The following is a 107,720-nucleotide window of genomic DNA, read 5'->3' as shown; positions in this document are numbered from 1 at the left end:
AATGCCATTTGAAGCCAAGATGTAGCTTTTGTACATGTAGCACAATACACAGCATTTCACACCATAGTGGTCAAAGCTAAACTAATCACGTTGCGCAGAAACCATTAAACGGTCACCTTGAACGCACGCCGTCTGTTTTACGTATTAACCCTTGTACTGTCTAAAGGGTCAAAAATGACCTGCCACTATGATTAACAGCGGAGAAAACCCCCTAAATGATCTTTTCAACTAGAAATTTAAAATGTGATGATGTGATGAGAGACAGGTTGTTTCTTCATGCAAAATAGATTTAGGGTTTAAAATTCAATTAAACCGCTTTATTTTAGGGGTTTAGTGAAGGCGAGTAATTGTTTACCGTTTGAACAAGGGCAGTGTACAGAATGTTAAGACTACAAGGGTTAAAACAGTTATTCGTACTCATCAAATAGTGTTACACTGTTACAACTAATTAATACAAATAATTCGTTTTAAGTTATAGGCTTATACGTATGTTATATATTCCCATGTAGGTTATAACAGTTATTTTCGAGTCCTGAAAACAATGCCTTAAATGCACCGCGGACTTTAAATCAGGGACCCTTGTGATAGATTGCCACATGACAGCACATGACAGATCTGAAGGAAGTAACAGAATAGCAACTGTACATTTGCAAAGTCAAGTGGTCAAAAGGAAGTCTCTGAGTATGTAATGGGAAAAGAATGCGTGCTAGATGGCACTGTAAACCATATTAATAACGCGATTCGGGCATCATGTGTTCGCTTCTGGCAGCAATAAATGCGTCAAATTATCTCAGTGCCAGATTATCCATGTGACACAAGTTTTAGCGAATGAGCGAATGGTGTGCTTGCCAAACCGGTGGGTGTGGAAATTGTCTATACCTGTCGTTCCCGATACAACTCCAATAAAGTTTGGGTCGACAGGTTGCCCTTAATGAATGCACAATAGTAGGCTACATATTATATATTGTTTTGATGTAATTGTATTCAGTTAAAATAACAGGAAAGAGGCGTTTATCAAAATAGCAAGCGAGCGGGATATATATAAATTGTAAACCGAACTCGAGATATTCCGATCCAAAAATCAAAATTATGGAGCGAAATAGCACGTCTGGAAAACATGGTAAGCACAACATTTAACTTTCGTATTTACATTGTTCACTATTTATGTTGATTGTAGAGTAGGCTACATATAATTCAGTGGTTCCTTCCATGCGTACTGTAAAACCAGTTAATTGCACTTTTCGTGGCAGTCATTTATCCCAAATCATTCTCCTTTGATACAGCTCTGTTCTTTGTGCTAAGCAAAAATCTTGAATACTGCTTGTAAGGCTATTACATGCAATTATAGAGGCTGATTGTGCTGTTCGTAAAACATTTGAGCTGTTATGCTGCTCAGTGGTGAGCACTTGTCTATTACCTGTGTAGTTTAGTAAGACGACCAGATTTCTAAAACGTTACACACATATACATAAGTAAAGATATATATCCAAATGAGCTGCCATGCGGTCCATTACATTTGTCCCTTTCTTCATGAACAAAACTGAAAGTGACAGTGTGTGACTTTTAACAGTTCAGAACAAAATGATATGTACAGTATGCTGTAAGCAATACAGAAAGCAGAAAACTACAATCCACCACAGGGTAGGGCACATATTTCTTGGCAACGCCTGGATGACACAACAAACAATAGCTCCGCCCTCAATAACAGACTGTGTCAGTGACAACAGTGTCACACATGGTAACAGCAGAAACGTTTTACCATGACATTGATTTAATGTAGTAACATAGCAACATAATTGTAAATGTAACATACCTAACACATCCTTTTCGACTTTGAGTATCAATTTGGGTATGCACTTTGTTGTACGTCACTCTGGATAAGAGCGTCTGCCAAATGCCAATAATTTAATGTAATGTAATGTACAGCGACAATTTAACGTCAAGAAACCTTGGGGCTTTCCAACCGCCTTCGACTAAAACCTTCTCAAAACACCAGAGAATTCCAAAGGACAGTCACTACTGAATGCCATTTGAAGCCAAGATGTAGCTTTTGTACATGTAGCACAATACACAGCATTTCACACCATAGTGGTCAAAGGTAAATTAATCACGTTGCGCAGAAACCATTAAACAGTCACCTTGAACGCACGTCGTCTGTTTTACATATTAACCCTTGTACTGTCTAAAGGGTCAAAAATGACCTGCCACTATGATTAACAGCAGAGAAAACCCCCTAAATGATCTTTTCAACTAGAAATTTAAAATGTGATGATATGATGAGAGACAGGTTGTTCTTTGCTTGAGTTTCATTAACAGGTGTTTTTTTAGTTGCATAATGTTACTGTAATTATGTAGACTGGTGACTGCATTAGACAGAGGCCACATTATTGTACTTGCCACTTGTTACCTGGGAAACAAAACTGAATGTTGTTCACAACAGGAGCAGTTTTAGGTACAGTACACATCAGTTGAGAGATAAAAACTTATCTCTCAGATAGACAGATATAGTTTTATTTATTAGACTCAAAATAAATAATTGAGTTATGATGATACCTCAGCAAGTGACTCTGATGTGATGTAGTAATGACTTTCAGATCTACTGTTTGCTCTATAGTTGTTTTCATTTAGGTTTAGGGTTAAAGGGGGACTAAAATAAGCTGCACCCAATCTCGTTTTTGATTATTATTATTATTATCCATCCATCCATCCATCCATTATCTTAACCCGCTTATCCTGAACAGGGTCGCAGGGGGGCTGGAGCCTATCCCAGCATACTTTGGGCGAAAGGCAGGAATACACCCTGGACAGGTCGCCAGTCCATCACACACACCATTCACTCATACACTCATACCTATGGGCAATTTAGACTCTCCAATCAGCCTAATCTGCATGTCTTTGGACTGTCGGAGGAAACCGGAGTACCCGGAGGAAACCCACGCAGACACGGGGAGAACATGCAAACTCCACACAGAGAGGCCCTGGCCGATGGGGATGCTACCCACTGCACCATCCGTGCCGCCTCATTCTTCTTCTTCTTATTATTATTGTTATTATTATTATTATTATTATTATTATTATTATTATTAGCAGTAATCATAAATTCATGGCTGATCATTACTAGTTAATGGATCATTTCACTCATTGTAAGTAGTTCAAGAGAATAATTACATTTCCATCGACAATTTCCTGGGTAATTCAATCTTTACAATCACACACCTGGATATTTACTGACAGAATTCAGGTTAAGTATTGTACTCATCAATGAAACACTAAAGTAGTATTCTTAAATACAACTTTTCTGATTTTATTAAGGAATCCAGGTCATAAACCAGCTATTTCCCATATAATGAGGAGAGATCATCTTTTTCAATACTATGCTGAGTTTTGGGCGAGTGTTATTCCACGACAGATAAGATGGATTACTTAACAGTTGTCGATTACATTTTTGCGTGATGCTGCAGTTGGTCAACATATTGGGCATGGCATTTTTCAACCACTGGATGCCACTCTAGCACCAGATTTACTGGGCAGGACATTCCAAGCAATAGCATTATTGATTGGTTTACTTAATCATCAGGCAATGTATATTACTGTATCTACTGGCAGATACTAAATAAGGGATCTCTGTACAGCCTACCGACATGGCTTCCAGCATCTCAGGAGGACGAATACCCATAAACAATACAATTACTTACAAAATCAGCTGTTCATATGGCGAGACTTGACGATGTAAATATATTATTGCTATAACATGCTAAAACATGAATTCTGGGAAAAGTTAATATCTTCATTTGAACGTAAGTTCAACAACAGCAACGGGAAATATCCACAGTGGCCATACCCTCTAATATTCCATACTACGCTCAAAATAAATAATACGGCCTAATACACTGTATCTGAAATCTTTCTTGAGCAAACGGCAAAAAGCATTATACCCTATATGAGCTAACACCCGAGAAATTAAGAAGCGCAAAAATTTTTGGGTACAAGCAGTGTGACAAACCCGGAATAAGAGCGTGAGCAGTTAAGTAGCGGTGATTTGCTTTTTTTAGTGAGACTATTTACACCAGGGTAGCACACGCCCCGAGTACAGACAGGATTTGAAAACGTCATGGATTTCAGCTACCTTTGCTAAACCTACTTTTTAGTTTTGCGGTTGAAATTACTTTGCAATGCCGTGTTTAAAGAAATGTTCCAAAAGGACAGCCTCGGAGGAATCTGTTTTTCAAGCGGAGATCAAGAGAATCGCACTGGAAAACGGGAAATTGATAGGTATGCGTAAGTTTTCATTCTTGCATAGTTTTGCTTCCTAAAATTGTTTTCCGGCACTATGGTATCCCAACTTTTTGTAACGTTATCGAGGAGACTTCGCAGTTGGGCAGCCTCGAGGCTGTCTACTCACGGCAACACAGGTTTGCACGCACCACGAGTAACTGTAGTCTAATGAATGGTTCCTTTATGTAGTTCGATAAATCGCAGACACCCTGCTTACTAGAACTGTAACGGATAGCATCAGTTCTGGTAGCTACCTTCATTTTTTTTTTTACATTCTTACATAAAACATGCAGCTGATTTGTTTCCACGGAGGGATGTTACGGTAGATAAAATATAAAGTAGGAATGTGTGACCAGCAATGGTTTGGTGTTAATTTACAGCTTGACATCTTTTTTGATCTTCTAAACTTAAAAATATGAAGGTGCTTTTGCTCATTCACTCCTACCAGCCATGTTACAAGATACATGCATGTAATACGTATGTGGATGTACTGTATGTTCTTTACTTCCTACTCATGAGATTTGTTTTAGATGGCACCGTGAACATAAATAAACAAGACAAGACACGCGCACATGATGTGGCATGAAATTGTCTGCTACATGGTTTTTATCTTGGTGGCTAATTTAAGATGGCAGCAATATTTAATGGAAAATAAAGCTGCACTTAATCAGTCCGGGCTCTGGTTCACAAACACATAAATACCACCCGCCTCATTATGGGGGAAGTAAACAGGGAAAAACACAAAAGGCGGAGGCGGTTGGAGGATTGCAAAAGTTAACTTTATGCTTAACAGTTACCGAAGTTTCATGGAGGATACGCACTAGAATATCAGCAGAACTCTTGATGCTTCATTCTACCTTTGTGAATTGACAATCGAAGTAAACAAGACTATATGTAGCATCCAACCAAATTAAAATGCTTTGTTATTCGGGATTTTAGTGAGAGATATATCTGGTACTGCATCAAAGCACTCTACACAGCACATCTTTATTGGTGTTGGTGAGAGGTTTTTTGCTGGGTCAGGGCACAATTTTGTGTGTTGGGAACATGCTTATTCTTATTTCTGGGCGCAGTGCAATTTACCTGAATGTGGACACTCACATTTTCCCAGGCACAGTACAGGCAAGCCCATTTCCTTGCCTGTATGAGTGCTTTCCTGGAATAGATTTAAAGTTACAGACTTCTGTGAAGACATTGTAAACTTCTATAGAGAGCTGTAAGTACATTTCTGGCATGGCACATAGAGTTGTATGTGTTTGTACCATATTGCTTCTTGAGATGATTGGCAGTTAGGAAGAAAGTATGCCTATCTATGTATTGCTTACCCTTTTCGGGGGAATCGGACCCACTGTGAGGTCACACTGGGTGAGAGCTTTGAGAAATCTCTTATGTTTGAAAGCACACCAGTTATACGGCAAATGCGATGAAACACAGCAAAAGCTGTCAGACCAGATAGAAAAAAGGCTTGAGTTTTGAAACTCAAAATGCAATATGCTCTCAAGGTTCATGTTTGCATACAGTTACTCACAGAGTGATCATTCAGGCCTGCAGCATAATTTAAAAGGTGTACTTTACCCCTTAAAGGGATACTTTATGTTTTGGGATAGACTTCGCATTAGCTACAAGCTGCTTTGGCTTTACTCAAATTATATCTTCTTGCGTTAGACCACAAACCCCCAAATGCTCCATACATGCAATTGTAATGCTGGCAGGTCATCAGAAACCATTGCAAATGTTAAAATGATATTCATTGCATGCACAAACTGTCTGGTCCAAGTTAAAAATATTTTTAAAACTCCAGGGGCCTGTTCCACAAAGCAGAATTACTGTACTGAGTTTTCTGGATAACGGCACTGAGTAAAACCCAGAATCCTCACAAATTTGGTACATTTGGACTGAAGTAAAAAGAGCTGGGTTTTACTCAGTGCAATTATCTGGCTAAGTGTGGAACAGGCCCCAGAAGATGAACTGTCTCTTTAATGTGTGTTTATAATTGGTATCCCCCCCCCTATTGCTTGCCAAAGAAAAATACCTTTTGAGCATATATTTAACTCAGTCTCTCCCTGAAAAATCCAAATGTCTGTGGTTATTTTCCTCGTAAATAACTTGAGGACATGGATTAATTGTAAATTGATTAGAATATGCTCGTTCAGTCTTGCATTATAAGCTAATGGAATGATAATTGGCTTCACAGCTGCTGTGAAGGACTCAAAGGGCCAGTCACCCTCAAGTGTTATAGGCTATTCAGTAAGAGCAGGCACATTATCTGAGTCAGCTTTGAGACTGGTCCCAACTTGTTCATATTACCTCTGATGTTCCCCAGAATGATGTGTTCTTTAGCACACTAAATTGCTGCAGGATTATTAATCTTGGCAAATCCCTTGGAATTGAATGCAGCCACCACAGCGCCATAAAATGATGCAGTAACTGATAACTGATATTATAATTGGCGTAGACAAAGAGTGCACAACTTCGGTCCTGGAGGGCCGGTCTGAGAGTTGTTTTTTGTTCCAACCAATTACTTTAATTTATATTTCTGACAGCTCTATAAATTTTGTTTGTTCACTCCTGTACTTGAGCAGAGTACAATCTTTGGGATACACTAGCAGTCTGCAGCTGTAGCTGGTCCATATACGGATGTCTGGTCAAGACATTATTTACCCAATTAAATAATTAAAAGCAGAAGTTAATCGCAAATGTTTGACGATTAACCACCCAGTTCAGGCCAAATATGCAATAAAAGTATACAGATGAATGGCAGTATGTGTGGACCTACCCATTCCAGGAGGCAAAATAATTTACAATTACAATTAGATTAACATTGTTGTGCTGATATACATTTTAAATATTTTCTGTTGTGTATTCTCATTGATTTTTATACACAGAAATGACAACCAAATGAATTTCCTAATATGAGATAAACCATCGCTTGACTTTATTAAATGTATTATTAAAGGTATTATAAGTGAGAGGTCAAGTACGGGTTCTTGAGGTATAAGTCTTATATCCAGGTCTTAATAATAAGTCTGTGACTGTCAAACACAATAGAAGGACATCAGTCAGATCAATGATTCAGTAAAGGGACTAATGAATGGCTGACTTAAATAATCTTCAATTTCAAACTCTATATGTTTAATAACAGACCAAAGAATTGCATGTTCCCCAACCCCCTCACAAGCATTGTATGTGTACCCATGGAAGAACCGTATAAAACGCTAGTTATGTTCTTACCCACACCCCTGGGTGGAGTGCAGCTGAATGTGGATGCTGACCACCCCAAGAGCTCTAGCTAATGCGACAGCAGGGCTGCCACTCCTTATCGCACGGGTGTCTTTAATTAAAGTATTTGGGGCCTGTGTTTGTTCCTCTCTTTGTCTATCTCAACTGCCCTAGAATTATGTTTCAGCATGTATGCAAAGGCAGAAATGCTCACTGAGTGTACATGGAATCCTCTTTGAAATATGATTTGTCGTGGATTCCAGTTAGGATGTAAGCTACAGTGCTCTCACTCTGGTTTCACATCTGCCAAAGTACATTTAGGAGCATGTGAGTTTTCTGAATCCGGAGGAGTTGGAGAACTCTTGTCAGAGGTATGTCTCTCCATTGCAAAGGCCACTCCAGCTTTTCCTCCTTATGGACTGCTGGCTTCCAGGTTGGTGGATGTTTCCTTTACTGGCTAACACTTGCTGTGGTGATGTAGCATACATGGCGTTCAGAGTATTGTGAGTTGTATGTTCTGAGAATTGGAAAATGCAATAAATTTGGTCAGAAACTACAGAATATGAATCGTTTATGCAATTCCTGGCTTAAATAATATTGTCGAGGGATGTTCTCTGAACCATGATAATTTTTCTTTACACCGGCTCATTAATGAAAATACCTAATCAGCCATGTGACAGCAACTTAATCCATACAAGCATTCAGACATGGTCAAGGGGTTCAGTTGTTGTTCAAACCAAACATCAGAATAGGGGAGAAATGTGATATAGGTGACATTCACATGTAATTATTGTTGGTGTCACAGGGTGGTTTGAGTATCACCGAAACTGCTGAGATCCTGGAATTTTCACACGCACCAGTCTCCGAGAGTTTTTCACCATTTAAAAATGGTGAAAAACATCCAGTGGCAGTTAGGCATGTGTATCGTTAGGATTTTATTGATACCGATACCAATACCGATACTCCTTATCGGTGCCGGTATTTATCGATACTCTTAATGCAGGGTTAAGGGCCTTGCTCCAGAGCGCAATGGCAATGTGGATCTTATTGTGGCTACAGGGGAGATTTAACCACTGACCTTGTGGGTCCAAGTCATGTACCTTAACCACTGCCCCTGTCTAGGTCTAGGTGAGTGCTGGCTAAGCACTAGTGGTAGCAATGTGTGCCTAATGTGTATTGATGTTTTCCCAGGTTTGGAGGGGGATGCAGACCTCCAGTTCCTCCTGCAAGGGGGGCATCTCCAGAAGGTGCGCTCAGGCTCCTGGAAGAAGAATCGTTTCTTCAGGCTGGAGGAAGACTGCAAAACCATTTGGCATGAGTCACGCAAGATCCTGAGGACCAACCAGACCTGTGAGTCAACCTGCTTGTCCAAATTTGCTTAGCTATAATGGTCACCCTGCTTTAAAATCCAGCTAGGCCATCTCAACCAGCTTGAAAATTGAGCTGGTAAAGCTGGTCATTAGCTGGTCTAGCTGGGTATGAGCTGGTCAACCAGTTAGTGCTGGTAGCGTGTGTTAGCTGGTAGCTGGTCAACCAGCTATTGTACCAGCTGTTTCAAAACCATGTCAAGCTGGGGGCTGGTCTGAATTGGTCAACCAGCTAAATCTTGTTGAGCTGAGAGCAGGTCTGAACTGATCAACCAGCTACCAGTTGAAACCTAGGTTGAACTGTTTTTCTCAGCAGAGCAGCCATCAGGGCAGTTCTGTTTCTGTTGGTTTGGCCAAAATAATCAGTGACTTATGTGAAACTAGTAAATAGCCTTTGATATGTGGTGTATTCACCAAAATACGGTTACCACCAAAGGCATGAATAGGTGGTCATTCAGCAGAAACAATATCCAGCAAAGACAAAACAGCTTGTCATTTAAGACTGGTTGCAGCAGGTTAATCTTAGGCTAAAATACTGTAATTACTGTAACAGTACACCAAAATGATGCATGTGAATTCTTCATATTTAAAAGTCTGAAACTGTGTGGTTTTCAAGCTTTGTGAAATTTCAGACTGCCTGTGAGAAAATTGCTGGTAACATTCAAGCAGACTAATTAATGTAATACTACTCACCGTAATAGGCCTTTGGATGGGCAATTAATACAGTTTGTTGTTTTGCAATTAAAATGAAAGCACAGAGATATACTGACAGAGCAGTACCTAGTAAAACAAGTAATAATGCAATGGTTGTTTTCAGTGATAATCATGTTCCTGTGAAGGGAAGTATCTGTTAGATGATATAGTACATTATTGAGGCCAGAAAGAGCAACACACAAATTACATTACATTAGATTACATTATTGGCATTTGGCAGACACTCCTTTCCAGAGCGACGTACAGTTGATTAGACTAAGCAGGGGACAATCCTCCCCTGGAGCAATATAGGGTTAACGGACTTGCTCAAGGGCCCAACGGCTGTGCGGATCTTATTGTGGCTACACTGGGATTAGAACACCGGCCTTGTGTGTCCCAGTCATTTACCTTAACCACTACGCTACAGGCCGCCCCTGTAAATGAACTGCTGCCACATCATGGGTCCTCAGGATATGATCAAAATTAACATGTATTCAATGGGAATATTAGCTTTTATTGAAGACAAGCTTCAGATGATTATGAGTGTAGGCTGGTCAACATGACTTCCATATGCTGTATTATGAATATTTGGTCTCTGAACCAGATGGAGGGCGTTCCCAGAATAGGGACAGTAGGCACAAAAATAAGTAGACAGATCACCCCTACCATTTGTGACTGTTTAGTGGCAGACTCATACAGTGCAGTCTTAAAGTATTTGGACAGTGGTACAATTTCTGTTCTTTTTGGCTCTGTTCTCCAGCACATTGCATTTGAAATGAAATAATGAATAATGCAGTTAAAGTGCCGACTGTCATCTCTAATTTGAGGGTATTCAGACCCCTAAAATGGAGGAGCTGTGTATAAGAAAGGATGTAATTCCTACATGGATCACCTGATCACCTGACAAACATTGAATGCTCTGTAAGATGAATCAGACCATGGAAAGTGCCAGAAGGCCCAATAGAATAGATGTGGAGAAAATAAAAGAAGAAGAAAAATGTCAGACAGACCCCCCACCCGCTTCCTCTCCAGTCTTTTCCCGGGTCCTCCCAGAGTGACGCTCCCCCTCGTGCAATGCGGGAGTGTTTATCAGACCCCCCCGTTTGTTATCTGTGTGCCTAGTCACATCTGGCACTGCCACACTCTGCCGTCTATGGAAACAAGACAGGGGCTCTGCGATAACCCCTCTGTTCCTTCCCAAACACACAAAAGCCGTGGTCCCGAGGCACAGTCTGTGGCACTCTGGGATAAGGGCGGCAGAGAGGTGGTGGGTGGGAGGACCTTTGTGAAAGGCCAGGCTGGGAGATTTATTCTGATGATGGCTGGGATTGGACAGGGCTTCCTCCATCTTCGAGTGAAAATGAGTCTATGAGGTTTCACGGTATATCTGTGAGATTGTTATTTATGTATTTATTTATTTATTTATTCATTTATTTATCTGTCTGTCTGTAGATCTATCTTTATTTTTTGAGAGAGGCTAAGGAAATTCTTGTGAATAACACTCCACACTTAATGCGTATTCAGTGAGGCTGTGCATAAAGTATGAATTTTGAAGCCAAAATGACAATTAATGGCATTTCTTCTCATTTGAAAATTGGTCTTGGCTTTCATATCTGTCATGGTTTGACATTTTCAGCTGTCCTCTCGAATGCTAAGAATTAACAGGATGAATAATCTTCAGTTGTATGTGAGGTTTTTTTGTGGCCAGACAGCTGTCGCTGTAAGCAGTGATAACTTTCATATCTTCCACTCCCAGCCGGATGGGAACTGATTTATGTTTGCACAGTACAAATGGTGTCACCCACACCACACTTCACCAGCAACACGTAATCAGGGCAGGACAGAGTATTGTAGTCTGTGTTTACAATACCAACCTTTAATCCAAGGAGCACAGAAGTGACTGGGGCCTGACGGGCTGTCAGTCAAACTGATCATATACAGGTTGTGTCAGGATAAGCAGAGTACAGAGTAGAATTATTTTCTGCGACATTTCCAAAGCCATAAAGTTAAACTGCTCAAACATGTTTGAATGGCATTACGTACTGATTGAAAATTGAAAACAATATCTTGCAAATTCAGAGTGATGCAAGACATTAACCCCATCCTGGCTTTTTTCATTGAACCACTTGAAATCTATGAAGAGATTTTAGTAAAATCTGCCTGTGCTCAAACTGTCCTTGTGATTGCATAAACTGTGTGGTTCAGGCATGGGAAAGATGCTGTAAAGCGAAAAAGCTAGGTAGATTGTATTGACATGGCATTGTATTGAACATTCTCAGTCAGTCTCTTTGAAGTTGATGAACATGTTATTTTCATGTAAGACAGGAGTGTGATACTTCTTGCCTTAGTCAAGGTCTGATTTGACCCAGTGTTCTGTTGTCAAGTGGAGCATTACCAGTATTTTCTTCATGGACTTTGTGTTTTTGTTTGCGGTGGAAATTCATTTTAAAATTTGTTGGTAATTTTCCATCAAAATATCTCAGTCAACTCATCCCAGTGTTCTATTTTTCAGCCATTTTTTTATATAAAAAATATCTCCCCTCTTTGTAACTCCCCCTGAATGGGTAGGTGATATTCTTCAGCCTATAAGGGAGGTTCATGGAAGAGATTGGATAGGATATTCAGCTGTCATGTTTTTAAGGATGACTGTTGTTTGAAGAATTGAACAATTGAACAATACGAGTTTGTAATGATTCTTTGAAATGTCAAAAGCTTCTGTACGTTTACTGTGTTCTCTCCCAGTAGAGTAATTTTGGAAAACAGCTGCTTGTCTTTCCCTTTTATTTTCTCCACATATATTCTATTGGGCCTTCTGGAACTTGCTTTGGTCTGATTCATCTTACAGAGCATTCATTGTTTTTATGCCTGGGTCATTTCCGTGCAAATTCTATGTAATGATTAACCTTGTATCTTCACATGTTTCTTAAGAGAATGCTTGTTACTGTTTAGCTAGTTAGTGAGCACTTTATTAGGTATTTATTTTTGCATCCTGCTGTTGTAATGCGTGGTTATTTGCGTTACTGTCACAGTCCTGTTCGCTTCAGGACCTTCTCCTCTGACCACCCTGTCTGGCACCAACAATCATGGTCAAAGTCACATAGATCACATTTCTTCCCCATTTGGTCTTAAAAACAGCTGAACCTCTTGACCACGTCTGCATGCTTTTATTCATTTAGTTGCTACCATATGAATGGCTGATTAAATATTTGCATTAACAAGCTGGTGTACAAGTCTAACTAACAAAGTGGTCACTGGTGGCGATATGTGGAAAGCTACATTTTAGCATTTTTGGTTAGCATCTGTGCCATAGGTGCTTTAATGAGTGCAGTGAGTCAGGAGGTTGGTTGCATGTCTCGTCACGCCTGCAGCACACAGCCCTCAACACTGTGATGGGGCATTGGATTCCTGTTGGATCCACAGGGAAGCATGCTCCTACTGGCCCATCTTCCCGTGTCTGTGTGGGTTTCCCCCAGATGGTAAAAATAATGTGAAGTAGCTGACGGCATGAATGCTGACGCATAATTGTAATTTCTGATTTAAAGAAGTACTAACCCAAGTCATTTTTGTCAAAATTTTAGAAGCACCAAGTTCTTGAGCAGAGTATGGCCTGAATTGCATGTCGGTGTTGGTATTATTATCTGCACATAGTAAAAATATGTTTCTGACATTTTTCAGTGAACATTTTCTTAAAGGATGTGCAGTCAACATAAGGTTATTTGGATTAAGACAAAAATGTAATTTTTTGGAACATATAGCTATATATAAAGGATGCTCTTTAGCAGTTGACACCAAGTAGCAGCTAGACTGTTACTGGCAGGATCAACAGGATATGTTTGAATTCCAGTAACTATGTGGAAAAAAGAGGTTTGGCTCCAGGATTTTTTGAGTTTGCTGTTGACAGCTAACAGGCAAGGAAAGACCTTTGAACTCTGGTCACATGGTAACATCAAGGGTTACATCATTCACAGGACTGCACACATTTCCGCACATTATGGCATGAACAATAGCCCGGTCCCCAATGTGACAGGCTCCACAGGCTGCTAGCCCACTTCCCATGTATCTTTTATAATAATAATCATCATTTTATTATTTAGCTGACACTTTCATCCAAAGCATTTAGGTTCAACAGTTATATAACTGTACATTATACCTTTGGAATATACATGAGAAGAAAAGAACTGACACTAACCAATTAAAAATAAAAGTATCTCAAATATATTAAATGATTAAATAAAACAGTGCAGAAAGGTGTACAATCCACTTTTGAGAGTTAGCTTACCTTTATACATTATACAAATTATATTAAACAAGGTAGGTAATGCAAAATACTACTGATGCAGGAACACAATTTATGTATTTTTCATTGTAGTTTTGATTGATGCAGATGCACAGCTCAGGCATAAACACTATGCATCAATGGCAACTTCATTAGGAGGGGTAAGTAGTAGAGAAATTCTCAGAATTTACACTCAAATGCTTACACCTATTCAGCTATGCAATGATCTTTTCAGCATTAATAACATTGTCACTCATGCTATTACCTAGCTTTTTCAGATCTGGAAAGCTGACCTCTTTATGGGTTTTGCTTTTCATTTTACACCTGGTACAGCAGATAAAGCTATTTTATTTCCAAAAATATATTTAAATAATTATGTTTACATGTTTACATGCGCCCTGCGATGGACTGGCGACCCTGTTCAGGATAAGCGGGTTAAGATAATGGATGGATGGATGGATGGATGTTTACATGCCTGTATTCAAGAAAATTGACACTATCATTCTTCATGTATGTGTCTGTCATTAGGCTCAACCAATCCAGTTTCCATATGGAAAAATTACTCTTACAACGCAGGTCAGAAGCAGACTCACAAGCTGCTGACTGGACAGAATAACAAAAGAAAAGCAGGGCCAGTGAGCTCAGAGATTATGTCTTGTCATTACAGTGGGGTTTTAGTGCCGGGAGTAGTGGTATGCTTCAGTTTGGAGGCCTGGAATTGGGACTCCACCATGCACACTGAACTACAGTAAGAACACAACCTGGCTTCTGGTGGCAGCATCTCTGTGTCCATCCAATCTCATTTTGATTCCAATTTGTTTCGATACAAGACCCTTTCAGGCAGTTCATACCGCTGACATCTAAAGAAAAAAATTGGCTATTTGAGTCTGAACACAAGCCTGGAATTAATTAATTTCAGACTCACTTCAAGCCAAAAAAACACTTTATTGATTTGCAGCTGAAAGTGTTGTTTCTGGAATGTGGTCTTCTTTTGGATTCACTGCTGTTTTGCATCTGTAATTTGGCTCTGTGGGAAAATACAGGGCTCTGTGTTTGAGAGGTTAGCAGGCAGATAGCACCAGGCTCTTCCTGCTGATAACTGGGGTGTAGTCTCTGTCTTGCTATCTGTGCCAGTTTGAGGTGGCGTCGTTACAGCTAGGGACCGTGTCATCGAAGTGGTTGACAGAATGCATTCCTTTCCTTCTCCCAGTCTCCATTGAGGACATTGAGTCTGTGAGGCGGGGCCGGCAGTCGGAGGGCCTGCAGAAATACACGGACGACCGGGTGGAGGACAGCTGTTTCTCCATCATCTTCAAGGGCCGTCGCAAGAACCTGGACCTGATAGCCGGATCGGCCGATGTAGCGAAGCAGTGGGTCACCAGCCTGGAGAAGATCATCAACAACATGGACAACCTCCACCGCCATCAGAAGACGGAGCAGTATCCTCTCAACACTAAGTGCGACACGAGGAGCACGAAAATGGTCAAATTGTTAGCTGCAGTGATGATAAATGTTGACTGAATCACAGTCGATTTCAGAGCTAGTGAAAATGAGTGGGAACACAATGTGTCTGTCTGTGGAAACACTATAACTCTGAATTAACAGATTAATTTATTTAAAGGGTAAAAAAGAGGAATAAAGTAAAATAAGCAGAAGCAGACGTTGGCAATTCTCTTATGTAAGGGGAATTGGTAGAAAATCTGATAGCAGAGTGGTAGAGCACATCAAGATGCTCTCCAGTGCACACTTAGATGACGATGACATCACCATAAACTCGGATTGGCAGAGTGGTGAGCTGGACTAAGTAATTTCGCAGATGAAATGATGGATGATGTGGCCCTTAACTCAGTAGTTTAGCTGGATCTTCAACTGCATGCGCAAAGCTGACAAGAATGATGACAACAAAATGACCCTAAAGGAACTGAAGCACTTCCTGCGGCAGATCAACGTTGAAGTGGATGACAGCTATGCAGAAGATCTCTTTGCGGTGAGAACTTTTTCTGCATGTAAATCAGGAGGTACTCCTGAAGGACACAATATCCCAGGGTTAATATTATACCATTTACCATTTAGAAGTTCTAGGAGGATTGTGTCCCTTCAGTATAGTACCTCCTGATTTACATGCAGGAAAAGTTCTCACCGCAATGAGATTTTCTGTTTGTTATAACAGTGATTAATTACATTACATTACGTGGCATTTAGCAGACACTCTTATCCAGAGCGACGTACAACAAAGTGCAAATCAATCACAAGAACAAGTGCAAAAGTAGACCTGAGAGGACAGTACAGTTCCGAGTCCTAGTGTAAACATACAGAAATTCAGAACCCTTGAAGAGTACAATCAGCTTTCAAACTAGCATACCACTGTTGGCAGCTAGAATACAACAGCCACAATTGACTTATTAGAATGCCCTTTTAATGATATCATATATGTTGGCGAATAACAATAACAGTACATGATAGTGCCACCTATTACGAGAGTAACAATCTCTGTCTTCAGTCACTAATGAATTGTTTCCTGTAGAAATGTGACAAGTCTAAGTCAGGCACGTTGGAAGGACAGGAAATCAAGGAATTCTACAATTTGCTAACTCACCGGGAAGAGGTTGATGTTATCTACAACAAGTATGCCAGGACAGATGGCAAAATGAGCTCAGAGGACCTGTTAAACTTTATTCTCAACGAGCAGCGGGAGTACACCTCTCTGGATGACGCAGTCACATTAATCCACAAGTACGAACTTGACGACTCAGGTACAGGACCCAAAAGACCATGTCCGACATACACAATTCAATGACATGCAGGTTAGGCTACTGGGGGGAGAGGGCAGTTAACAGGGCATTGCTGTACGGTAAATGAGCGTGTGTGCTCAGTCAACCTACCCCGTATATATAGAGGTTAAAGTAAATAAAATAATTAAATACATTATGTCATGTCACACACTTATACTCAAGCACTCACTTGAGATATACAGTGTTGGTTTTTCTGGTGAGAGCACATCTTATACTCTACAGCAGGGATACTCATTCTTACCCAGAAAGGGCCTGTGTGGGTGCAGGCCTTTGTGCCAACCAAGCAGTTACACACCTGATTCTACTAATCGAGGTTCTTAGCAAAGTTTATTAGTTTAATCAGGTGTGCAACTGCTTGGTTGGAACAAAAGCCTGTACCTAACCAGGTCCTGTCTGTGAAAGGTTGGGTATTCCTGCTCTACAGTCAACTCAAATATAATTTTTGTTTGAATGGCACTTGAGCATACAAAATACTTCACTGCGACAGCATGACTAGCGTGTTTCCTCGACTTGACTTTTTCAGCCAAGCAGAAAAAGCAGATGACCAAGGATGGCTTCCTGATGTACCTGCACCAGCCTGAGGGCATGATCCTCAACCATAAACACAGGCCAGTGTATCAGGATATGAGCCAGCCCCTGAACCATTACTTCATCTCATCCTCTCACAACACCTATCTGATGGAGGATCAGCTCAAGGGGCCGAGCAGCACTGAGGCCTACATCCGGTGAGTATACTTAAATCCTCCAACCTTAGGTCAGGTTCCAGTGAGTCATTCCGTGGCCTACATCTGGTTAGTACACCTACATGTTTAAGCCTGTTGCACTGATCTGTTACATATTGGTTGCTTGGTCTCTGCACCTGTGTCCACAGATGCAGAAACCATATAAATCCCTGGGATCTTGTCCCCTAGGACCCTGTTCTTCAAATCATGGTTCAAAGACCGAGAACTTTGGGTTTTCCAATCTCTCTTTACCTGGCAGTCAGGTGTGAAGACAGTCTTGCCAATCAGTAGCACCATTTGTTTAGTTAAGCTCTTCCCCTCAGTTTGGATACATCCATTTAGGCAAAAGGTGTTGCGAATCAAAAACACGATGGGACAAAAGTGTTTCAATCTGAACGAGTGGAACATTGGATGAGGAAAATAGCTCACCACCTTTGATAGACCGACTGTACATTTAATAAAAGGAGGCTGTGTCAATTCTTCATTGATCAATTTTACAAATGTGAGAAAGACTGAGAGTTGTGTGGTTTTACAGAGTTGTCTTGTTGTGTATTTCCATCAGGGCACTGATGAAGAGCTGTCGTTGTGTGGAGCTGGATTGCTGGGACGGACCGAATGGCGAGCCGGTCATATATCACGGCTACACTCTCACTTCCAAAGTCCTCTTCAAAGATGTGATTAAAGCCATCAAGGAATATGCCTTCAAGGTGTCTGACGCCCAACACACCTTACTAACAAAATTAAACAAAGCAGATTCATGTTTTCAAAATATTTCTATGTGAATAAGAAAATTATATGTATAAGAAGCACCTTCATGTTGATATGAACCACTTTCACAACACTTAACCAATGCTTTATTCATTGTTTTCCTGTCACACCCAGACTTCAGAGTACCCTGTGATCCTCTCCTTGGAGAACCACTGCAAGCTGGAGCAGCAGAAGCTGATGGCCCAGCACTTGACCTCCATTCTGGGCAGTGCCTTAGTCGCTCAGCCCCTGGAGGACCAGATGCCCACAAACTTCCCCTCCCCAGAGGTGAGCAGGCACACCATTATTTTTTGCCACTTTTATCAGGGATAGCCCCACAGATAAGCTCTTCCCATCATATCATATGGATCCAATATATGAAGAGTTAACAATAATTGGACATTTTCTCAAAACATAAAAAATAGATATGTAGTGTTTTGCGACAAAACTCTTAATATATATTTAAATTGCGATTACTTTTATACCACCACCATATGTCACACCAGTTTAAAAGATCAGTGGAGAAATACAAGATACATATGCTATAGCCTTATAGGAAACACATCAGACTGCCTTGTTATTGAACCTCAATGTTTACTGGCATATTGGGCCTTGCTGTTCTCATAAGACACATCTTCTGCCAAAAACCACCACGCCTTATCTCTTTGTAAATGTTCCCGCATCTAAGGAATGTTCCTGTTTACTTCAAGTACCAACTAAATGGATCCTAGGGGAAATGGGGGAATTATCAAATGTTTTGTTTGCAAATGCAGATCATTTCTACCAATAGAAAAACAATGCTTAGATGCGTTTAATCAACTCTCCAGTAACATGACGGGTGTTGTGAATGCTGTGGACCATTTTAGTTTTGTGGCAAAGGGTATGGAGATTGGTGTGCAATTTAAAAAGGAAGGTAGACAGACTTTTCTACCCAGGTCAGAGTTTTCTACAGACATTTATTGAATTTTGTTACGGCTGGGCTAAAGCAGGAACTTGTGGGGTTTTTTTGTAATGTGTGGCAGGCATGAAAAAATATTTTCCTACTTTAAGAGGCGCTGGCTTTCATAGCTTGTTCATGAGGCATGTCAGGAATGCATGCAGCTGCCTTTTATTTAATGTACTAAATGCAGAGGGTTGTGTTCTGTTGACTGTTGAGTTTTGGCCAACTCTTTCTGACAAGCGCAGTCTTTCTTAGTTTTGGAAACTTTTCATGACTTGTCTGGTGTAAACAGCTAAGTTGGTGAGGGGAGTCAGATGATCTGGTGATCTGCCTCATGAATCAGCATGTTGCTTCTTCTCAGATCAATATGAAACATGTTTGAATAGAATGCACGTAGACTGATACATTTTTCCTTACAAATTTAGCATTGCTGTGAATTGCACGTCTATTTTTCACACACTGCTCCTAAAACGACCAATTATATTTTCATAATGTGGCCAACTTTACTTTCTGTCGGACAAATCATAAAAATCTAGTTTATATTATATTGCTACATTATGCAATTAATATATAAAACCCTCGGTTACTCCTCAAATAATGCCAAAAAAGTGTGTGAGTTGCAGGTCTCTGAAGCAGTAAAACTAAGTTTATCTATTTACTGTTGCTTTATCAAACATATGTGGTGGGACTCATGATATCCCTCATATGCCTCCATGTTCATGGTGACGCTGAGAGCAGGAACATTTGACTGGTGGAAAATGTGGCTGTAAAAGGCATCCAGCTGCAGCGTGATCTGGAAGAGTCTGGCCCGCCCCCTGAGGTTTGGCGAGAGCCATGGAATAGACGCTCCTCGGGAGTGGCGTCTTTGTGTTTTCTGCTTCGCACTGAAAGCTACAAAGCAGTCAGAATAATCATTATCATTATGTTCAAAAATGGGGTAGTCCACTGTCTGCCTGCACTGAACATTAATGGTTTTACAGAACCTCGATTTTCCTGTAGAAGAACAACACATTCTGTCTGCTGTTTGCAGTCATATTTCAGAAACTTGGCCAGGAGATTTCTTCCTTTTTCTATGAATGCTTCCCTCATTTTGATTTGAGTCATTCTTGCCACAAGAATGACTCAATTTTCTTCTTTCTTTTCTTTTCCCAGTGTAGCCCTTCCTCGCAGGCTACTCTCTTTTTTCTACTACTATACTGTAGTTACCTTATGCCATCTTGAAATATTGTTTACTTTTATTTTAGTCTGCTGTGACACCAGACCGCTTTATGCAAACAGTCATCCACAATACGTATCTAAACACAGAGAAATAAACTGTGGACCGTCAAAAGTGTTGAATCTGTGTGTGTGTGCTTGTGTCTGTGTGTGTGTGTGTGTGTGTGTGTGTGTCTGCGTGTTTGTGTGTGTGTGTATGTGTGTGTGTGTGTGTGTGTGTGTATGTCTGTGTGTGTGTGTGTGTTTGTCCTCGCAGGAGCTGAAGGGGCGGTTTCTGATCAAGGGCAAACGTCTGAACAAGCTGGATGCCTTCTACACCCCGAACAGCATGGTGGAGGACGACTGCGTGTCTGAGGAAGATGAGGCTGCTGAAACCACAAAGGAGAATGGAGAGAAGCCCAAATCCAAGGCAAGTCCGCCCAGATCGAACACCATGGAACAGTGGTCCTCACTCCTGGTCCTGGAGAACCACAGGGTGTGCTGGTTTTTGTTTTCGCCTTAACCAATTCGGCAACCAATTCGGACCCAAGAAACCAAGTGAGCTGAGTTAACTGCAATTGTGCTTTAACTCTAAACTGTGCTTTAAATGATCAATTAACTGCTGAGTAACAACAAAAGACAGCACACCCTGTGGCTCTCCAGGACCAGGAGTGAGGACCACTGCCATAGGATAACCAGGCCCAGTTCAATACAGTTCAGAATGATACCAGGGGCCTGTTCCACAAAGCTGGATTACAGAGTTAGCTGGATAACTGGACCCCTCCCAAATCTGGAACATTGCTTGTTCTGGGTTTTACTTTGTGCAGTTATCTGGCTAACTCAGTAACTCCTGCTTTGTGGGACCAAGTTCAGATTATTGTCAAACAAATTGGGGCTGTTGGGCAGCTTGTCTTGCTAATACACTGGATCAGTGTAGCAAGGGGCTCCACAGTGTGGTAAAAAAAACTGTCCATGCCAACAGTGCAGTGCGATTACAGTTGGATAGGCAGTAACAAAACCACTCTGAAATACAGAACAATCCAAATTCAGATTCACATTCTAAGTACAGGTCTTACAAGGACCCTCACAGGACAAACCAGGAAGTAGTATCCTTTGTCACGTTGCAGCAGTAACTCTGTTTTATTTTCAACAGAAACCCCTTTCGCCTCCAACCATAAAGGATACAATAAAGGCTTGGCCTTTGGAATATCATTTTTGGATTGTTTATCGTTGTTTACTGTTGCCTTCCAGAAATCCAAGATGAAACTGGCCAAAGAGCTTTCTGACATTGTCGTTTACTGCAAGAGTGTTCACTTCAGTGGCTTCGACCACGCAAGAGACAACCAGGCATTTTACGAGATGTCCTCCTTCAAAGAGAACAAGGCAATGAATTTGGCTGAAAATTCAGGTAATGCCTGTGTCCCAACACTTGTATTGCATGCCAAATTGGGACAGCTGCATATGTACAATCTAATGGCATTGAAATACAGAGCCACACCTCAAGGCAGCATTTACTGAGATTTGGGAATTTTTTAATTTCAGATTTATGAGACGGGAAGGCTGGGAACAGTAATCACAGCAGTTAGATGAGAGACGTCTTTTCTTCCTTCTCACACTGGAAGAACTCATTAATGACACAATGGATAATTGTATGCATATGCTTATATTTAAACTTAATATCTTATATTTCCTTTTTGCTAAATAAGGCAAAAAGATGGCAATGATGTGAGACAATTTTACTCATTTCAAGATTTGCCAATGGGTGACAATTTTGACTTTGAAGTGGAGAGGGCGGTTTTGGAACAGACATTCTTTTGTTGTTGTGCATCCTTCATCACAGACTGCAGACCTTGCTTTTCCAGCCCTTTCAAGTATAAAACGAATGAATAGCTTCAACCAAACCTAAGTGCAATGCTCTTTTCCCACAGCCACAGCATATATTCACCACAACGTGGACAAGCTGAGCCGAATCTACCCTGCAGGCTCCAGAACAGACTCCTCCAACTACCACCCTGTGCCTATGTGGAATGCTGGCTGTCAGATTGGTACTGTAACAGTTCCAGTTACAAATTTATAGAGATGGATATTCACTGGTTAAACATCAGGTTAAGCATTTTAAGAGCAGAACAGTATAGCGGTGCCTTATCTGGGATTTCATCATGCAACTGTTTCTTAGTTTCTTCCGTTTCTTCTTATTTCTCAGCCTCATAATGGCTTCCTTGACTGTCATTGGCACAACACTGGTTGAGCGTCTCCAGTAACAGACTCTGAAGGCTATCAAAAGCCTTAGAGACTGAAACACTAGAGACAGAAAGCTTTCTTATACCTGCACTAACGAAGCGATTGAATACACCTGACTATTCAGAAGCAGCTGAGAAGCCAGTCTGCTGAGGAAACAGTCTGCACTTTAACCTCACATTAATTTTGTCATTTCAAATCATAATGTGCTAGACTGCAGACCCAAAAGAACATACTGTACCAACTGTCCAATTAAATACGGACTCCACTGCATGCATTTGATGTGATTTTCCAATATGGATATGAAGTCAAAACCAATCTTTTATCAGGAACTTTACAGTCCTTCGGGATTTTTTTGCCACTTAATTATAGTAAATCTGTTTATATGATCAGTCAGCTGGGATTGACTATACACTCCTCTGCCGACAGTGGCCCTGAACTTCCAGACACGCTCCAAGGAGATGCACCTGAACCAGGGCCTGTTCCTGCCCAACGGTCGGACCGGGTACATCCTGAAACCCAAGTTCTTGCGTGACAAAGCTTCCAAGTTCAACCCCACCGCACTCGCAGAAGGAGAGTGGCTACAGCGCAAGACACTAAATCTGATGGTAGGGCCCTCCCGGTGTGGTGTCTGTTTGCCTTCGGGCTGCCCCAGAAACAAATGTAAAAATTTGTTTCAAATTTGAGTGCTGCGGCTCATGACTACAGAATAGCAACAAGTGCTGTTGCCGTTTAAGTACTGTTAAAGAGCCAAAGACATATTTTTTGTGTTTTTGAGCGTTTCATATCATCCTGGAGCTTTCAATTTGTGTTCCATAACTGATTCTATTAAATCAATTTGTATAATTTGGTAGAACTTCAGATTGTTCGTAAACCAATTTCCCACGTGACATGACATATGTTTTGCATAATTATCGAATGTCGTTGCTAAATGTTAACAGAGAGCTGACCACATGTGATGGAGGGGAGGGGTTTGGGACTATTAAAAAACCTACATCACTGCTCTTTGCGAACGTTTTATGGGCATTTTAGATACTAAAACACGCTGATGCATGTGCGCCTTTTTAAGTACTTTAAAAAAAAAAGTAACCACACCCACAGTTCTATCAAAACATAAACTATCAGCTACATACATGTCAAACAGAATATATGCACTGAACAGTATCAGACCTGTGTGACACAAGCAAGCTGCTTAATGATGCTAATGTAGTCGTCTAGTTTAAAGGAAGTCACCATCCATTCAGGCATATGCTTTTCACCGTCAGCCATTTTGATTCAAATAGCTGTTTTGGTCCACTAGTTTGTGTGAATACCATGTGGGCGTTATTGTGAGGCTTTAAATGTACACTTAGTTATTTTTGATGTGTCTCGCCAGATCATCTCAGCCCAGCAGCTTCCCAAGCTCAACAAAGACAAGTGCAAGTCTATTGTGGACCCCCTGGTGAGGTTGGAGGTGTATGGCGTTCCAGCAGACGTGGCAACCAAAGAAACACACTCCATTGAGAACAATGGTAACAGGCTCTCCTCTTAGCTTTGTGCCTGAGTCAAGCCATTCTAAGCATGTGAACATGTAACATGTGAGACACCCAGCAAGCCATCCCTGCTGTAAAGTCCAGCTAGCTTGACCAGGTTCAAAATTAAGCTGGTCAAGCTAGTCATAAGCTGGTCTAGCTGGGTATGAGCTGGTCAACTAGGGAGTGCTGGTAGCTTGTCTCAAAACATAACTTGAGCTGGTCAAACCATTTCAAGCTGGCAGCTAGTCTGATCTGGTCAACCAGTAAACCATGCTAAGCTGGCAGCTGGTCTGTTTCAAAGCCTAGCTTGAGGTGATTTTTTCAGCAGGGATCAGAAGAGCAGAGATTTACAAAGACTTGGTAGCTGAAATTATGCCCTGTAAGATGCAATACAGAGTGACCGTGGTCTTTTCTTAACCACTGTTCTGGCTCTACTGGCAGGCTTCAACCCCATGTGGAATGAGGAGTTTGAGTTTGATGTCCGTGTGCCGGAACTTGCCCTGGTGCGTTTTGTTGTGGAGGACTATGACTCCACTTCCCAGAATGACCTTATTGGACATTACACCCTGCCCTTCACCAGTATGTTAAATGGTGAGTATGTGAGTGAGTCACCCTTCTCCTCTCACAGTCCCTCAAAATCACTGGAAAAAAAAGCTGGTTGGTATTCCAATGTTCTGAGCTGCTCACTAATAACTGGAGATCTCTGAAAGCACTTTTTGCACTGGATGCAACTCCTTTGCTGACATTTTGCACACCCCCGAACCTCAAACCACAAAATGCACACATTGCTTAGTTAGCCTTTGTCAGAGCTATTAAGGTTGTAATGTAATGTAATGTTCTTAACTTAACATTCTAATGCTGCTGTAACAATCACTGTACTGGTAATTGTAAGCAATGCAGTTTTAGAAAACAGACATTTCAAAGGTTTGAATTAAATAGATTTCAATTTTGGACCCAATCTTCTTCAGATCTGTGTGTTCACCAGAATGCTTTAGAATTGGATGTGGTTTAGACAAGGTACTGAACAGTCTAACCTCTCAGTCAATGAGGTAGCTAGTAAGTGCAAGACAGGAAGTAGGCAATGAAACCAAAAGTAGGTTGAGGTTGTTTGTGGATTGAGTGGGAGAGTTTCATTTTTAATATTGATGTTAGTTTGAAAACCTATATTCTTACCTATTATAGTGTATTATGGTAAAAAAAAAGTACTATTTTGATTGAAAATTGTGATATGAAATTTCAAAATCAAAAATCATTTTCTTCTGCCATCTGCTGTACAGAGATGGTACTGCAGCAGCCGCCTTCGTTGCTCTTAAAGCATAAAGAGAATTTTGTTAATGGTACAAAATGGCCAAAATATGACACCTTTGCATTTATCTGAAATATTTATCCTGAACCCTCCAAAGTAATTATGAATTCAAAAACTTTGGGAAACTATGACTCTATGAAACTATGACTAGCATCTAAATATTAAGTCTAAGTCAGTAGTCCTCACTCCTGGTCCTGGAGAGCCACAGTGTGTGCTTGTTGTTACTTAGCACATAATTGATAAATTAAAGCAATGGTTAACTAACCTCACCAGGTTTTCTGGTTCTCAATTGGTTGCTATATTAAGGCAAAAACAAAAACCAGCACACCCTGCAGCTCTCCAGGACCAGGAGTGAGGACCACTGGTCTAAATCAACTGGTATTGCTGTTATTAAATAAGAGGATACAGTATACTTAGTGAGATTTGAGTGTGATAGAATCCACAGAATCAAACAGGGATGACTCAATCTATTAACTCACTCAAACAAAAGCTAGTTTAGCTGCTGTGCATGAAGTGTGTACATGTTGTCTGTTAATGCACTGTTAATTAATGCTCTGCTAAGCATGCAAACTGCAGAGCGATAAAAGGCATGTGCTACCTCAGAGGACATGCATACTAGTCTGAGCTGTCCTGAATTTATGGATGCAGTTTTGGGATGGACCTGGGTTGGACCTACATACTGTATAGGGCATTCCTGATGTAAAAGTAGAGTGCCCTCCATAATGTTTGGGACAAAGACCCATCATTTACCTAGCTGCTGCCAGATATGCAGCAGATACAGTTTCTCCTGTTGAACTCAATGGAAAAAATATTCAGGAGAAATACTTATTTCCATATCAGCAGCATGGTGGTTTGAGGCTCATTTGAAACCTTCGAACCTTGATGAGTTGAAGCCATTTAGCCAACAAATGTGTTCCATACTGTATCAGCATAAATTACAGCTGACTCTAGTCGCATCCTCCAATTCCCATAGAGATCCATTGAAATGCAAAAAGTTTTAGTATCGATGACAATCTGAAAATAAGATATCCAGACTCTGATGATGTTGATAGGTCGCAGACATCAGGAAGACATGGTATGCACTTTCATTTACATAACATTGCTGTGTCCCAAACATTATGGTGCCCTGAAATAGAGGGAGGCTATGTATAAACCCTAATGTAATTTGGTGGTGAAACCAAAATGCATTTATTCACATCTGACAATGTGCACTTTAACCACATGTGATTTGTTTTGATTACAAATCTCAAATTGTGGAGGACAGAAGCAAATAAATAAACAATGGGTCTTTGTCCCAACATTATGGAATTACATAGAATTATGTAGAAGTAAAAGGGAAAGTGAAACAGGTTGATAAAATGGTTGATCAAATGCAGACATACCATAAACTGGCTCTTCCAGCAGTGAGATCAGCTAGTGGCAAACATGAGCACTGTGAACACAGAGCTTGATAGCTAGTGCACTCAAATAATGTTCACTCAATTTTCCTCTTCCTGTTTCCATAGGATACCGACACATTCCTCTGCTCACAAAGAGTGGCGATATCATCCCCTCAGCTGGACTGTTTGTACATGTCATGGTTATGGATACCAAATAGGATCCAAGTTCCTGAATCACCAATATCCTCCTATGGCAAAGCATAAAGTTTCAGCAGTCCACCATTTTACCCATGAAGACACCCAGCACCTACAGCACATCACCATAAAAAACGCTACTTTTTCCAAGTCTTCATTCAAAATATATTTTCCTTGTAAAGTGAAATTCAGTTCAGTCATTTTGAAATACGATAATGGTGCACTGTCACATATTGTCAGGGCTTTGTTGGTTAAACATCTCTGCTGAACAGAATTGAAATATTTTTCAACATATTCTTTTATGTTGGAAGTTTCAGGTTTTTTAAGCTGTATTAAGAAATATGAGTATGCAGAACAATCATGAAAATTAGCAATGCTAAAAATGTGCTTTTAAAACATGAAACATTTTTATATCTACTTGGACAAATTTCAGTTTCCATGTATTTACTTACTGCACTACTGGTTGAAGCAATAGCCTCATCACAGGAAATGTATTAGAAAAATCCATCAGTATTTCAGAAATGTATTGTTGAAATGTATATGGGTGCAGTCATTTTAAACAATTGAAACTGAAAATGTGATAAATGTTTGGCATGACTGTATGCAGTGACTTGCATACAAGACTACAGTGTGCAGATTTGCTAGCAGATTTGCTGGTTTATAACTAGCTTATACACTCTCAAATTGTATACCAGCATTGTCCCCTTTTGAACATCAGGTGAGGTTCTGTTAGACATCATTCAGAAATAGATCTCGACAAACCTTTTGTAGTTGAATGTTTTTTTCCTTTGGGAATTACAAAATACTGTTTATACTGTTTACTATTATTTTCTGCCTCACAGTGTTTAAGGATTTATGTATGTATGTTACTTCCGTTATCCAACTCTAAACACCTTGCTCGTTTGTGTTGATCTGTATTTTCAAATTTGTCCTTGCTGGAGAAACCATGTATCAATTATTTTACTTAACTAAGCTATTCATTATTGAAGAGAAGATTGTGTCACCTGTGTCTACAATAAGACACAAATTGAGACATATCTTACATTGTTATATTACATGTTGGGGTAAAACAGTTAACTGGCAAAACAGTATAATTCTGCTCTTATATAATGTGGTTCATATCAGGACATCGAGACAATGAGTTCATGTAAAAAATTGCTGTTTATAGGGCACTAAATATATGTGTGAAGCTTTACAAAAAATACTTTTTAAAAGTATATTAAAAAACCTTAAATTTAAAAGGTTGTATCTGCATGGAGCCCATTCACTTTGGTATCTCAGTATCTCAAAACCATTCAGACCGCAGATACTGTAGAACCTTGTCAGGGTTTAGCATACATTAAAGCTTACAGGTATTTCTGGTTATAATGGGTTATGTCCTTTTAAAGGACTGGTTTGGATTGGCTGGTGTAAACGGTGGAAGAATGTATGTAAAGCAAATTTGTTCGGAAAGTTTTTGTTTTAGCCAGAAGTCTGCTCATTTCTGTACCAAAGCATCGACTGCTGGCATGATTATGTTGAAATGAGATTTGAGAGGAGTGTGCATTGCACCAATCAGTATAATTTGCACAGTACATCGGTCTCTGCAGAATTTAATCAACTCAGCATTTAACAATCAAGACGATTACCGCAAGGTCTTCATTTCCTGCAGCAGATAGCATTTACCTTATTTTGTTGTACAGTAAATCTGAATACTTTGTTAGTTTTCTATACTTTTCTACTTATGCTTTTTCTATATCTGTATGTGGTAGCATAATGCTCTGTCCACAGCCAAAGTCAAAACATTTATAAAAGATTTTTTTTTTAAATGACAAATTATCATTTCTACATTTTGGTGAGCTGCTTAGTTTCTCTTTTATTTTACTTTGTTTGTGAAAACAATAGAAAATAAATGAAAAGGTTAACCAGTGAGTTTTGTTCTTATTTATGTGAGTGTATTTGAAGACCATCACAACGTGGCATGGGGAACCCAGCTCTGGTGCAAACAACATCACTGGGTGGGTACTGTAAATGCCCAACTGGAATAACAGTCTGCCAACAGTGTGACACCCCAGGGGCGGAATCAAACAGCCGTGCGTAAGGGATTCAAAACAGAAGATTATGCTCTAATCCTTCATCCAGTTTATCAAATGCAATTGCTGTGGTGTTCAATCAGCTCATACAAGAGGTGGAAACAGGAGACAGAGAACAGCAGTGGGAGGAATAAGACATTTTTAAGGAAATTAAGGGGAAATAACTTCAAATACAGTGAGCTTCTCTGTGCTTTTATTGGATTTTAACATGATTGGAGCTCTCAAAGCAGGCAGTGTGGCAGTCTCCCCCTAGTGGTCTAGAGAATATTGGATTAAGGCACATTGAATGTGAAGCCCTTCAAATGCAATGGTCAGGTTATTTCAGTTTACCTGAGAATCAGCTGGTGATGCCCTTTGCAGGAAGGGCATGATAAGACAAATGTCACATGCTGAAGATTTGCTTTTTCAGTGTGAATGTTTAGGTTTTCAAAATAACACTGAATAGCAGGATTTAGTCCCTGAAAAATGGTTCACTGCTACTGTGAAATATTTCAAAACATTAAAATATATAAAATGATAAATGTTACACATGGTAATTAATTATTTAATTCAATTATTGTTTGTATTTTTACAAACAATAATTTGTAAATTATTATATATATTTTTTTTGAGCCAGCAAATGTTCTCAATCCTGGTCCTGGAGAGCCAACAGAAATGTTTTTCTGCCATACATAGAATTCTATGAATATCAAAGAGCAGAATCACTGCTTTTTAACATGTCAATTTCCCAGTGAGCAAGACAGAATCTAGACATATCTAGATGTCTAGAGGGCTTGAAATCTGGGACTAAGACGTTTTTGACACAGATTAATCTAGCCCCAATTTAGCTCAGGTTTCACCTGGATATAGCCGGTTGCGTGCTAATTGACTAGAAACCTTTTACTTTTCAATGAAATATAGCCTGGTTTTCACCTGGCTAGATATGTAAGTTTAGAAAAAACGGCTTTATCCAGGTTTCAGGTGAAAAACCGTCTATATTTGATTGACACGTGAAAGGTTTCTAGCCGACTAGGAAGTATGCAGGCTACTGTATATGCAGCTGAAACCTAAGTGAAATTGGGGATAAATGAGTCTGTTAAAATGTGTCAGTACCAGAATTCCAGCCTTCGAGACGTCTAGATTCCGTCTGTTGTTCACAGGGTTGTTTAATGGGCTCTTAGCTCTTTGAAATCGGGGTTGGTTAACCTTATGCTAACGTATAGGCAGAAATTAGCAGGCATCTGCAGTGGCTGGAAGGATGCCGCTCCTGGTTCTCAGAAAAGCCCAGCTAACTTCTTTAGCTGATTTTGCCGCCACTTAGGCAAGCGATAGAAATCCTTCCGTGAAGAACCGATCCTGGCCTGAAACTCTGCATCCGAGAGGTATTCCTGTGAGGGAGAGTAAAGGGATAAGTAGGAAGAGGAGTGAGGGAAGAACAGGTTTTGTCTATCTTTTATTTTTAAAAAATGAGACTGTCAATTCAGTCTGCACTCAGATGACTAGTCTCACAGAACATGGGGTCGTTTAGTTTTTTTGGACCCATTCAAATATGTTACCACCAATAAAAAAGGCACAATAATACATTGCCACGGGAATATATTCAAAGATTTTTCATTTCTGCCCTATATTCCTACTACAACTAGTCATTCACCAATTCACACACACACCTATGGCGATAGGCTGCCATGCAAGGCACCGCAATTTGGGGTTAGGTGTCTGCTCAGGGACACACCCAGGGTAGGGGATCGAACTAGCAGTCAACCAAACTACACTCTTATCTCAGGAGCTAATGACGCAGCTGTATTTAATTTAAATAATAAATAATAAAAAGTTTTTCAAAATAAATCTTCTGAAACCTCCAAAGCTATTGTGAAGTTGGACATTTTCACAAATATTTTCAGCATATACTTTGAACGTTACGAACCAGTTCATACATTCAATTCAATCAGTGCGTACTAATAAAGGCCTTCCATGCCCAATCACTCACCTCCTGCTTGCTAGGATCCCCTCCATCAGGCAGCTCATTTGGGGACCTGTTGAGCAGCAGTTGGGGGCTCATACTGGGAGCACTAGCCCCACTTGAGCCCGGCCCCGAAACATTCAGCGTGGAAGTGACCGGACCTCCTGGAGCGATGTATCCCCCACCACCGCTGTTCTGCAGGTTCAGATCTGCATTCTTCAGGTTCTGCATAAACACAGTCACAGTGATGTATAGATAAGTTGCTAAAGCACCATGACTAAACAGTATTTCAAGCAAGTGTCTGAGTGAGGGTAAAACTTGAACATCATTCTATTCTAACACTATTCTAGGACGTGGTTTTTAATGCTAGACTTGAAAACTACTGCATGTCCACAAATTGTTTTCTTTGTATTTTCTTAATTAAGTTAGTCTGGAAGTTGAGAAACACATGGAGGTAATTACTTACAACAGTAATCTGTGAAATAGATGCCATGTCCCCAAGCTTGTTTTTCATTTCCTCATATGAATTTCCACCCTGCAGAGAGGAGAATATTCTGCATCAATAACGATAACAGTTTAAAACCTCTTTGAACACGGCTACTGCATCTGCTGCAAGATGTTGCTACAGTGAAGATTAACATTAGTAACACAAACACTACCATTCAAAAGTTTGGGGTCACCTTGTCTTTTTCTGCTTTTTTTGCTTCAGGATTTTATTTTCTTTGTTATCAAACAATACATACATATAAAATACAGCAGTTAGCATACTAGCACATGATTGAATAATCCTGCAGGGTATAGAAGCATATACCCAGAGTAGCAATAAGCAAACAATCTTCGCAGTCTTTCACAATAGGCTTTTATTTAGGACAAAGTAACCCGCAGGTAGTGTCTGTTAGAGCTCAAGTGTCAACCCTGCTAAAAAGAAGTAGCTCAAGCTAGGTTTTGAAACAGCTGGTAGTTGGTTGACCAGTTCAGACCAGGTCCATATTCACCAGCTGAAGTTATATTGAAAAAGCTGGTAGCTGGTCATGGATTTTACACCAGGGTATGAATCCAACGTTAGCTATGACCTTAGCTACACTGGTATCTGGGAAAATCACACTCACACTCCACTTATGAGGGTCCCAGGCATTGAACCAGCCGGTGAAAGTTGGAGGCTCAAACCCCTGCTTCACGGTTATTAAGGGTGTCCCTGCGTCCCTGCCTGCTGGGTGGGTCTTTAGGTACTCCACTGTACTGGTATATGCCTCCTTGGCTTCATATTCGTTGGCTGACCTGCCAATCCACAGGAAGAGCTGGAAGGGGAGGGGCAAGCGGGTGGGACAGAGTTAGTTTTTCTTAGTCACATAATATATATAGGTAACTATTTTCATATTATTTATCATACATTTCCCATTTTTCATACAATGGACTCATACTAGTGTGCTGAAAACGTCTCTTGAGATATCTGAGGCGAGAAATAAGCAATGCATTGATGGGTTCAGGATTGTTCTGTATGCATAGTTAAGGATATACGCAATGTTGATAAATAAAGGACAAGATAGGACCTCACAGATAAGATGGACATGTGCGTCAAGAGTATTTAAGCCAGGCCATATGACCATTGTGTAGAAGATTGCTGGACTGTAAACTTGTTTTGTTTTAGTGATCTTCCAGCTGGGGTGGCGTGACATTAAATACATTTTCACTTTCCTCTAGCAAGTGTTTGTTGACTTTGGTGAGTTCCTGCATTGTCCAAACTTTAATTCCACTGAGGGAAGCTGGGTCCTAACTAAAACTTGATTAATATTTGATCTGCAAACCCTAGTTAGAAATTTTGAGAGCCAGATGAGCTGCACTGGAAAGCATTTTATTTTCATGGATACAAATACAGTACCACAGCACTCGCTGGACTGCACCCGTCATACATAAAAAATGAATGGAATGCGTTGCTTTCAGCATTCATAAAACAAGTTCTCTTTCACCACTCGCATGAGCGATTTAAGAACTAATCTGTTTGTATGAGTAGCTTGCATGAGGCCCATGATCTCTAGGGCCAACTCAGCTCCCTTTATTCTTCAGCCCATGTGCTAGTCAGAGAAGCAGTGGGCCCCAGGTGACCTCACCTCTTCCCAAGTGTCAAGCAGCATGACATCCTCCTCATCCAGGTCCTCCTGGGCGAAGTCCTCCACCTCTGTCATCAGGAAGCGGCCTGTCTGATTGGAGCATTCAAACAGCCGGGGATTGTGGGCTGGCTCCTCTACTTGGAGCCTGAGAGAGTCAAATTGAAGCACAGGGTGCTATGGTAACATTAAAGTATATGATTGCAAGTAGCAGTGTATAAATGTTCAGACTAGCTACCGTACAGCATGTACTCATCCGTGATTGAAGGAAAAATACTGAATACCTCTGTTCTAACTTCCTGCAGAATAAAATTTTTACCACAGAATCAATCATTTTTCACAGAATGACACAAAGAATCAAATCAGGGAGGCACTCTGAACAAATTGGATACAGAAGGCATGTTTGGTTTATTATTTGGTTTCTATTGCACTCAAATTCTGCAGGTAAACTGCAATGTGGAAATGTTCAGCTGAACAAATCGTCGGCACCAGCTCTGTACCTTTTATCACTGGCGTACGGAGCCTTCCCCCCCAACTCCACCCAAAACTCAGCTGGCTCCTGTCCCTCCATCACCACCTGCTTGTCCTGCTTGGTGAGGACGTCTGCCACGTACTTTCCCATCTCTCTCTCGTCCCCACTGCAGCCCTGCATGGAGACCAGGGCGGGTGCACAGTGGCTTTTAACAGTGACTGTAGAAAGTCAATTTGACCCTTTGCAGCATTACAAGGATTTTTTTCAAAATGCATGCAGTCCAAGCCTTCCTACTTTAACACAATTATTTTAAAAAGTGGGTTTTTGATTGTTTTGTTTGCTTTAGTCAAGGCTTGTACAAGAAGTTGGTTTGACGAAATTAAAGAATGGTTTGTTTACCCACAGACAAAAGAGGTTCTAAAATCCAGTTGTGTCCAGCTGAAAATTGAGCCAGTCAAGCTGGTCATTAGCTGCTCTAGCTGGGAATGAGCTAAACCATTTTGACCAGGGAGCTGGTCTGAACTGGTCAACCAGCTACCAGTTGTTTCAAAACCTAGCTTGAGCTGTTTTTTTCAGCTAAGTAGTTCAAGGGTGATTGTTATGTGAGAGACAGGAATCATAAATATATATTTTAAACATGAGGGGTACATCCTGGAGTGCCTTATATGCAGATTTGATTTCTTTCTGATGTTGGCCAGTGATAATATTCAGAAAATGAGATTAATGAGTGAGCTTTAAGAGAGAAATGAAGCAAATTCAATTTGGTGGACTGAATAATATAAATGTTGAATTTTAATTTTAATTTTTGCTCACAGGGGCATCTATTAAATATCAATCCAAGACAAACAGATAACCCCTTGGGAGAGAGATAGTTCATTAGTAGTGGCCAGTTTCAAGTACTGTATAGATACCGGCCATTTTGTTGCATTTAATATGCGCACCCCTGGTAAACACACTAATAATAACTGGAGGGAAAGATGGACAGGGCAGCAACAGTCTAAACATAATCTATTGGCAAATGCATTAACAATAAGGCATTTCCTGCATTTCAGACAGAATGCAGACACTTGAGATTTGACTAAACAAATGTTTTGTATGTTTATATGTTAAATTACATTACAATTCAGCTTAAGAAAAAAAATTAAAACAAAGGGTACATTTATTCATGGTCACAAAATACTTGTACCGTGTATGCATTATTCATTGTTGTGTCTTAAATACAGGACATCATTTGTTCATTTCTGTCCTTCAGCATAATGAAAAGGGAAATTAAATGAAGTTGTTTTTTGTATTGTTATAGATAGATTTGCCTACATTATATTATTGGAACCAGACATTCATTTCGAGAGCACAATTATTCTTGCATTTTCACACAATATCCATTCATACAGCTGAAGCTACTGTACGGAGCCATTCTGGTTAAGTACATAATGTCAGTGCACTGTAAGCTTTGGGTTTACAGTTCCCTGACCATTATACTACACTGCTTCTCTCTGTCCATGTTTACTTTTTTTAATTAAAGTGATTCTTTTACCAAGCTCAGAGGGATTTAAATAGCAATGACCTTTAATTAGCCATATTTTTGAAGATTAAACCAACTTCAATTCAGTGCTTCCCTAAATGAAGTAGTCAACATTCAGTAATATTTCCTTTAACGTGGGTAATATTTAGTTCTGTAGAGTTGCTGCAGATGGCTGTGGGCACACTCACCTTCCCATACCACAGGAAGCAGACCCGGTCTGTGTTCAGGAGGAAGACGTCGTTGGTGTTGAGGGAAGACGCGCGGGCTGGGACCTCAGTTGCCTTGGTGTCAAACTCGTGCGCCCCTCGCATCTGGAACAGCCTAGCACTGCCGGAGATAGGGTTTGCCACTCCAGGTTGTCCAGTACCACCCTGACCATACAGAACAGTCATTGTTTACCTTTCATGGTCCTCCAATACTCCTGTATACCTTATGTTTGGTTATAACTGACCCTACATAGATCATTGTTCACTTTCTGGGTTAAGCTCCTTCAATTTTATACTGCAAAAAATGAGTCTTAACAAGTGTTTTTACAAGTTTCTTGTAATTAGACTCTGAAATCTTATTTTTGTTCATTCAAACAGAAAATATTAACTTGTTTTAATGTACTGTTTGCTTTAAAAGTAATTTTTTCTTACTCCTGGGCCTTCTGGGAGAGGTGGGATAATATTCCCCTTGCCACATGTTTGATGAAACAATAGCTCAGAACATACATATTTTAACATCACATTTAAAAGAAAAGAATCTTGGTAAAGGAACTGATAATTTAACAACTGATAATGGTGAAGGAACTCCATTGAGCACAAGAGGCTCACTGTAAATAAAGGACATGTATGATTTCAAGGCCTACATGAACTACAAAATGCCATGAGGACACAGGCAGAAGCTTACCTCAAAGATGATGAGCTTCCCCTTGAAAATTGCCATGAAGTGTCGTGGCTCCTTGCCCATGGTAACTCTGACCTGGACGGGTGCCCCGTTGTACTTATTATCCACGTTGACGGCCTGGTACGCACACGCAGTTATCTCGTCTTGGGTGGCATGGCGCCCCTGTCACATCACATTGCTCACATGACCATCCACTCATACATGCTGTAATAAAGTGTAGCCAGTAGCCTAGTGGCACAGTACATGACGGGGACCTGGATGGTTGGTAGTTCAATCCCCAGTGTAGCCACAATAAGATGTTGGGCCCTTGAGCAAGGGCCTTAACCCCGAATTGCTCCAGGGGGGATTGTCCCCTGCACAGTCTAATCAACTGTAAGTCACTTTGGATAAAGGCGTCAGCTAAAAAACAAATGAATCAAAAATAAGGAGAACAATGTTTTCTTGGTACCAGCCACATGTAGAGGATGTACTGTAGCTGGTTGCTCCTTTTGTAGGTGTAGAGAATCAGGTAACAGTCTCCTCCATAGAACTGGCCATAGGAGCTGGGGTGAAGCTCCTGCAGCTCCAGGTGCTCAATACGCCACACCTGGGGATGGACACTGTCACAAATTCCACCAAACTCCAATTCCAGACAGAGGTTATTCCATATTTGTCATTATAATTACTATAAAGAAAATTCCTCAGTGGAATGGTGAAGGTAAGAGGCTCAATGAGCACACGAGACTGTAAAGACCTGAAGAAAAAAGTGCCTGCTTGCTGAGGAGAAGCATTACCTGCACTTCTCCAGAGGCATCGTCCACCATGCGCTGCTGGGCGGCCAGCTCAGGGCGAGCGTGGAGCTCCATCACGTCAAACTTCTCCTGGCTCACCTTAGCTTGGGTCAGGGGAGAGGCCAGCAGTGAACAAGCAGAGCACATTCACTCTTCTTTACATTGTACATAACATTATAAACATAGGCCCATAAATGAAAAGAGGAAGGGAGGGAAGGGTGGGGACGGAGTGGGGCGACTGGGGCATGATAGTTATGTCACTTAAGCCCAGAATTGGCCCTGTATATACAGTATAGACCTATTCACTTTTATGACAATAGATGTGTTTCAGGATCAGTGCAAGGGACACCAAATTTATACGGAGTTCAATGCATTGGAGTTTCTGCTACATTTCATTTCAATAGGCTCAAATGGGTAGGCACAAGCAAAGAGTGGTAATAAAACAGGGTGAAATTGCTCTGAACAGTGCAATTGTACCATTCCGTAATGGTAAAAGAAGTTCTGATTATTAAGCTGTGGCCTTCACATCTGATATTTCTTCTTGCAAGAAAGGAGCACACCCTCCTTGCAGAAACAACAATGTGTACTCACTGGTGATTCAAACATATTAAACACATTAAGCATTGCATGGGGAAGGTTTCAAATGCCCTCAAACATTAGCATGATAATGACATGACTGAATACTTGAAGAACCATACTAATATATTTCTTGCCATTTGGGCTGTAAGTTGTACCTGTAAATTGTTCACATGACCTGGCTTAACAGGGCTTCAGTGAAAATTACAGTGCTGAGCAAGCCAAAGAGGTCTGGGCTCTTTTCCGATGACTCCAGGGATGAAAATCCTGGCAAAAATGCCATTCAGCTTCTACTGCCCCTTTGTAATTCAAGGTCTTCATTCAGCTTCATTATAGCAATTCAGCTTAACCTTCATATTATGTTTGGGGTTGGAGGAAAATATACAACCATTTTTATCTCAAAGTTCTTTGTGGATGATTCTGGAGCACTTTCCAATACAAAGGCCAAACCTTCACTTACTGTACCTTAGGCTTAAAACGAGATGTTTCTCACAGATTTTTTCATATTTCAGTCTTTATTGGAGCAATTCAGTTTAAATAACTCTCCCTGGTGCATTACTGGAAACTTTCACCTTGAAGTTATAAGCATCAGGTTGCCTGGAAGCCAGGTTCCAGGCCGCTCATTACTGCTACAGCCTCAAATGGCCTGGCTTGTTTGAGTGATTGTTTGAGTGATTACCAATCTTTCCCATAGAGTAGGTCCTGCCCAAGCCCTGAGCCTGGTTCTTGTCTCTCCAGGACTTGAAGAGGTGCTTAAACATGGCCGACTCCCCACCCTCAGCCATCACTTCTACATTGGTGGTGGAGGGGTAGTTCTTCGCCTTAATGAAGCCCTGAAACAAAAGTAGCCCATTAGGAAAACGCTGAGAATTCTGTTTCAATCTGAGTAGAAATTTCCCATTGAAAAAGCAAAGGTTATACAAGAACCCAGAGTGTGTCCAAAAGAATCAGGGTTGTGCTAAGGACAAGATCGCAGCCATTAGTTAAAAATCATACCCAAAAGAAATGGGAACCAAAGAACCGCAGGCAGAAGCCTGGCTTTCTGTAATTAATAAAGTACATGTCAAATGAGTTGTTGAAGTTGTTGTTGGAATATAAAAACCAAGAAAAGAAAAACAGCTAAATTATCATTGCTACCCCTGTATTGGTTCTCTGAGGGGCAATTCATGGAGATGATTCATGAATGGTCAGAAAGAGAATCCTGGGAATTTAATGGATGTGTTCATTGGCACTCACCACTGCCCTCCCCAAAGCTGCACTCCGCTCCTCCCTGGAGGCTCCCTTCCCCTTCCACACCGCGATGCTGGCCCCGCCCTGGTCCACAATATAGCAGTCCTGGGTGCGAGATGAAAGACCGCTAACCTTTACCACTCAGCGTCACACAGCTGAAGTCAAATACTATGAGGAAATAATTATGCATACAGTATGTTGTAATTTTGCTTGATTTTCAACTTCTGTCCTAGTATGGTTAATGTGATCTGTCCTGTCACTCCATTTAAAATGACTCCATTAGTTTGGAAGGGTGAGCATTTGCAGGAAGCCCTTTGAAATACTTGCAGCCTGCCACTATATCTTTTAACTCAAATGATATTTTAACTAACTATAAAAACAGAGCAGGCAACATAGTATGGTGAGACAGGAAGTACTCTGCCAACTACAGTCTTCCCTGTCCATGTTGGGTCAGTTATGCACCACCCAGGGCTTGAAGTGGGCCAGAAAGGACCAGAACACTGTATTTGCGCATATGAGTATAGCCAGCTTTTTCTAGCATCCTGCTAACCTCTGAGTTTGCTGTGGCTGAAAAAAAAGGAAGTTGTGAGTGGGAGGAGAGTAGCGGACACAGGAAGTGTGAGTTACCGTGGAGCGGAGCAGATCCTGGGTTAGTGGCTGTGTAGCGACCTCTTGGACGACCAGGCTGCCACTGGCATCAGAGACACTGAGGAGAGGACCGGAGAGACAGCCAAACCGACAGACTCACAGTCAGGAAACGCATTGACATTATAATCACACCGTGCTGTAGTCAAGCATCATTATTCACACCAAGGGTGCATATCTCTATCCTGGAAGGCTGATGTAAGTGTGTGTTTATTATTTCAACCAATTACCTAGGATGAATCAGCTAATTAACCGTATACACCTCTAATTAACAATGACACAATTGCTTCGCTTATATTTATTGCAGCCTGCTTTTGTACTGCATATGAAATCGATGGGCATATTATTTATTTATTGAGGCACATTAACGCACAATAAATAATTATGACACATTTCTATCATTGCTTTCCCCTTGATTGCATAGCAAGAAGGTATGTTATGATGCACTGCTCCTGAAATAGATTCCCATGTGGGTTCATTCATAATAATCATTTATCCTTTCCCAGGAGGCCTCTCATCCACGAAACCCATACCTGCTTAGCTTCAGCCATTCAGAAGGAGCAGGGTGCATGGTGGTATGGAACTTAATTATTGACCTGTTATTTTATGGATTGTGCTGTAAATGTGACATTTGGAGAGGGTAAATCATAGATTTGGCCTAGATTTTCAGTTGAAAGTATTGCATGATTTGCAAAGCAGAACACTGGATCTGTAGGATCAGGATTGCCAACACTAGGGTGCAGTAGAGAGTTTTTTAACTGAAGAAATGCACAAACTTGTAGAGCTTGACACCGCCAGTCTGGCTGCCACTTGGCTTGGTGTCTGGGATGGCTTCTTTGAGCCTCCCATCTCTCGGGCCAAGCACAGCCCTCATGATCTTCATCAGCTCCGGGGAGGATCCCTCATCCTCGCCCTCCACCACGCCGATCTGAGCGCGCCCACCCCGCTCCCTGTCACGGATGTCCTGGGCCAGGAGCACTGCCTGAATGGTGGGAGTGAGGGGCTTTATTTATTCTTTATTTTAATTCTAAAAATGTCCTTCCGGTGAGGTCAATGACACTAATTATCACAAGTTGAATGTCCAGGGGTCAGAAAGTAAAAGTCCTACCAAGTGTTTCTTCCACCCATGAACTCAGCTAGTGGATTTCACTAATTAGCTCTACCTCCTGGCTGAATAATTGTGCTATCTATTGTGCTAAAGATCCAGGTGATAGGAACAAAATATTGGAGAGAACTTTTACTTTGAACTTGTGCTAATCGATCACATGGTCCAAGCATGCTACCTTGTTAAAAATGCATCTCAGAACCTCTTTCTTCTTAAATATCTGAATTAGCATTTACCTTTAGCTTCTCTCTTCTGTTGCTTTGAGGGCCATTCCACTGCACAATCACCTTTCCCATGTCCAGCAGGAATATGTCGCCTGCGTTGAAACTGTCCCAGGAGACAGGCACCTACAGTAAGAAACAAAAAAGGGACCCATTGCTGATATATACTACCAGGACTTTCAAGGCCATGATGTCAGAGAGTTCATCAATAACATCTCGAAGAGGGTGTACACACAAGCCCAAAAATAACAACAGTACATACATACATACATACATACATACATACATACATACATCCATCATCTTAACCCGCTTATCCTGAACAGGGTCGCAGGGGGGCTGGAGCCTATCCCAGCATACATTGGGCGAAAGGCAGGAATACACCCTGGACAGATTGCCAGTCCATCACAGGGCACACACACCATTCACTCACACACTCATACCTACGGGAAATTTAGACTCTCCAATCAGCCTAACCTGCATGTCCCAGGACCCAGGACCTCCTTGCTGTGAGGTGGCAGTGCTACCCACTGCACACACTTCATACATAAGATTTTTAATTTAGTTAATTCAAGTTAACATGTTGTTCATCTCTGGTTAAAGCTTGAAATGACTAGCTACCAGCTGTTTCAAAATATAGCTTGAGCTGGTCAAACCATGTTGACTATGGAGCTAGTCGGAACTGGTCAAGCTACCAGCTGTTTCAAAACCTAGCTTGACATATTTATTTCAGCAGGGTTTTACAGAAAAATTTGAATGATAAAGCTTTTGGATTTTTATTGATAATGCTTCATGTAACAATAGCAACTTAAGTGCTAAGACAGTTTAAAGATGTTCTGTGTCCTTAAAGAGTAATGCAAAAATCAAAAGAAACTGATTTACTGAGGGGCTGCGGTGGCGCAACAGGCTTAGATGCAGCAGACGTGGAGCAGCATAAATAATAATAATAATAATAATAATAATAATAATAATAATAGATCGCCACACAAAAAGCACCTCGGGCGCCTCAGAATCACGGTTACCAGCATGTGGTGAGACGGCTTGAAGAAGGCGTGTCGCTCTCGTAGGGCCGCCGAGGAACGGGGTGTGGGCGGTGTATCTATACTAGCTCTAATTGAATTAGACTGGGTACAATTGGCTACCAAATTGGGGGAAAAATCTGAAGAAAAAAAAAGAAACTGATTTACTAAGATTAATTACTACATGTGGCGTTGACAAATGAGCCATCACAGTTCATACAGGAAAAAGCATGTAATTTGTGTGTCAAATGGCTTTTCTCCATTGTTTGGCAGCAATGGGCAAGTGGATACGAACAGTATGCACAACATTACATGTGGGATTGAGGCTGGGTGGGGGTCCCCCAGCACGTACCTCTGTAGCCCTGACGCGCTTCCTGCCTTTAATATGCAGCAGACGCAGGATGTTGTACACGTTCGTCTCGACGTGCTGGAAACCCGACGCCACCCCTCCTTTCTTGTAGCTGAGGAAATGAGACAAGCATGGTGATTGAAGCTCTGTCTAAAAACAAAGCCAAACAGGATTGTGAGGCACTTTTCACAAATGTGCATGCTAGCCACATCACATAAGTATAAGCTACTGTGGGTGTTTTGCAGACAGCATGCAAGCTTATACACAGGAAGATTAAAATTAAGTAAATAATGTTTGTTTGTGTTCACTTCCTTGGTTTTTCCAGTGTTTCTTGAGTGTTTGTGCAATATCTCCTGTAAGAGCCCTGGCACACTCAGGCACAAACACACACACACATGCAAACATCAATATAATTCTTTAGTTCATGCTAGTAGAACCACAACATTTTGCCCATTGTAGTGGACAATTTGAGCATTCAAAATGTCATTTTCTGGTCTTTCTGCTGAGTAGGAATGAATGGTAAATTGACTGCATTTATATAGTGCTTTTATCCTTTTATCACCCATTCACACACAAACCAGCTCGTCGGGAGCAGTTGGAGGTTAGGTGTTACCTCAGGGACATTTTGACACTGACAACCCTCCAACTGCCAGACAACCGCTCTTACCTCCTGAGCTAATGTCACCCTAACAAGCTAATAAGTCATAAGTCATAACAGTGTCACAGTCATAACAGTGAATTGCTGCACCACACAGTTTCTGTTTGTATGTGACAGAGCCTGGGACACTCACACAATGCCGTTTTTAAAGTAGCTCTGGAATTTGGAGGACTCAAAACCCTGCACCTCTCTGTGCTGGATGGGGCTGCCACCCAGAAACTCGTCCAGCTGGGTAACATAGATGGCCGCTGCCCCTTGCTCATCCTGCGAGGAGGTGTTCCCAATCCAATAATGGATGTTCTTGGAGTGAGCGGAGTCATTGCTTACCTAGATACACACAAACACACGCACATGCAGTACACACACGTCACACACACACCCACACACCCACACACGCACACACACACAAACAGTACACACATGTCACACACAAACACAAACACACACACACATGCAGTACACACATGTCACACACACACAAACACACACAAACAGTACACACACGCCACACACACAAACACACACACATACAGTACACACACGTCACACACATGCACAATTATAGCTGATTGTTGTAAAATGATAATATTTAAAAGAATAGTATCCTGTAAACTTAAATGAAATTGTTGAAGAACCTTTTTAAAGAGAATCCCTTAAGCTTCTGAAATATGACTGTCCTTTGGTTAATTAGAAGAGAGATTTCACAACCACTCATCATTGGGGAAACTTAATACTCACATGCAGCACAATATAACAATCGCCCTCAAAGAAATTCCCAAAAGCCTCCCGTGGAACAGGGACCATCTCCATATTCTGCAGAAAAATACATATTGGGAATATGTTTCAAAATTACACTGATTGCCTTATTTCAATATTTCACTCTGTGAGCAGCATGCTACAGTGTGTGAGTTTAATGAGTATTAAAGAGGTACAGACAGGGCTGTTAACTCACAAAAAATGAAATTTACTTGTATTACCTGTATTATCAGTATAAGTATAACTAATATTTTGTAAAGCTGAAAATAAACCAAACATCAGAAAAAAACATCTGTAAAAAAGGAATTGGATGTTAATGATCCAAATACTAATATTTTATATGGCACGCGTAAAATCATAAGAAAAAATATGTTTTTTATATTTTATTCCAAAGAAGACAATTATAGAAAACAACACCAAATGCAAATGCAATATTCTATAGTGGTCATTGCTGATTATCACAGTTTTAAGACATTTTACAATGTGAGTTTGATGGCAGTAATTACATGTTAAGTACACTGGCTGTGACAGAATCCAAACTTTATGATACCATTGTAAATTTCAGTGCTCAATTGATAGAACCCAAGTTTAAAACCCATCCACTCTGCCCTTTTTTGGTTGAGTCGTCGACATCTCAAATTATTTTTGCATTCATATTTATATCATACAAGAAACTGACGCAATAAAACTGCAAAACGGCAACGCCAGATTTTTGAAAAGACTCTCCGCAAGAACAGCTGGGTTAGACTTGGACTTAGAAATTGAGATATTCAGTACTAAATACATTTATTTTTCTATTTTAGTGTAACTTTTGTGTGCACTGTATGTATATGCTCTAGGGTGGGGAAAGTGGATGGAAAAGGCTTAAAGTATCTGGCACAAACTATTTGTGCTACCTCCTTGTCTCACTCACGTTTATGGTCCATATCTGCAGTCCAGGATTGCTGCGGACATTTCTAAAGGCCTCTGGGGTTTCTTGAGACATTGTTTAAAGATCTATAGAGACAATAATGGCAGTCAGGAATGGGAGAAAACATTCTGGTTATTAATAAACACATACTAATCACAGAGGGAAATGCAGCTACATGCAGCTTCTTATTTGTTGAAAATGTATCCAAAACATAAGCATGGAAGATGCCTGTCAACGGTGCCAAAAGTTATTCACTTACTGTAATAAAAGGTTTCAATCATGAAATGCATGCCAATGCCAATGTAGCTTTGGAAACAGTAGTCCACATAGTATTGCAATAGTCTTAAACAAACCTGGGCAACTCTGCCAGAGGTCAATATTGTGAAACATAATATTGTGACCAGCGTGCAATATTGTGAAATATGGTTTTCATCTGTGGGATTCCCTTATCCCCCCCTGGTGTAAAATCCAGCTATGACCAGCTCCAAATACCAGCTACCAGCTGTTTCAAAACATAGCACAAGCTGGTCAAACCATGTTGTGTAGGGAACTGGTTGAACTGATCAACCAGCAACAAGCTGTTTCAAAAACCTAGCTTGAGCTGTTTTGTTTTTCAACAAGGCTTCTTGTTGTGTGTTACAGAAAACAAAGCACAGATATGGAAAAAATTATTGTTCTGTATGTTTCAACACAACCCAGTAGAAATTGATTCTCTCAGGGTAACTGAGAATATTTCTGGTTTCTGGAAAAAAATATTAGGCATGAATATTTGAACATTATAATCAAGTATCAAGTATCGAGTAATAATAATTTTACTTTTTAATTTATATAGCACATTTTTATAACAAAGTTGACAAAGGTAATATTAGACAAAGGGAACCTGAGTAAACACAAAACACTAAAAATGCAATTTATCTATTTGATTTAGCTATTTAATGAAAAACGTTATCAAACACCCAAAACACCCCTGTGAAAAAGTAATTGCCCCCTTAATCTTAATAACTGGTTGCACCACCTTTAGCAAAAATAACTGCAATTGAACACTTCTTATAATTTCATATCAATCTTTCACATCATTGTATTGGAAAATAAAACCCAGGAAAGTATTTGATGCTAGGTAATATCTGTATGTATAGATGTACTTTGTGAAGACCTTTGGATTTGTCAAAACAGTATGCTCAGCTAAACAGTGGCCTCCACTCCTCCCAGTGAATGTGGCATGGTGGTAACCTAAGCAACACAACTTAAGAGGAAAAAGTGTAAAAATTCTATGAAACCTTCCCCACAGCTTTGAACCCTTGACATATGGCAAGGAGGACTACTGGAGTCCATAAAAAACATAATTCAGCTTGAATCTCATCAGCCTACAGGAAACATCACATGCAAACTTTCACACCCCTGAAGAATCAATATTGGTAATGGGAAAAAAAACGCCTTGGAGAAACAGTGATAAGACTGAAGTGATCATTCTCAGCGCTCAGGAATGTGAGCCCTATGGGAAACAGCTGAGATTTAGAGATTCACAAACGACTGACGGATCATGATCTGTAAAGACAAGCCAGTTGCTGACTGAGCTAGCAGTGATATGAATCATATAAACTGAAATAATAATTATAATGATACTAATTATGCAACACTGTTTAACACTGCAGTACTGTGTGTTATGTAACAATCATTATTCAAATATATGCCCTGACTGTTCCAGAGCTGGTTTCAATTTTTACTATTATTATTAACTTCATGATACATGTAGTTGCTACCAAAATTCATGCCTAACTGTGACTCAATCATTTGGCTGGAAAGAGAAGAGTGACAGTTCTTTTTAGGACATATTTTATGCAAAATATCTTAAAATATTAAATACTGAAAAGATAAGGACATTGGCTGGATTCAAACAATATTTGTTCTAAAATAAATATTTTCTTCACGAGTTTGGGGAGTTCACTAAAATTAACTGTGTACGATGCTTGCATGTCCTTGCTTTTGTCCTTAATCTTGTAAATTAAGGACAAATGCAGAATGATTACAGGCCAGTCTGTTCACATTACAAACAACTGACAGAATATACAAAACAGCACTATGGGATATAAGCTAATATACTATATGCTAAGTACAGTATATAGAGAAATTAATACCATGCTTTATGATTCTTTCTTTGAACAATAAATTAGGGTACGGCAAATTTTAAGCCCATCCATCCATCCATCCATTATCTGAACCCGCTTATCCTGATCAGGGTCGCAGGGGGGCTGGAGCCTATCCCAGCATACATTGGGCGAAAGGCAGGAATACACCCTGGACAGGTCGCCAGTCTATCACAGGGCACACACACCATTCACTCACACACTCATACCTACGGGCAATTTAGACTCTCCAATCAGCCTAACCTGCATGTCTTTGGACTGTGGGAGGAAACCGGAGTACCCGGAGGAAACCCACACAGACACGGGGAGAACATGCAAACTCCGCACAGAGAGGCCCCGGCCGACAGGGATTCGAACCCAGGACCTCCTTGCTGTGAGGCAGCAGTGCTACCCACTGCACTATCTGTGCCGCCTCAAATTTTAAGCCTTCACTATTACAGCCACCTCAGGAAGAGTTTGAATGATAGATCTCTTCAGAATGAGCTCATTTTAAAATGATTCAGTTGAGAGGCATGCTGTAGGTATAGAAATATTTGTCCTTCTCACAGGACACATATTAACACATTTACACATGGTTTCATAACAGACAGTGTGATACTGTACAGAGTTATTTCCATGATAATTAATTATAAATGTATGTATGATTCAAGAAAGAGGCAATATAATTTGCTTCCTGCTGAGAAGAGCAAGATGGCTGAACTAATTTGAAAGCAAATTCATATTCATCATTTATATAACAGCATGTTTCTGCTGTGAAGGAGAATTTATTCATGAAATTTGATTACACCACATTACCCCTCTTAATAAACTTATATCTATATTGAGATCAGGTAATGATCTCAAAATAATGAGTAACCCCATTTTAGAAAGCAGGAAGTTCCACTTAGATACTGCCTATTTAATCAAGTTCAAAACAATTGCAACCCATTACCCATGCAAAATTGTTTGAAATGACTATCCACTGTATTGGCAAAACAACCACAACAAGAACATAACATATGTTTCCAAGCACACATGCATACCCTACAATTACATGACAATATCAAGACTTAAAAAATAGCTTGACAAGATGCAAATGAGGCAGCACGGATGGTGCAGTGGGTAGCACTGCCGCCTCACAGCCAGGAGGCCCTGGGTTCGAATCCCCGTCAGCCGGGGCCTCTCTGTGCGGAGTCTGCATGTTCTCCCCGTGTTTGCGTGGGTTTCCTCTGGGTACTCCGGTTTCCTCCCACAGTCCAAAGACATGCACGTTAGGCTGATTGGAGAGTCTAAATTGCCCATAGGTATGCGGGTATGAGTGTATGAGTGTATGAGTGTATGAGTGTATGAGTAAATGAGTGTGTGAGTGAATGGTGTGTGTGCCCTGTGATGGACTGGCAATCTGTCCAGGGTGTATTCCTGCCTTTCACCTAATGTATGCTGGGATAGGCTCCAGCCCCCCTGCGACCCAGCATAAGCATGTTAAGATAATGGATGAATGAATGAATGAATGAAGATATAAATGGTGGACATGCCAGATCATATGGGAACATCTTACTTTCTTTTCATATGGGCATTTAACTATTTATTATCAATTATAGAAAAATTGTGATGACAGATGTGGAGGCAAATGACATCATATATAGATAGATAGATAGATAGATAGACAGATGTAAGTTTAAATTTTTCCTCTCCAGACACAGCATTACTTGTGCAAAAAACCCTCCTATCATTTGTGCAACTGTTGCTGGGCAGATTAATGACCTGTATCTGTTTGCTCAGTGATAGCGGAGCAGGATATGAAAACAGGGAGAATGCTCCCACCCCTTATTAAAAACTTCTCAGTTATGAAAATCTATTTGGGCTTGGTGAAAATGACTCATAAAAAATACATAGCTGTGCATTTAAACAATTCATAAGATGAAAATAGTCACTGAATAAAAAATGTTTTAGCAGAGAACCAAACCAAAGGGACACATGCATTCATATACTGTACCTAAATAGTTGTCTGGTAACAGCTGACAAAATACAGCAGCATCAGACAACAGGATCAGTTTGGGCAGAATTTTAGTATAGCATTTTAATCACAAACCACCACAATCTGTGGTTCCTCACTAAACTCTGCTTATCACTAAACAAATATCTCTAACCCTCTCTAGTTACACTCCGAAGTGACCCAAGCAATTCTGCAGAGAACAATACTCCACCTTTCTCTGCCAGCACATGCAGTGAAGCTCAAAATGATTCAAGTAGCTGCAAGATGCACTTACTGTATCCTCATATTTAAGACTCAAAATTTAGCAAGACATTCAGGCAGGATTACTCATTACAGTATAAATTGAAAATATATCAGACTCTGTACTGTAGTGAACAAACAATCATGGTCACAAAGCTCTGATATATATTCTAGCTAGTCCTACATATTCTCACATACCTTGTGCAAAATCTGACTAATTTAAGACAAATTTCAAAACGCAAACAAAAAATGAAACAGTATTTCATTTTCTTTATCATTGATATGTGAAAACTTTGTCTAAAGACAAAGCATGTCAGGTCACAATGAGCAATTAAGGAAATGGAGAGGTTGTATAGTTGTACTGAACCAGGACCTTTTAAAGGTTGTGGTCAGTTTTTCATCACATGGCCAGGGACTGAGAATACTTTGGCTACATCTAGCTGCAGACTCACCAAGGGATGTGTGTGGGAGCCTGCCTTTAGAACAAAAGAAGAGTACAGTGATGGCAAGATCATTCTTGCACCACCCAGTAGAAGTGTGAATAACAGGCAAAGTTACAAATTATAATACTGGTTCAAATACCACACTCCTCAGTTGAATTTTCAAAGGGCACAAGTAAATTATGTAGATAATTGCAGAGAACTCTTTTTTATTAAATTGGTTGGTGGTTTACTGAAATAGAATTGCATGGTTTGTTCACAATTCTAGTCATGGTAGAATTGTATGTTAATAAATGTTTGCTTCATTTTAGGTCTTGATATCCATAAGAAGATGTTTGTACCAGAAGTACTAGAAACAATCTCTATCCAGTTTTACCTTTCCATACTCCAGCACCTGTAATGAGCTTTACCAAGAACAGGCTGTTTTAGTGACTGTGTCTTTAATGCTCATAGATATCAATGAACCTCTGTTTTGATTTTCTGCCTATAGCTCCAACAAACTGAAAGCCATCTGTGAGGAGCACTTGGATTGTTGGATTGTACAATGTTGGCCATGTTGAAGAAAATGAGCGTATTTTGTTGTGATGTGAAGTCACAACTTGTGAAGCCATTTTGATGCTTTTACAGTGTTTATAATCCACATAGCACGGGAAATGTAATTTCCCACAATATGGGACCTTTAAGATGAATATATGTAGGCTGAATATAGCCCAGCTGTGTCCCATTAGAGGACAAATACTCCATCAAGAAAGACTTGTTTATATCGGATGACTCAGCATGCACAATGGCCTATACTGGCCCATTGTGTCCAAATCTGTCCGCTCTCTATGAAGTACATGTATATCATATTACTCTGTTAATACACGACTAATGCTGAGACAAATGCCATTGTCCCAGAACAGAAGAGTGGGAGGCATGCCTTCAGCTGAACTGGGAGAGTACTGTTTTAAAATAAATATCCACGATGCCCTCATGTTCACAGAGGCAAGGATTGGACCAACGAGGTACAAGAAGCCAATATGACCTCCATTACAAAAGGTGCTCAGAACAACTTAACTCTCCCGCTGAACAACGGTTACACACCCTGCACTCATCAGAGTAAACAGAGGGCAGACTCAAAACTGGGAGATGTGCTTCCCTGTCAACATTGCTAGTTAAGAGAAGCGCTTTATGTACCTCCTGTTTTATTTGGTGTTCGAACAGCCTGTGTCAAAACGGGAATGGAAAGTCCAAGGAAAGAAAAAGATCCCTCTTGCACGCATGTCAGCAAGGATGTTAGCACACAATGCTGCGATTACTTGTAAACAACAAATACGTCCTTCTATCAGCATCCAGTTGCAAACCAGCTATGTGAGTGTATGTGTGTGTCTCCAATTACACATTGAATTCTTCAAGTAACAAGTACCCCAGCCAATAGGAAATTACTAGATACTGGGTCTAAACAGACCCACTCAGTTTGTTCATATTGAGTACTTGGCAAAACACATCAGATGGATTCTGTGAGGACAGTATATTGATATGAAGTCAATGGATTCCATACATTTGTGTTATATACAAAAATGTGACAAAATGTGCAGTATTGTACATAGTTCACATTATAATAAAGAGTATGACTACAAACAGTAAGAAGATATATGAAAATAAAGCAATGCCTGATACTGTCATTTTGGCTGTAGCTTTAGGTAAAATCAATAACCTCAGTTCAGTTGACCAGAATGCATTTGAGAAACAACGGTGGACAACAATGCAAATATTCATAGTGAGTGGTTAGCTTACTTTGGGCAGCTGAATGAAGCCAGAAGAATGATCCTGATGTGGGAAAAGTGGGGAATTTTCCTCCTGGGATGTGTGTGTAAACGCAGTAACTGTTCCTTCTTCTCTTCCGACCTGTCCCACTCTACTCTAAGCTCAGGATAGGGTGTGTTTATGTCAGGCCACCACACCCACATGAGCACACCTGTATGCGTGCACACACACACACACACACACACACACATAGGGGTGATACACCATTCTAGTAAACTGACATTTCAGCAAGCTAAAGAAATGATTGGGCTGATACAGTGAAACTACTGCATATGTAAACTGTCTCTCACAGAGCTAGCCCTAGGATTTTGGTGGTCCTGAACATAAACGAGGGTACACTGATTGCAGAAAGGGGGGGTGGGGGGCACAATAGCATCGATAAAAGCTATTCACACCCTGTGAATACTGCACAATTAAAATGTCTTTAAAAAAAACGAAAAACCTGAATTTAAAACTGTGTGGCTCACGGATGGTTGTGACCCTAATCGACCGGATAGAATGTATGTGGCAGCAGTCGGCTCTGCCCTCTCTCCAAACATCTCCTCCAAAGCAATGATGTGTTGCGACTGAAATGTGAAGCTGAGCTGAGATAGGGACAGATAGGGGCACTCCTTTGATTGTAAACCCCTCGGCATAAAGGTTCAAACCGTAGAATAATTATAATGAATCACTTACTTGATGTAGGCTGGCTTGCATTGCGCCATACACATTGATCCTGACAATGTAAAGAAAAGTGAGAACTAAGACACTGGCAGTGGCTGTTAAAGTTGCTTAATGATATCTCAGCAAGTGAGCGCCAGACTGGAGTGTCCTCACTGAGCCTTGACTGTTTGGACCACCAGGGCCGTTTGTAGTGTGGGATGGTAATGAGGACATGCAAAAGGAAGCTAGGAAATCAAGGGGGGGGGGGGGGGGGGCAGCACTTTGTGAAGGTGGCTGACAAGTCCCTGGAGCTGTTATTGGGAGGCTTCCTGCTGCCCGCGGGTTTGTCTCTCAGACGTGGCTTTGATCAGCTGGTCCCAGCTTACTGACCGAGCCGAATGCCGACATGGAACAGAATCAAGCCACTGAAGAATTAGTAACTGTTCCACATTCACAAACAGATGGTGTTTAAGTGTGGATGATTGTTTTAATTAATAGAGACAGAGAGCTAAGAAATGTCAGCCTCTTACTTAGATTATAAGGATCCTCTTGTGATTTAAGGATCCTTCATGAAATGTGATTTTACAAGTAGGGTATTGGGCTTTTCTTCAAGATGGAAAGACAAGTTATTTGAGGTGAAACTCTTACTTCGTCCTCTGTGCGCTCGTACCTCCCACAATTGTTCAATGATGTTTAGGTCTAATGAGTGTGGAGACCATGGAAGGCCCTTGATTTCATCATTGAACTTCAACCACTGTTCCTCTTCTTTGATTAAGTTGGTTTCTGTTTGTCATTTAAACTGCAAGATGATTTAATGTGGCAAGGGGAACATTACATTACATTATTACATTATTGGCATTTGGCAGACGTACTCATCCAGAGCGACGTACAGTTGATTAGACTAAGCAGGAGACAATCCTCCCCTGGAGCAATGCAGGGTTAAGGGCCTTGCTCAAGGGCCCAATGGCTGCGTGGATCTTATTGTGATTACACTGGGATTAGAACCACTGACCTTGTGTGTCCCAGTCATTTACCTTAACCACTACACTACAGGCCGTGTGTCGTCTCATGTTCTGACACTGTTCCCCTTGCGACTTTAAATCATTTTTATGTTTTAATGATTGTTGTGCCTGTAATTTGGGCACAGACTATTTGGCCTCTTTTGGATGGTTAGTTGCCTTATGCTGCTTTGGAAACTCCCATAACAAAGCTTATTGTCATTGTGTAGCCTTGTGATTTCAATAATGGAGTGTATGTATGCTTGTGTTTGTATGTTTGTGCATGTTGATAGTACTGGGATGCTCAATTGGATTGAGGATAGGTAATTTCCTGTTCTGTATATACAGTTGTGTTCAATATAATAGCCGTGTGTTTAAAAACGAGAGTAAAGCTCAAAATCCTTATAATAGTTTTTATTTCGATGCATTGGGAACACTGCACATTAGATCCTAAATCAAAAAAAGAAGAAAAATGTGTCAATTTTAATTACTTTACAGAAAATGAAGAAAAATGAATATTGGGCTGTATTTTTCTTTACAAACTCAAATATTTACTGTATAAACTGAAAAATCTTCAGGACTTAGCATTCCTGTGAATCACTAAACTAATATTTAGTTGTATAACCATGGTTTCTGAGAACTGCTTCACATCTGTGTTGCATGGAATCGACCAACTTCTGGCACCTATGAACAGGTATTTCAGCCCAGGATGATTTGACAACATTCCACAATTCCTCTGCATTTCTTAGTTTTGCCTCAAAAACAGCATTTTTGATGTCACACCACAAGTTTTCAATCGGATTAAGGTCCGGGGATTGGGCTGGCCACTCCATAACTTTAATTTTGTTGGTCTGGAACCAAGATGCTGCTCCCTTACTGGTGTGTTTGGTGGTCGTCTGACAAACTGACTGCGTCCCTTGGACCCAAAAAGAACAATCTTACTTTCATCAGTCCACAAAATGTTTCTCCAATTCTCTTTAGGCCAGTTGATGTGTTCTTTGGCAAATTGTATCCTCTTCAGCACGTGTCTTTTTTTTTTTTTAAGAGTGGGACTTTGCGGGGGCTTCTTGCCGATAGATTAGCTTCACACAGGCGTCTTCTAATTGTCACATACTCACATACAGACTGTCTTTGATCACCCTGGAGCTGATCATTGGCTGAGTCTTTGCCATTCTGGCTATTCTTCGATCCATTCGTATGGTAGTCGTTCGATTCCTTCCACGACTCTCTGGTTTTGCTTTCCATTTTAAAGCATTGGAGATCATTTTAGCCGAGCAGCCTATTATTTTCTGCACTTCTTTATACGTTTTTCCCTCTCCAATCAATGTTTTACTCAAAGTACGCTGTTCTTTTGAACAATGTCTGGAACGACCCATTTTTCTCGGGTTTTTCAGAGAGAAATGCATGCAAACATGTGCTGGCTTCATCCTTAAATAAGGGCCACCTGATTCACACCTGTTTTTTCACAGAATGAATGAGCTCACTAATTGAACTCCACACTGCTATGATTTTGAGCACGCCTCTTTCAATTAATTATTCAATTACACAGACTCAGGGGCATCATGAATGTTGGGTCTGTTGGTTTTCTATGACTCTACTACACCTACTGGTAAATTATTTGCCATGTAGTAATATATTTTCTACCAAAAACAGTGATTGATCTGTTAAGTCATGTTGGACTGCTAGTATTTTGAACACAACTGTAAGTCTGATATATAAAACACAAGTATCATTCTAAGTTGAATTCAACACCAGCTCTGTGAGCAGTTAGACACTACAGTTGGTCCTATTTTCAGGTTTGTAGTGTATGGACCCAGAAGTGTCCTCCTCTGACTCAATACTCTCATCTGTGCTCACTTGATTGGTTGACTGCAGTGTGAAAATAAGCAACAGTTGATTTCAAGGAAAGCGCATACTTGTTAATTTTTTCTAAATTAACAGGAAAGGTTATCATGACAAACACAAATTGGATATTCCAAACTGAAAGAAAGGTAGGCGTATGATAAAAACGAATTCAGTGGAAGTGTCATAGATATAACCTTTTCAGTGTAAATGGCACATGCTTGAGTCAATTTTAGAAGTTGGCAAACATGTATTTTGAGGTGCATGTATATACTATATTGCTTGTATTTATTTTTGTACTTTATGTCTGGCTCAACAAATTGCTCACTGGAAAATGATTAACAAAATAGAAACCCTTGGCATTTTTGCTTGCCAATTATTATTTGTTAATAACCTTCTACTTGGAGGAATTAAGCATTATACCATTGAATCATGACTGGAAAACTACTTCACTATAGTAGAGGTGTGCCTGTACTTGGAAACTTGCCATTAGCCAATCAAATCACCATGAACTGCACCTCACACAAAGGAGTGGTTGGGCTAGGAGAGTAGCTAACCACAGGGATTTCATTGTGATTTGAATTCCCAAAGGCCCCGTAGACAAACAAAGATTGAAATACACTTTACAATGGACTAAAATTACCCCAAGGTCCTTAGTTTCTTTTAGTGAGATGAGTAATTCTGACAATCTCTGTTCTCCATCACTTGGATAAGACCTCAGGTATTTGAAGTGTTTTTTATCAACATGTCCCTTTAGGCAATGATTTGATTTTAGAAAACACTTCTCAAGTAGCTGACAAGCAAAACTTGAGTAAAGCCAGAAACTTTTCTTGACTATGAAAATGCTTGGAGGTGCTATGCTGACGCAAGTATAAATAAGTTCAAATGAATCTACTTCTCAATCTACTTCTCAAAGCGTTGTGGAAGTGCTGTTTTTAAGCAAAAAGAACGCCTTAAAAACATCAACTGTCTTCTCATCATGTTAATTTTCATTAGCACAAGGTTACAGTTTTTGCACAGCCTGCCATTTCTTGGAAGCTGTGACCCTGTAAGCTACTTTGATGAGAACTATTAAATTGCCTTGCAGCAAGCTCTCTTTGCAGTATAACTGCCATGCCATTTAAAAAAATTTTTTGGGAATAGAGTAAAGTTTACCACAAAAATAACACATTATACCTCTCCAGCCTTAGCATGGTAAAAGAAGTGGTCTTGCATATACAAATCATGGGTTTGATTCAGAGGGGACAGTATAGTCATGCATAGTAAAAAAAAACATGTTGCATTTGACACCCAATAATTAGCTTGCTACAGGCTGTTATTCATTCTCAATCAGTTGGTGCCCTTGTTTAAAATAATGATTTGATCCTGTTCTCATTACATTACATTACTGGCATTTGTGTAAGACACTCTTATCCAGAGCGACGTACAGTTGATTAGACTAAGCAGGAGACAATCCCCCCTGGAGAAATGCAGGGTTAAGGGCCTTGCTCAAGGGCACAATGGCTGTGCGGATCTTATTGTGGCTACACCGGGAATCGAACCGCCAACCTTGCGTGTCCCTATCATGTACCTTAACTAATATGCTACAGGCCGCCCTGTTCTCAACTCAATCAACATCCAGGAACACTGAGCTGGACTTTAATTAACTTTCCAACTAAACTATATGATAGATTTTGTGTGAAACCAATGTCATTTTACAAGACACCATTCATTTTACAGGCCAGTTATTTAGCTGGAAGACTGGGATCAAACATGCGCTAAAAGTGGAAACACAGAGAAAGAAATGTTTCCACATTCAGCTGTCTGTAAAATTGGCAGGACATTAATAAACTTAGCTATATCATGTAGATAAGGAGAGTTGGTGTGCCCAAAGTTCCCTGCTCTCCAAGAAAAAGACACAGTTGGATTAATTAAAGTCACGAAGCCCAGTGAGGTTTCTTAAATGGGCTTATTTAGCCAATTTGTTATTTTGCAGCACATTCATGCCAACTTCTTGTATCCTTTTGCTCTTGTGTTGCTTGAACTGTTTCTCTACCCTAATTAAGTAAACAAGGTAGAATGTTCTTTTCAGCCTGTAAGCCTTTTATTGACACATAGAAATAGTAACCATTCTCTGGAAACTGAATTAAAGCATTACTGTAGGCAGACCTCACCTCTTTCACCTGAGTCGTGCACTCTGTGACCATGCCCCCGGCACAACTACTCAACAAACACAAATTAATCATGCTCAAAGTCCCAAGTCCACTCATAGAGTCTAGATTTGATTATTTCATGCAGGCAAATCTACACTTGCTCCAGGAACACCTTTAATAAATACTGGTGGATATCAGGAAGAGGCCAGATCGCAAAATAACAGTGCATATAGTAGAGTTGTTTCTGTGGGTTTAGACAGGCAGCTAGGCATACTGTCATTAGGAACATGCTTGCTTTGGAAGATTTTAAAAAATCAACATACAGTAGTACAACCAGAGCGAAGCATGTTACAAACTGCTGCTGGATAGCACATTGTTTGCAAGTGCTGTGTTTCAGTAATAGTATTTTTGGCACAGAGAAAAATTAATGGTCTTTCAGTTTCAAACTAAATACTGAAGGAGCCAACAAGGCAATTCCAGCCAAAAATCACTTGAATGGACAATACTTCCAGCCCACAATAGATACAGTATATACTTATTTTATAGTACTTTTGTACTAACTCATTTCACATGCCGAGCAAACAGAGCATGACGGTAGCACACCCACAGAATGGGATCAGATCAGAAACGTCCATAATGTCCTCAATGGAAGTGCTTTCAGATGCAATCTGTGAGGGTGTATAGATAGGTGTTCTATAATAGACCACGTTCTGGTGGTCTATTCTTTATGTTCATTCCTTGAGAAAATGTACATATAATTTAATTTGACATAAACCTATGAAGAACTGTTACTGGATACAATGGAAAGAAGTTCTGTAGTGAGACACCAGGTCAGGTGGTAGCCGTAATTACAGCAGTTAAGACAGAACAGAAATGTTAGAGATCATATTCCTTTTTTTATAAAAAAAAGTACTTTAATACGACTTGGCATTTTCTGAAAGATATACGCCACAAAATTGAAATATTTTACTGAAAATGCATTGCACAGCAATACTGCTCTACAGTTATGATTTGCCTCTCTGGTTATAAAGAGTTTTTATATAAGGGTTTATTGTCAGATCGGCTACTTGAATATGCTTGATGAATATTAAGTTCTAAATCTGGGGATTGTTCAAAGTGGATTTTGAGTGTGCAGTAAATTATACACTTGTATATTTAAGAATAATTAAAAAAATAATCAGGTATAAATGTTACTGCTAAGCAGATATTGCTAATTATGAACGACTGAAGACAAAATGACAGATACGCAATATGTATTCAACAAATAGAAGTGTACGTGGAGGAATCACAATTATGATGCAAAAAAAACCACTGTGTCTGTGTATAGAACAGCCCCAGATAATAATATAACCTCAACTGCCTTTGGTACCAAAACCAAAATTCTCCCTATTCCCTATACCAGAGTTAACTGTAGGGGAGCTTTACTGTGCCTGTGGCAGAAGAAACACCAGTCAGACGACAAAGATATGAACATGTCTTTAAAACCAAATATCGAGGAACAGAAAAGAAACAGAACCGCAATAATAAGCATGCTAATAATAGTGTGTGTGTGTGTGTGTGTGTGTGTGTGTGTGTAGCTGTGAGGTCCAGAGGGGAGTGTCTCCAGTCAGGTTATTGCCCCAGGGGTGTGGCGCTCGGTGAGGTCATGTCTCTGAACAGGCACGGCGGTGAGGAACAGTCCGGCAGCCCCTTGTGCTGCACGGCCCCTGTACGCTAGCAGCAGCATCAGCACTGACCGGTGGAAACGTCAGAAGTCAGATTAAAAACAAGCCAAACGAAAATATTGAACTACCAAATCAGCTAGAGACATTTATCGACTCATTAAATATCACAGGAAAAAATAAACGGGAACAAAATGTTGTCATACAATATTCAATTTTCTTCACAGTGAAAGGATACATTTGCAATTGCGTACCAACGGTGGGCTTTAACAAGGACACTTCCGCTTTCCGTTATTAAAGAATCACAGCAAAGTAATACTAAATTGAGTGTGAAAAGTGCTTGAAAAAGTGCATTCATTTCATTGAGTTCATGAGAGGCCCAAGTACAAAATCAAATATAACTGGACTGAAATGAAATTAATCTAACATTAATCTGACATTTCTAAACATAGGTAGGCATATACAAAACTGAGCTGAGCCATTGGGATTTATTTTCATTTTATATTACAAATCCAATGGGGAAAGTTAGCCATTTTGGATGCACCTGATTATTTTACTTATTTTAACAGCAAAGCTAAATGACAACTTTTTTCATCATTACGGACAAACTACCTGGCACTTTCAAGTAGGACCTAAGGTGCGTTCAAGACACCGCGGCCCTACTGTTGAACGATTTTAAATGAACATTCCATTTAATTCGCCACCAACGCATTTTAAATACAAACGGATGTATGGTGGCAATAACAATGCCAGCTAGATAATTCGTTGCTTAAGGTAAGAACAAGTATTACATTGATTAAAGTGAATTATAACAACCAAATAATTGTCAACTTCTGTTCTCTCCACGTCTTCTTCGTCGGCAGCTATTTCTGTTCCCCTGCGCACCACCTTTTCAAATTGTTAGCTAACGTTAGCTAACGTTTGTGGCGAACAGAAAAAACGATCTTGAACGCACCTCTGGTGTATGGCAACAGATTTGAAACACAAGCATTGGCACTTCAAAACCTCCAGGCTTTGGTCTCTTTCCTCTTAAACCAATGTGCCACTTACCTCTGCTGTAGGCAGGGTGAACTGCCTACTAATACTACACAAAATCACAATTGCAAATGCATTCTTTCATTCAGACTTCAGGCCATAATATCCAACACAGTTAATCACCATTGCCACTATAGGCATTGTAAAAACCGAAAAAAATCCATTTAGTACATAATGAAGAAATGGGCCCACCCCTCTGTAAAATATTCAGCATAAATAACAGTTCTTTTTATATAAATTTTCTTCTCCACTTCAATTTTAAAGCATAAATTCATTAAAAGATTGAATTTTTCTGGAAATGTGCAGCATACAAAATGTAGATTTGCTCTCTCCATAAAAACAACAGTCACAAAAGGCACTTCATTCAGTAGGTAAAGAAAATCACAGTCGAGTTACTGGAGAGTGGGGAACAGGCTGCCTGCATAGCAACATTAAAAGGATGAAAAAGGTTTCATTTTCTGAAAAAAGGTTGGTTTTTGGTAAATATATAGAACTTAATAGAATAGTAAAACTTGTGTCTCCGTTAAAAAATGAAGTTGTTTTAATAGATTTTTTTTGTTTTTGTTTTTTCCTCTCCAGATTAGAAATATATAATATGTACACATTTTCTTGCTCTTCCAGCGGGGCTTCTCAAAGTTCATCTCCTTTCTCGTTGGCCGCACCACAAACATTCAGTCCATCCAGGGTGTGGCCAGATAACAGCTGGGGGTGGCTGCTCTCGGCACTGCTCTGCGTCGCCCCCTATAGGCTGCTGCAGTAGGGACCTGAGCCAGGCTGGAGAGGGGCAGGACCAGGACAGGAGACTGGGCTACCTGGCCCTCAGGGTCTGTAACACGTTGTAAACATCCTCCTCTTTGCTCAGCGCTTCAAAGAAAGGGATCAAATCTAAGAGCTCTGTGTCCGTCATGTCATCAAACCACGACTGTACTGGGACCTGTGGCGTAATACAAGAACAGGGTCAGATAAGTCTCTACATACAGTTCTTTATTTTGTAGGGACTACACTGAAACACACTTGAGCACTATGTGCAAATACAACCTGATGAAGTAGTTCATGTTCTCTTTGATGTAGTGAGGAGTCTAATCTTGTAGGCCAGGGTCAAGTGTGAAGTGAATTATGAGAAATCCTTTGTAAAATGCACAATATAAATAAACTTAAAATTGATGTCATTCAAGTTGAAAATCTCCCTAGTCATTGCCACTTACACACTATGAATCTTTGTTGAGTAACTAATAGTGTCAGTAATAGTAACAAAGAACATTCTGAGACAGAATCAGATTGGGAAGAAGAGGATAATTGTATTACGGTTTATTAGCGGACACTTTTATCTAAAGCGACTTGCTCAACGGCCCAAAGCGGCACACTTATTGTGGAAGCACTGTGGTTTGAACCACCAACCTTCTGGGTCCCAGTCAATCAAGTTAGCCACTAGGCTATAGGCTGAGGAAGAACCTCAGTATGTCCAACTGCTTGAAAGCAAGAGTATGATTAAAGTGCAAACTGAGGATTCATGACTGTTGACCCCAGAGCTTATGGAGGTGGCTGACTAAATAACTCATGAGAAAGTCTATCAAAGGCCTGAGAAATGACAGCCTGGGCTCTCAGTCCCTCTATAGAGAACACTGCAAATTTAAATAAAAGTGCCTGATATAAAAGACCTCTCAATCCTTATACAGTCAGTGACCACTTTAGTAGGTATTTGAGACTTTTTTTTAAATTTATTTTTTACTTATTGGTCAAGGTTCCAACGAGTTGTGTGTTCAGAAATGCTCTCCTGCATACCACTGTTGTAACGTGTGGTTATCTGTAAGTTTGAACCAGTTGGGCCATTCTCCTCAGACCTCTGTCATTAACAGGGAATTTTTGCTCACAAAACTGCCGCTCACTGGATGTCTTTTGTTTTCGCACCATTCTCTGTAAACTCCAGAGTGTGAAAATCCCAGGAGATCAGCAGTTTCTGAGATTCCATTCTGTATAGCAATCATTCCACCGTCAACGTCACTTAGATCACATCGTTCCCAATTCTGATGCTTGGTCTGAATGACAACGGAACCTCTTGACCATGTCTGCACACTTTTATGCATTGAGTTGCTGCCACATGATTGGCTGAGAAGATATTTGCATTAACAAGCTGTACAGTTCTACCTAATACAGTGGTCACTGATTGTATATACTGTATAGTGTATTATTATTATTTAACATCCTCCATGAAGTGAGAAGAGCACCAGACTGCTAGCCAATATTTTTGTAACAATGTCCTCAGCATTTTATAATAAACATTGAGAATTATAAAGAAAATAGAATTACAACTACTGTACTTCAATTGTACAAAAAACATATTTTTTACATTCACATGGGCTGTAAATCCCACATGCACAATGTCCAATAGATCAAGCAAGAAAAGTTATTTTGTATGACATGAAGTTATGAAACTAATCCCAGGAAAATTATTACGGCTTTTGTTTTGCTTTTTTTGTGTGGTACTTACTGCGTTTTCAGGATGGAAAATATATGACGCGGGTGAGTTGTCCACTATAATGACCTTGCTCAGCTCTCTTCCCAAAAGGCTGAGGTCTTTGACATAGTTCCCCCGGTGGAACACACAGGATTCTCTGAAGAGCCGGGCGCGAAACACCCCCCACTGATCCAACAAGTCTGCCACAGGGTCTGCGTACTGCATCGCAACAGAGAGAGTCACCGCCATCACCGGAGGTGCCAACACACACGCATCAAATTAAAGATTTACAAAGGCTTCCCTCTGAACTGAGTCTCAGATGAAATGACTGCTCAAGAGAACTTTTTTTAGCCACAGCTAATCTAATACATGTTACTGTATACAAAAAAACAGGGAACAAACTATTTTCTAAATACAGCCTAAATAAGGCACACATACAAAAAACAATATAGTACACATTCTCTCCAATAAAGATAATACATTGATATTTGTCCCCCCCAAGGAAAACAGTCCGTCAATGATGCGCTGTAGACAGTACGAAACAAAAGTAGTAATTGTGTTGCAGCTAGTCACTGTGGCTTGCCTGCAGGTTCAGAAGAGTAGCCTGAAGACAAATGCGCGCTCCAAATGCAGGACTGACGCATGCATCCCCTCTAAAAGCCTAATCTAAGCATGTAATCTAAGTATGTCTGCATTGGTAGGCACTTCCATTCAAAAAAGCAAATTTTGAACCTCAATATCTCACCCGTTTCAAAACCAATCTCAATGCCGTTTTGAAGGTCTTACTATAATGGCAACGGCCGAACCAAGAACTGATTTTAGTATTGCTATGTTGCGGAATTTCTGTGTTTTGGATATCCTTAAAAACATTAGCATAAAAAAAATGTTTTGCGCAAAAACTATTTAAATCCAATGGAGGCTAAGGCTATGCTCATAGGGCTAAGTTGGTCTATCCAGCTGCACACAGGAATCGGTTGCCACTGCTAGAATTTGTCTCTATACCTACTCCAGTTTTCAATCGAGCATTTGCTCAGCTATGAAGACTTCTGGGCTGTGTACGTGGGTACATTGTGCGTAACACTACATGGAGCCGGAGCGCCTTATATTGCCATGGTGATTGCCTGACCTCTCACAGACACAGCATGGGGAAAACATGCAGAGGACATTCACCATGGAGACGCTTGCCAGTGTGTAACCGGTCAAACCAGCTGAAACCAGTGCACATGAAGAAAATAATAAAGAAGGAAGAACCATCCAGGGGTGGGGGCAGGGAGGGCCACCATCAAAATTCTCAGGCCCCAGGACAAAATTTACCATATGGCCCCCCCACCCCAATTTCTTTTCACAGAATTAACCAGGCTGGCGCCCGGAGGCTGACACGGAAGTGTGGTAGGCGGGGAGGAGCAGAACGCAGACTCCGCCGACTGGTTAGCCGATGACGGCTAACTCTACTGGTCATACTTTTCGCCAACGTCCAGTCTCTGGCTAACAAGATGGACGATCTCATCAGTCGGTTGGCAACACAGCGGTACATCCAGGATTGTTCCATTCTATGTTTCTGTGAAACGTGGTTCGGACAAAGGACCCCCGACGAGGCCATAACACCGGCAGGCTACAGTGTGTACAGAGCCGACCGCAGCGCGGAGGAATGCGGTAAAACATGCGGGGGAGGAACAGCAATCTTTGTCAAACAGTCCTGGAGCACCGACAACACGGTAATATCACAGTCATGTTCTGAGGATGTGGAGTATATTACCGTGAAGTGCAGGCCTTTTTACCTGCCCAGAGAACTGCAGTGTATCATTCTGAGCACAGTGTACATCCCCCCCTCGGCTAACGAGGACACAGCACTCAGAGAGCTGCACAACATGATCAGCAGACATGAGAACTCATATCCTGATGCTGCTTTAATTATTCTGGGAGATTTCAACCACTGTGATCTCCGGAAAAGCATCCCCAAATTCCATCAGCTTGTTAATTTCCCCACTAGGGGAGACAACATCTTGGACAAATGCTACTGCAATATTAAAGGTGCTTATGCTGCTGTCTCCAAGCCGCATTTTGGTAAATGCGACCACCTTGCTATTCTGCTACAGCCCACCTACATCAAGAAGCTCAAAGCAGGCCCAGTCACAGTGAGAACTGTGAAGATGTGGACTGAAGATGCACTAGCAGAACTGCAAGGGTGTTTGGAAGCCACAGATATGGACACTTTTAAGGTAGCCACAGACAACATACATGAGTACACAGATACTGTTAGCAGCTATATTGACTGGTGCACTTCAATCTGCATTCCCACCTGGACTATTCGTGTGTTTCCCAATCAGAAGCCCTGGTTCAATGTGGATGTACGCAGCAAGATCAGGAACCGGTGTGCAGCTTTCAAGTCAGGGGACATTATGGAGTACAGGCATTCCCGCTATGAGCTCCAAAAATCCATTCGGGCTGCCAAGAGGACATATACCCAAGGACTGGAGAGCTGCTATAGGGAAAACAACACAAGGAGCATGTGGCAGGGGATCCAGTCAATTACTAACTACAGAACAGTTGCAAACAGAACTGTGACCAGGAATGCTGCTCTACCTGACAACCTCAACTGCTTCTACACCAGATTTGACCAACTAAACAGAGACGTTCCCTTAAAGGCCACCTGTCATCCAGAAGAGAAAGCACTTCAGCTGACGCACACACAGGTCCTCGGGGCTCTGAGGCGGGTGAACCGCCGCAAGGCAGTGGGACCCGACCGAGTGGCACCGAGAGTACTGAGGGCCTGTGCAGAGCAGCTGGCAGGGGTGTACACTGACATATTTAACTCCTCTCTCTCACAGTCCCACGCACCTTTAAGTCCTCTGTAATTGTGCCGGTCCCTAAAAAACCAAACACAACCACAATGAATGACTTCAGACCTGTGGCACTCACTTCAGTTGCCATGAAGTGTCTGGAGAAGCTGGTGCAAGAACAAATAAACTCTGTGGTTCCAGACACTGTTGACCCACTTCAGTTTGCCTACGGCTCGAACAGATCAGTGGACGACGCGGTGGCACTAGCACTTCACTCCATATTGCAACACCTGGACTCTCATGACACTTATGCTCGGCTTCTGTTCCTGGATTACAGCTCAGCCTTCAACACAATCAGGCCGCTGAAGCTGACCGCAAAGCTGGCAGACCTGGGAGTACCCACACCCACCCGCAACTGGATCCTGGACTTTCTCACAGACAGGCCACAGGTGGTGAGGATGGGAAAGAAGGTCTCTGCTGAGCTCACAGTGAGTACAGGAACCCCGCAGGGCTGCTGCCTCAGTCCTAAGCTATTTTCACTCTACACATATGACTGTGCCTCCAATCAGGACAATAACACCATCATCAAGTACACGGATGACACGACCATGATTAAAAGGGAGGACGAGTCATCATATAGAGACCTGGTCCATAGGATCATTGCTTATGGGGAGGACAATGATCTGGTTCTAAACCTAGACAAAACAAAAGAACTCATTCTGGATTTCAGGAAAAAAGCCCCCTCTCTGCAGCCTCTCGTCATCAAGGGGACAGTGGTTGAGCGGACTGAGAGCTACAGGTTCCTGGGCCTTCAGATCAGTGAGAGCCTCAGCTGGGCAAAACACACTGCAGCTACAGTGAAAAAAGCTCAGCAGAGGTTATATTTCATCAGGCTGCTGAAGAAGGCCAGACTCGGACTCCAGCCCCTCACCCAAGTCTACAGAGGACTTGTGGAAAGTATCCTCACCAGTGGTATCACAGTGTGGTACGGAAACACCACTATGGCTGAGAGGAAAAAACTGCAACGGGTCATAAAGACAGCAGAGAGAATCATCGGCTCTGCTCCCCTCTATGGACACTATATACACCCAGCGCTGCAGGAGGAGAGCACAGTGTATCCTCAAACAGCACCCAGCACACACCCTGTTCAAATGGGTGGACTACAACCTGAGGCATCGCAGGTCTGTGAGCATCAAAACTCAAAGGCCCCGCTTTAACAACAGCTTCTTCCCAGCCACTGTCAGGCTAGTGGCACAGGACATTAAGGAGGGATGGAAACACCTCACTCCCCACTGACATTATCTGCCCCCACTCACACAGAATGTGCAATATATCCATTCCTCAACATGTGCAATACACTGTAAATCGAGCATTTTTTTGTAAAAAAGTTTTAGTGCAATAAGAAATGTCTCCTTTTTATTTCTTTATTTTTTATTTTTACTTACTTGTCTTATATAGGATTGTATTGTATTGTTTTGTATGTACATCTGCACTGTTTTTACTTGCACTAGCCTCACCTTTATTATTTATTATTTATGTGTATCTTTTTACTTGCTGACTGGAAGAGAACGCACAAGAATTCCAATGTACCTGTACTGTATTGTACCTGTGCAAATGGCAATAAAACTCTATTCTATTCTATTCTAGCCCCCCAGGGATAGCATTCCTGGGCCTGGTTTATTTTGACAGCTAAGTTTACACACTCTGTCTGTACAATCAATGCCCCCCACCCTCCTGAAGGCGGCCCTGTTCGGGGGCATGTATTGACCCTACAGACAAAGCCTGTGTGTGTACAGCTTAGCCGTCAAAATCCATCCATCCATCCATCCATCCATCCATTATCTTAACCCGCTTATCCTGAACAGGGTCGCAGGGGGGCTGGAGCCTATCCCAGCATACATTTGGTGAAAGGCAGGAATAGACCCTGGACAGGTCGCCAGTCCATCGCAGGGCACACACACTATTCACTCACACACTCATACCTATGGGCAATTTAGACTCTCCAATCAGCCTAACCTGCATGTCTTTGGACTGTGGGAGGAAACCGGAGTATCCGGAAGAAACCCACGCAGACACATGCAAACTCCGCACAGAGAGGCCCCGGCCGACGGGGATTCGAACCCAGGACCTCCTTGCTGTGAGGCGGCAGTGCTACCCACTGCACCATCCGTGCCGCCAGCCGTCAAAATAAATAATATCATTCCAACCCATTTGCAGCGGGAAGCGCAAGTCGCCGCAGACAAACCTTAGCTAGGCTGGCGGTGAACAGTACGCATTCAAACAGTTCCCCCATCTTCTGCAGAAACTCATCCACGTGAGGCCGTTTCAGCACATACACCTGCGATGGAAGATTAAATTAAACAAGGTCATAATGTTGGACTCAAAGGGCCAGTTGAGCATAAATACACATTATTTAAAAAGATTATCCATGGACAGAATAACACTCTCGACAGAGCCTGTTCTTTTGCGTTCTCTTTTGCCCCTGAGCGGGAGGAGAGATTGTGTTTGGATCGAGGCAATCTGGAGACCTGCATCAGTATTCTCATTTCTTGACCCCTCCCAAACTTTGCTTCATCCACTTCTTCTCTCTGAGGACCAATGGCTGCCCCCCAGAGCAAGTAATCAAGAATAGGCCAACCTGGAGGAACAGAGCCTATCCTGGATTACTTGAACTGGGTCGCAGTCTTCTCGTTGCTCGGCCAATAGGAGAATGGGGTGGAGCTGGGCACACAATTCCACTCTTCCACTATATTAGCAATGGGTATTAAAGGATTTTCACCTTGAAAATATGATAAAACAAGTCCTTGCTAAAACAATGATCGTCATTACTTTGATGCACTGGCAATCTGTGTCTGCTCACCCAGCATGTGGCCAATAGAAGGAGGAGAAGTGTGTATGGATTGGCTACTAAAGTGGTGCGTTAGCTAGGTTAGCGAGACATCTTGCTGGCTAAGTGCTTACCAAGTGCCAGGTCAGCATTCACTAACATTCGGTAGCTGCTGTTATGTTTAGCAGCAGGCTAGCCATGAGGGCCTGAGATTTTGTGTTTTCATTACAAAGTAGCAAATTAAGGCCGGAGAATAAGATTCCAATCCACTTCTCTCGGCTCATATTCGCTAGCTAGCCACAGGAGCAAACCAAGTACAGAAATCCTATCTATTATGCCCTTAACATTGGCTTTTACATTGAAATGGGCAGCTACACACAGCTACAACTTCCAATTTCAAAGAACAGCAGGGATACATTTTATAAACTATATCAATCTCAATGTAGCGCAAGGAATGTGGGATACATCTCGGTCCACCCACATTTGAGTTGATGAAGGATGAAGGGGGGGGGGGCATGCATGTTTACCGAAGGGAACACTCGTGATAGGTTCATTTTCCTGATATCTCCATCTGAAACGATACGGAGGGGGCTGAGCAAGAGTTAGCCTGAGGGCTTTTTTGATTCAAACGTCACCAATAAAATATTCTGAAGACGGCATGCAGCGGAGAAGCAGCCAAGTAAACCCTACAGATAACTAACCCCATCCATCTACTTCGCTGTTGAGAGGTCATTTTAGAAAAAAAATGGTCCAATAATGAAGCCCTGAGGGGGATTTTAGAGTTATATTTCACCATACTGGCAAGGAAGCTGGAATCATGCGATAAGTAGGATCCAAACACAGGGAACGTACAGTGCCATAGTGTAACGGCATGATACAGAGTTTGCATTTCCCTTTGAAAATCATAATGCATGAAACTGCAAATTGTGAAGACCGTCTGGGCCTTCTGATGAATTGTGAAATGAGGGTGGGAGATCACAAAATTCCTTTTGAAATAGGTCACTGAGGGTTCATAATATTTTGGCGAATGAAGGTAAATATCATTCGAAATTGGCAAGATGGGGCGGCATCCATTTATGCACATATGAATCCCCCAGAACAATGATAAATAATACATAAAATAAACAAAACGCCCAACGTGATTCTTGTCTTATTATTCCCTGTAGAGATTATGGAACAGATGTTTTGTCAGTGGCCTGTATGTTTCCCCCGTACCTGATGAACAGTGCCATCGATCTCCACAGGAACGATGAAATCAGCGTTACTTATAGGCTGCAGCACAAACAGGAAGGAAAACGGAGCGTTAAAGGGCAACCGAGCGTTAAAGGGCAACCATCGGCACCCAAACGACAAAACCGCACGCACACACCTAGCCTGTGTAACGGTAAGTTCCTTCACAGCAGTTGAGTAGAAACCTATGAAACAAAATGTTCGCGGCAGAAGGAAGGACAAGCCTGGCAGGTCGATATGGCGACACATTCCCGGCGGTAGGCTACGGAAAGCCACGTTTATTGGTAAATGGTAAATGGTTGCCATTTATATAGCGCCTTTATCCAAAGCGCTGTACAGTTAATGCTTCTCATTCACCCATTCATACACACACTCACACACCAACAGCAATTGGCTGCAAGGCACCGACCAGCTCGTCAGGAGCATTTGGGGGTTAGGTGTCTTGCTCAGGGACACTTCGACACAGCCCGGGCGGGGGATCGAACCGGCAACCCTCTGTCTGCAAGACGACTGCTCTTACTGCCTGAGCCATGTCGCCCCAGTTTATTGCCGTCGAGGTGACGGTTGCGGCGAACCTCTGCGAACAGCTGGACGTTGCCAGTGTTCGGCACGACTTCGGAAAAGAGTGAGCCGGCTGGATGAAAGGACCTGGTAGGAGGCAGCGGCTCTTCATTTACTGGAGGGATCAAAGCGCTCTGCGCCTCCGCACACATCTCAGCGGTGAGAGAGGAGAGCTCTTTGATTAACTTTTATTTATTTTTTTATTTCACTAAGTTTCGCACGGTACCCTGCAGCGGCACACATCCAATTTTGATACCGCTGCTTTCGGGTGAAATGCAGGGCGAAATGCTTCAACAACTCCATTTATGGTGCTGCCGAAAAGTCAGTAACAGTCCTATGTGAGCTGTGTGATTATTATTATATACCTTTCCAGTTTTATTTTAGGTCCTGATATACATAAGAAGGCGTTTGTGTGATCCCAAAAACAATCTCTCTCCTGTTTTATCTCTATCATGTCCATTCTCCACTGCCTCTCAAGAGCTTTACCAAGAACAGACTGTGTCTTTAAAGTTCAATGATATCAATGAATCTCTGTTCTGTTTGGCTGGCTAGCTCCAACAAACTGAACACCGTCTGTGCTTGGATTTATTTCGGCTACAAGGTGGGCGGTGCAGATGCAAACAAGCAAATTGTTCATAACGTCCAAACAGGTACAATAGGTAATTTCGGACCTCTAATGGTCAGCAGAGGAATAGCAGCTACAAACACCTTCAAACCACAACATTGTTTATCCCTCCCCTTTGTCTATGAACGCACTGTTGTTGAGATGCCATTGGCTGTGGCAATTATAACCAATTTTCAAACAATGAGCTTGAATTATTTCCAAATTTAAAGACTATAAACACAGGCAAAGGGTGAGTCAGCATGTCAGTTAGGCTTTTTCAATGATAGGAAGGAATTTACAATGGTCTTGTAACAATGTTTTAACACAAAAATCTTACCTATTGTACCTTTAAATACACATTTATTTATTTGGAGACTGAGCGTTTTGACCTGTTTTAATCCCACCTTCAACTCCTTTATAATCCACATAGCAAGGGAAATGTCATTTTCCACAACATGGGACCTTTAATGTTGCGGTTAGGAGCTATTGCACACGTCCCTGTGGCTGACGGGCAATATGGACATCCAACAGCAGGGGGCACTTGCGTTCTTTACCAACAGCAGTCCAATCTGTGGTCATATTGGATCAGCCCAACATCTTTGGCCATCATTCTACTCCAAGTGAAAAATAACCAACTTTCCTTCTTGCTGAGTTTATTGCACTTTTTTTTTTGGAAGAAATTATTATTCTGTCTAATTAATATGCTCCTGACCTGCTGAAAACATTTGTTGTATATTAATTATGTACAATTCATATGCGGATGATCTGCGGAAAACATTGGTTGCATATCTGACCAAAAACATACCATCTATTCTTTATGCCCATCTCTGAAGCAGTAATGGAACTGACAGTTTCATATTTCATATTATATTCCTGTTTCATATTCAGGAACATATCGCTGCATAATTTAGCTGTTTGTTGACATTAGTGTTTTTAAAAAGGGTAAATTGGGCAGGTAATGCATTTTAACACCGGCTTGACAAAGACTAAATACTACAGAGACAAAGAGAGAGGAGGAGAGAGAGAGAGAGAGAGAGAGAGAGGGAGAGAGAGATAAAAGAATGAAAGCAAATTAGCAATGAAAGAATGCCTCGTATTGACCTTTGAAGAAATGAGACAAATGTATTTCCACTGACTTCACCAAGTAACTGCTTTCTCAGGGTCTCTACTTTCTGCTTCCATTTCTACAGATAGCTTGCATAGGGACTGGGTACATCTATATCTGACAGATCAGCCTATAAAATTTGGTGCAAAAACAATTGAAACATGGACAGCAAAGGTAATGTGTTAAAATGGGACAGAACAATTCTCATTCCTGGCACAAAGAAGCTTAATTTCTGTTCAGCTTTAGGGAATATGTTTTTAGTGTCCTGCAAACACTGCAGATGGACACACCCTGTGTGTGTGTGTGCGTGTGTGCATGTGTGTGTGTACACTGAACTTACGTACTTGTGTGCATCCTTGCGCTCTCCCTCACTGGGCCCCGCTGACATTAGACAGCTCCCTCCTCCCTTCCTTCCTCCCTCTCTCAGACAACAGAAGGCAGGCAGACATTTCACAGCCACCCACTCCATTTCTCTTTTCATTTCAATTGCACAACAGCACTAGGACATTCGCTCTGGAGGGGAGTTTCATCTGCAAAGCCTACGAGACTGAAAAGGCTTATAAAGCTGATGCTTTATCTCCCTCACACAAACACAAACACACATAGACACGCACACGCACGCACACATACGCACATGCACACACATATACATATACATATGCATGCACACACACACACACCGCACACCTCACACACCCCTCACACACACATACCCACACACACACAACTCTTAATTAGGACAACGGGGGTGTTGTGCAGTTTATAGTGCGGGTTGTCAAGGGCTTTTGGAACAGAGCGTCAGTTCCTCCGCTGAACCCCAGCCAGCAGACCCGGCCCAGCTGTGAACTCAGCCCATTCACCAACGTCTCTGCTCACGCCATCGGTCAACAGCGGGGTCTCAACGGCACATTCATTCTGGCTCCCACTTATTTTCTGCAGAGACTTGGAACTAATTACGTAATGTGATTTTTTTTCATTGCGTTTGACGCCTTGCTCGGGGTCTACAGTTGGAAAATAGCCAGCTGGCTAAAACTAGCGCATTTACAGTGATGTTCATGTCGTTTTGAAACTAATAAACCTAAACTAAAGGAAACCAATAAAACATCAAATGGCCCTGCATGTAGATAAGGAAAGTGTAGAGAGGCGTTCACTTAAGTTCACCTTGGCCAGTGGTCTTCACTCCCGGTCCTGGAGAGCCGCAGGGTGTCACCTCACCTGGTTTCTTGGGTCTGAAGTTGTTGATACTACAGCGAAAACAAAAAACCAGCACACCCTGCGGCTCTCCAGGACCAGGAGTGAGGACAACTGGCCTAGGCCGTCAGCCTGAAGACGGTTGTGTCGCACCCTGTCCGTTACCTTGAAAGAGCTGTGCACCAGGGTTTCGTCCAAGTCGATCACCACGCAGTTCTTGCCGCAGTCAGGTATGCTGATCTCAGGTAGGAGGTTCTTGGCTGGGGGCTGGGGAGGTAAGAGTTCACAGATCAGCAGCAGCCGTGTAGGAGGGAGGGAGGGCGGGCGGAGGAGCCAACTGAGTGACAGGGGAGATGAGGGGTGCTGGAAGCTTCTGGAAGGCTGATGCTTATCGGGGTCGGGAGAGAGGATGCATTGCTGGTCATATTAGTACAGGCCACGGCCTCTGTGTTCGGTGCTGTTAACGGATAGGGCTGTGGGATCCGTGGGGGCCTGGCTTCAAATGGTTCAAATGCTAAATTTCCGTAGCGGAAAACATAATCGTTTTAAGCTTTGTAGAACTGTGTTCAAAATGGCGTTAATACATTTCTTGACTTAGCTTTGTGTGCTTTCAGTCAGTAGGCCAAATGTGCCAGAATCCAGTGAACATACAATTTGTCATACTGGAATCTTACATTTTATTTTAGCTATGAATAATTCCATGAAATAAACCACTCATGCCCGTACAGACAATCCAACATCTGACAGGAATTCAAAGTTGACGAGCCATCCGTGGATACAATTTTAACATCATTACCGGTGCACATGCATAACATTATTTTCAAATAGTCTTTTTATATATTATTTATATGTTTTTTAGTAAAATGTGTGACGTTAAATATAGTTCTCGCTCTTGTCAAAAACCACCGCACAATGCATCCTCACCTCCCGAAGCAATACAGAGTGAGCGACACAATGGCTAGCTTTGCAGTTCATACCGGAGTTCATTTCATATTTACGATCCAGAGAGGACAGCCAGTGCAGTGTTTAACCCCATTATGTAAAGACACGTTTCCATGCTGCACTGTTCTGCCGTCCATACACACCCGTTCATGTGGAAATAATCGCGCATGCAAGCACACAGAGTGGTTAAAGGCGCCCCAGCCAACCTGACCTAAAACATGTCTGCTGTGTGCGTCTGGGGCGGCTAGCTACATTTTCACCCTCAATGGCACCCCGGGGGTCAAAAGGGTAATTTCACATTTAAATCTCACGCCTGTTTGCTAATAATCAGGGGGGAAATAAAGAGACTGCAGCCTCGTATACCGAAAAGGCAGCTGTGGCTCCCAGCCGATTTGGTGTTGTGGTTAGTCACTGACTTAAAAAAAAAAAGTGTATACAATAACAAATTATATTTTTAAACTCAGTCCAGGGGTTCTGGGCAATCTTAACTGAAATAGGTCAATTAGAGGAACTCTCAGTTAAGACTGTATGGAGTTTGCTTCCTTAATAACATCAAGCAAAACACGGCCATCTGCCCCCATGGTGCCGCTGAGGGCAAAAATCTGCATCAAGCATCCAGGGACTCCCATTACGGTATTCCAGCCGGTTCTCTCTGCACCACGGTTTTAGTGCCGCGGTTTTACCGGCGGTAAAGCTTTAACGGCTGCGCCTCGTTTCTATTCCTGCCGCCACGCCCGGCCGGGGCCCAAAAGCACATGCAGAGCAGGGGTACTTTACCTCCGGACCATGCATGCCAAATTACGTATCGCTTATGAAATAAGCCTCGGTCTGCGGCGCCTCACGTGTTCCGGCCGAACGTGCGAGACAACGGGCGGCGGCTCCGGGTCGTCTCCCAGCCAAAGGGGGGACTGGACGGAGGGTCGCGACTGGAAGGGAGGCTCAGAGTCCGGAGCCCGGGAGCAAGAGGTCGCATCAAGGGGAGCGCTGGGGGACCCGACCTATTAACAAAACAGAAGCCAGGGTTCTTCCAGGTCGGGGCCGCCAAATCGGCTAGCTATGCTATTCAGGGCAGGGAGGGAAGCTCAAATGTCAGCTGCCCCTGCTTGTGCAAGTCGGTCAAATTAAGCACAGGGCCGCCTGGATTAATGCTCGGCATTATTTATGTCTCCGTCATATTATTTATTTCGCTTTTGTTGAAGGTCTCGTCCAGGGCGACAGGGGAATAATATCATGTGTTTATTTGGACTGCTGGACGCTTAACTGAAGCGATAAACCTAGTGACTTCAGTTTCTGAATCGCATCTCTTGACATGTTCTGAATTCAAAAGAGCCTTGAAAATTCTCTCCATACAATGAGTCATCGCAATTGTGGTCGTTTCAGAACTGGAGTGAGGATCCCAAGGTCAGCAGAAGCTCTACCTTTCAAATACCCTCATTCCATTAAGGCAAGCGAATTCATTTGCCACTTTGTAGAATTGCTGTTGATCTAAAGTGACATCCTCATAAACTAAGTGAAGCCAATGACAAACGGAAGCCAAAAAAAGGCCATCAACTTTGACAGAGTTGACTGGGACACAAGAGCTTTAACCGTCTCTAGACTCCAACAGCACACAAAATGGCATTCTTCAGGGGATTTAGCATGCAGCGTGGACCGCTGATAACACAGGCGGCATTCAAAAAGAAGAAAAATGTTAAATTATAATACATACACTGGGGATGGGGATGACCTCAACCTGGTCACACTGGGGAATGAAAACAGAGAGAGAGGGAGAGAAAAATGGAAGGAGAGGGAGAGAGAGAAAATCAACAGAATCAAACGGAGAAAAGAATTTAGGGAAGAATGGACAGCGAAATAACAAAATTTAACACCATGTGAGACTTGTGCGACATGACAGGAACATTCTCTACACCAGAAAGCAACAAACACACAGAGGCCACCCACACAGATCCAACTGTATCAACAGCACCAATGGGGCAGTAATTTTGCTCGGACTTGCATTGCACACTGCATGCTCCCTCCTATAGTTATGGCCTAATGGCACCAACATAGCAAGTACAGGCATAAACATGTACACAAGTTATGGTGTAGTGCAAGGCAGCCCTTCTGTGTGATATATGGTCAATGAGTGTTATACAAGTTTGATATATACTGTACGTACAGTCAACGTGCATGCTCGCACACATCCATATTGAGTGATCAAAAGCTACCCTGGTAGAGTGTGTGACATGATAACAGGCTGCATTGCATCTGACACTGTGTGTGTGTGTGTGGTGTGTGTGTGTGTGTGTGTGTGTTTAGAAAAGGCTGTGCTCATAACCAGATGGTGAGCTCTGGTCTAGCTGTTGGTAGGAATGTTCTTGAAATACACAGTGAAACCGAAATAATAGTACAATTTATAAATGTGCAATTGGACAAATTAACAAAAGTATATTCTCATCTTAAATGTAAGAGAGGGTTTTTTTTTTAACCACTGAAAACTGCCAAAGGCTTCCGACGTAAAACTACTGGTAAAATGCCTGATGGAAATTCAGTTTTCAAAATGTGGCTTGGTGTATACAGATGGAAAGGCTCCACACAAGTTGAGAGATTTTCTGATTAAAGCAAAATGTGTTTTTAAATCATGATACCAAGTACTGCGGCTGGCTCTGGGTTTTCATATAGCATAAGGAGACTCTTGAGCCCACAAACAAAGGCATTTATTCATAAAATGACATTTCACAGGATGTTTGCTACTGAAAGCATGTTCAAAAATGGCAATAGAAATGTCTGGAGCTTCATTGAAAATCTTTCTTCTAAGGAGAAAATGGGCTTTTCAGGAAAGCCCTGAACAACCATAAAACATGTTATGTGCAAGTTGGACAGAAATTGTAACAAATAAATGCAGGAGAAAGAGACAGAGAAAGAGCAATAGGAAAAAAATAGGGGGAAATAGTGAGAAAGGGAGAGGGGGAACAGAGAGAGGTAGAGAGGGAGAGAAAAGGGTAGAGGGGGAGAGAGATGCATTGCTGGTCATATTAGTACAGGGCTGCTTCATAAGGATGGGGGCCAGAGCAATCGTCTAAACAGACCGTTCTCAACACATCACAGAGTGCTCAGTGTGTGCAGGGTGTGAGATCCAGGGTCTGGGCAATCCATCACACAGGACACAAACAAGGGCCACTTTATAGGGATTAAAGAGCTCGCAGTGCTTTCAGAGGGCTGTGTGTGTGTGTATGTGTGTGTGTGTGTGTGTGTGTGTGTGTGTGTGTGACTGAGTGTGTATGTGTGTGTGTCTGTGTGTGTGTGTATGTACGTGTGTCTGTGTCTGTGTGTGGGCGGATATTGAAGTCAGCATTTCAGGAAACATGCCCATCTAGGTCTGGCTGGGAAAGTGGAGTTCAGTGAGTGCACAGCAGCTGGGAGACTCGCCGAGCCCAATAGGAATGTACAGTAGCACGGCCGTTCCAATGTAGGGCCTAAACAGAACCTTCCGGACTGCACTTTCCCACCTCAAGGCCAACAAACAAGTTTTTTTGCAGTACAGATTGTAATCCTTTACCACAATCTGTACACTACTGTCACACTTATTTATGCTGCCCAATTGGTCAAGTCAATCATACTCCCAACCTACATAGAGGAAAAAGCTCACTGGTACTGGCTCCTGCCTACAGGCCACCTCCAATCATGGTCTTCCCAGCCGGTCGCGGCACAAAATGGCCTCACCTTTGGAAGCGTCCCATTTTCCTCCGCCAGTGGAGGTAGGGAGCTGCTGGTGTTGTTGTTGGATGAGGGCGGTTCAACATTGTAGTTCTGGAAGCAACAGAAGAAAGTGCTGAAGATACCACGACTCCTCTGTTTCTTTAAGCTGCTCTTCGACTGGGAAACTGAAAAAGAGCAAACACAAAATAAATTGAGATTCTTTTTATTAAATTTAGATGTACATCTTCACTTCCTTCACTTTCCTCTACCGCCAATTTGTATTATATCTTATGACAAATTGTACATAGATTATTTTAATTTGTCACTGGTGGTTATTATGATTTAGCATGCCTACTAAGTTGATCACTCAATATTTCTGCAGTTTTTGAACATGAATTTCAGTTTCAATTTACATACCAGGTTTTACAAAGCAAAGTAGTCAGTGGCTTGCCCTGGCACAGGGCACTTTTGACTATTTTCCACTATTTTTCACAATCCCAACATCCTCATCTTATAGCTCTGTAAGCAGGAATGATCATTAGTGTTAGAAACCGTTGCTGCAATATCAAATTTCATCTTGAGAATAAAATGTAAACATAATAACAGCAGATACATGAGAACAAACTTGCATATTATAAGCTGCAGTACTTTATCTGACCACCAGGCAGAGCCTTTCCAGTCTTGGACACTCGCATGTACCCACCCTCCCACGCACACAGTCGCGCACACACAGTCACACTACGTCCTGTAGTTGTCTTCAGTCGAGAGCCCTGCTGCAGTCCAGTGTAAATGCATAGTGCAGTACAGGCAAAATGGACAAAATGTATTGGAGGAAGGGGAAGCCATGCCTTGCTCATATTTGATAGACAGGCCTACAGCAAGTAGAGAGTGTGTGTGTGTGTGTGTGTGTGTGTGTGTGTGTTTGTGTGTGCAACTGTGGTGGGAGGAGTGTGCGTATCTATGAGGGAGGAGTGTATGTGCATGCTTGTGCAATGGAAGGCGAGTGTGTCGGTGCATGTGTGTGCATGTCGGTCTGGGAACAGCGTGTGTGTCTGTGTGTGAATGTGTTGGGAGAAGTGTATGCTGATTTATATGTGTATCGATTTGAGACGGGGTGTGTGTGTGTGTGCTTGTGTGTGGTGAAGACAGAATGAGTGACTGAATGAATGTGTGCGTGTGAGTGTGCAGTTTCACTAAAGTGCGGGGTAGCCAAGGTGACACCAGTTTGACTTCATTCACTGAATACAGATCAGACATTATGCAACGGACGCACTGTTCTCTCTGACACGTTACAGGATTATTGTCATGCAGTTTCACAAACAGAAAATATAATATTCTCTCTGTGCTCTGTGCCAGTTACTCTGTGTTGTAAATACGGTGAAGGCCCTTTCAGACTGCATTTAGACAGGCTGAATTTCAACAACAGAAGCTTTCTGCATTCATTTTCCACAAGTTTTGCTTCTGTCCTGAATACCTACGCAAATTTTTCTCAAAAATAGCTCCCATACTCCCGATATGCCCCGCCTGCCATTGATGTATAATGCATTTATGCAAAAACTATGAGAAAAGACGGTACAGTGGTAATATTGTTTTGGGAATTCCAGTAATGCTGCCTTTTTACAAACCTGTGGTTCACATATTGAGGGGGGTAGGCAATTGAAGATGGCAAACCAATTAGGTATTAGATATGAGCTAAAGAAATTGCAATAGCCGGAATTTATGGTTTTGCATCATTCTAAATTCCAAAGCTTTCAAAGCAAAGTAAGAGAAGTTTAGCTAAAAGACATTTCTCAGTTTCAACACTTTTCACTTTCAGGTGTGTGACTGGTTCACGCACCTTAAATAATATTTTCACAACGTCTAAGCCAAGAACACTCAGCATAGCAGCTAGTGTAGAAGACACAGCATGTGTTCTCAGCACGTGCAACCAGACAGAAGATAGGCAAAGTCACTCTAATGCTTCAATAAACTTGTGTCTTCAGCGAAGTGGATGACCATAGGGAGGCTATGAAACAAGTAAAAGCACTTTCACTGCAAGCTCCATGAACTGTACAAACTATCTTCAAGACAATGCTGTCTGGGACTGAGAAAAACTAGGTTTTTAGAGACTAGGTACTGCTGGGGAAAAAAAAGCTAATTAATGTTACATCATATATTTCTGGGTAAGTCTGTTCACTTCGGCAAAGAGTAAATGTAAGAAGATTTATGCCAACAATGAAAAAATCTAAAAATAAAAACCAACCATCATGATTGCCTATGTGAGCATATAACTTTCACATGTTACTGTACATTTTTTAAAAACTAGGAGAAGAAAAAAAACATTACTGTAGCACAAATAAATAATCATATTTCTCTAATAGTGAAATTCTTCAGAAATGCAGGAGCAAATTAGCTGAACGTGTGTTTACAAAGCCAAGAGTGATGCAGGTTTGTGGCAGGCAACTATAAATCACTACTTATAAGCAGTAACTTCTGTGCAAAAAAACGTATAATGAGAGATTAAAGTGGGAAGCAAATGCAGCTAATTTTTTTTTTAATGTGAATGTGGGCTTCTAAATAAGGAGAATTATGAAACTACCTTAAACAAGGTTGTTTATAATTCAGCTGATCACAAACATGGTGAACTTGGTTTAGAAGATAAGATCTGGTGTGGTTTAGAAGATGAGATCTGTTGTGGTTTAGAAGATGAGATCTGGTGCGGTTTAGAACATAAGATCTGGTGTGGTTTAGAATATGAGATCTGGTGTGGTTAGAAGAAGAGATCTGGTGTGGTTTAGAAGATGAGATCAGGTGTGGTTTAGAAGATGAGATCAGGTGTGGTTTAGAAGATGAGATCTGGTGTGGTTTAGAAGATGAGATCTGGTGTGGTTTAGAAGATGAGATCAAGTGTGGTTTTGAAGATGAGATCAAGTGTGGTTTTGAAGATGAGATCTGGCGTGGTTTTGAAGATGAGATCTGGCGTGGTTTTGAAGATGAGATCTGGCGTGGTTTAGAAGAAGAGATCTGGTGTGGTTTAGAAGATGAGATCTGGTGTGGTTTAGAAGATGAGATCTGGTGTGGTTTAGAAGATGAATGAGATCTGGTGTGGTTTAGAAGATGAGATCTGGTGTGGTTTAGAAGATGAGATCAAGTGTGGTTTTGAAGATGAGATCAAGTGTGGTTTTGAAGATGAGATCTGGCGTGGTTTTGAAGATGAGATCTGGCGTGGTTTAGAAGAAGAGATCTGGTGTGGTTTAGAAGATGAGATCTGGTGTGGTTTAGAAGATGAGATCTGGTGTGGTTTAGAAGATGAGATCAAGTGTGGTTTTGAAGATGAGATCTGGCGTGGTTTTGAAGATGAGATCTGGCGTGGTTTTGAAGATGAGATCTGGCGTGGTTTAGAAGAAGAGATCTGGTGTCCTTTAGAAGATGAGATCTGGTGTGGTTTAGAAGATGAGATGCGGTGTGGTTTAGAAGATGAGATCAAGTGTGGTTTTGAAGATGAGATCTGGTATCGTTTAGAAGATGAGATCTGGTGTGGTTTAGAAGATGAGATCAAGTGTGGTTTTGAAGATGAGATCTGGCGTGGTTTAGAAGATGAGATGCGGTGTGGTTTAGAAGTTGAAATCTGGTGTGGTTTAGAAGCTGAAATCTGGTGAGGTTTAGAAGATGAGAACTTTTGTGGTTTAGAAGATGAGATCTGGTGTGGTTTAGAAGCTGAAATCTGGTGAGGTTTAGAAGATGAGAACTTTTGTGGTTTAGAAGATGAGATCTGGTGTGGTTTAGAAGATGAGATCAAGTGTGGTTTTGAAGATGAGATCTGGCGTGGTTTAGAAGATGAGATGCGGTGTGGTTTAGAAGATGTAGCCTGGTGTGGGTTAGAAGTTGAAATCTGGTGTGGTTTAGAAGTTGAAATCTGGTGTGGTTTAGAAGTTGAAACCTGGTGAGGTTTAGAAGATGAGATCTGTTGTGGTTTAGAAGTTGAGGTGTGGTGTGGTTTAGAAGATGAGATGTGGTGTGGTATGGAATCTGATATGGAAGGGGTAACTCGCAGCTGGGGTTCCTGTTAAGGCTGACATAGACACAGGTCAGAGAGAGATATCACATATGTCACTGTTTATGTGAGATATACGGTACTGCAGCTAAAGAGACTAAGGGACAAAAGGGGACCCTTAGTAGCCCTGAAAGCTGACAGGTCACTATTCTGCCTGCCTCTCCACCCCTTAGGACAATCCAGTCCGGAGGTCCTCGCTCTTCGTCCAGGAGAGCCGCAGAGAGTGCTGGTTTCTGTTTTCCCCTTAATATCAGCAACCAATTCAGACCGAAGAAACCAGGTGAGTTAACTGTGTAATATACTGCTTTACTTGATCAATTTAGTCCGGAGTAACAACATAAGCCAGCACAGCCTGCTGCTCTCCAGGACCAGGAGTGAGGAGGACCAGGAGTGAGGAGGACCATTGCTCCAGTAACTTCCCCAGCTACTATCAGGCTACTCCTCTGCACAGAGGTCGCTACAATTTTTCCCGCACTATCTGGTTTCCTGGCCAGTGTAGTGGGCTGGAAGAGCGGAAGTGGAGAGGGAGGGGTGAGTGGGGCAGGAGCAGGAAATACAACACAGCCTATACAAGGACCTCCCCCTCCCCTCGGATACCTTCACCCGGCACAGACGGGGCCTTCTTTCCCGAAAGACAGCGGCGCTCAAAGTTCAGAGCCGCCAGGCACGCAGGCCCTCCGGACATGCTCTTTTAGGCCCGCTGCCGGCCACAGGAATGCGGCTTGAGTCAGCAGGTTCAGTCAGGACATGAACCCTGGTCCCAAAAACGGCACTCGTCACCCAGAAAAAAGATTGAATCCGAGCCGTGCCGCCAAAAAAAAAAAAAGAGCCTGGAAAGTTCTCTAAGCACAAGACTCTTTAAACACACAGACATCAAGGGCCACAGCTCCTGTATGTATTTAACTTTCGTACTTTCCCTAAATAGTGGTAGACAAATAGAGAAAGGCCCTTTAACTCTGAGCCTGCATCTCCTCCGTTAGATTATGTCATTGAATAGGAGCTGTGGTTAAAAGCAAATGACCAGCCCTTGGTTAAAAGTTTATCCTATGTTTTAAACAGAACATGAAAATGTGCAAGTGTTCGTCTTTAATTGTGATGAATATTATTTTGTGATGAGTTGGGTCAAGCTTGGATGACAGGCTGACTCCTTCCCTTCTATAGCTTCTATACAGACAGACAAGCAAAGTCATGCTTTTAATTCCTGTGCTAATTTGCATTACCTTTCAAATTGCCTCTGATATGCATTGAGTCAGAGCTGACTGTATTAGTGTGAAATGTACTGATTGGAATTCTGACTAAATGCCAAGGTGAAGCCAGAAGGCATCAATCAATCAATTTTATTGTCACATCATAGTTTACACAAGCATAAAATATGGGTGAAATTCTTAGGTGCAGGACTCCAGGGAAATATGGCATGTACATATAGCAGATATAGTGTAAATATAAAAGTAAGAAGCAAATACATATATAAAATATGGCAATGTATACGGAGAAAAATATAAAGTTGTACAAAATGTATGCAGTACTGTATATAATGCTCAGTGCAGGCAGATAGCAGTGGACGGTGCCGGTGAACTGTAAGAATAAGTAAATCGAATAACTAGATTTAATTAATAGATAAAATGTCCTTGGCTTCTTAGATGTTCAGTCGCCTGAGGACATGTCAGGTGAGGACAGCAGGATCATTGGGCATCTTGGACGCAGACTAACAAACCACCCTTGGTTCTGCAGTTCCCCTCCCATCCCCACTCCATAGCACTCCCTCATTTTGTACCAACATAGGTTATTGTATTTTTGTGATTTTAGGTTATATTCTTCATGGATGCAGTATGAAAGTACTTAATAATGAGTACTTTGGCTCTTAATTAGCATTGTTAACTTTCACCAGTGCTTTGGTTATGTTGCATCTTTACATGCTGTTATAGGAATGTTGTTAGAAAAGTCTGGCATTATTGCTCATTTTAATCAGGTGAATGCACTTCTGTTATTGCAAGCTTGTCTGGATAAGAGCCCTGATAAATGAATGTAATGAAATGTATGTAATGTAATATCAGGGAACAATCATACCTAATCAGTGATTACTGCACAGCTACCTGCACGTCAACTCTCTGACTGGTTGCCCTTTGAAATAATAACTGCTTCTGTACTTGCTAATTACTGCTTCTCCCGATTTGGTTGACTACGCTCGTGTAAAATTTCAGAGGAAAAAAAAGCTATTCTAAAAATATGCTAGACACAACATCATTCCTGTGTCTTACACGGATAGGCTTGTCCAATATGTTGAATGGTCTATATTCCTGCACAGATAGACACAGAGGAAACAGAGGGAAGGAAGAAGAAAGAGGGGACTTAACCAAACGGAAGCAACGGAAATTCTCCAAATTCCAGGTCAGAAAACAAAATAACGATCTGCCTGAAAAAAACTTATTGGATAAAAAAAGTTGTAAGCTGAATCCAAAACCAGGAATATACTCTCCACTTATCTTATTTAAATCATATTACACTTGTGGAATGTGTGACCCCATGTCACAAATTGCAAATCAGCCTTGCTGGCTAACTAATTTTAAAGACATTAAAACAAACATCACTATGTGAACATGAGAAAATGTGATGGACTGTGTTCAATACTGACGCAATATCATACACCTGTATTTTAACACTTCTAATACACTATTGGTCCAATGAACATCAATGAGACTCCCATATGTAGCAAAATTTCATCACTCCAGATAAAAATAGCACACCGGCTCTCTGTGGTCCCTTCATTTACATACTCTTCTACAACAATGTGAGGCTGACCTGCCGTTACCTGGTGAGGCGACAGGCGGAAAAGTGACAGAAGGAACAATGATTGGTCATTAGAAGGTCAAGATGAGCCCCCACTGCTCAGTAGTTTAATAATTCAGAAGGAAACGGCTCGGGTTTTAAATGGCTTGTGTAGAGCGGTGGAGCAGCGGAGAACATGATCAAATGGCTGTCATGTCTACTCCAGCCAAAAACGGAGTAATGATCAGCTGTGGGACATCAGCAGGGTGAGAGAACTCCCCTAATCCCTGCTTGTCCAGATTTGTGACAAAAGAAACTCACCCTGGGAAATTCCCAATCTATTCTCAATATGCCACCTACTAAGCAGCATACACTGGAAAAAGATGTGGATGAGGTCACCTATTGACTTTCCTTGGCCTTGTGAAAAGGGTTTTGAAGACGTGGAAGTTTTTCTGCCGCCATGTTGTACAAAACCAGAGACCGTGCAGCGGGGAAAAGGGGAGACGCTAACAATATATGGACATGACGTCCATGAGGGGTCCTGGTTGTCCACTAAGCATATGAAATACTACCACTTAAAAAATGTGCACGGGGGGAGACATTAGAGAAAGAATTCCAACTACATTTTATTCTGGGAAAACATTTGGACCGCATTGGTACCAATGACTTACACTGAAACACCTATACTGGAGCTAACCATTCTGACGCTAGAGAGAAACTGATCAAGACCAGGAGGTGAGCTTATAAAACAAATCCCAATCATGGCCCCCAGTTTTACTGCCCAAATAATTCCCTCTTTCTTAACCCACGCTAGTGCATGGTCAAAATTGTTGCACAAAATGACTGTCTTGCAATACCCATGTGGGTACTGCACATATTTGGAGGTTGAGATGGGTTTCTGATTATAACAAGCAAATGGCACTTGTGTCCATATGCCCTACTTGTACAATTTTCATTACAGGGGCATGCTTCATTCAGAGATGAAAACAAAATCTATCATTTCATACTCATGAATCGCCTAAGCGAAACACAACTTCCTCAATTCTGTTTATTTAACATGTCTGAGTGACAAATACATTTTATTTTAGTCTGCTTAATGTATTGGGACACACACAGAAAACAGAATCTAAACTCTACCCGCTGTTTCTAGCGAAGAAAAAAAAGGAAAACACTAAGAAATATCAAAACATGTTACCATCCTCAAATAATATGAAATTAATTCCAAAGTTTCAAATGCAGAAAGACTAATTTGAAGTACTGTACATGCAATAATTTTATTCGGAACACCGTTTAAAAAAGGAAATTATGGAATCAAACTTCAACGTTCACATTATCCTTTGAATTTAAATTTAATTTTAAAGGTAATTATAAATTGAGTAGAGAGTTTAAAGAGTCATAGAGTAAGACACAACTGCCAGGAATGGCAAAATGAACAAAGCATCTGAAAATTCAGTTCAAAACACAGAACTCCCAAGACAAATAGAATAGCCTAACTCATCAGTAATATGTATCATACAACTGTACATAGAAAACAGGCAGCCCAGATACTTGGCTCATCAAGACTTCAAATTTAGAGTCCTTTCACATTTTAATTCAGGAATAATATGCTAAATATTTCAACCCACTCAAAACATTCCAGTAGGTTAGGTTAACTGGGGCAGACAGTAATACATGAATTCTGCTGTATCTTCCAGCACAATATATTCATTAACATTAAAAAAAAATAGACGATGGAGCACCATGGCAGGAAATTTGTTATTAATCATGGATGGAACGCTAACACTCGCCAGTAGAATTCATCCGCAAAAAAAAAAACTGTCTTGCCAATGAAGCCAAAATGACCCTTATTCATGACAATGATAGCACATAGCGAATTCAAGTCATGATTTCCATATTCTGTCAGGCTTTATTTCCTCACAATGTAGTTGTAGTTGTAGTACAGCAACATCACAAACCAAAAAAATCTACAAAGCAGATTCGGTTATATTATTGTTTTTGTGCATTCTACCACGCTAACAGTACATCTTATCCAGAGGTGAACACTGATGTGTAAGATTGCTGAAGTGCAAATGGAATGCAACTTTGCATGACGATCCAAAATACTGCTTGGTATTTTGGATAAACATACCTTGCCAAATGAAAGGATTTTGGGTATGGTGTCAGTGTTGTTGACTACCGTCACAAAAACTGCATGCTTGCAGCTGCGTTCCGCATCCAGGGGTTCTGTAATCTTGGCAGCGAGCGAGCAGCACAGGGTGTGGCACAGCAGGGTGCAAGCCAGCACCACCGGATTAAAGCAGCAGCTTCTGGGCTTTTCCCATTTGAAAGAGCAGATTTGATCACAGCTCACTAACTGCAGGAGTCATCGCCTGGTCAGTCGCCTTCGCTCCTTGGCCTCTCTCCAAACTGACCCTTTCATTCTGTGAGATATACACTTCTGAATTCAACAGAGAAAACTCACAGACAAGCTCCAGGTTTTGTCTGGTACTCAACTTACGGGTATAACAGGTTATTGTCGAGGCCTGAGGACAATACAACCGATATGAGAGCCAAATTACATGTAGCTGCTGACAGCACGCTAAAACTAATGAGTGAGAGAGAAAGAGCCATTCGACTATCTCACTCAATGAAATGTAACACAAGCCTCATTCGGGACTGGTGGGGTTTCAGACGGTTGGCTGGGGCAGAGTTAATTGACCGATGGCAAGCCCTCTGCCGATGATTATACAAAGCCTGGTAGTAATGTGATTGTCACACGCTACCCACATCCGTTTGAGTTTCAACCACAATGGCGGCAGGGACCAAAAGACCTGGGATTACGCGGGGCCAGTTCTGTTTCCCTCTCCTTGGCCGTAGTGAGCTTTGTGCATCGCCCTCAGCGGACCTACTGTGGCCTCTGTAATGTTTGGGCCCAAGACCCATCATTATGTCTTGATTTGCCTCTGATTTCACAATTTTAGATATGGAATCACACAATTAACATTTGGGTAAAGTGCACATTCTCAGATTTTAGGGTTGCAACTTGCGCTCCACGAACTCATCCACCAAGCTCTACAGGTCCAAATTCCTGGCTCTGTTATTTTCAATTGAAAGCATGGATAACCCACTTAGTCTTTATTGTCCCATTCTGCTCCTTAAGCAGTTCTTGGTACGTTTTTAGTTTTGAGAACTAGTGTTTGGCTGTGGCAGCAGTCACTAGTATGGTGAAATTTAGAATCAATGCAGAGGCATCGCAAAGGCAGTTGGTATTTAAAAAAATCAGATCTACCTTTGGTAGTTTTGCTGCTTTTTCTAGCTCTCCATATTCAAGCGTTCTCTCAATTTTATTTTAAGGCAATCACAAAACTGAAAGTGATAGATCAAGCCCAGTTCAAACTAGGCCAATCATGTGATAGTCAAAAACAAATACTTTCCCACAAATCTTTGCAAAGCACAATTGCAAACAGATGAAAATACAGATAACGGAAGCAATCATTTTTGGGTGTGACACATTTTTTCATCCCTCACGGGCGCCAGACTAAAAATAACAAACGAAAATAAGAAAGACAAATAAAAACAAACCAAACTGAAACTTTTCAGAGCTGTGGCATTAGTTCTGCCTCCACGAATACAGCTCTCCCTCTCTCTCGTACTGTGACGGCGGTTCCTTGGTCTCAGACACCTACTGTGGAAAGAGCACACATTTTAAAAGCCTGGACTAAATCACAGTGTAGTCATGGTGTGTGCCTACTTCACCAGTTGGCGTGGTCGTCAGATTGCCTGGCCACCTTCCCACAAAGGACCGCTACTGTAATTTTTTAATGAACCTTCAAGGTAAAATAGGCCAAATAAATTGACTTACCTCCATGTAGATAGATAGATAGATAGATAGATAGATAGATAGATAGATAGATAGATAGATAGATAGATAGATAATGACATTTTATATAGTGCTTTTCTAGCCACTCAAAGCGCTTTACAGTGATGAGTAGGAAACTCGCCTCAACCACCAACAATGTGTAGCACCCACCATTCATTCACCAAACATTCATTTGGTTCATTTCATCCTCTATTGCTAGGGTTCTCAGAATATTTCTTATGTTTCAAATATACATATTTTAATATGAAGACCTATGTAAAGAAGAATATAGTCCAAATAGAAATTAGTAGACTTATTATTATTATTATTATTAACCTTTTGATTGATAGATAAAAACAAGACAATTATTTTGGTTATGAAGTTCAGCTGGTGTGCAAGGAGCCAGCCTCTTTGTCAGATGAAGCCCTTAATCTATACCCATACACACAGCCTGTACCACAGAGCATCCCTGGAGCCACTCTCAGTTAAATAGTGTTAAACCTGAAATCTGCTGAATTAAACACACAGATCTGTTCTCCAGGGTGCCTCTTCCTTTCTTCAAGCTGTGCCTTCGAAATGTCCACCCTCAGACACCGGCACACAGCCTTGCCTCCCCGTTGTCTCTGTAAGTGCTCTGTCAGCATCCCTTTGCACCGTCATCTCTGTAGAATAACAGCCGGTAGGGAAACTCTGGACTCGTTCCTCATCCCTCTTTTCGTCTGCTGTGGTTGGACACCCCGCCTCCTCACCTGTAGGCCTGCCCCTCTTTCCCGGCATTAACGAGAGAGCTCAATAAACGGACCAATCAGTAGCACCGTCGCTCACCCCGCCAGGAAAACCCACGCCACGGCCACTCCTCCCCTCGTCCGACGCCCGTGCTTCGACGGTTACTGTAAGCGGAGTCAGACAGGTAACCTTCAGACAGGGCCAGGGAGTGTATCCAATCGCCGGGGAGGACTCGAAATGAATGCCAAGTGTTCCACTGTTTGGACTGCATCTGACCGTGTCTTGGCAAGCTGCACGAGCCATCGGAGCGTTCTGTCAATCTAGCCCTAAACCCAAACGCAGACGTCGCAGAGTGGCCGTTTTCACAAGCATCTGCAGAGGAGCTCTCTGCACTCTCCCTACACACCGCTTCCCCACCCAAAAAAATAAACAAGTAGGCGTACAGATGGAATTTGTACACCACAAAGCTGTACTTGTACGTATTTCCCATTGCGCATTATCCGCAACAGAAAACTTGTATTTTGAAAATAAACAGAAGCATACAGGGACTGTAAATATCCTATTCAAGCCTTTCAGAATATAGTTATAATACGTTTTATTTGCAAATAAGTACAAAAATTGAGACTAGAACTACTTCAACCAAATTAAACGGGTGTCAAGGTTATGCCAATTTAGATCAGAAATGAAGACACAGCAGCAGGTAGACTAATCCCACATGAGTGACAATGTGTGCTACAGTATGCCTCTGTGTTGACAGCCAGGGAATAACATTTAACACCTGAAAGACAGGTGTGATCCAAGGCATAACTAGCATAGCACTGTGGGGACACGTAAATATTAATGCCTATATTTTGGTCGAAAGTTGTCAAAGAGCTGAACAGGAAGGTTCACTCCAAGAGAAATACAAGAGATGGGATATCGTAAATAGCCTTGCACTCAACATTTACATGGTTGCATGTCTCCAGGTTGACTTACGTAATTTTACAAATTTAGATCAGAAGCAGATCAGGTTAAGTATCTTGCTCAAGGTATTGACAGCAGGACTTACACAACACTTACAATCCTCTGGCTACAAACCAAACCTTGACCACGGTGGCCACACTGCTGCCTAATAGCACAATAAACCCAAGAAAATTAGTAACAGCCAAAAGTGATAAACACACTGCAAGCAAAAAAATAAAATAAATTAATCACAGAAATGATTAAATCATACATTTGAATAGTAAAGTATGAATAGGTCATATTAAACTGCCATGATTCCAAATGGGATTTACAAGTCAATGTTATCATCCTATTTCATGAGTAAAGAGCATGGAATAAATGCATAATCTTCTTATGAAATTTGTGATAAGGCAATTTCATCATTTTAAGGGAAATATTTAGTCTTGAGACCTCCCTGAGATCACAATATAGGCCTAACTCCTCTACGTCAATACAAGATACTCAGAACATTTTTACTTATCACCACTATCACGATATTTCCCCCAGCATTCTCCAATAGGCCTTGGAAGTCTGACAGAACCCAGTGGAAAAACCATGCGCATACAGCATATGGATTTCTGGATCAAAAATAATTTCTCTATGGAATAAATTAATGGAGGTTTCAAATAACTGTCACAGTCTGTGATTTAAGCTGGCATTCAATACTAGGACGTTCTTATTTGGACACATTTCTCTCTTCAAAAAAAGGGCCACCAAGTTCTCCATCAGTTATATCTGATATACCGATATACATATGTCGATATCAATATCAAACCAATATCGATTTATTGGACAGATGTAACCGTCAGAAACGAAAAACTTTCAAACATCACAACAAACGTAAACATTTCCTGCACTTTTCTACAACCGACCATCAAGACAGATACTAAAAAAAGCAAGACGTCGCGCATAAATCAGACTGTACCAGAAAGCGAGCGATTCATATGATTATTTTTCCAAAAGAACACTTCCTCCCTGTCTCGGAGGGGAAGAAAACGTATCTTGGGAACTCTATTAGCTCCTTTGAGATGAACTGAAAATCCTGAGACGGGAACCTTCCCTGCAGGCTCCGTGACACAGACACCTCAATTCCCTGTGCGCCGGCAGCAGGTTCAGGCTCCATACCCATATCACCCGCGCAACTAGGCCCAGCGTCCCCAGCGACGCATCGCCAGCACATCCCAGATTTAATTTCCTGTTCTTTAAAAGCGTAATTACAGCTCTCATGAGTCTCAGCTGATGCAGGGGATTGTGACAGTCTGCTGCAAGCAAACAGAAGCAGGAAAACAAATTGAAAGGGACACAGAAACAGAAGCAATAAAATGTTCCCCATAGTCAGCCATTACTGACTATGGGGAAAACCCTAAATAAACAAAACTATAAATGGATAAATAAAAATAAATATTTTTCTCCCCATGGAGAGGCAGGAATTTATAAAAACAGACTACTTGTACTTGTCAGTTTTTAAACTGAATATTACCAGTGCAAAAGTGGTTTATGTTTGCCATAAAATGGAGTAGCCTTTTCAATTAACAACGCTATTTATGAAAACAGGATGGTAAAACTGCATACAAGTGAAATTCTGAAATAATCATAAAATATAGTTTGGTTGTGAAAGTCAGGAAGTGAAAGTGACTACTGTGCCTTTTATATTTCTGCAGTTTGGAGGAGAAGGGGCAGGGCACTGTGGATCTGGCCCAGTTTCAACGTAGGGACACAACTGACTGGAAATGAAGGTCCTGTTTGAACTGATCAAAACATGCAGGCATTGTAAGGCATTGCAGTATCAAATTTTTGTAGGTCTAGTATACCTTTTGAACTACTGTACATAAAGTTTCATTTTTTCTGATTGGAAATTCACTACTTGGTTGAATATATAACACTTTTTTGTCATTTTGTGGCCAGACCCAACTTTGGCATTGCATAATTATTGAATAAATGATCTATTTTGCTTGTCGCTGTTCATCAAATATGAACAAAAATAGAAAGTAAATGCATGATGTCATTTTGAATGCATAATTATTTTTCTGGGCAGTATGATGAAAATTGGATTCATAATTATCATAATCTGAGAGTAGACCAGAAATTGCGTCAGAGAACTCGTTTTCAGGTTTTTCCCTGCTTTATTGACAAATATATGATGCTCATAACACACAATGACACAAAGCTTAATTTTCACTCTCGAATGATTAGGTAAAATAAATAAATAATGAGAACAGCTTCATATATTTAACTTCTTTAAATTAATTTTATTTATTTTAGAGATGCTATGGTGCTGATTAAGGTGAAGTGGTGATCATGAAGATGATAAACCTGTCAACTACAAAGATGGACACTTTAGAAATATAAAATAATAGCCTACATGAGATTAATTTATCAACATACTTTTATTCGAGTTTTGCATTTTGTCCATTTATTATTTATTGACTACCCGCATTGCTTAAAGCACTCAGTAAGCATTAAAAGATGCCTATGTGTGATAGGCAAAACTTCAGGCATTTACAGGAGTAATGCCACTGTACCAGATATGCTGATTACGCTACATTCGAGGGCCACAGAATGTTTGTATTGTTCAGAAAAATGTATTAGCTAGCTAAAACTGTTCTACAGTCGAGCTAACTGGCTAAAACTACAGCTTGTTAACTAGCTTGTCAAACATTCGTTATTTTGTTAGCTAGCTAACCACAATGTCTCACTATTTCAGTCTTGTGTGATAGTTGTACTGTATATTATCGTACATATTATAAACCAGTCATTCCCTTTATTGTTATTCAGTGTTGTATGCCTGTATATTGACTTCCAAAACAGTATGTACACTATAGAATAAATATTATGTATTCCGTTTTGTTTCAAACCACACACACATCCACCCAATGTGAATCCTAAAAAGATCAGATGTGTCCTGTCTCCCTTTCTTCACACTTTTATTCTTCTTTTCTTTCCAAACATAATGCAGTGCACAAAGGTCACAGCTATTCCCCAAGTTTAAAATGAGTATTCATAGGGCAGTAAAGAACATGAAGGATATTTGTGTGAAATTAAATTGTAATGGAAATCCAGAATCATGGAAGAACAACCCAAGAACATAAAGACTCCTTTGTCTTTGATGGTAGGGCATAAAAATCTGATTTTGTTACAGAAAGTTACTTCAGGTCTCTTATGACTCAGACATAAACTGCAGCAGCATTTTAGGAACACATCTATGGGCCAATTTCCTGTGGGTGACAGCACTCGCACTATAAGATAAACAACACTTAAACAGCAAATGGCACAAGGGAAATGCAATATATCAGTTAATTTCTGCAAAATGTATTAAATGAAACCACCTGCACGTGTTGACTGTTGGGTACAAGCAATGATATACTGAAGTCTCAAATCAAGTTCATCAGTAAAAGATGTCTGTGTGTTCCTCCACGAGTTGTAATGAACGAGGAAAGGGAGATGATCAGTGAAGCGATCTTATCGAAGAGCTACCAACTCTTCCCAGCAAAAGATATAATACAACAGATCCTGATCAAACTGGAGAAATCGCCTATCACCGCTTATAATTGTGTAGAACAGTAAATACAGTATGCACTTCATATGACTTTCAGCGCAGTCCATTTACAGTAAATACAGGTTACAGAAACGGCGGCACACTGTCGGGATCGAGACACGAATCAGTGAAGCACCGAAGCAACAGCAGAACGCCTGGAGAAAAATGTTCAGTGTGAACCCCGCACAGAATCACCACAGGCCTGCACGGCGCTGTTGCGGGGGAGAGGGAGCGGCACCGTGAAGGAGATGATTAGGGCCTCAGCCCGGTCGCTAAGGCGCGGTAATGGAGGCAGAGTCGTGCGGAGGGGACGCGTGCGTGATTACTGTGCCGGCGCCGTCCCCACGGTGATGTGTGCGGAGCCAAGGCGAGAATGAGTCATGCATCGGAGGCACGCGCTACGTCGAGGCCCTGTTACGTGGACGCAGCGGGCGGCCACATCCAAAGCCACCGCCGCAGGGGCTCACGTGTCATGGCGGATCCTTCAACGTATCCCCAGAACGCACACATACAGTGCAGAACCTGCAGCACTTATTCTCTATTTACAGGCTGTGCACACTGCAGTCCATATGTATTTGGACAGTTGGTACAATTTTGGTTCTTTTGGCTCTGTGGTCCAGCAGAGGGGAGATGTGATTCCTACACACCATCACCCGATATAGACAAATAGTAAATACCCTTAAATTAAAGGTGACGGTCTGCACTTTGACCTCACATTTATTGTTTCATTTCAAATCCAATGCGCTGAACTACAAGCGTCAAAAGAATAGAAATTGTACCAATTGTCCAAATACATACGGACTGCACTGTATACTGTAGGAGAAGAGGCTTGTCTTTTTTGGCAATTTGTCAGCACTCATTCACATCACATTAGTAGATTTAGAGGAAATTTCTACAGCAATTCAAAGTGAAGTCTTAGTCTTACAAAAAAAACGGGTATGCTGGCATTAGATCCATTACGCCTATACAGGGGATTAATGTATTCGTAAATACACAATCGTTTAGGCTGGAATGAGCTTACACATTTTAAAAAGTAAAAAAAAATGCTGAAAATATGGGATGGGATGGGAATTTGTATGACTATAAAGCCTGAAGCAGGTAGCAGGTTTAAGTTTCTTTGACACTTCTGTATGGCTCTATATCTCCATTTTCTCTCTCGGTGCTTAATCCTGCTACACGTGCCTTCATCACTGGCGTCAGCTGAGGATAGTGAAGAGTGACAGAATAGGAAATGAGGGAAAATTCATTCCATGTCACGAAGGTGCTATTATTATTAGCATCTGAGCCAAATTAGAGACCATGCCCCCTTTCTGGGACCCATTCAGCACACATTAGCCACATTTCTGCATTCAGACAAGCAAGGTCAAGTCAAAAGCTTGAGCCAAAAGCCTCAAACCAAAGACTACTGGCTGCTTTTCTTGTCTGACCACAGTGTGTCATACTCCCAATTGGAGATGGTGGAGAACGTCCAAATTTTGATAACAGGCTACTCGGAACAATCCCTTCGCCACAACCACATCCTTTTACCCTGGTTGACCCAATGTGGACCAGGGAGATATTAAGGACCAAAGCATGGCTTTGAGGCAAAAAGAACGCATAGCAGTGCAGAAGAACGGAAATGCGGAAACCCTCTAATGATAACCAGTGGACTGCGTGTAATGTAATTCAGTGCAATGCAGTGTGGTCACTTCTGGGGTCCATACTCCAGTGTGGTGGTTCAACCTTGGGTTGAGTTTTATTCCAGCTGCTCTGGCTTCTTCACTATATACAGACATGCCATTGGGGGAGGGGGGGGGGGGGCACGCGTGTCTGTAAACTATTCCTTCTGCTTGTGAGCGCACCGATAGACTGATGATATCATATCCACAGTGTGGTCCACTGAACACCACGTGCCTGTTAGAACTTGCTGCAGCAGCCTTGAAGGCTGATACGAGCTAATGAAAATGTATGTATGCATGGATGGATGGATGCAAATGCAGTTCGTGCAGAAAGACCCAGCTACCTTATCTCCATCCCAGTGGTAGGCTGCGGAAATGGAGTCATATAACAGCGGTATACATGTTCAAAACAGAAAAACAGTTTTATAACATGTTGGAAGTAATTGCACGTGTAATTACATTGATTCAGAGCTGCAGGAAAAGTTAAATCTTAAATTCCGCTGTTCAGCTAGGGTAAACTTTTTGCAAGCATTAAACACCATAATTAAATTTGAGTTCCCTCTCTCATTGCGCTGTGGGTAGGTAATACAGCAGGTAGGTGCTTTACAAAGTTTCATGAACAACATTACTTCTTTCAGGAGGCTTGCACTACACTTAACAGGGCAAAATGCTACATTTAGCAGTTCTTAGACAAAATGCCTGGAAGGTTCATGCGTTTTAGAAAATCTGACTGTAAAGCTGTCTAGTTAACACCGTTTATTTTGTCCCTGCGGAGAGATTGTCATTGCAAATTAAATCTGCCTTTGAAGCTCAGATACAAATAGCGAAGGTTTGCAACACGGGGCACAGCAGGAAGCCCAAAACTACTGTACCAAACTGAGAGCCCACTGATGAGTTCAGTTTCCCTGAAATAACGTCATGTACAGAAGAAGGCATGCAGTCAACGTGTCCATTTGGGCACCTGTCATCATGCGCTAAACTTATCACTGAGGTTATCCATAACTCTGGAGATATAATATTTCAGCAGTCCATCATACATGCAGTTCTTATTAAAGATTAGGCTGCTCTTTCAAAATGGATGGCTGCCGGTGACAGACTCCGAAATGGATAAACAGCCACAGACATATTTTGCCAAAGCAAAGTCTCTTGGCCATCTCGACTGGTCACACGTAAATATATAATCTGATCTATTACAAAGGTTCCACATTGTGTAAAATATCTCAGTGAAACATAACACGCACAACTGTGAGATTCGAAAGCCTATGTGCAATGAAGTTTGGGTATTAAGTGTCATTTCAGGAAACCTGAGTGAACCTGAACTCGCTCTGGTCAAGATTCTCGGTGAGTGATACCCAAGCTGGAGCTAAGAGCAGTGGTTACAGATCAGGAAGAATTGTGTGAGATCTGACCCATCAAGATAAGAATGGCTTGGTGTTTTCATTACAAACATTTCAAAACAACTGAAATCTGGAGCACCTCTAGGTACGATAGGATAAATAAGTAAGAAAGAAATGTCCTGCTCAGTATACACATACTGAGCTCTTTATTAGGTTGCCCAGTACACCAGCCAGGTAATGCAAATATTTAATCAGCCAATCATGTGGCAGCAACTAAATGCATACAAGCATGCAGTCATGGTTAATGGTTCAGCTGTTTCCATACCAAATGTCAGAATGAGGAATAAATTTGCATTCCAACAGTGGAATGTAAAAGAGCATCTCTGAACATACAATCTGCCAAACCTCTATGTGGATAGGCTACAGCAGCAGAAGTAAGTAAAAAAATAAGTTGAATAAATACCTAATAAAGTGCTCACTATAGTGTTATGAAGCTGAATGGAAAACCAACTTTTGAATTTAATTTTCCTTTTTATGCACACTGGGATTAAAAATCTATGTCATAGAATTCAAACTGAAGGACACTTGCTGTTCTCTCCAAATTATGGATGATTTGTGAAAACATTCTTTCAAACTTTCGCAGTGTACAAAAAATTTATTTACTCTAAAAGTTAAACTAACTGAAATACAGAGTCAATAACATGCATCTGATAATCCTACAAAAGTTATCATCCAGTTTCTGTATTTTCCAATGAAATGCAGGATGCAAGTATCGGTGTGGGTTTGTACTGATTGCATGATTACATTTATAAAAAAGGATACATTTCAAATAGAAATAACATGACATGCATATTACAAACAATACTGTACATACAGTACGTATACAGTCAGTGACCACTTTATTCGGTATTAGGACTTATTTTTTAGCCTCTTGCATTGGCAGTGTGACACACTGAAGGAACTTCAGAAGCTAGCCATATGATGTGAAATGTAAACGGTCAGTTGCCCTATGTAATGTGCCACTCATATTTTGTGAGGGTCCAGATTGTGAAGTCTGATTCAGGAAAGGTGCCAAGCAGCTTCTATTTGTTTGCCAACATGCTATTTAAAAGGCCAAGCCATACTTCCTCAGAGCTGTACCAATCGGATTATGTAAACTCCTGCTCATCCTGTGATACCTGCATGGCTTAAAGGTATTACAGCAAAGCTGTCTAGGGAGTTTACTGCCAAATGCAATGTGTGTAGTTGACAGAGAGGGAAATGGCAATACCTGTCTTGCCATTTAACAAGCTTAATGAAGAAAACTATATAAAAAGGGGGCTGCCGATGTCATTACACCAACGTATTTATTTGTGTTATGGTATAAGTGGCGAAATGTGGGTTTAGGTTGCATGGGAAACAGCACGACCTTATGTTCAACTTCAGCACACAATGTTCTCTCCAATGAAGCTGTAAAACCTCCACAACAAAGAGAATTTATGTCCTGCTGAGGGCAGTGCGTGAATATCCGTCCTCCAGAAGAGCTAACGGGGGAGTCAGCGAATATAGCAACAGGACAACGTTACCTTTTTGGATGTGAAAGAAACACAACCTGACCATCCCAATGATGCACAATCATTGTTTCCACCAATCCAAAACTGACGTTTGAACCTGATACCTGACATCAAGAAATGGAGGTGCGGGTATTCATACATTGACAACACATTTTTTAACTGGCCACATAACCAACAGCCATGTCCATGTCCAACAGCCTTTCGGATACAAGACAGCAAAAACCATCTCGTTTTCACTGCCTTGGATTATCATTCCTGTTAAACATGAAGTTGCATGAATATTAATGAAAGAGAATGCACTGTGCTGATTGAGTGGCTCTTAATGGCAGACTTCCCAGCTGAAGCAGTCATACGCTGACAGACACCAAACCAGATAGGTTCCCTAAAATAGCTTCATGGTGCTTTAAAATATTCAGCAGGTGGTTGGAATTCAATCCTGATGCAGTAGGTGGGAAGTGCACCGTTCTGAACAGAGGCCTGCTTTCTAGGAGTATGGTTTCACTACAAGGATCTCCCCATTTCAACATTCCAAATCAAAGTTTCTACTACAGTATGACTCTGGAACCACTTTTATGAATCAGTCAATCAACTGCGTCCACAGGCTCTAATCGTTCATAGATAGACTTGAGTGACAGGTCCTCTTCCGCTTTCCATATTTGTTTAATGATGGAGACAATGGGGTGTGTTCCTAAGAGAAGACCATTCAGAGGCTTGACTCACTGGCCCCAGGCTTTCACAGGGGCTGCAACCAAAATCTGGTACTAGTTTACTAGACTTAGTGACTACTTTATTAGGTAGACCAGTATACCAGCTTGTTAATGCAATTATTTAATCAGCCAATCATTTAGCAGCAACTAAATGCATAAAAGCATGCAGACGTGGTCAAGACCTTAACTATGCTAAGCAAACATAGTTACAATCCATGGATGTATTTTCATTTGAAATCTTACATCAACTAGCTGCCATCATCAATGTGCACTGTTAAAGTGGCAGCATTATGACGTTATAGTATGTCTAAAAATCAATCTCACTTTTTACTCATATACTAAAGCCGCCTTATGCACTGTACGCCGAGTGATAGTACACATACATAGTGTGTAGTGAGATTTCGAACACAGAGCATTCTAGCAGAGGGGACCCTGGGAGACCAGTATTCCCTGAGAATTGCTTGCGCCTGGCTAGCGCCTCAATCTTTAATTATCGAGGCGCACGCAGTTCTGGCTGAGCATGTGGGCATGGCTTGCCGGGCGGGTCACATGGGGCTACATAAACTGAGATTGATTCGCCGAGGGTTTTCGGTCTCGCCTCTAATTTCAAAAAATGCTAATTTGACTGGCCGGCAAACATGCATTAATCTCCGGCTGCTTGATGAACGACTTTGTGCCTTCAGGGGGGGGGGGGGGGCAGCGTCCGTATTTCAAAACAGGTGCGTAGGTGGAACAATTCCCTTCCATTAGGGCTGGGAAACACAGATAAAGCTGACTTCAGCAATCTGCAATGCATCCCCAGCCAGAGAAAGGAGATTCCGGGCTGACTTCAATCAGACTGGGATTCCCTGCATTGTGATGCTACTGGCAACACTTGCAGATTTAGAACCTTATCCATATAACATATAACATCATTATTGAAGTTATCTTTTTTAGACTATGGGCTATTCAATCAATCACACTACCTTTAAGCACATAATACGCAGTTGAAGCTATCTGGCACCATATCGCAGTAAAGTCTGTTTTTCTCACTGTAGAGAACTAGAGAGCTTTTGTGAAGGAGGTTCATGGGTTGCAGCCCAATAGGTCAGGTAATATTAAGCATACCAGCTTTTTTTCTGTCAAAAGCAGCATCAGCTTTGGTTTCCAGTATCCAGCTCAATGTTTTCATCTCCATAACACAACAGTGGATACGATATCAAACCACGAAAGGGGGGAGGGGGGTTCTTGTTTCTTCAAAAATAGTGTGCAAAATAATAATAATACATAAAAAAATGATGTACTCATTAAAATAATGTGTTTAGGGTTAAGCTCTGCATGCTGTAGTTCGTATTTTTTCAGGTCAGTCATGACTGAAGTTACCCAGGTAGAGATTCCTGGGTATCACCCAGAATGCATTTATAATAAGGAAATAATTATTACAATAATGTATTATTATTTAGTATAAAAATCTTATTATTATTATTATTATTAGTAGTAGTAGTAGTAGTAGTAGTGGTGGTGGTGGTGCTATACATTTTTGGTAAATTTGCCCTTGTGTTGTTTTGGGTAAATTTGCCCTTGTGTTGTTTAATCTATCTGCAGACTGAAATATTAATACAATCCATTGTGTGGAGTACTCCAACTCACAACATATTAAACTGCTTTACTGTTAGCAGCTGACAAAGCTTTTACTCTGAAATCCTATTTTGAATAACCAATGCCCTCATATTCATTATTACATAAAAAGGCTTTTCTACACATCAATATGGCCCAAATATTTCACCTGCTTTATCCTTTAAAATGCATTCATGTATAGTGACACTGCTCCACACACAGTCGAGGTGCAAAGTGGAAGCACATTAAAGTGTCAGGCTTGCTGTTAGCCTGAACATCCTCTGAACAGACACTCTACAGCAAGTGCCGGTTCTGGTTCCGCCCGCACTACCGTTCTGGGTCTATGCCAGCTGCTCTCTCTCTCCTCGCAGTTCTTTTCCTCCAAGCTCGCTGGAACTCTCTTCCGTCGGTGGAAGAATCATAGGTTGCTTCTCTCCCAAAGGCTTGACTACAACTCCCCCTCACGCTGCAAGTAAAGTCTTAATTTCATGCCAACTATTGCTTAATATTGCATCTTTTCACGGGTTTAGAAGTTGAGCGCTTAAACAAGGGCTTATCCGTAATTTGAGAGGGAGAGTACAGTGCCATACCATAATCGGTATTTTTTTCCATCACTATGCAAGACTACCCATGTGTATACTGGGCTCTCACCCCCACTGGGCTCAATTAATTAGGCTTGATTAAGTTGCTAATTGACAAATGATCCAATTATTATTGCAGAAGAACTGCACAGCTGAAAGTATTCTCAGTAACAGACATAGAAAAATCACATAATTTCAGTTCATTTGTGCCTTCTGAGGTAATAACATGGATCGCTTTCGACAAAATGTAAATTAATTGGGTGTCCTGTTCAAATAATTGAAATGCCAAATGCACTAATTGAGTTTGAGCAGTTGAGACGGGTCCTTGAAATGTATTTGAGATGCAAGCAAGAATTAACTAAAGAACAAATTCTGTTCTTTCTCTCTTTATTTTAAAACCAAGTGTTAATATGGAAAATTAAAATCAATTTCAATTAAAAGCTCAAACAAGCCTAAATAGAGCCCTGCTGAAAAGGATTTGGGAATGACAGCACTTTGCCCTTGTGCTTAACTCCACCATTAATTAATGACAGGCTTTTTTCAGAGCTAAGGGCATTAACTCCGAAAAGGTTCAGAAGACCAGAATTGGGAAAAACTGCCATGTAATGACAGTAACTAGGCGCCATCTTTCTTAGAAAAGACAACCCTAACAAAAAATGAAACAGTTTTTTTTCATTGGTAAGCACACACACCCACGCAAACACACACACACACACAAAAAATGGTAGTATGACACGGCCAAGTGATAATATGATATGCCTCGGAAGAAATTTAGTCGTGTGAAATCGGTTGTGTGAGAAAAGACAGGAAGCACCAACGTCTTTTATCCTCAGGAATGTGCGGCAGGACATAATCTCTTTGTAATCGGATGGCTGTGTCAGCAAGGAAGTTGCGCTCCAGTCTTTGCAGGGGCTCCCTACCTGGGGCTAATATCGCAAACAACCACAGAGTGCCATCTGCACTATGAAAATAAGAAAGACACAAAAAGAAACCCGGCACTTTTTATTGTCTACCTCGGCTACTTGACTGGTACGTGTTTACTGTCCGTTCCCATTACCCGACAGCCGCGGCGGGTTCCATTACAGCCGCTCTCCTGCTGTGAGCCTCAGTCGGTCACAGCACACAAAGAACCGGTGGAGGCACGACAGCTTCTTTCCCCTCGCAGACTCAAAGCAGCTTCATGTCTCCTTAGTAGTAGCCGGTCCCCAATGCTGGAACCGCCTCACAGCCTTTGGCCATTCTGTCTGGCAAGCGCACCTCGCACCTTTCCTGTCCCTCAGACGATACAGTAACAGGTTTACGCGCACTGTACCTGTGAAGGGTATCGATTCACAACGTAGGGATGATACAAACTTCCGACCCATGAGTTGCCTGCCGCTCCAACACAAAACAGTACAATCCGTATTAAGCCATGGTATATGATATGAGCACGTTCAAAGAAATAGTGAATTTAAAGAAAATGTTAAATGCAATTAGCCTACTTCGGTGACATAAAACCTGTGGGTAATGATTTTGGAATCAGAGCCATTTTAACACATATCAAAATATTTTTATATGACTCTCATAGGGACCAGGCATCAATGGCACCGGTTCTACATTTCAAACAAAGAAAAAAGGCTCTTGACCACATCCAACCCAAGTACCGTACAGGTGCAGGACAAAATATTAAATTATCAGAGAGAATGAAGATGATGTTTGCACACTGTATTTTGTTCCAATAGATTTATTCTTGCAACAGTTCAACCAGCAAGGTCTTTGTCAGACAAACACCCATGTAAACGTTGTACAGGTTATATATAAGACATATTACATCAGGCAGGTAGTGACATCATGTTAGCAATCAGTAAACATACATACAGTGTAGTCCATAAGTATTTGGACAGTGGTACAATTTGTTCTTTTGGCTCTGGAGTCCACCACATTGGATTTGAACTGAAAAAATGAATAGTTTAAAGTGCAGACTGTCACCTGAAATTCTAAAATTCATATTCAAAAAGAAACAAATCACATGACTGATCAACCATTTACACCGTTTTCATTAAATTAACGTGGGCAAGGCCATATCATGATATCACCAGTGGACTGAGTAGAGAAAAAACCTTCCTTGAGTCTCCCATGTATAAGGTACCTGCTGGTGTTCAGACATTGCCCCACTAGTAAATGGCCCAGTGCCCTTTACCTTCATTTTTGGACAACAGGAATTGTGGCCATTAGCTGAACCAAAAGAGCAATAAGACATATATTACTCCCAAGCATATTATACATTTTATTAATAATTTATTCATTTTTGGTATATATTATGTTTTCTTAGCCTACAATATTTACAGTACTGCTCCTAAAAATTGTACACTTGCTATGTTAAGCCATAAAAGCAATGCACGTCCCTCTCAGTGGGGGGGTTGAACAAACTCTAAACCTCTTCAGCCAGGGAAAAAAATAAAATAAAATATGACGCACTTAGAGGGAAAAAACTGGCTAACTTAAAAATTGAGAGGTCATACTTTGCCAGCTGCAATTCCCTCTAATAACTGTAAAACAAGCATGCATGGCTGTTGTGGAGTTGGTGTGTGCTCACAAACACTGAAATCAGTGAACAGTTCATGCCAAAATTAAATAACGAGAAATTCTACAAGCACTGATGAAATCACTCAAAGAGAAAGAACTCAATGTTTTTTCCTTTCAAGCTAAATCACAAGTGTTTTGTCTTGCAGGATTAGTCTGTTCCTCTGCGCTTGGGCCCCTTCTTTCTTTCTGAAGGAAGCCATGCCGTGAAGGTCGGCTACACCTCCCTCATTCCAGACCTGTGAAGTCACTGAGGAGAGCCGGAAAACCCCAAACCACCCGGAAAAGCTCACAGCGAGGAAACAGCCAAGATATTTCTGAAATGCACGATTTTGACCTGGCCCTTTAGATATGCAACCAAGCATGAATGTGGGCTTTTAGGAGGCTCCAGTTGGATTTTCATAGACCAGAATAGTGGTAAAGTAGTCCCTGCTCCCCCATCCACTCAGACCAAGTAGAGTACAGCACTGAAAGCTGGTAAGCATACTGTAGAGTGGATTCCCCACACTGGGCCTCCACGGATAACATTGCTGAAGAAGAAGGGGAAACTCAAGAGCCAGTGACACAGTCCTCATTGGTAAATTGCCGCAAGTCAAGAGTCCAGTGTTGTTGGGGCAGGAGCTCAACTCTCTTACCATCACAATATTTTGGTGAAGTACTAATTTAGTTCAGCTGTTTGAATACAACTGCACCGTGCACTGCCATTCATAAATACATTTTAAAAACGTCTGCATGCACCCTTTCACAACACCTACCAAAGTAGGAATTTAGCTGTCAATTTCTGTACACAAGGCCAATTTAAATGAATACAACAGAGCTACAAACATATTTAAGTGGTGGACTGGGCCATTTTACAAAGCAGAAAAGGCAAAGGGGGTGAAATTAGTTTCAAGAATTGCTCAAATAAGAATATAGAAACTACATTTCCATGCTCATGTATAAGAGTTCAAACAATGTATTTGGTCACCTATTAATTTGTAGGTACGAACCACTTTTGACTTTAGTAGGCTGCTCAGGCTACAACCACGTGCTACTAAGCAGTGCGATATTATTGCATTGCTCATTGCTTCAACAGCGAGATAACCTAAAACTTCATCAGTGTGCTGGCCGCTGCTATTCACACCCACACAAGGAAGCTGTCTTTAGGATTAGATACAGGCTACATTTTTTTAAATGTAAAGGCTTTGTGTTATAAACACCAAAGGGACAATCATGTGGAAATAATTAAATTAATACTCCGGTGGTTAATCAGCTAACTTCAGCTAGCTATGCATTTTTTCACCATCAATAGAGCTAATGTTAGCTTGATGCATCTGTCCGAAATCGATGTGGCTTGGTGTTTTATTCGTTATCTGTTAAAAAGCTGTTTTCACATGTCTGACTAATGTCGATTACATTGGGTCATATTTCATAAACAAAAACACATGCTCAGGCAGATAGGCTGGATGACTTGTTGGTATATAACCTCGATTATATCCTACAGGACGTTGACAGCCTAATAAACTGAATGACAGCAGAGGACGATACGCCATGTTGCATGCAAGTTTGCGCCTAGGTAATATTGCTGTACTGATTTGCAAAAACCAAGGGTATAATAACTGCTAGCAATTGTAGAAACACTGTACGTACTGTAGTTTGCTGATTTAATGTCCAAGACAGCAAATGGTTGGGTATCTATGATATCTAACGTAATAACTTGCTGGCTGGTCTCATTCAAAACAAGAGCGTTTTTTTCAGCTGCTGGGCAAGCAACCTAACGTAGTTGGTTATTTGTGTTGAAGCTAAGGTTACATCTTTATATAGCTAGCTAATGTTAGCTACATCATAACCAAGGCTGCTAGATGACAAATTCAGCAAATACAAGCCACGTCCTAAATTAGACAGCTAACGTAGCTATCCAACGTTGACATGTATTTAAGAGGTCGTCGCCCACACTTAATAAAGTAAAAAATGTGATGTTGATAAAAGTTGTCTAATGTTCGCGAAAAATGATGCATGGGCTATTTAGCTAATGTTACCCCTTCATACAATGCCTAGCCAACACGGCATTACACATCGATATTTGAAATTCATGTTATGCTACTATGGTTACTGACAACACCCGTTCACACAAGCTAGCTTTTGCTATATTGTACGTAACGAGCTACATGCTTTACGGTCAAAAGTTTTCACCTTTGCCTCCAATCTTCGTAAAAGCTAGCAAGCTATCATGTTTGCCGAGATCATTGACACTTTAGTCACTCTCTCGCAACCGGAATTCCATTGTAACAATGCTGCAACTTCGATTCGAAAAATGAAACTTGCAAACTGTCAAAACAGACGGGCTATTCTGATGCATCAATAGAGCACTAGCCGTTTGCAAAGGGAAATGTTTAAGTCTTACCTTTTTCTTGACTTGAAGAAAGGATCTCCTCCTCCTTTGGGTTAGCAACCTGGGTAATTATGGACGTGTTGTCCATGGAAACTGGATGTTATTCCTCTTAATTTACTTTATTTCAGAATATATAGCCAGACAGCTTTTTAACTGGTCTACTTGGTAGGAAAACAGTGTCGATACTGCTGGCTGAACACTAAAAAACAACGTAGTCCGAACATAGAGCGCAGGCCCCCTTTTGTTCACCATAGAGCGAATGCCATATATTCCTTGACGCATAAGCACGTAAAAATAAAAATAAAAAGCATAAATCGAACCGAACTTTGCTAGCTACCTAGCCACGGTAATTCAAGTAGACTGTATCCCGCATAGATTTAGCTCTCGCGGGGAAAGCAGCCCTCGTCTCTCCGAAATTTGTGCCAGCGATTTAGTCAAGGCATGCAACAATGTAATCCTACTTTGGGGTTTATCTTAACAAATGATGAATTGTTTCTGTGTGTTCTTTCCAACATGGAGGCGATGAGCGTTTTCACTCCACAGACCGACTAGCAATACTGTAGCACCGCGGACTGGGTGAAGGAGGCGGTTTCCACAGGAGCCCTCCTCCCTCCTTCCCAAAATGAAAAAAGAAAAAGAAGGGAAAATCAGGAAAAGATTATTACGCGTGCTGGAATACAATATAGACACACTTGCTTTGTGTGAGCACCTCACGATTATAGGCTACAAGATAGCTCATAATAAAAAACGACCCAGACCAGCCGTGGGTGTGATGAAACATAAGGATGCCAGCACGTAACACAGTAAACGGTTTTGTGGTTAAATAGAACTTGTCGATTTTCGTCAGTTTATTCGCTACAGTTCACACAACAAAGAACTAAGAGTGCATTAGTGAGGTGGTTGATGGTTGTGCTAAAGATGATGTCGAAGGGTTTTGAATGTGATCTAAAACGAGCAATTCTGAACACTTTGTCATTTTGCCTTTCAGCACTATGACCGAAGGCTATGCAAAATTACAGTAGTGAAATACAGGACACTTTTAGAATGTGTTAACATGTGCAAACTACCGGTGACAGATTCCAGCAAAGATTAATTTCGGTTAAAGTTGTTTATTAATTTCACTGTGTACGAATCTCCCCCGATTAGACTGAAAGCCAGATATACATCATAAAATGAATGAAAGCACTCAACATTGTCACGATTAGGCCTACAGTATATATAGGTTGTTAAATGATTCCCGCCAAAATGTCCTCGTTCCCTCTATAATAGGCTAATGTGAACATATATTTCTATATAATTTAAATTGCGATAATATCAGTTTTGTTTTAAATTAATTTAATGGGGGAAATATAAATAATATAGCATGAGTTGATTAGTAGTACACATTTTCACATTTTCATCTTTTGTGTTTTTATTGTATGCTCAAAGTATAAATGTTATAGTACATAATTATTACAATAAAATACAAATTTCAGTATGTAAACAAATCCTGAAGATGAAGTAAAATACATTTGCATTAAATTCTAAACAGAAATCTTCATTTTTGTTGCATAAAATTATTATCAGCTGCAAATTCAACAGATATGCACATTTCATCATCTAAAAATTTTTTTAGACTTCAGTATAGTCATCATTGAACACCACTATCATCAAATCTCCATCCCTTCTAACACCTGTGTTGATGACTATAACCTGCATTGCATCAAGCGAGGTGCAGGTTTCAATTATGTTTTACAGTCTAGATTCATATGCTATCAAGACTGTAATATGTTACATGAACATGTGTTATCAAACCACCTGTTTTGTAAAGCCTCTCTCATACAGTACACCGCTTTTGCATTTAACCAAAGTTATACGTTTTTATGTTACATCCTGAGTGAACTTATCATAGTGAACTTCTCATAGTGAACTCTCTGAGTCTCTCATAGTAGTTGTCAGTGCGGCCTTCTTATGTGTATATTTTACCCTCTCGCTGAGTTTGCAAACACACAGACATCAGAATGCATTTTTCATCACAGAGAAATTGGACTAAACCAAAATCGAAATAGGGAATTGATTTTCTCATAGAATGTCAGATGAATTAACTGCATTTCCATCAGGAATATCAAGATATCATCTTGAAATAAAGAAGCCAAAGTGTTTTGATGGCCACATGCCAACACTGCAGATACACTAGAGGTATCCTCTTACTTCCCTTTTTGTATGTTGCTCTAACATGATCCTTGAATATCTGTAGTCAGGTCTGTACAATAAAACAAATGTAAACTAGCCCGACGAGAGTCCATCTTCATTTGTGTGTGTGTGTGTGTTTATACTGTATGTACTGTAAGGGCAAGATAATAGAACAGTATAAGAAACAGGTAATGAATGATTTGGAGTACTGCAAGGGTGTGGGTCAGTACTGTGCTGAATTTAGGGTTGGAACTGGATCTGCATTGTTTTGCGTCAGAGCCTAAACTATTAGATTTCTTCACTGTTTAACAATCTCATCTCCCCACTTCAGAAGCTGTTTCGGATTACAGCCTCGGGACTGACCTCTTGAAACTGAAGTACAGTGTGCCATTGTTGTCATGTATAGTCAGGTCCTGTTACAGTAAGAAGAGGGGCAAGATAAACCTTTTCACAGGCCTTTACAAAATGACTAGTGAAATCCCAAGCTTTGGCGACAGGAATGCTCAAGTGAGACGAGGACATCAGACAGGGCAGTGACAGATTTAGCAGGGAGCAATGATGTGGGGAAATGATTATATATACAATTTAACAAGTGCAACATATTGGGATTACGATACTAAAAAAATCTAATAAACAAGTATTTGCACATCATTCATCCCACATCCGATGTTACTGTAAGTTGTTCCTTCTCTTCCATGTACATTTCTGTAAGGTCACAAGCACTGAACAGTATGAGACAATTTGTAATTGTTTGGATTATACATTTGTTTGACTCCAAATTAAGACACAAACATCATAATTATTTACACAGAAAACTATGCCAAAGTAAATGTGAAGTGAACTTGGCTGTTCGGTACGCTAATGGCAAGTAAGCAAGTCAAAGACAGAAAACTGAAAAAATGCTCCTTGTTTATTTCCTTGG

General features: G+C 41.2%; 3 protein-coding genes across 7 annotated transcripts; 1 reads left to right on the top strand and 2 right to left on the bottom strand.

Moving 5' to 3' along the window:
• Positions 1-898: 898 nt before the first annotated feature.
• Positions 899-28,768, top strand: plcd1a (phospholipase C, delta 1a). Of its 2 annotated transcripts, none has more exons than XM_061240191.1 (15): positions 899-1,120; positions 8,686-8,844; positions 15,041-15,269; positions 15,688-15,817; positions 16,355-16,583; positions 17,146-17,347; positions 17,907-18,051; positions 18,227-18,379; positions 20,503-20,655; positions 21,477-21,633; positions 22,154-22,270; positions 22,893-23,071; positions 23,839-23,974; positions 24,419-24,568; positions 26,789-28,768. In XM_061240191.1, exons 1-15 carry the CDS (start codon positions 1,090-1,092, stop codon positions 26,878-26,880), a joined length of 2,262 nt encoding a protein of 753 aa, XP_061096175.1. In that variant the 5' UTR covers positions 899-1,089; the 3' UTR covers positions 26,881-28,768. The 2 variants fall into 2 exon arrangements, with proteins under 2 accessions (XP_061096175.1, XP_061096173.1); XM_061240189.1 differs by lacking the exon at positions 899-1,120 and adding an exon at positions 4,078-4,272.
• Positions 28,769-29,964: 1,196 nt separating this feature from the next.
• vill (villin-like) lies at positions 29,965-44,169 on the bottom strand. The gene is given in 19 exon segments (XM_061238905.1): positions 29,965-30,296; positions 30,896-31,032; positions 31,331-31,403; positions 31,978-32,166; positions 32,977-33,110; positions 33,424-33,619; positions 35,156-35,338; positions 35,859-36,017; positions 36,304-36,441; positions 36,629-36,729; positions 37,881-38,034; positions 38,438-38,536; positions 39,059-39,137; positions 39,853-40,058; positions 40,418-40,528; positions 41,774-41,882; positions 42,562-42,755; positions 43,167-43,241; positions 44,098-44,169. Coding segments are annotated over 19 exon segments (2,523 nt in total). The 3' UTR covers positions 29,965-30,182.
• Positions 44,170-58,096: 13,927 nt separating this feature from the next.
• ctdspla (CTD (carboxy-terminal domain, RNA polymerase II, polypeptide A) small phosphatase-like a) lies at positions 58,097-105,265 on the bottom strand. Of its 4 annotated transcripts, XM_061238435.1 has the most exons (9): positions 104,639-105,265; positions 76,407-76,567; positions 74,413-74,445; positions 73,547-73,702; positions 71,928-72,029; positions 68,287-68,343; positions 66,490-66,582; positions 61,498-61,683; positions 58,097-59,943 (listed from the first exon to the last, which is right to left on the bottom strand). In XM_061238435.1, the coding sequence occupies exons 1-9, from the start codon at positions 104,712-104,714 to the stop codon at positions 59,818-59,820; spliced, it is 990 nt and encodes a 329-aa protein (XP_061094419.1). In that variant the 5' UTR covers positions 104,715-105,265; the 3' UTR covers positions 58,097-59,817. The 4 variants fall into 4 exon arrangements, with proteins under 4 accessions (XP_061094419.1, XP_061094420.1, XP_061094421.1 ...); XM_061238436.1 differs by lacking the exon at positions 74,413-74,445 and having other exon boundaries at positions 104,639-105,263; XM_061238437.1 differs by lacking the exon at positions 73,547-73,702 and having other exon boundaries at positions 104,639-105,262.
• Between the last annotated feature and the right edge of the window lie 2,455 nt (positions 105,266-107,720).

This window comes from Conger conger, chromosome 4 (genome assembly GCF_963514075.1).
Source record: "Conger conger chromosome 4, fConCon1.1, whole genome shotgun sequence".
NCBI classification, from domain to species: Eukaryota; Metazoa; Chordata; class Actinopteri; order Anguilliformes; family Congridae; genus Conger; species Conger conger.
Note: the sequence above shows the minus strand (reverse complement) of the source record. Positions and strands in the feature narration are given on the sequence as shown.

Coding starts and splice junctions, on each gene's coding strand:
- plcd1a (XM_061240189.1), top strand. CDS start 4,173: ATGCCGTGTTTAAAGAAATGTTCCAAAAGGACAGCCTCGGAGGAATCT. Junction 15,818..16,354: donor ATGCAGAAGATCTCTTTGCG/GTGAGAACTTTT, acceptor TGTTTCCTGTAG/AAATGTGACAAGTCTAAGTC. Junction 17,348..17,906: donor AGCACTGAGGCCTACATCCG/GTGAGTATACTT, acceptor TATTTCCATCAG/GGCACTGATGAAGAGCTGTC.
- ctdspla (XM_061238435.1), bottom strand. CDS start 104,714: ATGGACAACACGTCCATAATTACCCAGGTTGCTAACCCAAAGGAGGAG. Junction 73,703..74,412: donor AGGTCATCCCCATCCCCAGT/GTATGTATTATA, acceptor TTTTGTTAATAG/GTCGGGTCCCCCAGCGCTCC. Junction 66,583..68,286: donor TCGATGGCACTGTTCATCAG/GTACGGGGGAAA, acceptor CTTCCATCGCAG/GTGTATGTGCTGAAACGGCC.